We start from the raw sequence: 144,179 nt of genomic DNA on the forward strand, positions 1-144,179 counted from the left end.
ACCGGGGAACCACAGACAAGAGATGGTGCGTGGATCGGAGTAGTCTTGATGGAGCATAAAAGGAAAAGCGGTTTTGGAGATAGATTGGACCTAAAGCGTGGAGCGTGTGGTGAGCTATAACAAGGGATTTAAATTTCACCCGCTCAGCTACAGGCAACCAGTGTAGCGCTCTAAAATGTTGTCTCACACTATTTTTGGCAGGAATCTCAAGAAGGAGCCTGGCAGCCGCATTTTGGACTGCCTGTAACCTGTTCAACAGATAGCCTGGAATGCCAGTATAGAGCGCGTTAGCATAATCTATCCGAGATTGAATAAGGGCCCGGGTGACCGTTTCCCTTGCTGCCCTAGGCAGGAGGGGAAGAAATTTCCTGAGAGTTTTTAAAAGCCCAAAACACGTCCCGGCCAGCTTCTTAATCTGAGTTGAGAACCAAATCCCCACGTTTTTTACAGGATGGCCTGTCGACACTGGGAAGGCTGAGCCTGGCTGCCAGAGTTGGAGTTGGCTCTCTATAGTTGGAGGGAAACTTCCCGAAGAGAATGATTTCGGATTTCTCTTCGTTGTACTTGAGTTGAGCAGAAGATAACCAATGAAAAACTGTAGTCAAGCATTTTTGGGCAACGTCAATAGAATCCTCATTTTTTCTCCAAGTGAACAGAAGCTGCGTGTCATCAGCCTAAGCTATGATTTTTACACCCATGTCCTCTGCCAGTTGAACTAAGGAAGTGACATAAATATTAAAAAAGAGAGGGCTCAGGGAAGATCACTGTGGGACCCCCGTAGCCATTGTCTGGGGTGAGGACGAGGCTGGAGGAAGCCAGATCTGTTGCATGCAGTCCTCCAGAAAAGATTTAAGCCAGCCCCAAGGCGCGCCAGTAATGCCTATCTCAGCCAGTCGGGTCAACAACAGAGAGTGGAGAACCGTGTCGAATGCCGCTGAAAGGTCAAGCAGAAGCAAGTCTGCCCTCCCACCGGCATCCAAGCATTCACGGATAGCCTCCGAGACTTCAACCAAGGCAAGTTCGGAACTATGGTTAGCCCTGAATCCTGATTGGGCCGGATGGAGCAGGCCTGCGCCCTCTATAAACTCAATCTACTTTTTCACACAGCTTGGCCATACTAGGCAAGAGGAAAACAGGACGATAGCTCCGAGGGCACATCGGATCAAGAGAGGGGTTTTTCAAGAGAGGCAGGGTCTTTGCCTGCTTCCAGGTCAGCGGGACACACGCCTCATGAAGGGACATGTTAATAAGCCTGTTGACTTCAAGGTTGACAGTTTCCGCAACGGCGGCCAAAAGTCTAGCAGAACAAGGATCTGATGGTGAGCCTTTAAGAATTCCAAGGGAACTAGGTAGATCAATAGGGACAAAGGCGACTAGGGCTTGAGGGGGAGGAGGAAGAACTCTTTCTGCCAAAGCTGTATCCATACCGCAGGAGGGAAAGAATAATCCCTGGATTGGACATTGCCAACGACATTGGCAACTTATGGTTTTAAATATCTCAGGGTCTATATTACAATTGTTGAACACAGAGCCTGGGACAGCAGCAGATCACAGATTGCCTTGCCATTAAAGTCTTCTCTACATCTTTCTCTAATGGGTAGAGCAGCCATTTTTAAGATAGTATAATTGCAGCAGCTTCCTTATCAACTACAACACTACCTGTTTAAGTTCCCTCAAGTGCATACCATCAATGATCTGAAGTTTTTTATGGGATGGGTTGGGCATCTAGAATTTCCATGAGCAAGCGTTATAATTTACTGTTCGACTATTGACCGAAGAGATTGGGCGTAAACAAATCTCCCTGATTTAACGCACTATACTGAATAACTTGTCTGAGACTTTATACTTATTCAGAATAGCATCGGAAATCTGGGTTCTCTGTTAGACGAGGGGTGGAGGAATGCTATGATGGCTGCCAGGGTAATAGTCATAGAATGCAGCTTCGATTGCGGTTCTAACACATGGTCTACATCACTTGGTTAGCCCCCTCCCCAAAATGTCTTCAATGCATGAGAGGAGAAAGGGATTTCCGGTATACTCTCTTGTACTGTACTGTGTTGCAAAGCTTTGGAGTAAGGTGCTAACAACAATGGGTATGGTGTGGGGTTTGTCACTTAGCCTGGCGTCTGGGCTCATCCTTTTATCATGTTACAGAAAACACTGATTCTAATAGATACAGTTCTTCTTCACTTGGGGCTGCTAGTAGTGAAGAGGGACAATGCCAGCGACTGGGAAAATGTCATGTTCATCCTTGGAGAGGTGAGCTTAGAGACTTAATCACTATATGGCTCTTAAGTTATCAATATACAAGTCCAGAGATGGCCCTAACAAACACACTAAAATCTGCTCGGGGGTGTGGCCAAGATGGCGTCTTGGTAAGACCCAGTTGCTCTGCTCTCCGCTCCCGCTGGGCCTGTTTTCGCATTTCCAGCAGCGGAAAGGGCAGCCCGTCGGGGCTATTGAAAAAGGGCAGCGCAGCATTCCAGTAGACGATGGAGGGCCAGGTCCCGGCAAGAGAGGCAACTTCGGGACCGAGGCGGAGGCTGTGGGAAACAGCAGAAGAAGGCTTGGAGCAGAGGGCGCCTGGGCAGGTTTTATGGCGTTCCCCGTGTCTGGTAAGGGGAACGCCATTGCTATACAACTCGACCAGAGCGGCAGCGTCGGATGCGCACGCAGAGGCCTGCATCGGTGGCTACGGAAATTAGCCTGGGCCGTGTGAACTATGCAAGGCCCCGGCTTTGCAGGCCTTAATCCCAGCAATCTGCTTACTGCCAGAGCTGCTGCCCGCGCTGGCTGTGCAGAGAGCCCATGTGGCCACCTCGTCAGCAAATACCTTCCCCCTCATGGCTACAGGAACACAGGACCCCCCAGGTGGATAACGAGCAGCCTCTTGAGGCCCTGGGGAGGCTTATACATCGCATACGGGCCCCATTGGGGGAGAGGCCTGTGAGGAGGCCCCGGCTTTGCAGGCCTTGGCGGACCTTCATATCAGTAACTCATTGACTGCCAGAGCTGTTGCCGGCACCGGCTGCATGGAGAGCCCACGTGGCCGACCCATCTGCAAGGGCCTCCCCCCCATGGTCACAGGAGAAAAGAAGGACCCCTCAGGTGGACAATCAATAGCCCCTTGAGGCCTTTGGGAGGCACAAACATCGTTCACAGGCCTCGCTGGAGGAGAGACCCGCAAGGAGGCCCCGTCAACCCAGATCACACTGGGGGCTATTGGGGGCAGTAACGCATTGGGTGGCATGGGTGTTCCAGACAGGGGAAGATCGGTGGAGCACTCCTGCCCACCAACATCAAGATCGCCCCCTGCACCAATGCATTGGCCCTGAGGAATCTGCAGCCTGAACACAGGCTCCACTAAGAGGTGAGAGTGGCAGCGAGACAGGGGTAGGATAGCACAGTGACAGAAAGACCCCAGCACTAAGCCCCTGATGAACACTAAACACCCCCATATTGGTGACTAAAGGGAGGAATGAAGGGACAGATCAACGCAACAGAGGCGCATGGTGGGGGGAGTCATCACTGCAATAGCGACATCTCAGCAACACATCACCTCTACAAGCGCCGCACCGTCCCGCCTGCTGGGCCTTTTGCTTCGGGTCTGCACTCGCCCAGGGAGATACTAACGCTACAGCGCTATGGTGGCCTCATAAGGCAAGAAACTCAGATCGGTGAAGGACCTGATTCTTGAGTCGACGGCACAGCAGGTGGAGGGCCAGCCTACAGTGATGTACTTGGATGAGGCTGAGGACGGTGAGGGTCCAGAGGGCCCGGTCAGCTGATCCTTCATGGAGTCATTGTTCCCCTCACTCCCTGAAGATTTGTTCACCATGAAACGCTAGTTATCAGCGGACATGAGGGACATCCACCACGATGTGGATTCTTTGAGGGAACGGGTCAACACCATAGAAGAGCATGAAGCAGGGTGAGACGAAGAGCTTGAGAACTTCAAGAGGAAGTCCTTAAGCGGCAGGAACAGAACCTGGACCTCCAAACCCACACAGAGGACTTGGAGAATAGGTCCCAGTGGAACAATAGCCGCATCTGTGGCATGGCTCAGAGTGAGGGTGACGATGACATTGAGGCACTCGTGGTAGGCCTCTTCCGCTACATCCTGGGCGAGTCTCCCGAGTTCACCATCAAACTGGATCGCACCAATAGAGTGGGCCATAGGAGGGTGGTCCAGCTCCCCCAGTGGACATTTTGACGCGTGTCCACGAATATCAGCAAAAGGAGCGGATTCTTCGCAAGGCTCGGCATTGCACTGACTTTACCTATGAAGGTTCAAAGCCTAAGCTATTCCAAGACCTGGCAGCCTCTACCCTACTCCAGCGCAAAACCTTCCGCCCGATCACTTCTTACCTTCGAGAAGCTGGCATTAGGTGCTCCTGGGGACATCCCTTTAGACTCATTTTCCATTTCAACAGGGAACTGGGACAAATGTGCTCCCTCTCTGTCGCTTACAAACTTGTGGACATTGAGGATCCTGCAGCAGACAAGTTGTACCAGAAAAATCACGCATGCAGACGCCGCAGTGCTCATGGGTGGACCACTATCAAGCCCCCTAGTCCGTCAACGCGCCCTGACCTGGACACTATAGCCAGAGAGCGATAGGCGGTCCTGGCATCTCTCACATGAGGGTCCTGGGAGTGAAAATGGCACTGCCCAGGCAGAGATTCGATTATTGTTGTTAACGTCCATGCCTACCGCTGAAAACACTTCAAGAGACTTGCATGGGCTTTGCCTGGGGGGAGCGGGGAACCGCAGGCTGCAGGCCACAGGCACCCTCCTCTATTCCTCCAGGGAGCAGCATGCTCCAGACATTGACTGTTTGCTCTTCTTCATCATTAATGTTTTCGCTAAGTTGGGGTGTTGGTATTTTATTTAGTGGGTTCTCTCTTCCACTCCCTGTGCTTCTCTTGGTCTCCTTGCATGCTTGCGACCTTTGCCTAGCCAGGCCCCTAGCTCTGCGATCTCATATGGCCCCATACAGGGTGAGTGCGGTATGTCCCCTCGCACCTACATTGCATTCTGCCCCCACCGTCCTCCTAGATGAGTATTAAAATTCTGACCCTCAATGTGAAAGGGCCTAATAATCCTATCAAATGCAGAGTTATCCTGTTCCAAAGCCCATATCTGCTTATTACAAGAGACTCGTCTATTGCGTAACGACACACACAGACTGCGCTCTAAGGCCTTACCACAGCAATACTTCTCCTCACTCCCCACTAAGAGGGCTGGGGTTGCTATTCTTATATACCAAACTTTTCCAGGGGGAACAACCTTTACAACGCAACTTTTACAACGCACTACCTTTACAACGCATTTTTTACAACGCATAATCCATTACAACGCATGACATTACAACGCATGACACTACAACGCATTTTTAAAAACTACCTTTACAACGCATTCCATTACAACGCATACTACCATTACAACGCATACCATTACAACGCATAATATTACACTACACTATCCAACACTTACCCTACTGTTGCACCCCCTGGAGTTAGAATAGTAATTTTTACCCCTATACTATCCAACACTTACCCTACTGTTGCACACCCTGGAGTTAGAATAGTAATTTTTACCCCTATTCTATCCAACACTTACCCTACTGTTGCACCCCCTGGATTTAGAATAGTAATGTTTACCCCTATACTATCCAACACTTACCCTACTGTTGCACCCCCTGGAGTTAGAATAGTAATTTTTACCCCTATACTATCCAACACTTACCCTACTGTTGCACCCCCTGGAGTTAGAATAGTAATTTTTACCCTTATACTATCCAACACTTACCCTACTGTTGCACCCCCTGGAGTTAGAAAAGTAACTTTTACCCCTATACTATCTAATACTTACCTTAAATGCAATTTAATATTATGCGTTGTAATGGTATGCGTTGTAAAGGTATTATGCGTTGTAATGGAAATGCGTTGTAAAGGTAGTTTTTAAAAATGCGTTGTAGTGTCATGCGTTGTAATGTCATGCGTTGTAATGGATTATGCGTTGTAAAAAATGTGTTGTAAGTGCATGCATTGTAAAAGTGTGCGTTGTAACGTCATACATCCTTTTCCAGGGGTGGTGGGGGCAAAGGTACTAGAGATCAGAAGGAGGCTTTTGCTGCTTTCTTTGACCTTAGGGCCACACACGCTTACGTTAGACACTATCTATGTTCCTAACAAGGGCCAGAAGACATTCCTCCATGAAGCAGTGGCAGATCTCACATACTCCTCATACCGGCAAATACTCATGGGGGTGACCTGACCATTGTGTTCGATGGCCAACTGGACCACTTGGCTCAGTGGCAGGGACAGACCGGGGTTCTATCTGACAGCGTTCAACAGTGGTTCCACGACCTGGGGTTAATCGACTTGTGGCGCCATTTCCATCCCCATTTCAAAGACTATACTTTCTACTCCCACTCCGCTGAACTTATGCCCATTTAGATTACTTCATGGGGTCTAAGTCCCTCCTTCCTTCCATACAGGACTTGGTTATTGAGCCACAGGCGTCATCTGACCATGCAGCACTGACCAAAACTCTACTGTTCCCCCCCACTCCTCATCCACCATATTCCTGGAGGCCCAGAGATAAACTCCTTCACCTCCATGAAGTCATTGCATGCCTCACTATGACGTTGGAGGACTACCTAGCTGTGAATGATACCCAAGAAACCTCCATAGTATCCCTTAAACTAGTGGCTAGGGGTCACTTTATAGCTACATCCTCTGCAGACAACAAGATACGTGGGGGGAAAAAGGAGGATCTTTCCAAGCAGGTCTCAGAATTAGAAGGGATTCACAAACTAACAGAAGCTCCCAGGGTTTGGAGGCAGCTAAAGGTAGCACAAGCTCAATTGGCCAGCCTGGACTTGGACAGAGCTCAATACGCGGCCCTTCATCTGAAACATATGTCTTAGACAGGAGGGGACAGATGAGGCCACCTATTAGCGTACAAACTATGCGCAAAACACCAGGCAGCGGCGGGCCCAATGATCTCTGATGCTGGGGGAGGTGAACATTCACGAGAGGTGGATATATCCTGTGCTTTTAGGGATTTTTATGCAGAACGTTACTCTGTGCAGTGTATACCAGAACAAAAGCCTCCGCATTCTTTCAGGACATAACGCATTCCCGTTTAACACTAGATCAGGCCACCTTCTTAGACAGCCCGATTTTGGTCAAAGAGGTTATTTTGGCTATTGCCAGGCTCAAGCTCCTTAAATCCCCTGGCCCAGATGGGTTTACCGCCATCTTTTATAAAACGTTCTGCACGACCTTGGCTCCGATATTTACTCGACTCTTCAATGCAATCGGTGACACCTCAGACATGCCTCCTACGATGCTCATGGCAGTGGTGGCAGTCTTGCCCAGGCCCGGCGAGGATAGTAGGCATTGCACCTCATATAGACCTATTTCCTTGCTGAATATCGATCTTAAGATCTTCACCGGAATACTGGCTGCCAGACTAGACCCGCTAATGCCGAGATTGATAGCCAGACCAGCCCGTATTGCAACGAGACATTGCAACAACTCTAGGAGGCTGCTCCAGCTCCTGGACAAGGCACACCTCCAGCCAGTGGAATGAGTAGTGTTATCTGTCAACACCGGAAAGGTGTTTGACAGAGTACACTGGTCCTCTGGAGTAGTTCGGGGTAAGGTGGGTTGTCAGTGGATATAGCCACCCGTCGGCCACTGTCTGAGTGAGCGGCTGCACGTATGATCCCTTTCCGATCGCCAGTAGGCAAGTGAAAGGGCTGCCCGCTCTCCCTACTCTTGTTTACCCTCTACATGGAGCCACTGGCTCAGAAAGTTCGGGAGGATCAGTGGATAAGAGAGGTTCTTTTGGGGAGAGAGTGGCATACCATCAGCCTGTACGCAGACAATATCATCGCCACGCTTGAGACCCCTGAGACGTCTGTCCCAGCTTTTCTTGCTGAATTGGAGGAGTTCTATGCTGTTTCGGGCTTTCGGGTTAATGTGGCCAAGTCGCAGGCCCTAGGTTTCTCTTTACAGCCACCAACTATCGTCGCCCTTAACCAGGCATGCCCCACCAGCTGGGATCAGAAAACCATTCCCTACCTGGTTAAAACATTATCAGTTTCCACCGCAGAGACAGTTTCCTTAAACTACACTTGCTTACTAGCGCAGACACTGCGGTACCTACGGCAATGGCGGCCGTTTGGCCTTTCGTGGCTGGGCTAAGTGGCAGCCCTTAAAATGAGCATACTCCCTAAACTTTTATATCTCTTTCAGACCTTACCGGTGGAGCCGCCCTCGGGCATGTTGAAGCAGCTCCAGGATGAATTCTCCTCCTTTGATTTGGCAGACAAGAAACCACAGATGAACAGGGACATGGGCTTTAGGCTTCCTGGGGAAGGGGTTTGGGAATACCCAACCTGAACTGCTACTATAAGGCTACACAGAGTCACTGCTTGTTGGAATGGGCTCAACCGAAATCGAGAATCACTAGCTTTTCATGGAGCGAGCATTAGCTGGCCAGCCCCTGTGGAAGATTCCCTTTCTCTGCAGTGCCTCCAGACCTCCTGGACTCTATGGCTCTCCAATAGTGCGAGCCACCCTAAACGCATGGGACTCTACAGCTACACGCAATGGTCTTACCACATTCCCATCGCCTCCTAACCCTATCACTAACAATCCTGACTTCACCCCGGGCCTCGACCAGGCAGCTTTTGGTTATTGGGACAAGGAAGGCCGCAGATCCATAGGGCATTTTTTAAAATGTTAATGGCCCCTTGTCTTTCGAAGATTTTCCATCTGCCAGAAACTGAGCAGTACCACTATCAGCAGATACGGCACTGGGTGATGCAACCCCAGTTTCGCCAGAGAGCTGAGAGACGGCTCACCCGGTATGAGTGGTGGCTGCTCTCCAAGCAGTCCATTAAAAGACTTATCACAGAATTATATCACAAGTGACCAAATCTGCAGGCAATAAAATGGTTGAAGACTGAGCTGGGGTGGACACTAACTCAAAAAGTATGGGGCGACATTCACTACAGGGCTCGACACTTCAGCGCACAATATCTCCAGTGTGGAGGCCGCAACCAAGATAGTGACGTATTGGTACCTCACCCACCTCCCCCCCCCGGCTGTATAGGAGCAACCCCAGCCGTTCTCCGAGCGGCTGGAGGGGATGTGGGACTGTAAGTACACTGCTTCACTTACTATGTGACTGCCCCACTCTTAAGGCTTATTGGTCACAGGTTCTGGATGAGATCGATCAACACTTTGATTCCACTATCCTACGCTTTCCGGAATATGTCATTTTAGACGTCTCGGGCACACTCACATTTCCCCTCAAGTACCGCAAAGGCAGGCAAATGGGTATAGCCTTAGATGCGGCATTACAGAATATACTGTCTCTCTGGGGCCCGGACAGAACTCCTACAATACAGGGGTGGCTACACAGATTATGGTATGTGCTTGGTCTGGAGCGCATCTCTTCCTCTTTCCAGGGAGAAGGGGGCTCTTTCGCAGACTTGTGGCGCCCCTTTATCGCCTTGCTGTACTCTGAATTTCGCATGCCCACCTGCCCTACGTATATGCGGCTGTTGCGCCTCTCTGCGCTATCACAAGATCTCACCCAATCTCAGACCTGCTGATTTGCCACGTTAAGCTTAGTTATCTCCTTGGTGGCAGTTGAGGCGGAGGGGGGAGGGGAGGGATAAGTGAAAGGAGGGGGGCAGAGATGTTTTTCTTGTTTACTTTTGATGCTCTGTGAAGCGTTATGACTTATTATTGCCCATGACCTGGGTGCATCTTGTTTTGTACTTTTTGTATTTCAAACCAATAAAAAGATTTAAACCTAAAATCTGGTCCGACTGGGAGGAATACAGAGGGATTGCTTTGGGAACTGGGGGCGCTAGAGGGAACCGGGGAACATTTATTCTTGCTGGGCGAGATTACTCGTTGCTCTCCGTTTATTTGATTTCTGGCTTTCCCATTACCCTGGATATGTGTATATCTCCTTGAATGTTTTTAGTGTGTGAGGCAATTGTATTATAACATTTAAAATATATAATAAAAGAAACTGCAAGGTGGTGTGGGTTTGAAGAACAACCTTTACTGAGAGATGGATTCTGATTCTGTCTGTCTGATTTATCTACTCACTTCAAGACAGGGTCTAGAAGCCTAATCAGCTCATAGAGGTAAAGTGTGAAAGCCACAAACTCCTGGAGTGGAGATGATCGCAGTGACTACATAAGAATAAAGAGTGGGGTGTTCCCCCTTCTGGCATGCTTCCTGTCAGAAGACAAACAATTGTAATATTCACAGCGTTCAGGCTACTTAACCTCACAAAGATGTCTATTCAGAATCCTCTTGTTCCATCACACAACATTCATCTGAATTTAGACAGTGGTAAAAGTCTAGCAGAGTGTTGTGGTTAAACATAAACACCTGCACACCAAACTAGGTGGCTCTGTGCTACATTAAAAAACACACATATTATAGTAGACTTTCGACATCTCTAGTTTCCTGTTATAATGAAATGATGTAGCTACTCAACAGTAATAAGTTATTGCAGTTGAGGTCTGATGTCACAATGTCTGCTGCCAGAGCCTGCAGCCATGGAGCATAATTACAGCTGCAGATTAAAACAAGAAAAACTGGAACAAACTTTTCATTCTTCTGATATATGTCTCTGATTGAAAAAGTGACAATTTCAAAAGAGATATTTAAGGCAGCATGTTTTTTTCCACACAAGCAATTGCTGGAAAGATAGAATCTCTGTATGTTTCTACACAATCTGATCCACAGTATTTTTAACCTGACCAAACTGCTTTTTGGTATGTTTAATTTCTCAGTACAGATTTTAGTTTTATTTTTCAATTCCTGCCATGAACATGAAACAATAAGACAACAAGGATTGAGGTAATTCCGTTTCCAATCCCGTTCGTATTTAGCCACCATTTTGTGTCTTTCCGCCATTTTGTGTTGCCCTCACTCAGGCGGCACGGTGAACGAAGTGTTGTTTTCCCTCATCCTACTGCAACGTGTCAAATAACCTCCTGCCTCTGTTTATAGCTGGTGTCGGGGTCCGGCCGACTCCACTAATCCTCGTCTGGTCTGACTGATCTCTGTTTCAACTATCTGTTGGTTCGCACCATTCTTTCCTGACTTTATCTTATCCTCTGGCCTTCGCTATTCTTTACTCATATTCTCTCATTTCACAACTGTCCTCCGGGGCATACAAATGTGTCCTGCCACCTGCAAGTCGACTTATAAACACTACCACTGATTAACTTGTGGGGAAGGGTGACAAACACAGTTGGGAGAGAGGCTTATTTGAGTTACTTAATATCTTGTTTTCTCATTCTTCTCATTGGTTAACCCTGTCTGCATTGGGAGTGTTCTTTGTGAATATGTGTGTTATAAAAGACTGTGCACCACGAAGTAAAGTGGCAGTCTCCTAAGAACATACCGAGTGTACTTCTGGGACAACTGTACTTAGCTGCAGCTAATAAACCCTATCTTCTACGCCTAATGGAGTGTCCCGTGTCTCTGTTCGACAAAGCAGGTGAACTCAGGAGATTAAGGCGTAGCCTGCGCCGCCAGGCCCATAAGGTCTTGGTTCTTCAATTGGCGCCCGAACGTGGGCCGGCTTCAGAGGTAGCAGTTCTTGCCCGAGGATCGTGAGGAGCCCCGCAGGAAAATTCTGGAGGAATCGCGAACCACGTCAAGCGACCCCTGTATGTCGAAGTGGTCCGAAGGTCTTTTGCAGCGCGGTTTCTCCTTTCTGACGGCTGCTGATGACTGCTGCCCTGACTGCCGCCCTGCTTTGGTCCCTTTGATGATGTTTGGTATCGCGAGACATTAGACGGGCCTCTGTTGGCGTAAGAAGACACTTAGTTAAGTATTGGTGGGTAGCTCCCACTATTTTGTTTTGATTTGAGTCTTTGATTCGGCTATTGCAAAAGCGGAAGCCGAGGGGTGAGTACGTTTGTGCTATATTATTTGATTTAACCCCTTGATGTTTGTGAACAGTCCAGTGAAATAACGATGCCTGGTCTGAGTAAGTTTAGGAAGTTCTGTTGCCTTGGTTGTAATAGGGATTCCCGGAAGGAGGATACTTGTCTGATTCCTCCGGTTGGAACTCCCACCTATGAGCTTTATTCAAAACATGGTGTCGGCCCCATTGCCTTTAATAAGGCATGGATCCGATACACGAAGAACGATGGCGTTCTACAGTGGCCACTAAATGGTAGTTTTGAGCCTAACATATTAGACAATTTGGAAGCAATATTGTTCAAAAGACAAGCCCGGCCGGCAATGTTTGACTCTTTCCGCCTCTGGCGTAAGGAAGCCAAACAGAAAGAAATTAAGCAGGCAAAACGAAATAAGAAAGCACAAAATATGACGATTATACAGGCTGCCCAACAGTTTAAAGATAATGAGATTGATAATGCAATGGAAATTTCAGAGAGACAGCATCGTATGGCAATAGATAGATGCTATCCGGTGTTGCCTAATTACCCTTCTGATAAAAGTAAGGATCTGGAGGAAGACCCATTGATGTCTCACCTATTGAGATTGCCTCCACCCTATGTACAAGGTGCTAATGCACCCCCGTGGTTACAACCTGTTCAGTTACCTGTTGTCCCCCCACCTGTTCCGGTTCTTCCACATTTGCCTCTTCCGGTATTGCCACTCCCACCTCTCGTGCCACCGATTCCTTTGTCTCCATCTCCTGAACCTCAATCTTCTTTGCCTTCGGCTCCCCTTATAACTGCCAGTTCCTCTCCTGTATCGCCTAATACCTTGTCCCCTGTCCTTATGTCTAATTCTCCTACTGTGCGCAAACGAATATCTGGCTTCTTGTCCCCTTTCTTTGAGACTCTGAACATGTCTCCGGCTTTTTCTTGAGGGTGGTATAGGACTCTCTCGCTCGCAAATGGATCGATAAAGGTCCCCAGTATAGTGTGAAAGATATCATGATCACCTTTCATCAGTGGGAGGCGCCCACGCAGAGATATGTATTTAATGTTATGTGTGACACTCTCGCTAAAGAATGGGAGGATATGGATTTGGGTTTACTTCCCCAGGGTTTGTTGGCTGTTCAGGCTAATTTCGATAAAGGACTCATTGTGGGTTCTAAGGTTGAGGACGCCGTAAGGACACTTGTTACTTTTAGGTCCTTATTTTCTTCACAAACTTTTCTTGATTCTGATCCTGCTGTTCGGCAGACATTGAAACATTACCCAATGAGAGAGGTTCCTCCGATATGGAGGGAAGAGGTTGCGCAAGCAGGTAATAATCCAGCTATTCCCGCTCACTTCCAGCGTATATGGGTACATGTGCCCTGGAAGAGATCTGATGTTTTGGCCCTCAAACAATCTTTACCGGATCCCCGTAAAAACCCTGCTGGTTACTATAAAGAATTGTCTCAGACTGTTGATGCCTGTATTATGAACTTAGCTGATATTGACATGCTGATGGGAAATGTAGTCCCACAAGCGTTATGGTCTCGGATTCGTAGAGAGGATCACGTTCAAGAATTGGGTGGTACATGGGATGCTATAACTGCCTCGGATAGAGCACAAGTGAGTGGTGCTAAGCCTGATGTTTTGATCACAGAACTCCCTGGTAGGATTATTATTTTAATGAAAACAATGATGCCCGCCTTACGAGTTAATTGGGATAAATTAGCCGCGTGTAAACAGAAGAAAGATGAGAGTGTCTCTGATTTCTTCACTCGTTTTGAGGAGACGTTTATTGATCACAGTGGTCAGGATATGACTATGGAGGGTGGACAGCGATTATTTGTAGATAAATTCATATTCAATTTGCTCCCCGAGTTGTCACATAAGTTAAAAGACTCTGAAAGATCATGGGCTGTTTCTTCTTCGGCTCAGATATTGGCTACTGCTCAATATTACGAAAACAGGGACAAAGAGGAAAAAGACAAGCAAGAGAAGAAGACTAAAGAATTAAAAACAAAGGTTCTTCTGCAACAAGCTTATCCTCCTTGCTCTGCTCAGCGCCAGTTTCAACAGCCTCCCCAATTTCAGAGGGTGTTTCAAAAGCCTGAGCCCTATATTCCGCGGCCTTTGTTAGGTCCTAACCAATGCGCCTATTGTAGGGAGGAAGGTCATTTTAAGAATAGCTGAAAGGTTTTATTACAGCTTAATGGAGGACTATCTACTCCACGAGGACGTGGTGGTTCCCAGTTAGCGCCCAGGGGTAGAGGTCGAGGTATGTCGCCCCAGACACAGCGTTCCCTTCCACCTCCACATTCTATGAACTACTTTGATCAGCAAAATACTCAGTCTACACAGTATCACAATGATGATTACTATGTTGAAGGTGAGAATGACGGTCTTCACGCTAACTAGGACAGCCATAGACTAAGTGAGGGAGTTGTATCGATTCCAGTAGATCAGAATGGACCTTATGTTAATGTCACTACAATGGGTGTTTCAGAGCCATTTCTTTTAGATACTGGTGCGATGAGAAGTTCTATTATTCACTCCAAACTCCCTGGGGCACCTTTGTCTGGCTTAACAAACGTATCCGTAGGATTTTCTGGCACCCCAGTTCATAGCCCGGTCTCTTATCCTCTGCCTATTTCAATTGGTTCTTATGATTTGGAAGCTCCGCTTCTTTTAACGACTGGTTGCGGTGAAAATCTGTTGGGTTTGGATTTATTGCAAAGACTGCATGCAACGATATATTGTTCTCCTTCTGGTGTACATCTCGTTTTGGGGCAGAAACTGACTTCTCCAATGTATTTATCTAAAGATCAATCTCCACCTGAATTGCTCTCTCTCCCTGCAACACTTTGGGCTACAGGTCCAAATGATGTTGGTTGTCTTGAGATCCCACCCTATGTTGTTACCCTCAAGCCCAATGCTAAATTGCCACGCATCCCTCAATACAAAATTCCCAATGATGGTGAAAGAGCACTTTTTGCTATTATTTATGATTTGGTTCAGAAGGGTGTGGTCGAGGAGACGAGGGGAAATGTATGCAATAGTCCTGTTCTCCCGGTTCTTAAACGCACCTTCTCAGCCTCCTGTTTATCGCTTTGTTATTGATCGCCGGGAGGTTAATAAAATTGTTGTACCACAGTTTCCTGTTGTTCCAGATATCACTGCCCTGTTAACTATGATACCTGCCTCGGAAGCTTGGTTTTCTGTTATTGATCTGAAAAATGCTTTCTTCAGCATCCCCATTGCTGAAGTGAGTAAGGATATTTTTGGCTTCTCTTTAGGAGGCCGAAGTTTCCGGTTCAAGTGCGCACCCCAAGGCTATTGGGAAAGTCTCTCCATCTATAGCCAAGCTCTGAAATGCCAGCTTGATGCTTTTCCTTTGCCGCCAGGTGCTACCCTTTTTCAGTATGTGGATGATTTATTGATTGCTGCTGATTTAGAGGATATTTGCAAAAACGTGACTATTGCACTATTGCGTCACTTGTCTGACCTTCACCATAAGGTTTCACCTTCTAAATTACAATATGCCCACCAATAGGTTACCTATCTAGGTCATCTCTTGTCGAAGGAGGGAAGGCGACTGACCCCAGAATGTATTCAAGCAATTGCACAAATGTCTGTGCCATCCACACAAAGAGAAGTGCGTGCCTTTCTGGGCATTACCTCTTATTGTAGACAGTGGATTTCACATTTTTCTTTGTTGGCTAAACCTTTGTGGGCACTCACTTTCAAAGACACACCCCAGCCCCTTCCTTGGACTGATGAATGTCAGAAGAGTTTTTCTGATTTACGTGCTGCCCTGTGCTCTGCTCCTGTGTTGGGTACTCCGGATTACAGTAAGCCCTTCACGCTCTATGTCCATGAAAGAGAGGGTTGTGCGTTGTCAGTCTTAACACAACGATTTGGAGACAAGCAGTGGCCATGTGCCTACTTTTCGGCCACATTAGATCCAGTAGCCAAGGCATTGCCTAGTTGTCTTAAAGCTACAGCAGCAGCAGCAATTTCTATTCGTCAATCTGCTGGAGTGGTGCTTGATAATACTCTTATTGTCATGGTACCACATGCAGTGGATACCTTGCTAAATAGGACAAAAACGCAGCATCTTACAAGCGCTCGCTTGTCTGGGTATGAACTGACGCTCTTGGCTAGTCATGTGCACATCAAACGATGTAACACTTTAAATCCAGCCACATTGTTACCTCTTCCAGAAGAGAAAGGTATTCAGGAACAACATGATTGTTTTCTCCGTACTGAGGAGGAGACAAAAGGTAGGATTGATTTGAAGGATACACCACTAATGGACCCGGATGGGATCCTATGGGTGGATGGTTCTTGTTTTAAACTCCCTAATGGTGAAACAACTTCAGCTTACGCTGTTACCACCTTGCATACAATCGTGGAGACAGCACGCATCATACATAATTCAGCTCAGGCGGCTGAACTGATAGCTTTGACCAGAGCATGTGTGTTATCTAAGGGGAAGAGAGTGAATGTATATACCGACAGCCAGTATGCGTTTGATGTGGCACATAGCTTTGGTCGTTTGTGGAAGGAAAGAGGATTCTTTACCTCCCACGGTACTAAAATACAGCATGGTCAGTTGGTAGCTGATCTTCTTGAGTCACTTGCTTTGCCTACCCAGATAGCAATCATAAAGTGTAGTGCACATAAGAGGATTACTGATGATGTTGGTCGCGGGAATGCTTTTGCGGATGAGGTAGCGAAAGAAACAGCCAGAGATGCTATAAGTCGCATGTATGTTGCAGGCCCTGCAAATTGGGTCAAGGAAAAAGGAATGTGTGAGGATACAATAGAAAGTGTGAGATCGATTCACAGAGAGGCTACAGAGAAAGAGTTGAGTAAGTGGAAAGAGAGTACAGGAATGTTAAATGCGATGGGATGTTGGATAGAATTGTCAGAACATCAGCTTTGGCTGTTGCCAGATGCCTATGTACTGCCTGTGGTTGCTATGGCACATGGTCCAGCCCACATCAGTGCGAAAGGAATATGTAAGCTTCTGGCTCCAGTGTGGCTGAACGAAGGGATTCCAAAATGTGCAGATATTTTAGTGAAGCATTGTATCGTTTGCTTGATGCATAATCCAGGAAAGGGAACCCCAACTCCAGCAGGTCATTTTGCTCCCCCAACATATCCTTTTGAGGTGCTGCAAATTGATTATATTCACATGGAACGATGCAACAATCTCAAATATATTTTGGTGGTGGTGTGTGCCTTCTCCAGATGGATAGAGGCCTACCTCCTGAAAGACAACACTGCTTTATCGACTGCCAAAGTTCTTCTGAAAGAGTTCTTCCCTAGGTTTGGTTTGCCACGCATTGTCTGGAGTGACAATGGAAGTGAATTTGTGGGCCAAATTATGAAAAAGGTGTGTGCCGGTTTTGGTATTCCCCAGAAATTCCATGCGGCGAACCATCCCCAATCAGCGGGATTGGTAGAGTGCTATAACGGCACTCTCAAACTTTAGCTTGCAAAGGTACAGGCTAGCACGGGACTTGCCTGGCCCGATGCTTTACCTTTGGCCCTCCTATCCACTAGAACAGCTGTACATTCTCGTTTGGGACTCAGCCCATATGAGGTTGTTTTTGGGCGCCCGGCTAATGTTTGGGGAGTCCCTCGCCCTAAAAAGTATTCTGACATACAGTATCCAATGCTGATTGACTACTTGCATGACCTCACCACTAAATTACGTGTTCTCCACCAACAGGTTCAAAATGCTTTACCAGAGGCCTCCACAGAACCAGGTCATTCTATCCAACCGGGAGACTGGGTCTGTGTGAAAATTTTTCAGAGGACAAGGAATTTGGAACCTCGTTGGAGGGCGCCTGGACAGGTTCTTCTGGTGACACGTACAGCAGTGAAAGTCGAAGGGAAAAAGAACTGGATCCATGGCGTGCACTGCAAAAAGGTGCCCTTGCCCTTGTCTTTTGACTAGTGGGTCCGTAAGGGTGTAGGTGATTTTGAGGGCGAAAGGGTCCCTCGGTTTGTACCTTTCAGTAGTGCACACCTAGATGGAGCTCGGTCTGAAAAAGAAGATGACGACGTTTTACAAGAAGCCGTACCACCACATCTCCGATTGAACACTACAGATCCACAGACACTATTTCAGGACAAAACTGTACTGAACAGAACTCGATATAATTTAAGGCCTAGACTGGTCAAGGACACCTGAGATTTTCATCTCTTTCGTGACATGTATCATCTGTCCAGGTTGCAGGGTCACGGTAGGAGTCTTGGTTCGTGACCTGTATAGTGGCTAGGTCCCCAGGACTTGCAGTGTCATAGGACGGATAATAATCACAGCCAAGACAGTAAGGAAGATTGCCGTGAGCAACAATTTTAGAGGATGGATGTCAAATTGGGAAAGAATAATAAGAAGGAAGAGATGAAAAAGAAATATTGTAAATTAGTGTACAGTCAATGTGGCATAACATTGTGTGTTCTTATGTTTTCTAGTATCTTATTGGCTTGTATAGGTTGGATTGTTCATGTTATGCAGCACAAATCTGTTCCTACTTCTATTTCCTTGCCTTTTCATTCTACTATTTCCCCACATCAATTATATACGCTTCCCCAACATGAACTAATCAGGAGAACAGAATATTTTAACAATTCATTTGTCCAGTTATTGCATCAACACCAATTGGTAGTCAACTCAACCGACTGTTGGGTGTGTGGACTTATGCCTCATACCACAGAAAAAGGGATGCCATATTTAGCCCTTCCATTTTCTTATGAAGGTTCCGCTTGGGCCTATTTTGTGATGTTTTCAAATGCATATCAGAACCGATTTAGACGTCCAGTTGGTTCATATGGTAGTGGACAAGATTTTAGTCATAGTTCTCTGATAAAAGGAATAGTGGCTATGGCTAGAATTGTGGGGAATAGTAAGGTTCCTGTTGATGAGAAACGGGCATATGATGCTTGGAACGTGACTCGTTACGCCACCAGCCTTACAGATAGAATTAAACAGGGAAAATCTCCACCAATTTGGACTGTGCCTCATCGAGGTAACTTTTGTTTACAAATAAATGGCCAGACTACTGACACTGGACAAGGAAAGAGTGTTTGTTCCCATACATACATTCACACATCTCAGAATTCACCACCGTTAGTGCCATCCCAGGGCACATATTTTGTCTGCCACGATAGAGCGTCTACGTGGCTACCGACGGATTTTTCTTCTCCCCCCTACATACACTGCTCCTTCGAGACATCACAGAAACAGATATGGCAGAGGGAATATCGATTCTAAAGACACGGCAGGACAAGAGGGAGGTGATTTCCTTAAAGGATTTCTTCCTTTTTGGGGCCCAATGGCCAACAGTAGAAACATGAGACAATTGGTTCGTGTTGTTGAGACTACCATAGATGTCACTGTGGGAGCCTTGAGCAATCTCACAGCTGAACTTCAGGCGGATCGTCTCATGACATTGCAGAACCGGATTGCTTTGGATGTTATTCTTGCGGATCGTGGTGGAGTTTGTAAATTGATCGGATCTAGCTGTTGCATTTATATACCTGACGACGCCCCTACGGTATACCAAGCCATCTCCAAATTACATGTGATCTCCGAGTCTATTCATCAGGACGAAGGAGATTGGTCTTTAGTGGAATGGTTTTGGGGATTACTGTCCAAATGGGGATGGAAGGTATTAACACTCCTTGGAGTGGTTTTGGCCATCATTTTTTCCTGTTGTCTCTGTATGCAGTGTGGCCCTGCCATCTGTGGTCTTTGTGCCACTATGTGTGTCCCAAGGCCTGTGCCACCGAAGACAGAGAGCATTAAAATGATGTTGCAGCAACAGCTTGATGACCTCATGGCCATTGACGTCGACTCAGATTAAAATGAGCCTGTGTGTCTTGCCTGAGTAATGGCAAAAGGAGGGTCTGAGGTAATTCAGTTTCCAATCCCGTTCGTATTTAGCCACCATTTTGTGTCTTTCCGCCATTTTGTGTTGCCCTCACTCAGGCGGCACGGTGAACAAAGTATTGTTTTCCCTCATCCTACTGCAACGTGTCAAATAACCTCCTGCCTCTGTTTATAGCTGGTGTCAGGGTCCGGCCGACTCCACTAATCCTCGTCTGGTCTGACTGATCCCTATTTCAACTATCTGTTGGTTCACACCATTCTTTCCTGACTTTATCTTATCCTCTGGCCTTCGCTATTCTTTACTCGTATTCTCTCATTTCACAACTGTCCTCCGGGGCATACAAATGTGTCCTGCCACCTGCAAGTCGACTTATAAACACTACCACTGATTAACTTGTGGGGAAGGGTGACAAACACAGTTGGGAGAGAGGCTTATTTGAGTTACTTAATATCTTGTTTTCACATTCTTTTCATTGGTTAACCCTGTATGCATTGGGAGTGTTCTTTGTGAATATGTGTGTTATAAAAGACTGTGCGCCACGAAGTAAAGTGGCAGTCTCCTAAGAACATACCGAGTGTACTTCTGGGACAACTGTACTTAGCTGCAGCTAATAAACCCTATCTTCTACGCCTAACGGAGTGTCCCGTGTCTCTGTTCGACAAAGCAGGTGAACTCAGGAGATTAAGGCGTACCCTGCGCCGCCAGGCCCATAAGGTCTTGGTTCTTCAGGATATATGGGGTTTATGGGGAAGGTGACCATGTATTATTAAGAATAAAATTCACTCGGCCATTCATCAAAAGGATATTAGAACATTTGAATGTTGAGAGCTCCATTGAAGACAAAAGGAGTGCTCTGGGCTTCTAATGGCCAGTAAAAGCCCGGATCTCCAACATTCCGATGTTTGTCGTTTACAGGTGCTGCTGTTTACAAAGAGCTTAGTGAGCCTTAAAGAATTTAATCCCTTCGGGCTCACTGAGGCCTTTATTTGATAGGTTAGAACATTTTGCCCTCTAGTGGCGAAATGTTCTAGTAGCCTTATAGCCTGCCATTCCTGGGCTTCACAGGCCATTAAAGGTTCGCTCCCTTGTTAAAGGGCCTCGTCTTCAGCCTGGGTCTTTAACGCTGGAGCGGGCCTTTGATGGCCGGTATAGCCCGATACGGTGGGCTATAAGGCTATATTGGATTTCCATGATCTTATAAAGGAACTCAGCTTTGGCCTTGTTTCTGTATATGGTCACAGAATTCCTCTGTGACATACAATATCCTCATTTGGGATGGCTCTCATAAAAAATCATTACTGTGCACAACTGGATTTTAAATGCAGTAAATCACTGCAATGAGTGGAAACAGTGGGTAATAGAACTTGTTAACCACTGTAGCTACATCATAAAGGAATTCCAGATTGCTAGAACTGGGCTCTCCAAGAACATGTCAGAGCAGCACTTGAAAGCAGGGAGGAAAGAGAAGCCATAACAGTGGGAGTAGGTGGCAGGAAGCCATGTATTTTTTTTTTTATTTGCGACAGGGACAAGAGTGTCCTACATTATTTTTCTCCCCCTGCGTAGTAGGTGAAGTCAGAGACAGATGACTTTGGGGGCCATACATAGCATAAAATAATAGATGTGTAAAATGTGAATTACAGGGGTGTTTCTCACCTCAGGGCTCCGATTGACATCACTGGCTTTCATTGTCTATTTGATGTCACTCAGAAACCCTCAGTGAGAAAAATACCCATAATTTCCTGCTGCCTATCTATAATTCTATATATAATTATTCAAGTTATTTATAAATATTCAATCATACCTGCTGTGCAATGAAACTGAAAATGAAAAATGTGATTAAAGAGGCTGTGCACTCATATGCTGTTGTATTTTATATTTGAAACTCATTCTTTGTGATAAAATGTGTTTTGGGACATGAGTGCAGTTTTCCATCCAGTTATCTTAGAGATTTGTGTTCATTTTCTGTGTTTATTAGTTTTCCCGAAACCCTCCTAGTTGTGTTAAAGCTAGAGAAAAAAAAGATCTACATACGATCAGGCCTAAAATGCGAAAATAATGTTTAAGTAATTGTTACACATTGTACATTGAACGTATTTTTTACACTTGTTAAAAGGTAGTTAAGCTTATAAAGGATTCATGACAGCATTTTAAATACAAAGGCAAGTAGGCCAAGTTACTTTATTTAAAAAGCATTAGCAAAGCCACTATGCCTGGCTGTGAGGCACTAGTTAAATAGTTACCTTTAATTTTTAATTTTTTTAAAAGTTTTTTTGCAACATGCAACCATATATCACAAAAATAAAAAGAAGAAAAAAAAGAAGCACTACCACCGCCTAAATGTGGCAACCATATGCTTAAAAAAAATAATTTGAAAAGGAATTGCTATTGCACATAACTTTAATAGAGCAAGGCTGATGCTTCCTAGTACATATGTGTACTTAGAACAGGTATAGAAAAATATGATTTATATTGATGTAAATAAAATGTACTATTGACTTTGAATTACTTTGCCCTGAAGCTATAGCTTTAACATATAAGGATCATTACAAATAATAAAGAATAAAGCATGGAAAGGAGAACATACTGTCAAAGTAAGGTTTTGGCCCAATAGCTCTGGCACTGAAGTGTCAATCAAAGTCAATCAAGCTTCTTAATCCAGTAAAATGCCATCAGTCAGAGTAAAAGAGAGCCAATATCTGGACTAAGCAATATACCCTGTATGGGGTGCAGGGCAGAAGCAGAATGTGAATGGCTGCTGAGCAGACCATTGGATCAAGGGGGTTGACCCAAAGGACATTTATCTATAAATGTATGTATTTTATTCATGAATTATGTTGATTACATGATGTTGGTGTGACAATTACAGTTATATTATGTTAAATGCATTTTACATAGCGCAAAATCACCATCAGGTCTTTAAGCGCTTTTAGAGAGGGTGACCAGAATCACTGGCGAAGACTGGAAACACAAGGCAGCAAGCGGAAGTTACACTGTGGTTAGCGTCTCTCTAAATAAGAGTGTTTTGAGTTGTTTCCTAAATGTGAGGAGGACCAGTTCTCTATGAAGGTACTCAGGTAGATTATTCCAGATTTGTGGGAGCAAGACAGAGAACGCTCTGCCCCCATTGGATTTGGTGATATATCGGGGAAGGACTAGGCGGCAGGCCTCAGACGATCGCAGTGTCCAGCCAGGAACATATTTCTCCTGGCGTTCTTTTATATACACTGCTGCTTGGCCATAAATTGCTTTGTGAGCAATACAGAGGCCTTTGAATTGAGCTCTCTGTTTGATGGGGAGCCAGTGCAATTTATGTAGTAAAGGGGTAGTGCGGGTCCTGCTGGGAAGTCTGAAAATGAGCCTGGCCGCATCATTCTGCACTACCTGCAGTCTCTTGATCAATCTCTGGGGGAGGCCGATATAAAGAGCATTTCCATAATCTAGTTTAGAGATAACAGTGGCGGAGTTGCTACCAGAACAAACCTACAAAGGAATACATTAAAAATAAGTTTATTATCTCTGAGTTACAAGTCTTTGGTGCTATTGCTCGGAAAAAAGCGAGAGGTGATTTTCAAATGCATATGCATGCCTTGCAAACCTTAGCGTTGTTTATTATCTCTATAATTACCCAATTCTTTCGGAAAGCAGGACCTTGGTGATACTACATTATGGATGGTGTAAACGTGCACTGAGTTTAAGCCCAGGAATGCTTAGGTTGCCTGTGTCTATGCTTCATTTGCAGATGACAAAATGCACCATAGAAACTTGTGCAATCAGACGACAATTCTCACACCATACATCAAAACTGGAATCATCTTATCCTAGTAAAGCACAATAAGCCCCATTTTCGAATTTTCTAAATATGTGTCAAAGCTACCGGAGAGTAGTGCGCTGATAATTTATGTCAATGTTTGTGCATGTAAATAGGAATTTTTACCTGGTTGACCCTCATAAAACATGACTCCTGATGCCCTGATGAAAAACCTCAATTAGTTGAGGGGTCGAAGGGACCATAGACTTATTAAATCCCTTTGATCCCATTGTTGATCGGGTTTTGGAAACTAGGACATACATGGGCCGATTAAGAGTCCAGTGGATATATGTGAAGAGATGTTGGGTGCCAACACATTTTTGGCTGGTATCTCTACACTTACAAAGATATCTTTTAAGGCATGAGAAAAGTGGGTAATTGCCCAGGGTCCCAGCTTCCAAGTGGACTCCCAGAAAGTGAACTTTCTCTCTAGCTCTCCTCTGTGAATTTTTGTATCTAAATCTGTAAGGTATAATTTAATATTGTTAGGCAACATAGGCAAGTTAGCAAAAAATGGGTAATAAAACTCAAAGCTTTTTCAAACGGGCCCCCAAAATGTTACTTGCCCAGGACCCCAAACCCTTGAGATGACACTGCACTTATATCCACTTATTATGAGTTAAAAACAAAGAAGGAGGAAAAATAATAGGGAAAAGCTGTGTGGCTCAAGTTTTATTGGCCACAGTTCTGTATGGACTTCCCAACACCGTGAGGTTTAAGGCTCAAAATTCCCATTTACTCTGAGCAAGAGGTAAATGAGAGTGGGAAGAGGTGCAGGGTGTAAGGTAGGTAGAGTGGCAGAGGTGAGGGGAGAAATTGAGGTGGGAGGTGGATCATTGCATAGTCTCCATGCTGCAAAAGGGGATCAGCCTGGGTTGGGGTTTGAGGCTTGGCTGCTCACGTAGTCAAAGCTTAAGCAATTATATCTTTTAAGTTTCCAGATAGTCTAGGCGGGCTGAATGTTCATGCACCAGGAGAATCTGAGTGAGTAAATACTATGGGGCAGATTTACAAGCCCCATGCGCCACATTTATGCCGCCGTTGCGTCACTTCTGTGATGCAGCAATGGCGTAAACCATGTGCCACATTGCGCCCTATTTACAACGTGACGCATCTAGGGAGATGCGTCACATTGTAAAGCCCTGCACCACATGAACCCTGCGTCAGGTTTCATGTGGGCATTCCTGCGCGGGGTAGGCGTTCCGTCGCAGGAACACTTCGTAAAAGTGACTCAGGGAAATCTAAAAGATTTCCCGGAGTCACTTTCCCGAGGCCACTGCGACAAATCCTTACGCCTGCTTGAGGCAGGCGTAAGTAGTGGCGCACCACGTTAGGTATGGGCGGCCCCTGTGCATTGCTGGAGCTGCGTCGCGCTTGCGATACGACTCCAGCATTGCGCCACCCTTACGCCACAGGATGCGACACGCATCGCCCTATCCTTGCGCCACGGTGCGCCGCATTGTAAATGCGACACATTCCCGGTGGCGCAAGGAGATAGATGTGTGTCGCATCTTTTCTGGCGCATCCCTGCTGATTTGCAGAGATGCGCCAGAACTTGTAAATCTGCCCCTATGCCGCTTATTATAAAGCAAAGTGGTACCCAACCTCGGGATACCGGTCCACTCATCTTATTACTGGGGCCCCTGTGGCACTTTCTAAAAAGTTGATGCGTTTATACATTTGCTGTTCAAAAGGATTACCATGTTCTTGTGAAAACAGACACAACCTTCGTTGTTGTCCTTCAATTTTTACGTGTCTGGATTTGCTAGCTTTACAATACTTTACCACTGCTAAACATTAGCTACGTGCCTGTGCTGCTCCTTTAAAACATGTGCTGTATATTGAAACTTCCTACTTAACCTACGTAACTTCCCTTCAATTCCTTTGCATATGGTGCTTAAGTGCATCTTTGGCATGGAAAGTTAAATGTCAAATGTGGACCGCAGTATGTATTTACAACACCCGCATGTATGACAACAATATTTTCCGACCCAGAGCACCACTGTGCTGTGGATAGGCTGCAGTTTAATTGCACAGCAGGGCCACATGGCAGGGAAAAATGCCTTTGCCATCTCGGAAAAGCCATTTTTTTTTATTTACAAGTTATCCCTAAGGTATGCCTTCTAGACCCACAAGCACGGTAGTCATATATAAAAATAAAGGGGCACACTATGTATTGAGATTAGGGTGCCTTCACAGTTAAATAAAATCCAAAAGCTATTTCACTATGTAGGTCAGGCTACATGTTTTAGTCTTGGGTGGGATTAAAACCTTTATTTTCCCTCTCTGTGTAGAAAAGGGTTTTACAATTATTTTAAAGTTATTTTCCTTTTAATGTTTGAAATCTTACTTTATGGTGAAGTCAGATTTTTGATAACTTAAGCAGAAAAGTATCTTTGTAAAAATGTACTTTAGGCAGCCCAGGGCAGAACTGCCTTAGAACAGTTTTGCCTCTCATCACACCTCTAGAGCCGGAATAAATATCCTTGCCTAGAAGAGCTGAAAACTCTGACTCTGGGCCTTTCCTGGGCCCAGAAGCAATGTCTTGCCTGTGGGCCAAGGAAAGGCCAATGGATTTTAACTGTTGACAACTTACGACCAATTAGCTATCTGAGAGTGGACAGGAACATTTGGCAGAGCAAATGGCAGTTTTAGCATTACCGCTATTGACCTGAAAGTGCTAGTTAGGGTTTCTCCTCTTCATTCCCAGGATCCTCCTGGACAGGCCATCCCAAGTTACATTGGGGAGTAGTGATGGGAGAGTTCTGCCACCTATCACTCTTTCAGAGATGGAATACACATATTTGGCTAGGAGAAGAGGATAATCTCTTGCCTCTGGGCCCAGGAACGCCAATGGATGTCAACTGCTGAACATTTAGCAGGAATTGTCTATCTGGAACAGGCAGGAAAAGTTGGCAGAACAAAGGGCAGCTTATCACTAGCTCCTTTGACTTGGGGATGCCAAGGAGGGCTTCTTCTATTTATCTCCAGCACCTTCCAAGACAGTTATGATCCTGCAACAGTCAGAGGAAAAAACATTTTTTGGCCTTGTCAGGTGAGTGGCAAAGCACCTAAAGACAGGCCTGCCTGGTGGCAGCTGGTTCCTGCCATCTTAAAACAGGGGCTCCTGGGTAATTTTACTTTAAGGCAAACAGGAAGTGCTGAAGAATTAAGTGATGGGGTAAAATCTTAGGATTGTTCACCAAACTGCCTGCTTTCACTGCCTAGTGCAAATAATAAATCTGGTAACTCCACCACCACCTCCTCATAATGTTCCTAGACGTGAGAAGACTCCATCTGAAGAAGAAGGTCCTACTGGAAGAACACATTTTATTTTTGACTTTTCCAGAATTTGCAGCCGAAATCTGATGGTAAAACATAGCACTCCAAGGCAGCTGTCCTGAAAGTCTGCCTAGGTCTCGGGCCACAGCGGTACAAAAGGGGGTGGTGATGGACGGAGCATCAGAACCAATCAAACACTCACACCCAGTCAACAGATCTGGGTTTGATCCATCACCGTTCTTTAGCCCACTCTGCCACCCCAGTTCAGACATGGCCATATGCAAATCAGTCTGACCCTGTGCCTCATGGGAACAGTCCAGCCCGAACTGCCAAGCCATGCCTTCCCTGGACCCGAAACAAGCTTCCTAGGACCGGTTTCTGGCATTTCAGCCTTCTTCAGCCAGGCTTGCTTGCATCCAGTGGCAAAGTGAGCAAGGGACTCACGTCTGAGCATACCCTGCCAACTTATGGCGAACAAAGCGGTACAAAAGGGGGTGGTGATGGACGGAGCATCAGAACCAATCAAACACTCACACCCAGTCAACAGATCTGGGTTTGATCCATCACCGTTCTTTAGCCCACTCTGCCACCCCAGTTCAGACATGGCCATATTCAAATCAGTCTGACCCTGTGCCTCATGGGAACAGTCCAGCCCGAACTGCCAAGCCATGCCTTCCCTGGGCCACAGCGAACTGTTGTCTTTCCCTATTGCTTGACTTTTTCTATGCGCTTTTTGCCTTAAAAGTTTAAAAAAACATATCTCTGGATACTATTGTGATGATTTTGGTGTATTTTTGCTCTTTACATTTTTCTCTATTTTTCTAAATTGGTTCGGCAATTTTATCATCTAGTGCTCTTATTTTAAGAATTGTTGGTACTGCTTGATCTTAGAACACACTTCTCCAGCATGCTTGCTGCTTGTGTCATAGCTACCAGGTGTTGAGAAGAAATTCTTCTAGAACCGAGTTTTGACCTAACCAAAGTGGGTGAACTACTCAAAACAGAAATTCTCTACCTGTAAGAATCAAAGTGTGATATGCATCACAGATAAATAGACGCTGGCCTACTGACAGAAACATGTACCAAAGTTGAGGTATCAAAACATATCAAAATTTATTAATGATAGATTCACATTATTTGATTATTAATTTAAACATTTAAAAAGACAGTTCATATCCCATCCCACACTCACTCAGCTATTCAAACACCCAAACTCATACACACACATACTCATACGTCCTGGAACTCACAGGTCCAACCATACAAATAGTATCAACAACAGCACAATAACAAGTGGACCAAAAAATTGCTATCTGGCCTTAGTATCAATTTTAATCATTGGAATATATACTAATCATTTAACACAACAGTGGCAAGGTAAGTTGATCACATATAAGGTTGAAAAAACAATACATGCAAAAATACATTAAATTCAGATTGACAAGATTGATCAAGATGAGAAATTATTCATAAGCATTTAATGGTCCACAGGGATATTTCAACGCTGACGCCCGTTTCGGTGTTAGACCCAGTTGGGGGTCTCCCCTTCCTCAGGGCGACTGTATCAGAGGCAGTGAACATGGTATGTGCCTGGACTCAAAACCGGGCGGGCTAGCAACAGCAAACAAATTTCCACAACAAACACCAATAAGGTCCAAGATGGGACCGCAAATAGTAGGCAGCGAATAAAGTTGTTCAAAGTGGGACAGGGATAACGATCCTATGCAGCGAGTTGACACGCTAAGCGCTGCAAACCTAAGATATCAGGGCAAACCCGGTGGGCTGATGGTACAAGCTGGTCAAGCGAATATGAAAAATGCTCGCTTCCGATAGACGGGATACTCCAGCACCCGTCTGGTAGCAGCGCAATATGGTAAAGGGCCGGTCTGCCAACACTAGAGTAGCAACCCAGTCTGCTGCCGGAACCAAAGTGGGTGCCCTACTCCCAAATTGTGTACCCCATTTCTGACAGGTCTCATGTGTCTATAGACACATGTTCGTTAAATTAATATTTGAATTATATTACTGAGTTGCTTAATTTCTAACCCTTGTATAGACTTTGGAAGTTAAAGACTAGAGTGTAATATATGTCTGTGTATTGTAGACATTTAGCCCTACCTCATTCCTGGCCCAAACCTGAATTATCAGAGGTAAAACATCTCTTTGTTTTTAGACAAATCTCTGTCAGGACTCTTATATAAATGTACCTTCCCACCATATCAGCATTGCAGACAGCCAACACTTCCTGCCTTGTATGGCTCTCTACATGTGCGCACCCATGGTTCCGCCTTCAGCTGTACTGCTTACCATGTGTAGCGTGGCAGTGGTGGCTCTAGAAGTGATTTTTAAGGGGTGGGGGCATACAATGGGCTCCAGATAAAAATTGGTTTGGGTCACCTACAGTGGGTTGCCATCAAGCATGTGTGTGTGTGAGCATAGATATATGCATACAAAAAAAGCCATATTTAGACATTTTAGGCAAACTTGTAGGCTTATGAATTGCCTAGGTAATTTCTGATTTGCCGTGAAATGTACTTGAGTATTTCATTGTGCGTTCCAACTTGCGATGTCTGCACTATTTTTCTGGTTTGCTGCCTAGCACATGACATTAAACAGCTTGGGTGGTAGGGTCCAATGGAGGGAAGGACAAATGACCATGAGGCATGGGCCCCAACTGCCCCCCCAACCCAGACCTTCTAGGACATATTTACGAGCTCCTTGGCCGCCGTTGCATCACTTTTTGTGATGCATTGGCGGCACAAACTACCGAATCATATTTATGAGGCCTCTTTATGTGCCTTTAAATGGCCTCATAGATATGAAGTAAGACAAACCAGCGCAAATATTCTGCGCCAGGGAGGTGGTTAATGGGTGTTGCAGTGGGTGTTCCCATGCAACACTAATGGAGTTTGATGCATCTCCAGATTTTCAGGACCATGTAAACCTGGGGATGCTCCAAAACATTAGGCCTCCCCAGTGGAGGCACAACGAGGAGAAATAACTTGATTTCTCCTCGTTGTTTCCTCTTTCTATGTGTGATGCATTGTGCAGCACATATAGAAAGAGGAAAAAGCCTCCCAGGATTCTTTTCGTGCAGGAAGGTGCCCCTTCCTGCACAAAAACAATCCTGCATACAACACAGGCACCCTTGCACTATGGTGCAAGGGTGCCTGCATTGGCGCTAGGCTGCTGAAGCGGCGCCAGCACAGGAGGGAAAGACAGGGATACACCGTATGCATTCGTTACGTCGCATTCCTGCCCTTTCCCTTTGACCCAGGGCAGCGCAGTAAGGGAACGTGCTTCTGCAGCCTTGCGGCAAATCCCCATAAATATGCCCCTGAATTGCCAGTGCAGCATTAACGCAATATTGGCCTATCTCTCGAGAAATGCATGGAATGACCGAGGCTGCAGTGCACACATTTGTACTGAGACACCCCCTAAGTCTGAGCCAATGGATAATAATAAATAGATAGTCCTGCTTTCCTAAAAACAGGAAGGGAAGGTTTTCCCTTAAGTACCGATATATGTATTTTGTTCTCAAGGTAGGTCGCACATGCGTGTACAGACACTCCGTTTGGCTGCATGGCTTGCTAGACTTTGACTGACCCTATTATGCACACTGTGCTTAGAGATGTTTCTACGTTGGACTTTGGCGCACGTAAGGTATGCCCACTTTACATATTTTGTTTTATCAATCGTGCAAGAGGAAACAATCAATGTGTATAATAAGACAGTTTTCTTCACAATAAATAAACAACCAACACCTCCTCTGCAGGGAATGTTGTAATCCTGGGCACCTTAAAGCTAAAGGAAAGAACACACAGACGCAACAGCAACATGAATCAGAGCGCACTAAATTCCTTTTTCATTATTTCAATGATGAAAATGCTATGAGCAGCCCAGGGATAAGCAAACAGACCTAGGAAATACGTGTTAAGATAGGTGTCTGCGTTCACGTCATTTCTGCAGTCTGTGCCAGTCACACCAGCAGATTAAGCCACACATTGTCAACTAGAGTGTGAGATTTCAAGTGGCGAAATGCCACAATTGCAATGGGAACTGAACTACGAATTTTCAAATATATACACTAAATCGTACCAATATATCCAATTGCAGTTGTTTGCACTATATGTTAGTCCTACTCAGGGAAGTTGCAAATCTTCTATAACCATAAATAAAGGCCTGTGGTTGCATCTGATACCTGTTGTAACTCCCACGAAGAGAGTAAAAGAAGCAGTTACACAGAATGCATGAGGCTGTTTGTATTCACTGTCATTTTACATTGCTCCAAAAAGCTGCAGTGATATTTCAGAGTACTGGCTAACTTTATATCTCATTGATCAGCTCAGCCCATATCTTCAACCTCACAGCTTATGCAATCGGTGTAAAGTGAGGAACTCTGTTCCCCTCCTCGCACCTACAAGATTCAGCATATCAACAATAGCCACAGAAAAGTGAAGCAAGTAAATTAAGATGTCCAGGTTCTAGGGTGACCAGATTTTGAGAACCAAAAAATCAGGACAGGCCAGACATAGAAGTAGGACTAATGGACGTTACTTTAACCTTTCCTATGGAACAGCTCACCTAATATAACTAGCTAGGGGTTACTGTCACTAGGCTATATATATATTCACTGAAAAAACCATAGGTTTCACACATGTTATAGTTAGCTGGACATTTTACTGATAAAAAACCAATGAAATTCCCCCGTTATAGTTACTGCAGGCAACTATAACTCACGCGACCGCAATCCTCTGCTGATGCTAATACTGTATTTAGACACTTATTTGCCCATGTCTTCTTCCATTAAATTTTAGCTTTACATATATTACAAATATTTTTTTTTCATAAAGACACATATGTCATCAGCAGAAGATTGCGGTCGCGTGAGTTATAGTTGCCTGCAGTAACTATAACGGGGGAATTTCATTGGTTTTTTATCAGTAAAATGTCCAGCTAACTATAACATGTGTGAAACCTATGGTTTTTTCAGTGAATTTGCAAGGTTTTTTAAATGCTAAGTTACTTTACGCCATTCGTGGCGTGCGCGCCCAGTTAACGCAGTTCGTTCCGTGCGCGCACGGTGCGCTTCGCGCACCGCGCGCCCACTTTACGCAGTTAGTGCCGTGCACGCACAGTGGTCACGCGGTGCGCTGCGCGCACCGCGTGCCCACGTTAAGCGGGATGGGCCATATACGCACGATGCGCTTCGCGCACCGTGCGCACATGGGGGACATATTTTGCGCATCTTTGTGAAATGTATTCTTCGGGCACCATTTGCACACGGGGTGGGGAGAATGTGGATAGTTTTTTTTTTTTATAATTTTTTACCGTGCGCGTACGGTAAGCGTAATCGGCGATTTTCCGAAAAATTTTTTTTTATTTTTTTTGGGCTTGGGGTGGTTTGGGGACCCCTGTATCAATGCTGGGTGGTTAGGATCTCATGAAACTGCCTCTTTACATATATTTGGGGTACGTTTTTGCTGCCCAACTCAGGAAGCGAGAGAGAAAATGGCGGCCGCCGCTTTCTGGTTTCGACCGACTCGAATGTTTACTAAGATCTAAGAGCCAATCAGAATCGCGCTCGCGCACGCCACCGTACGCGTACGGTAAGCTTACGGTAAGCGCACGGTAAGCGCACCGTAAGCTGCCACAGATATATATATTGATTTAAAGGCTATTTTCTCAGAATCTACTGAACAGATTTACACCAAACCTACAAAAGGCACTTCCTTGACCTGGGGACTACCTCTCTGCCAAATTTCATTAAATTCTGTTCAGCCGTTCGGGCTGTAGCCCTGTCTAAAGGTCCTATGGAAAAATGCATGGGAAAAACGCGTTTTGGGACCCCCCTTTTATCTCAGCCCCCGCTTGACGGATCCCCCCGAGACTTTCAGGGTAGGAGCGCAGCGTAGCGCCCCACCTATTTTGAAAAATTCGCGAGGATTCGTCAACCGGCGCCAAAGTTATTCAAAATAGAATGTTGCGGATTTCCTATGGAAACGTGGTCCTAACTATAACTACCTACTGGCGACCGCCAGTAGGTAATATATGTATATATATATATATATAGTAACTACAGAGCAGCAGTCTTTTTCCCACGAACTACGCCTCATGCAGAAGGCAAAAGAACAGTCCAACAGGGGGAGGGCGAGAAGAAAAAAGCAACCAGAAAACGTAGAAAAAACCACAAGCAGAACCTCAGGCGCAGAAAATCCAAGAACAACTGGTATGGGAACAAGAGGCCAGAAAACCAAGAACGCATAATGGAGGACACCACACCGAAGCTCACGGTAATGAATCTTACCAATAAGGTTCTGAGTAATGATGAATTGAGTGTACTCGAATTGGGTTTGTCTTTTTGTCCTGATGTTGGGTTTGATTACACACAGGCGCGTGCTGATTTATATAAATTCGAAATGAAACTGAAATTGTGTAAAATACATGCGGCTAATAAGAAAGCGACAGAGATACTATGTAGACCAGAAAGGGCAGTAGGCACTGGTTTAGTTATTGAAGATATTCCCACTCTGCACACCCTGACAACCCTTGAGGAAGTCACAACCGATTCATTTGACCCCTTCAATCCCTCACACACTGCTGAAATATCAGACCTCCTGGGGATTGATGTAGCTACAACAGCCTCTACTGAATTTAGAGCCAAATCCAAACACGTCCCCATTACAGCCAAAGATAACGTTGACATCTTTAGTGACATAGTAGCTCAGGATTTCCTTAAACTTCTCAAAGAAAGCCCCGGAAGGAGTAACATGAGTAGTGACAAATGGGAGGCAGTCTCCAGACTACAAAAAGATCAGGAGCTGGTTATCAAGCCCTCCGACAAAGGGGGCAATGTGGTGCTTATGACTAGGGCCATGTACACCCAAGAAGCATACCGCCAACTAGGGGATCCCACATGTTACTGTAAGGTCGACAGAAAATACATTACTGACCTCAAAATCCTGTACATAGGCAGATTACAATCATGGCAGGAGAAAGGCTTACTCTCTTGGGAGGAAACACGCTTCTTTAGGAACGACACACCCACCACACCCATGCTGTACCTCCTTCCCAAAGTCCATAAAAACTCAGCAATCCACCTGGCAGACCCAGCATGTCTTCCCAAAATAGTTTACTGGAAAACACGAGTAGGTATGTTGATCACTTTCTTTTTCCCTTTGTAAAAAACCTCTCATCCTATATGAGGGACACTACACACTTTTGCAAAAAATCAGGGATGTCAACATAAGTACTAATCACTGGCTGGTATGCTTAGATGTGGAAGCTTTGTACACAAGCATCAAACATGAGGATGGCATCAAAGCTTGTTAATTCTTTCTCAAGCAACGCAGAGCAGAATACCTTGAACACACTATCATGCTAATGGAGATGATAACTATATGTCTGAAAGAGAACGTGTTTTTGTTTGAGAAGGAACATTTCAAACAACTACAAGGGACTTCAATGGGCACCTGCTTCGCCCCCAGCTACTCCAACCTCATGGTGGGCTGGCGGGAGAAGCAGGTGCTCTGGAACAATCAACCCGAACATTGGATATACAATGTCTCAACATGGCTCAGGTACATAGATGATATTTTCTTAGTGTGGAAGGGGTCTGAAATTGAACTCAACCAGTTTATTGACTGTCTGAATAACAATATTGTGAATCTCCGATTTACCAGGCATTATAGTTAGAAATCCATCGACTTCTTAGACCTCAAACTCAGCATGGAAGAGGGCAAAATCAATACCACATTGTTTAGGAAGGAAACAGTGGGGAATTACATTCTCCACGCTGCCAGCTCCCATCCATCCAGCTTTAGGTGGGGGATCCCTTACAACGAGTTCCTCAGGGCCAAACGGAATTGCAGTTCCACCACCTCCTATGAAACCACGAAACAGGAAATGAAATCTAAATTTAAAGAGAGAGGATATTCCAGGAAAGCCATCTCCCAAGCGGAGAAGCGAGTCGAAAAAAAGTCCAGAGATGAGATACTTAGCAAAACACCAGAGGATAGGTCCCTTCGAACTGAGAACAAAAATCTAGTGAGGTTCATCACAAAATACTACAACCAATCACATCAGATATGCATTATCCTAAGAAACAGGTGAGATATACTCAGGAAGCATCCTATCCTCAGAAATGAAATCAATCTCACCCCTCTGGTCACATATATGAGAAGCCCATCCCTGAAAGACATGCTCACACATAGTCACCTCCAACCCAAGAAAAACAGTTGGCTCAAGCAAGCGAAAGGATGTGGAAAGTGTAAGGCCTGTAAGAATAGCAACAACATATCGGAGGTTAACTTAAACAGAACTAAAACCCTCTGGAAAATTCAAAAATTCATCACGTGTAGTACGGACTTTGTTATTTACGCCATCGTATGCCCCTGTAATCTTTGGTATATAGGGTCTACCACATTTCCCATCAAAAAACGCATTTTAGAACATTGACGTGCCATCACCAATCTAGAACACAGCTACAGCACAGCAAGGCATTTCACCAGGGAGCATAGTTCTGATGGTTTGAATCAAGATGAGGAATTGCATTACCACCCGTAAAACAGTATGACATATGTCACTTTTTCTAGCCTTATCGGAAAGTTCACGCGCCCCACCCTAACCCCTTCCCCTTTTACACTGCTCACCTATTTTGTATTCGTGTACATGTTCACTCTTACCCCGCAATCAGAAGCAATGTTTAATACTGCTAATGTATATACTGTAATTGTCATATCTCTGTTATAGTCTGTTAAATAATTCCCTTTTTTTCCCTTCAAAGTACTGCAATTTGATTGTGTGGACTCACAATATCCTTATCGCTAATTCTCTGTATCTTGTTGACTTTACAGAATATATGGTGAAAACCACCTTGATCTGCACATTGAGAATTATTATTATGAGCACTGGAGCATGACGGACCTTTCATCCAGTCATCACTAGGGGTAGCACCCCCTTTTTTTCATCACATTTGACCAAGGTTGAGTTTTAGCCACGAGAAATTTTTCCTCTAGACAAAAGTTAGATTAGCTTACTTACTTACTTAAATAACTTTATTTCGGTCAAAGACCATAAAAGCACAGAATAAAAATAATACAATATACCGTTTCAGTGCAAACAAGCAAAGATTGCCGCCAGTTACATAAAAAATTGTGCAAATTTTGGTTGACCAGAAACGTAATCATTAATTAATTGTAAAAATTCATTACGAAAGAGTTACACAGATATGAATGCTATCAGAATTTCTTTGTAATATACATAGGTGCTATGACGCCAAGGACCACATAAGTCTAAGGATACTGCAAGATGGACTATGCAGAGAGTCCATCATTTATAGCACATGCCCTTGCTATATCTACAATGTAAAAGGAGCCTCTTTTAGCTAATTCATCTCATGTCAAAAAGACATTATATTCAACGTGTAAATCTTAGGAACAAAAATTTTTTTGAAATTAAAAAATGTCATAAAATAGGATAAAAACATTCAAAGAGTTAAAACCTAAATCAAAATTAGAAATTTACGCAGTATACAGAAAAGAAAATTCACATGTCACTTTATGAGGCCCCTGCGTAGATACCACATCGAATTTAAAAATCGGGAAACAGCAAAAACTATTGGGGTATGGGTATCATATTTTAGTATCCTAAAGGCCTCTAAATGTAGCTTAAACCCAAGATTGCAACCTATTGGTATTATCCAGCGTTTGCGTGGGAGGGTGTATGCCGGGCAAAATAATAATACATGTGTTTCTGACTCTTCCCTATGGGTACATGCAGGACAGGTCCTCTTATTCCCTAGTGCCCATTTGCTAGTAAGGGCATTTAGAGGGAGGTTCCCCACTCTAAATTGCATATAGAGTTTCCTGGCCTGCAAAGGATAAATCAAGTCCAGGAACTCTTCTTTCCTATATTCAACCTTAACTAGCAAAAACTTGTCGGTCATCGAGCCCCCGATGGCACTTCCCTGGATAGCCAGCAAGTTAGCCTGTCTATAGAGGAGCACTAGGTCTTGTCTAGATATTGATCTGCATGATTACTCTGGGGTTAGCCAGAGATCCAGCCTACCTAGCCTGGCCAAGAGATCCCTAATCTACAACAACCACAGGATCTATTTTGATGTTTTAATAGTAATAAGGATCTCCCTCAGCTCGTCTCTGTAGGCGGAAAGGTCTGGGGTCACCCACACCCTGCGCCAAAATGTAATGGGCCTCAGGGCAATTTCTTCATTTATAGGCAGCAAGCCCAGGTCCATACGAAGGGGAACTAAGGGGGTACTGGGTGGGAGACCTACAATCTGTCTCATAAAGTTGTTCTCTATTTTTGCAAAATTGGTAGCAGACATATGTGCCCACATTTCAGCCCCATATAAAGCAGCTCCTCTTGCCTGGGCTTTGTATATTTCTAGTGCAGGTGCCACTGACCTATATGTGGTTGACCTGTGGAATTTCATTATCCCACCTACCGTCTGTGTTAATTTGAGTCTGGCCTTGACCATTTGGGGTTCCCATGTAAAATCTTCTGATAAGGTAATACCCAAGTAGTCAAATGTCCTCACCCTTTCTAGGGGTATACCATCAAGAGAGGGACTTGGTCGATTAATTTTTGGGGAGTTGAAGATCATATATTTTGTCTTGGTTAAATTGATCTCCAAACCCCGCTTAATACAAAACTCGGTGAAACCATCCAAAATACGTTGGCTGCCGGATGAAGTTTTAGACAGCAGCAGGGTGTCATCCGCAAACATCAGCGCGGGAATCTTCCCCAAACCCAATTTCGGGGCGTCATTATCCTTGGTGTTGTTAATTTGGTCGATGAGCCCATTGATATAAAGACAAAATAGGGTTGGGGCAAGAACACATCCCTGACGTACCCCCTTTTTAACAGGGAAGCGCACAGATAATTTCCCATGTTTCCCTGTGTGTAACCTCACCAGGACTTTAAGGAGATAGGGCGTAATCCCAAGGTCGTTTAAAACTTCCCAGAGTTTCCTCCTGGGAACCAAGTCAAAAGCCGACTTGAGGTCGACAAAAATAAGATAGAGGCTGCCACTCTCCATCTTAGCTGTTTTCCAAAACAACAACTGTAGCCTGAATATCTGGTCCACAGTTGAGGTACTTGATCTGAAGCCGGCTTGGTAGGGGCTCAGGATTCCTTCCTCCTCTATCGAGCTTAGGATACGATCGAGAAGGACCCTGCCCATCAGTTTTTGTGAGATATCAATAAGACTGATGGGCCTATAGTTTGACGGTAAGAGTGGGCAGCCTTTTTTGTGAATGGGAACAATCTCGGCCCCACACCAGGAATCTGGTGGGGCCATACCCCTCATGATGGCATTAAATAAAGCACATAAATAGGGAGTCCAAATTTTTGGTTCCATATGAAAAAGCTCCCCTGGAAGTTTATCTAAGCCGGGGGCTTTATTAAGGGGTAATCTGCTAATAGCATTCCAAACTTCAGTCAGAGTAATATCGCACAAATATTAGCAAATTGGGCACTAGTCCCGTGATTTTCTTTAATTCAAACCGACCTGAATACCAGGCATGTATTACCTTCTTACTTAAGAGTAATCCCTGGAGTAGACAATTTTTCTTTCCACACAGTTAATGTTAATGTTATTTTACTGTCATTATTACTACAAAGTGGTGGATGAATTTGCACATTTTGTTTCTGTTTTGTATCAAAACAGCTGCGTCTGTTTTCTTAAACTTTTTGATCACTTTATTGAGTGTTGTCACGAGTATTTTGTTTATGTCTATGTACACATAGCTTTTAACCCCTTCTCTGCCAGGCCTTTTCCCCCTCCTGTGCCATGCCTTTTTTGGCTATTTGGGGTAGTGCGTGCTTAGGCCTCTATAACTTTTTGACCACATAAGGTATCCATGCCAAATTTGCGTCCTTTTCTTCCAACATCATGGGGATTCTAAAGGTACTCGGGGTTTGTGGATTCTCCTAGAGGAGTCACAGAAATGAGCCAAAATACAGCAAAATTTTGTTTTTTGGGGGAAAAATTGGAAAAATGGGCTGCAAATGAAAGCATCTGGGATTTTCCCTGTAAATGTTATCAAAAAAGGGTTTGTGGGGTTGAAATCATCATTTTCCCAGCTTTTCGGGGATACCAGACTTTTGTCAGAAACTCAACATTTTTTACACAGTTTTGGCATTTTTTGGGGACATAGCCGATTTTTGCTATTTTTTGTGCTTTTGACCTCTTTCCAGTTAATGGCAGAAATGGGGACAAAAGCAATAATGGATCCTGGAAAACTATACATTTTCGAGAAGAAGACAAAATTCTGAATTCAGCAAGGGGTCATTTGTGTAGATCCATCAAGGTTTTTTTATAGAAACAAACAGTTAAATATAGGATAAATTGAAAATTAGTTGAAAAAAACAGCCTTTTGTGTTAACGTTTTCACCTGTAACTTCTTCTAATTATGACAGCTTTTGAAAGCAATATACCGTTGCATCCGCTGGACCTTACTGGTTGTGGGGATATATAGGACTTGTAGGTTCACCAAGAACCCGACGAACCCAGAGCCAAAAACTGAGTAGCAACTTGCAATGGTTTTTTATTTTGTACCGGGTATATAGTAATAATTCTGTAAAAAAGTGTACATGGAAAAATTGGTATGAAAGACACCTATGTATTTCTGAAATGGGAACAAAATATAGAGTTTAGAAACAGTAGATATTTGCACATTTCTGAAATTGGGAATACTCATACTAGCATGAGAATTATCAGTCATTTTTTAGAATGACTTATTTTTTACACAATATCTTTCATTTGGAAGGCAGAAATGCATCGAAAGTCAATAGATAATAACAGTTCCTTTACAAAACTGAATTACCCTAAGTCTCCCGATAAAAATGGTACCTCACTTGTGTGGGTAGGCATAGTGCCCACGACAGGAAACGGCGCAAAACGCAAGGTGCTCACAACTCAATATCGCAGTGAAAATTTACCCTTTTTTTGCAAAGTGCCTAGCTCTAGTTTTTGAACCCTAGCTCTGCAGGCGCCTTGGGAAACCTAGCAAACCTATACATTTTTGAAAACTAGACAACCAGGGGAATCCAGGATGGGGTGACTTGACTGCCTCCTACCAGGGTCTGTTACCCAGAATTCCTTGCAAACCTAAAAAGTTGTCAAAAAAACACATTTTCCCCATATTTCTGTCGTGGAAAGATCCCGAATCTGAGTGGATCCACAAATTTCCACCCACCCCGCGTTCCCCAAAGGCTTACAAGAAAAACGGTACCTCACTTGTGTGGGTCGGCCTAGTGCCCGCGACAGGAAACGGCGCAAAAGGCAACGTGGTCACACCTCAATTTCGCAGTGAAAAATTACCCTTTTTTGGCAAAACGACTAGCAGTAGTTTTTGAACCCTAGCTCTGCGGGCACCTTGGGAAACCTAGCAAACCTATACATTTTTGAAAACTAGACACCCAGGGGAATCCAGGATGGGGTGACTTGACTGCCTCCCACCAGGGTCTGTTACCCAGAATCCCTTGCAAACCTAAAAAATTGACAAAAAAACACATTTTCCCCACATTTCTGTCGTGGAAAGTTCCCGAATCTGTGTGGATCCACAAATTTCTACCCATCCAGCATTCCCCAAAGTCTTACGAGAAAAACGGTACCTCACTTGTGTGGGTCGGCCTAGTGCCCGCGACAGGAAACGGCGCAAAACGCAACGTGGTCACACCTCAATTTTGCAGTGAAAAATGACCCTTTTTTGGCAAAACGACAAGCTGTAGTTTTTGAACCCTAGCTCTGCGGGCACCTTGGTAAACCTAGCAAACCTATACATTTTTGAAAACTAGACACCCAGGGGAATCCAGGAAGGGGTGACTTGACTGCCACCCACCAGGGTCTGTTACCCAGAATCCCTTGCAAACCTAAAAAATTGTCAAAAAAAACACATTTTCCCCCACATTTCTGTCGTGGAAAGTTCCCGAATCTGCGTGGATCCACAAATTTCCACCCACCCAGCGTTCCCCAAAGTCTTACGAGAAAAACGGTACCGCACTTGTGTGGGTCGGCCTAGTGCCCGCGACAGGAAACGGCGCAAAACGCAACGGGGTCACACCTCAATTTCGCAGTGAAAAATGACCCTTTTTTGGCAAAATGACTGGCTGTAGTTTTTGAACCCTAGCTCTGCGGGCACCTTGGGAAACCGAGCAAACCTATACATTTTTGAAAACTAGACACCTAGGGGAATCCAGGATGGGGTGACTTAACTGCCTCCCACCAGGGTCTGGTACCCAGAATCCCTTGCACACCTAAAAAATTGTCAAAAAAAACACATTTTCCCCACATTTCTGTCGTGGAAAGTTCCGGAATCTGGGTGGATCCACAAATTTCCACCCCCCCGCGTTCCCCAAAGTGTTACAAGAAAAACGGTACCTCACTTGTGTGGGTCGGCCTAGTGCCCGCGACAGGAAACGGCGCAAAACGCAACGTGGTCACACCTCAATTTCGCAGTGAAAAATGACCCTTTTTTGGGCAAAATGACTAGCTGTAGTTTTTGAACCCTAGCTCTGCGGGCACCTTGGGAAACCTAGCAAACCTATACATTTTTGAAAACTAGACACCCAGGGGAATCCAGGATGGGGTGAATTGACTGCCTCCCACCAGGGTCTGTTACCCAGAATCCCTTGCAAACTTAAAAAATTGTCAAAAAACCCACATTTTCCCCACATTTCTGTCGTGGAAAGTTCCGGAATCTGCGTGGATCTACAAATTTCCACCCACCCCGCGTTCCCCAAAGTCTTACGAGAAAAACGGTACCTCACTTGTGTGGGTCGGCCAAGTGCCCGCGACAGGAAACGGCGCAAAAGGCCACGTGGTCACACCTCAATTTCGCAGTGAAAAATGACCCTTATTTGGCAAAATGACTAGCTGTAGTTTTTGAACCCTAGCTCTGCGGGCACCTTGGGAAACCTAGCAAACCTATACATTTTTGAAAACTAGACACCCAGGGGAATCCAGGATGGGGTGACTTGACTGCCTGCCACCAGGGTCTGTTACCCAGAATCCCTTGCAAACCTAAAAAATTGTCAACAAAACCACATTTTCCCCACATTTCTGTCGTGGAAAGTTCCGGAATCTGTGTGGCTCCACAAATTTCCACCCACCCCGCGTTCCCCAAAGTCTTACGAGAAAAACAGTACCTCACTTGTGTGGGTCGGCCTAGTGCCCGCGACAGGAAACGGCGCAAAAGGCCACGTGGTAACACCTCAATTTCGCAGTGAAAAATGACCCTTATTTGGCAAAATGACTAGCTGTAGTTTTTGAACCCTAGCTCTGCGGGCACCTTGGGAAACCTAGCAAACCTATACATTTTTGAAAACTAGACAGCCCAGGGGAATCCAGGATGGGGTGACTTGACTGCCTCCCACCAGCGTCTGTTATCCAGAATCCCTTGCACACCTAAAAAATTGTCAAAAAAAACACATTTTCCCCACATTTCTGTCGTGGAAAGTTCCGGAATCTGCGTGGATCCACAAATTCCCACTCACCCCGCGTTCCCCAAAGTGTTACGAGAAAAACGGTACCTCACTTGTGTGGGTCGGCCTAGTGCCCGCGACAGGAAACGGCGCAAAACGCAACGTGGTCACACCTCAATTTCGCAGTGAAAAATGACCCTTTTTTGGCAAAATGACTAGCTGTAGTTTTTGAACCCTAGCTCTGCGGGCACCTTGGGAAACCTAGCAAACCTATAAATTTTTGAAAACTAGACACCCAGGGGAAGCCAGGATGGGGTGACTTGACTGCCTCCCACCAGGGTCTGTTACCCAGAATCCCTTGCAAACCTAAAAAATTGTCCAAAAAAACACATTTTCCCCACATTTCTGTCGTGGAAAGTTCCGGAACCTGTGTGGATCCACAAATTTCCACCCACCCCGCGTTCCCCAAAGTCTTACGAGAAAAACGGTACCTCACTTGTGTGGGTCGGCCTAGTGCCCGCGACAGGAAACGGCGCAAAACGCAATGTGGTCACACCTCAATTTCGCAGTGAAAAATGACCCTTTTTTGGCAAAATGACTAGCTTTAGCTTTTGAACCCTAGCTCTGCGGGCACCTTAGGAAACTTAGCAAACCTATACATTTTTGAAAACTAGACACCCAGGAGAATCCAGGATGGGGTGACTTGACTGCCTCCCACCAGGGCCTGTTACCCAGAATCCCTTGCAAACCTAAAAAATTGTAAAAAAAACCACATTTTCCCCACATTTCTGTCGTGGAAAGTTCCAGAAACTGCGTGGATCCACAAATTTCCACCCACTCCGCGTTCCCCAAAGTCTTACAAGAAAAACGGTACCTCACTTGTGTGGGTCGGCCTAGTGCCCGTGACAGGAAACGGCGCAAAACGCCACGTGGTCACACCTCAATTTCGCAGTGAAAAAAGACCCTTTTTTGGCAAAATGACTAGCTGTAGTTTTTGAACCCTAGCTCTGCGGGCACCTTGGGAAACCTAGCAAACCTATACATTTTTTAAAACTAGACACCCAGGGGAATCCAGGATGGGGTGATTAGACTGCCTCCCACCGGGGTCTGTTACCCAGAATCCCTTGCAAACCTAAAAAATTGTCAAAAAAACCACATTTTCCCCAAGTTTCTGTCGTGGAAAGTTCCGGAATCTGTGTGGATCCACAAATTTCCACCCACCCCGCGTTCCCCAAAGTCTTACAAGAAAAACGGTACCTCACTTGTGTGGGTCAGCCTAGTACCCGCGACAGGAAACGGCGCAAAACGCAACGTGGTCACACCTCAATTTCGCAGTGAAAAATGACCCTTTTTTGGCAAAATGACTAGCTGTAGTTTTTGAACCCTAGCTCTGCGGGCACCTTGGGAAACCTAGCAAACCTATACATTTTTGACAACTAGACACCCAGGGGAATCCAGGATGGGCTGACTTGACTGCCTCCCACCAGGGTCTGTTACCCAGAATCCCTTGCAAACCTAAAAAATTGTAAAAAAAACCCACATTTTACCCACATTTCTGTCGTGGAAAGTTCCGGAATCTGCGTGGATCCACAAATTTCCACCCACCCCGCGTTCCCCAAAGTCTTTAGAGAAAAATGGTACCTCACCTGTGTGTGTTGGCCTAGTGCCCGCGAGAGGAAACGGCGCAAAACGTAGTGAGGTAACATCAAAATTGCCTATCTCAAAACCACCTGGTTTTGCAAGGGGGGTCACTTGGGTTTTTGGCCAGGTGCACGGCGGCCATCTAGGGAAACCTACCAAACCCATACATTTCTGAAAACTAGACACCCGGTGGCTTCCAGGGAGGTATGGCTTGCGTCGATCCCCCAACGTTTCCTTACCCAGAATGCCCTGCAAACCTCAATTTTAGCTGAAAAAATCACTTTTTTTCACACATTTTTGTGTGGGAAAGTTGTGGCATCACCGGGCTCACTCAAATATCCCACCTCCCAGCGTTCCCCTGGCTCTCCCGGTAAATATGGTGCCTCACTTTTGTGGGAGGCCCAAGTACCCGCGACAGGCAAGGGCCCAAAACGTAGTGTGGTGACATCAACATTGCCTATCTCAAAACCACCTGGTTTTGCAAGGGGGTCACCTGGGTTTTTTGCCCGGTGCTCGGCGGCCATCTAGTGAAACCTACCAAACCCATACATTTCTGAAAACTAGACACCCGGGGGCTTCCAGCGAGGTATGGCTTGCGTGTATCCCCCAACGTTTCCTTACCCAGACTCCCCTGCAAACCTCAATTTTAGCTGAAAAAATCACTTTTTTCACACATTTTGGGGTGGGAAAGTTGTGGCATCACCGGGCTTACTCAAATTTCCCACCTCCCAGCGTTCCCCTGGGTCTCCCGGTAAAAATGGTGCCTCACTTGTGTGGGAGGCCCAAGTACCCACGACAGGCAAGGGCCCAAAACGTAGTGTGGTGACATCAACATTGCCTATCTCAAAACCACCTGGCTTTGCAAGGGGGGTCACCTGGGTTTTTGGCCCGGTGCTCGGCGGCCATCTAGGGAAACCTACCAAACCCATACATTTCTGAAAACTAGACACCTGGGGGCTTCCAGGGAGGTATGGCTTGCATGGATCCCCCAACGTTTCCATACCCAGAATCCCCTGCAAACTTCAATTTTAGCTGAAAAAATCACTTTTTTCACACATTTTGGGGTGGGAAAGTTGTGGCATCACCGGGCTCACTCAAATTTCCCACCTCCCAGCGTTCCCCTGGGTCTCCCGGTAAAAATGGTGCCTCACTTGTGTGGGAGGCCCAAGTACCCGCGACAGGCAAGGGCCCAAAACGTAGTGTGGTGACATCAACATTGCCTATCTCAAAACCACCTGGTTTTGCAAGGGGGGCACCTGGGTTTTTGGCCCGGTGCTCGGCGGCCATCTAGGGAAACCTACCAAACCCAGACATTTCTGAAAACTAGACACCTGGGGGCTTCCAGGGAGGTATGGCTTGCGTGGATCCCCCAACGTTTCCTTACCCAGAATCCCCTGCACACCTCACTTTTAGCTTAAAAAATCACTTTTTTCACACTTTTTTGTGTGGCAAAGTTGTGGCATCACTGGGCTCACTCAAATTTCCCACCTCCCAGCGTTCCCCTGGGTCTCCCGGTAAAAATGGGGCCTCACTTGTGTGGGAGGCCCAAGTATCCGCGACAGGCAAGGGCCCAAAACGTAGTGTGGTGACATCAACATTGCCTATTCCAAATGTCGCATCACTATGTTTTGGGCCCTTGCCTGTCGCGGGTACTTGGGCCTCCCACACAAGTGAGGCACCATTTTTACCGGGAGACCCAGGGGAACGCTGGGAGGTGGGAAATTTGAGTGAGCCCGGTGATGCCACAACTTTCCCACCCCAAAATGTGTGAAAAAAGTGATTATTTCAGCAAAAATTGAGGTTTGCAGGGGATTCTGGGTAAGGCAACGTTGGGGAATCCACGCAAGCCATACCTCCCTGGAAGCTCCCGGGTGTCTAGTTTTCAGAAATGTATGGGTTTGGTAGGTTTCCCTAGATGGCCGCCGAGCACCGGTCCAAAAACCCAGGTGACCCCCCTTGCAAAACCAGGTGGTTTTGAGATAGGCAATGTTGATGTCACCACACTACGTTTTGGGCCCTTGCCTGTCGCGGGTACTTGGGCCTCCCACACAAGTGAGGCACCATTTTTACCGGGAGACCCAGGGGAACGCTAGGAGGTGGGAAATTTGAGTGAGCCCGGTGATGCCACAACTTTCCCACCCCAAAATGTGTGAAAAAAGTGATTTTTCAGCTAAAATTGAGGTTTGCAGGGGATTCTGGGTAAGGAAACGTTGGGGGATTCACGCAAGCCATACCTCCCTGGAAGCCCCCGGGTGTCTAGTTTTCAGAAATGTATGGGTTTGGGAGGTTTCCCTAGATGGCGGCCGAGCACCGGGCCAAAAACCCAGGTGACCCCCCTTGCAAAACCAGGTGGTTTTGAGATAGGCAATGTTGATGTCACCACACTACGTTTTGGGCCCTTGCCTGTCGCGGGTACTTGGGCCTCTGTAGGAGAGTAGGGTCTGCTTTCTATGTTCACCCCCACTTTTTGCTTTTGCTTTACTGGTTTTCGACTTAGATGTGGCTGTGGGCCTGCTAATCAGACCCACAGCCCTGCTGTTCTCTCTCTAAATTAATACTATGTACTTTAGGTGCATAACCCATTTGGATAGGATCACCTTATTGGCCCCTGTACAGTGTACCCTAGGTACCCAGGGCATAGGTGTACCCTAGGCCTACCAGGGGCTGCAGCATGTATTATGCCACCCCTGGCCTGGCCTTCCATTTTGACACAACTGGCTGATCACTCAGCTGGGGCAAGGTCGTGTAATCACCCCTTGCTTAGGTGTAGTATTCCTATACCTAACTTACATATAGACACATGTGTACCTATCAGTCACTCCTATGGCAGGCCTTAACAATCCTGGAGGCAGAGTGCTTGGTAACATGTGAGATGGTGCTCTAGCATGAGCTGAGCCTGTCTGCAGCTTTCGGAACCATGTCCTTATAGCTGTTCTATGATATAGCCTACCATATACTCTTAAAGTGCCTTATAATCTTAGACGGTTATGGTAACTATGGTTTGGCTTTATCAAAACATGTCGTGTAAGGTGTCTGACACTGTGGAATAATACCCCCATGCCATTTCTGGACATGAGAATATTATTCCCCCCTTCTAGAGGGAAAGACATGTTAAAATCATACTTCAACTGTTAGCCTCTGACCAAAGCCTCAGCATCACAAAATGGATGCTGCTGCCACGACACAAGTCTGACCTCCTGCAGCTGGGAGTGATCCCAGCCAGGGAGGCCTGGACAATAGGTTTCCTGCTTGGGGAGGTGCTAGCACCTCCCCAGACAGCCTTTAGTGTATTGGGGCAGGGTGGGCTGAAAGGAATGAGACATGCCTGGGGCACACAAGGTGTTCCTTGCATAGTCCAGTTCAAACCGGTGCTGGGGCACTCCAGCCCCAGCTCTGGCGCGAAACTGGACAAAGGGAAGTGGGTGTAACCACCCCCTCCCAGGTCCCACCCATAAGGCGTGACCTAGCAGGTATCCCAGCCCCCCAGATTAGTATAAGAGTGGGAGTTGGGCCTCAAGACCTTAGATTATCCTGAACCTGCAAAACTGAACAGAAACTCTGGACCTTTGACATTCGACGAAAGAAGAAGACTGAAGAATCTCCCTTGTAGCCAAGGAGTGGCTACCCTGTGCAAACAGGCACCATCAAGAGACTACCCTTTGCTTTGCGACCGTTCTACGAGGAACCGACTGCAGAGCCCGACCAGAGCCTTGACTTCCAGACTTCTCCGACCCTCATCCACATCTGCAGCAGAGCTGAGATCCGTGGAGGCGACGAGCAACGTGGGACCGGCTACCTGGAAAAAGTGGCTAGTAACTTACAGCGCAGCTTCTGAGGTACCCTCGAAGTTGTGCACCGGGGATTGAGAAGCCCCAACCCCAAGCACCATCTGCACCGAAGATCAGCCCCCCACACTCCACGAGTCCTGCGTGGGGCCCTTCAGCATTTTCCTGCTTGCCGCGTCTGTCCGGTTGCTTGCCCGCTGGCTAGTGGCCTCTGTGACGACGCACCCTGAAATCTTCTGCGCTGGTTTGGCTCCTCCAGACTGGCTCCCGCTTCTCTGCAAAGAAGGAGCACCCCAGACCTTCCTGGTCTGCACCAGAAGCAAGTCCTTCGTTCTTCGTGGGTTCCGCTTGCCAAGGCTTGGTGAGTCCTAGTCCAACTTCGACGCCGCCGACAGCAAGAGCCTTCGTGGGACAGCTTGCCTCCTGGTCCTGGTTGTCCTCGACGCTTCCTGGTCCTCCTGGCTGCAGCGACAAGCTTCACCTTCACCTGCAATCTTCACGACATCGCCTGGTTCCTTCCTGGTTCCACGTGGTCACTGGCTAGTGACCTTTACTCTGTCCCTTCTGCTTGCAGGTTTCTTCTCTTCTTGATCCCAGCCTTGGGATCCACCGGACACTCTTCACTGACTGCCTGTCAGCCTCTTTCTTCAGGCATCCATAGGAGTCGACGACGAAAACGACGCATCTTCACCCCTATGCACCCGCAGCCTGTGGGCTAGGTAACTTGGGTACTCCGGTGCTCATCAGGATAGTGACTATCCTAGTGTCTAGTTTTCAAGTCTCAACTTCCTAGCTACTCCGGAAGTGTCCTAAATCTACAGTTTTCTAAACTGTACTATTGCTATTGACTTTTACGCATTACGCGTGAGTGTTTCCACTCTGCACACGAATCCCGTGGGCCTCCCACTTCCTAACTAACGCTAGTGTAGTGTAGCCCCAGCGATTCCCTAGGCCTAGGCCTATTCTATTTCCGTGACAGTGGTTCTTATACCACTTACTTAGTATATGGTTTGCGTGGCCCCTAGGGCCTAACTGTATTACTTACCTGTGTGACTTAATGTATGCATAAATAAGACTGTGTTGTACTTACCTCTAATCTCATAAAGAGTGCTGAGGGTTTGCTTAGAATAAATACACTTTATTTTATATATATATATCTGTTGTGGTGTCCTTTCATTTGGTATTCAAGGGATTATATATGGTATCACAGCTGGCTTCACATGCCATTCAGAGTTTAGCCTAAGACTGCTCTTGTCCATGCTACCACTAGGATAGCTGGTCTATAAGGTTGACTTTACAACCAATCACCATAAGGGTATTTGGACTGATATAAGGTGTACACTATAACTAGTGACATCATACATCAGGCCAACTTCTCACATTGGTGAGCAGCGGTTGGGATCTGAGCTTGCTGTTGTAATACCATTGTAATCTTGAGATACTGAATTGAAAGATCACACAGATATTGTCTAGGTACATATAACATAGATTATTATACTTAAGTCCTACTAGACTTTGTAGTTGTAGGTTGAAGGGAGTAACACACCCTGACTACAACTACTAGAGAGGTTTAGTAGATACAACTAGTGTAGGTAGGTGCACACACCACACCCTCACTAGATCATGTCTCTGAGAGGAGATCAAGTAGATGCTCTCTCAGGAGGATCAGGTCTGCAAAAGATCCCCTCTAGATATGATACCTTAACATTCCAGGAGATGAGACACTTGTGTACCTCCAGAGGAATAAAACAGGGTGCAAACCCTACCCTCCTTCAGTTAAGACAACTCCTAGAGGAGTATGATGCTCTTAGGGCATCTCAGGCAGGTGCCCTAGGCACAGAGGAGGGTCTACCCACCACAGAGGAGTCAGATGGGGCTTCAGATGGAGAGGTAGACAGCCAGGGCCAAGTAGGAAGACTTAGCCAGGCTAACCTAAGTTTACATGGGAGTTTGCATGGGGTCCCGCCATACAGACCCACAAGTAGGCTTACACAGAGAAGCAGGAGGGACAGATCCCCTTCAAGGGAATCCATCCACTCCCATGTCTCTAGCATCTCTAATGCTTCCTCTCACAGGGGAATGACTTCACCTGAGAGAAAGGAGCATGCAGCCAGAATGAGGGAGGCTAATCTGAGGATTCAGAGGGAAGAACTTGCCCTTGCCAAAGAGAAGCTTGCTCTGGCTAGAGAACAAAAGTTAAGTGGGTTAGAACCCACTGGTGGCAGCAACATTCCTAGAGATAGAGACAGGCACTATGATAATAGAAACCTGAGCAAGATTGTCCCTCCCTACAAGTGTGGGGATGACATCCACAAATGGATAACTGCTTTGGAGAGAGCTTGCAAAGTACAGCAGGTACCCCAAAGTCAGTGGGCAGCTATCTTGTGGCTCTCCTTCTCTGAGAAAGGAAGAGACAAGCTCCTCACAGTTAGTGATGAGGATGCAGATAATTACACTGTCCTGAAGAGTGCTCTGATTGATGGGTTTGGCCTAACCACTGAACAATACAGGTTGTTGTTCAGGGATACCCAGAAGACACAGACTCAGGACTGGACTGACTTTGTAGATTGTGCCACTAAGGCTCTGGAAGGCTGGCTAATGGGAAGTAAGGTTAAGGACTATACAGGATTGTATAATTTGATCATGAGAGAGCAAATCCTTAACAACTGTCAAAACCAGCTATTGCATCAACACCTGATTGATTCTGATCTGACTTCTCCCCAAGAATTAGGAAAGAAGGCAGATAGATGGGTCAGGACTAGAGTTAAGCAGAAAAACCAGAACCAGGTCGGTGATCAGAAAAAGGCAGACCAGAAGGGTAATGAGCAGAAACAAAAAGACCAGAAGTCTTCACCAGGCCCCCAAAAGACTCAGGGGGAGGGTGGTTCCAAAAAGGATAAACAGAAAGATGGCCAAAAGAAACCATGGTGCAACTATTGTAAGTCCAACTCACATTGGTTTAGTGAGTGCACCAAAAAGGATAAGCCCCCAGCCACCATTGCCCCTAAGGCAACTGTACCCCCTAGTTCAGCTGTAAGTGGTGGTTCCCAGCAAAAGGGTGTAGTAGGGTTAACCCTGGGAACTGAGGAGGATTCTGGCCTAGTCAGAGTACCTACTCAGGCTGTTCTGATCTGTGATGGGGACTTAGCTTTGTCCTCTACTGTAGGCCCCAGTAACCTGGGCAAGTACAGACAGACACCTTTTATCAACCAAAGAATGGCTCAGGCCTACAGGGACACTGGAGCTAGTGTCACAATGGTGACACCTGCTTTTGTGGACCCTGGACAGATCATACTAGGTGAGAATTACCTAGTGACCAACGCTAGCAATGCCACTACCTCCCATAGTGTGGCTATTGTTAACTTCTCCTGGGGAGGGGTAACTGGCCTCAAGAAAGTTGTTGTTAGTTCAGACCTTCCTGTAGAGTGTTTACTGGGCAATGATCTTGAAACTTCAGTTTGGTCTGAAGTGGAGTATAGGACCCATGCAGAAATGCTGGGGATAGATGCACATGTCCTTGCTGTGACCAGGTCACAGGCCAAAAAGTGCACCACTGAACAAGTGCTGGATCCTGAAACTATGGACCAGTCACAACCCAAGAGAAAGAGCAGTAGGGTTAAGGCTGTGCCTTCCCCCCTGCCTCAGGTGGTGGATCAGCCCTCCCAGGAGGATGATTCTGAGAGCCCTGAAGGAACTGTCCTAGAAGAACTTGAACCTGATCAGGTTGAGTTTCTTGGGACAGGGGGACCTTCAAGGGCAGATCTGAGGCAGGCTCAATTAGACTGCCCCTCTCTTGAACCCCTCAGACAGCTGGCTGCTGCTGAGGCTGCAGGGAATGCTCAAGGTACCCATAGAGTGTATTGGGATGAAGGGCTACTGTATTCAGAGGCTAGAGACCCCAAGCCTGGTGCATCCAGGAGGTTGGTCATACCACTGAAGTTCAGAGGCTTCCTTCTAACCTTGGCCCATGATATTCCCCTTGCAGGACATTTAGGCCCGAACAAGACTTGGGACAGGCTTGTCCCTCACTTTCACTGGCCCCATATGTCAGAAGATACTAAGGAGTTTTGTCGCTCCTGTGTCACCTGCCAAGCCAGTGGCAAATCAGGTGGCACCACAAAGGCCCCCCTCATACCACTACCTGTGGTGGGGGTCCCCTTTGAAAGAGTGGGCATAGATATTGTAGGACCAATGGACCCACAAACAGCATCTGGGCACAGATTCATACTGGTGATAGTGGACCATGCCACCAGGTACCCAGAAGCAATTCCCCTGAGGACCACAACAGCTCCTGTTGTGGCAAGGGCCCTGCTTGGAGTATTCTCCAGAGTGGGCTTTCCAAAGGAGGTCATTTCTGACAGAGGTACCAACTTTATGTCAGGATACTTGACTGCAAAGTGGAAGGAGTGTGGGGTTAACTATAAGTTCACCACACCCTATCACCCACAGTGCAATGGGCTTGTTGAGAGATTCAACAAGACCCTAAAGGGAATGATAAAAGGATTACCAGACAAGCTTAGGCGAAGATGGGACATCCTTTTACCCTGCCTTCTGTTTGCTTACAGAGAGGTCCCACAAAAGGGGGTTGGCTACAGCCCTTTTGAGCTTTTGTTTGGGCATCCTGTAAGAGGACCCCTGTGTTTGGTGAAGGAAGGATGGGAGAGACCTCTCAGACAACCCAAACTAGACATAGTGGATTATGTACTTGGTCTCCGCTCCAGGATGGCAGAGTATATGAAGAAGGCTTCTAAAAACCTTGAGGCAAGCCAAGAACTCCAAAAAGCTTGGCATGACCAAAAGGCTGTACTGACTGTTTACCAGCCAGGACAGAAAGTGTGGGTGTTGGAGCCAGTGGCCCCAGCAGCACTCCAAGACAAATGGTCTGGACCCCACACTATTGTTGAGAAAAAGGGAGAAGTCACCTACTTGGTGGACCTTGGGACTCCCAGAAGCCCCCACAGGGTGCTTCATGTCAACAGATTGAAGGCATATGTTGACAGGGCAGACATGGGGCTACTCATGGCTACAGATGAGGGGCAGGAGGAAGAGAGTGACCCTCTCCCAGACCTGTTGACTCAGAACCCTGATGATGGCTCAGTTGATGGTGTGGTCTTTTCTGACAGCCTCACTGTCCATCAGCAACAGGACTGCAGACAGGTTCTGCAATCCTACAGACATATGTTCTCTCTGACCCCAAGTCAGACAAACTGGTGCACCCATGAGGTGGACACTGGTGACAGTCTGCCTGTGAAGAGTAAAATCTACAGGCAACCTGACCATGTCAGGGACTGCATAAAAGTTGAGGTACAAAAGATGTTGGAGCTGGGAGTCATTGAACCTTCAGAGAGCCCTTGGGCTAGTCCTGTAGTCCTTGTGCCAAAACCTCACACCCAAGATGGTAAGAGAGAGATGAGGTTTTGCGTGGATTACAGAGGTCTCAATGCTGTCACTAGGACAGATGCCCACCCAATACCTAGGGCAGATGAGCTCATTGACAGACTGGCAGCTGCTAAGTTTTTGAGCACATTTGACCTAACAGCAGGCTACTGGCAAATCAGACTAGCTGAGAGTGCAAAGGCCAAAACTGCTTTCTCGACCCCAGGAGGACATTATCAATTTGTGGTAATGCCCTTTGGTTTGAAGAATGCACCTGCCACTTTCCAAAGGTTGGTGAATCAAGTCCTTACTGGGTTGGATGATTATTGTGCAGCTTATCTTGATGATATTGCTGTCTTTAGCTCCACCTGGGAGGATCACCTGGTCCACCTGAGGAATGTTTTAGAGGCCCTGCAAAAGGCAGGCCTCACTATCAAGGCCACTAAGTGCCAGATAGGGCAGAGCAAGGTTGTATACCTGGGCCACCTAATTGGTGGGGGTCAGGTTCAACCACTGGAGAGCAAGATCCAGACCATAAAGGACTGGGCTCCTCCAACTACCCAGACTCAGGTCAGAGCTTTCTTGGGCCTGACTGGGTACTACAGAAAGTTTGTTAAGAACTATGGGTCCATAGTGACACCACTTAATGACTTGACCTCCAAGAAGATGCCAAAGAAAGTTCAGTGGACAGTAAGCTGTCAAAAAGCATTTGATGACCTGAAGCAGGCCATGTGCAGTGCACCTATTCTGAAAAGTCCAGACTACTCCAAAGAGTTCATTGTCCAGACAGATGCTTCTGAGTTAGGTGTGGGAGCTGTTCTTTCACAACTGAATGTAGATGGTCAAGACCAGCCCATTGCTTTTATAAGTAGAAGGCTGACCCCTAGAGAGAAACGTTGGTCAGCTATTGAGAGGGAGGCCTTTGCTGTGGTTTGGGCCCTGAAGAAGCTGAGGCCATACTTGTTTGGCACTCACTTCAAGATTCAGACAGACCATAAGCCCCTCTTGTGGCTAAATCAGATGAAGGGTGAAAATCCCAAACTTCTTAGGTGGTCCATTTCCCTACAGGGGATGGACTTCACAGTGGAACATAGACCTGGGACTGACCATGCCAATGCAGATGGACTCTCCAGATATTTCCACTTAGAACATGAAGACTCAACTGGTCAAGGTTAGTTTAATGTCCCTAAGTTTGGGGGGGGTTGTGTAGGAGAGTAGGGTCTGCTTTCTATGTTCACCCCCACTTTTTGCTTTTGCTTTACTGGTTTTCGACTTAGATGTGGCTGTGGGCCTGCTAATCAGACCCACAGCCCTGCTGTTCTCTCTCTAAATTAATACTATGTACTTTAGGTGCATAACCCATTTGGATAGGATCACCTTATTGGCCCCTGTACAGTGTACCCTAGGTACCCAGGGCATAGGTGTACCCTAGGCCTACCAGGGGCTGCAGCATGTATTATGCCACCCCTGGCCTGGCCTTCCATTTTGACACAACTGGCTGATCACTCAGCTGGGGCAAGGTCGTGTAATCACCCCTTGCTTAGGTGTAGTATTCCTATACCTAACTTACATATAGACACATGTGTACCTATCAGTCACTCCTATGGCAGGCCTTAACAATCCTGGAGGCAGAGTGCTTGGTAACATGTGAGATGGTGCTCTAGCATGAGCTGAGCCTGTCTGCAGCTTTCGGAACCATGTCCTTATAGCTGTTCTATGATATAGCCTACCATATACTCTTAAAGTGCCTTATAATCTTAGACGGTTATGGTAACTATGGTTTGGCTTTATCAAAACATGTCGTGTAAGGTGTCTGACACTGTGGAATAATACCCCCATGCCATTTCTGGACATGAGAATATTATTCCCCCCTTCTAGAGGGAAAGACATGTTAAAATCATACTTCAACTGTTAGCCTCTGACCAAAGCCTCAGCATCACAAAATGGATGCTGCTGCCACGACACAAGTCTGACCTCCTGCAGCTGGGAGTGATCCCAGCCAGGGAGGCCTGGACAATAGGTTTCCTGCTTGGGGAGGTGCTAGCACCTCCCCAGACAGCCTTTAGTGTATTGGGGCAGGGTGGGCTGAAAGGAATGAGACATGCCTGGGGCACACAAGGTGTTCCTTGCATAGTCCAGTTCAAACCGGCGCTGGGGCACTCCAGCCCCAGCTCTGGCGCGAAACTGGACAAAGGGAAGTGGGTGTAACCACCCCCTCCCAGGTCCCACCCATAAGGCGTGACCTAGCAGGTATCCCAGCCCCCCAGATTAGTATAAGAGTGGGAGTTGGGCCTCAAGACCTTAGATTATCCTGAACCTGCAAAACTGAACAGAAACTCTGGACCTTCGACATTCGACGAAAGAAGAAGACTGAAGAATCTCCCTTGTAGCCAAGGAGTGGCTACCCTGTGCAAACAGGCACCATCAAGAGACTACCCTTTGCTTTGCGACCGTTCTACGAGGAACCGACTGCAGAGCCCGACCAGAGCCTTGATTTCCAGACTTCTCCGACCCTCATCCACATCTGCAGCAGAGCTGAGATCCGTGGAGGCGACGAGCGACGTGGGACCGGCTACCTGGAAAAAGTGGCTAGTAACTTACAGCGCAGCTTCTGAGGTACCCTCGAAGTTGTGCACCGGGGATTGAGAAGCCCCAACCCCAAGCACCATCTGCACCAAAGATCAGCCCCCCACACTCCACGAGTCCTGCGTGGGGCCCTTCAGCATTTTCCTGCTTGCCGCGTCTGTCCGGTTGCTTGCCCGCTGGCTAGTGGCCTCTGTGACGACGCACCCTGAAATCTTCTGCGCTGGTTTGGCTCCTCCAGACTGGCTTCCGCTTCTCTGCAAAGAAGAAGCACCCCAGACCTTCCTGGTCTGCACCAGAAGCAAGTCCTTCGTTCTTCGTGGGTTCCGCTTGCCAAGGCTTGGTGAGTCCTAGTCCAACTTCGACGCCGCCGACAGCAAGAGCCTTCGTGGGACAGCTCGCCTCCTGGTCCTGGTCGTCCTTGACACTTCCTGGTCCTCCTGGCTGCAGCGACAAGCTTCACCTTCACCTGCAATCTTCACGACATCGCCTGGTTCCTTCCTGGTTCCACGTGGTCACTGGCTAGTGACCTTGACTCTGTCCCTTGTGCTTGCAGGTTTCTTCTCTTCTTGATCCCAGCCTTGGGATCCACCGGACACTCTTCACTGACTGCCTGTCAGCCTCTTTCTTCAGGCATCCATAGGAGTCGACGACGAAAACGACGCATCTTCACCCCTATGCACCCGCAGCCTGTGGGCTAGGTAACTTGGGTACTCCGGTGCTCATCAGGATAGTGACTATCCTAGTGTCTAGTTTTCAAGTCTCAACTTCCTAGCTACTCCGGAAGTGTCCTAAATCTACCGTTTTCTAAACTGTACTATTGCTATTGACTTTTACGCATTACGCGTGAGTGTTTCCACTCTGCACACGAATCCCGTGGGCCTCCCACTTCCTAACTAACGCTAGTGTAGTGTAGCCCCAGCGATTCCCTAGGCCTAGGCCTATTCTATTTCCGTGACAGTGGTTCTTATACCACTTACTTAGTATATGGTTTGCGTGGCCCCTAGGGCCTAACTGTATTACTTACCTGTGTGACTTAATGTATGCATAAATAAGACTGTGTTGTACTTACCTCTAATCTCATAAAGAGTGCTGAGGGTTTGCTTAGAATAAATACACTTTATTTTATATATATATATCTGTTGTGGTGTCCTTTCATTTGGTATTCAAGGGATTATATATGGTATCACAGCTGGCTTCACATGCCATTCAGAGTTTAGCCTAAGACTGCTCTTGTCCATGCTACCACTAGGATAGCTGGTCTATAAGGTTGACTTTACAACCAATCACCATAAGGGTATTTGGACTGATATAAGGTGTACACTATAACTAGTGACATCATACATCAGGCCAACTTCTCACAGCCTCCCACACGAGTGAGGCACTATTTTTACCGGGAGACCCAGGGGAACGCTGGAGGTGGGAAATTTGAGTGAGCCCGGTGATGCCACAACTTTCCCACACAAAAATGTGTGAAAAAAGTGATTTATTCAGCTAAAATTGAGGTTTGCAGGGGATTCTGGGTAAGGAAACGTTGGGGGATCCACGCAAGCCGTACCTCCCTGGAAGCCCCCAGGTGTCTAGTTTTCAGAAATGTATGGGTTTGGTAGGTTTCCCTAGATGGCCACCGAGCACCGGGCCAAAAACCCAGGTGACCCCCTTGCAAAACCAGGTGGTTTTGAGATAGGCAATTTTGATGTCACCACACTACGTTTTGGGCCCTTGCCTGTCGTGGGTACTTGGGCCTCCCACACAAGTGAGGCACCATTTTTACCGGGAGACCCAGGGGAATGCTGGGAGGTGGGAAATTTGAGTGAGCCCGGTGATGCCACAACTTTCCCACACAAAAATGTGTGAAAAAAGTGATTTATTCAGCTAAAATTGAGGTTTGCAGGGGATTCTGGGTAAGGAAACGTTGGGGGATCCACGCAAGCCGTACCTCCCTGGAAGCCCCCAGGTGTCTAGTTTTCAGAAATGTATGGGTTTGGTAGGTTTCCCTAGATGGCCACCGAGCACCGGGCCAAAAACCCAGGTGACCCCCTTGCAAAACCAGGTGGTTTTGAGATAGGCAATTTTGATGTCACCACACTACGTTTTGGGCCCTTGCCTGTCGTGGGTACTTGGGCCTCCCACACAAGTGAGGCACCATTTTTACCAGGAGACCCAGGGGAACGCTGGAAGGAGGGAAATTTGAGTGAGCTCGGTGATGCCACAACTTTCCCACACAAAAATGTGTGAAAAAAGTGATTTTTTCAGCTAAAATTGAGGTTTGCAGGGAATTCTGGGTAAGGAAACGTTGGGGGATCCACGCAAACCATACCTCCCTGGAAGCCCCCGGGTGTCTAGTTTTCAGAAATGTATGGGTTTGGTAGGTTTCCCTAGATGGCCGCCGAGCACCGGGCCAAAAACCCAGGTGACCCCTTGCAAAACCAGATTGTTTTGACATTGTTTGTTTCTATAGCGTGAGAATTTCGTAACAATATTGCATGGAAAATGTGACAGACATTTTGAGGTTTGCAGGACATTGTGGATAAAATAACTTTTTTGGAATTCACAAGAGAGACATCACCATGAACTCCTGTGGGTTTACAACAATAGCTACAGTTGGTGGGTTATTCTAACATGGAACATACACCTTGGCAGAGAAACTAAAAAGACAAAGATTCCTGCACAGCCATCTATTCCTCAAACGCACACACATACTGGTTGGATTTGGCACGAGGGCGAGTGATGGTTCAGTATATTAAATTTTATTAACAAGAGATTTCACAAAAATGAAATGCACTGTCAATAATTAAATGGAGAAAAAACTGAACCAATGACTCGCAGCTCGTGAGCTGTAAAGCCACGGCAAGGCACCGACCGCTTTACAGGCCATTCACACACCTTTCATACGTGATACACACAAGACCATTCACACCACTAGGCACAAAAACAACACATTACAAAATTCACAAAAGGGACAAGGTACACCCTGCTTCAGAAAGGCAAATATTACTGCACAGCCATCTAAACCTCAAGCACACACACATACTGGTTGGATTTGGCACGAGGGTGAGTGATGGTTCAGTATATACAATTGTATTAGCAAGTGATTTCACAAAAATGAAATGCACTGATAATAATTGAAAGGGCGAGAAACTGAACCATTGACTCACAGCTCGTGAGCTGTAAAGCCACGACAAGGCACCAACCTCTGTACAGGCCATTCATACACCTTTCATACATGTGAGACATACAAAACCATTCACACCGCCAGCCGCGGGCCCATCACATAACAAAACTCACACCAGCACACAGCGCCATTCAAGGGCCCATCACTTTCACACGCCCACATTCCTGACACAGCAACTACACAAGCTGATGGATTGCGTGGAGTGGCACTCAGCTAGCAGTGTGTGTAGTGACCAGCAGCAAGTCACTACTCACACACAGCCAGCCAAGCGCCAGTCCACGCACACCGCTAGCCTAGCGCCAGTCCACTCACACCGCTAGCTAAACACCAGTCCACGCACACAACTAGCCAAGCCCCTGTCCAGGCACACCGCCAGCCAAGTACCAGTCCACGCACACCGCCAACCAAGTGCCAGTCCACACACACCGCCAACACATTTAGGATTTTTTTTAGACAAAAATAAAAACACAAACAAATTGCAAATAGATACAAATCTACAAACACAAAATCAGAAACTAAACACATTGCACTAACGCCAAGCTTGAAACAGAATCAAATTTTTTAAAGAATACAGACCAGCCAGTTCACTTTACCACTCATGAATGCTCCCAAAAATTATTTTGCGTGTGGTACACTCTAAAACAAGCAGGGACACACAGCCCAGGTTTAGATGGACAGTCAGGGCAGTACATACGAATCTCCTTCCGCGTACCTCTTCGCCAACAGACTCTGCATCTCCTAGTGGGAAAATCTTTTGCCGGTGTGGGAGGGATGACATCAGGAAAGTGGCGATCTTTCAAACGAACCACATCCTCCACCACTCCAAATCTAGGAACACTTTCCTGTTCCACAACAACAAGGCTAGCTATCACAGAGTGCTGAAACTGAAGAAATGTCAACTTTGACGCAAGAGAACACTCTTTGAACACAATAAAAGCATTGAACATTGCTAATTTGAAGAAATGGATGGCCAACTTCTTATACCAAACATAAGCCTTCTGAATAGCAGAGTAAGGTTCCAACCTCTGATCTACTCTGTCAACACCACCCATGTGCTTATTGTAGTCTAGAATGCACACAGGTTTGCGCACTTCAGCAACCTGACCCCAAACAGCCACAGGTGAAGTACTCTCATCATGGATGGTAGTCAGCATGTACACATCCCTCCTGTCCACAAATTTTACAGCTAGTAGTTCATCACTACGCAAGGAACTGCACTGCCCCCTCTGAAGTTTTTTGCAAACAAGCTCTTTCGGATAACCTTTACGGTTAGAGCGGATTGTGCCGCATGTAAAAGTGTCCACTTTATGCAATTCCTTAAACAATTGCACAGCAGTATAGAAGTTATCAAGGTACAAATGGTGGCCTCTGTTAAACAGTCTTCTAGCAAGATCCCACACAATTTTCTCTGAAACTCCAAAAGTGGACGGACAACCTGGGGGGTCAATAGTAGAATCTCTACCAGTGTACACACGAAAATTAAAAACATATCCTGTCCTACTCTCAGACAACATATACAGCTTAATTCCATAGCGTGCCCTCTTGCTAGGGATGTACTGCCTAAAAACCAAACAGCCCTTGAACAAGACCAAAGACTCATCAATAGATATTTCTTTCCCTGGAGTATAGATCTCAGAAAATCGATCTACAAAGTGATCAAGAACGGGCCAAATCTTAAAAAGACGGTCACAGTCGGGGTGATCTCGTGGAAACACCGTAGAATTATCAACAAAATGCAGCATACGTAGCAAAAGTAAATAACGATTACGAGTCATAACTGCAGGAAATATGGCAGTTGCCAACAAGGGGCTAGTAGACCAATATGAAGCCAAGGTTGGCTTCCTTACCACACCCATCAATAAAGTCTAACCCAAAAACTTCTTAATCTCTTCCAGATATGTGGGAGTCCACCGGGTAGCTCTAGACTGGGGCCTAAGTTTGTCGCTGTTGTCCCTCAAAAACTGTTCAGCATACAAATTTGTCTGCTCAACAATTTCACCCAAAAATACATCATCCATAAACAACTGAAAAAACTGTATAGGCAAAAAGTTTTCACAAAGCAATGTACACCCTGCATCACCGCTAAAGGCAGGCAACACCGGCTGCACCATGTTTGGATCAACCCAAAGTCCAGCACTTCCAGTAGGAAGCCTAGCAGCCTCAGACTGCAATCCAGATGCCTCTTGCACCATCGGCACAGCAGCTTCCTCCTCTAAGACAGGCACTTCACCCGCACTCAGAGTTGCTTCATCCACACCAAGAGTACCTTCATCTGCACTGAGAGTACCTTCATCATCCGATGATTCCATGTTGAGTGAAAACTCACTGCCAGAATCTTCCTCTCCCTCCTCTCCCTCAGACGCACTGTCAGTCTCATAATCATGCTCAGAGGAAGATTCAAGAAGCATACCGACCACCTGTTGAGCAGTCATTCTACGGCTAGCCATATTGCTTACTAATAAAGGAAACTTGTCAAACAAGTCAACAACAGCAAACACTTTATAAAATAAGTAATAAACAAACAGCACCTTTATCAAAAACTCATATATACTCCAAAACAATACCACTCACTTGCCAGAGGCAGCTAAACTACTCACCACCACCTACTCTGTACAGACACAGTATGGATCAACAATATCCCACTAAAAAAGAAAGAGAAAAGCAATTAGACATAAGACTATGCAAAACACATCTCAAAGAATTTCATGCTCAAGCCACTAACTAAATATGCCGCCATTATGACATCACTTACAAAAAAAATCATTCAGACATTATAATATTACTCATTTGGAGTAAATACAACAAAAAAAAAAACTTACCAAAACAATGCAACTACACAGAACTGCAGAACAACCACTGTCGAAAAGCTGTAGACTAGAATAAAAAGGAGAAAAAAACTTTATTGTCACATATGCATATAATGCTCTAGACCATCACGTACTGCGCAAAATGTATTACTATAACCTCCCACTTTCAAGAAGGAAAGATCGATGGCCCAATCCTTTACAAGCAACGCGGCGAGAATCTGGAACTGAGCCTCTGCTCCGGACCACCCCCTCCCTCTTCCCAGTCCTTCAAAACTGACCTCAAAGTTCTCCTCCTGCAAAGACACTTCCAAACTTAATTCACACCCTCTCTATTGTCTGAAGGAAGACTTTACATTATAGGAAATTCTGTTCTCCATGCCCGTAAAAGTGCCTTCCCAGTGTGTTCCTGTGGTTTGCGTGTCTGCCATTTATTGCACTTTTATACCTCTACTTGTACTTTGTACTCTTTTGTAAGTTGCACACATGTCACTTTTCCTCTTGTAACGTATTGTTTGCTACCTCTTGTATTTTGTTTGCTTTTGATACATGCACAATTACCACCATTGCCTCATGTAACATAACGTTTGCTCTTGTTTTCAGAGTGTCTGCCATTTATTGCAGTATTTTACCTCATGTGACATCCATCAGGGAGCTGCGTAAATAATTACCTGGTAATCCCCTCAGCACAATGCAAACACCCACCCGAAATAGGTACCCAGTGAGGTCACACCGTTCGCATCGCCCTAACCTGCTCAAGGTTCATGTGACCTCAGTGACAGTCACAGCGACTGGATCATTGTTGCTCTAGGGTGTGCTGCTTCGTAGGCCTGTCAGAAACACTGGAGATGAACTTCAGTATGGATTGTGGTGGACAGGCCTTCAAGGATAACCCACAATTGACACCACTACAGTACACCTGCTTGTGCTAAGACATCAAGCCTTCTAAGGTCTAGTGGGGCCTTCTACGGTCTAGCATGGGAATGTGCTCCCTCAGTACAGTGGTGTGGTGGACTGGTCATGAATGCTGAACCCGGTTCCCCAGTTCCAAATTCGACAGCTCTGGCCATAGTGCCACATCCCCACTGAACGCCATACTTGCCCACTGAGAGAAACTCGCACTGCCTTCAGCTATAACCTAATTGTGCCCGCTATAAACACTTCGATGTGGCTCAATTCAAATTATGCACTTGATAAGAGTAATAGGCTGCCTAAAAAAAAAAAAAAAAAAGCAACCACTCATAGGGAATGCACAGCATGTGAAATGTAAGCAGAAACAACATGGTTACCTAAACGATCTCTCACTAGTTATTCAGAAATCAGCGAGTGGTTTCACCTGAAAAGTTATGGACATGAGGGAACCGTTTCACTGCCCATTGCTTACATCCTTACAAAACATAAGCAGTATGGTAGACCACATCTATAAACACAGAGCCATGGTGCACATTGTGTTTTCCAATTCACCCATCAACCAGGTATTGCAGTACCTCCAGGAATGGTACACTCTCCCACCCTGGAAACAACAATCTGGCCACTTTGCAACCCCTCTGTCTTACTTTATTTCGCCCCCCCTGGGAACAACAATGCTGTTCAAAGAAAGAAGAGAAAACGAAAGTAGCGCTTCACTGGCAAACTCTGTGATGCTGGTGTATTTGGATGTAAATAAAATCAATCTGGTCACTTTGCAACCCCTCTGTCTTACTTTATTTCGCCCCCCATGGGAACAACAATGCTGTTCAAAGGAAGACGAGAAAACGAAAGTAGCACTTCACTGGCAAACTCTGTGATGCTGGTGTATTTGGATGAAAAAAAAACCAATCTGGCCACTTTGCAACCCCTCTGTCTTACTTTATTTCAACCCCCCTGGGAACAACAATGCTGTTCAAAGAAAGAAGAGAAAACGAAAGTAGCGCTTCACTGGCAAACTCTGTGATGCTGGTGTATTTGGATGAAAATGAAATCAATCTGGCCACTTTGCAACCCCTCTGTCTAACTTCATTTTGCCCCCCGGGAACAACAATGCTGCTCAAAGGAAGACGAGAAAACGAAAGTAGCACTTCACTGGCAAACTCTGTGATGCTGGTGTATTTGGATGAAAAAAAAACAATCTGGCCACTTTGCAACCCCTCTGTCTTACTTTATTTCAACCCCCCTGGGAACAACAATGCTGTTCAAAGAAAGAAGAGAAAACGAAAGTAGCGCTTCACTGGCAAACTCTGTGATGCTGGTGTATTTGGATGAAAATGAAATCAATCTGGCCACTTTGCAACCCCTCTGTCTAACTTCATTTTGCCCCCCGGGAACAACAATGCTGCTCAAAGGAAGACGAGAAAACGAAAGTAGCACTTCACTGGCAAACTCTGTGATGCTGGTGTATTTGGATGAAAAAAAACAATCTGGCCACTTTGCAACCCCTCTGTCTTACTTTATTTCAACCCCCCTGGGAACAACAATGCTGTTCAAAGAAAGAAGAGAAAACAAAAGTAGCGCTTCACTGGCAAACTCTGTGATGCTGGTGGATTTGGATGAAAATGAAATCAATCTGGCCACTTTGCAACCCCTCTGTCTAACTTCATTTTGCCCCCCGGGAACAACAATGCTGCTCAAAGGAAGACGAGAAAACGAAAGTAGCACTGCACTGGCAAACTCTGTGATGCTGGTGTATTTGGATGAAAAAAAAAACAATTTGGCCACTTTGCAACCCCTCTGTCTAACTTCATTTTGCCCCCGGGAACAACAATGCTGTTCAAAGGAAGACGAGAAAACAAAAGTAGCACTTCACTGGCAAACTATGTGATGCTGGTGTATTTGGATGCAAATAAAATCAATCTGGCCACTTTGCAACCCCTCTGTCTAACTTCATTTTGCCCCCGGGAACAACAATGCTGTTCAAAGGAAGACGAGAAAATGAAAGTAGCACTTCACTGGCAAACTATGTGATGCTGGTGTATTTGGATGCAAATAAAATCAATCTGGCCACTTTGCAACCCCTCTGTCTAACTTTATTTTGCCCCCGGGAACAACAATGCTGTTCAAAGGAAGACGAGAAAACGAAAGTAGCACTTCACTGGCAAACTATGTGATGCTGGTGTATTTGGATGCAAATAAAATCAATCTGGCCACTTTGCAACCCCTATGGCTTACTTTATTTCGCCCCCCACGCTCCATCCCATGCTAGAAGCACCCCTCACAGACAAAACGAGAGGAAAAGGGCATCTCTCGAGAGCGTGCGTTTATTTTTTGGATCCATTTCACCTTCAAAGTTACTGCAATTGAAGGATCCATGTGCACTAACAAAGCGGAGCTCAAAATAAAACATTTCTACCCCCCAACATTGTGCCCCCACCCTACCTAACCCACCAATCGCAATAATCCCCCCTCCCCAGCCCCAAAACTCACCTTTACTCTCCGACGCGCAGGAAGCAAATGGCTTCCTGCGCCTCGGAGAGCAAAGGGGAAACCTCTGCCAGAGGGGAAGACCTTCCCCTGCCTCCCCCCCGCCGGGGGGCGGGGGGAGGCAGGGGAAGGTCTTCCCCTGCCATCCCAGTAAAAAAAAAAAAAGATCGACCAATCACGGGGGGAGCGCCAGCGCTTCCCCCATGGGTGGGTGCCATGATGAGCTGGACTTGTCATGGGCACAGCGCGACTGTGCTCCATGACGAGTCCAGCTCGTCATGGGCACAGGACGGGTTAAAACATTCACTAGGCGGTAGTCATGTGAGCAAGATCACGGACGTGGTCGAAACGCGTCGTCCTTACCTGCTGTACCGTGAATAAAGTGCTACAGCTGACCGAGTGGGTTTGTGTGATTTTTTGCAGAAAATCGCTTTCCTTTGGACTATATATATATATATGTATATATATATATATGTATATATATGTATATACATATCCAAAACACAGTATTTCACCTGGGATCAGCCGAACCCAAGGTGGGTGCAACTGGGAAGTGGTGGTGGAAACCGATTATGAAACAGCAAAAACAAGAAGTTTGTGATACTCCCAAGGTCTGGTGCACTCACGGGGTATGTGTCGGCTATAAAACATCCACAGACGCGTTTCTGGCTCTCGCCGTCATCAGTGTGGAAAAGCCGTCAGTAAAACGACACAGTCATTTAAACAGTTCTGCCATATGGTTGGTGGATCCTTGGGCAATGAAGGGCTGGCAATGGGGCATCACCGTTTTCATTATATATATGTATATCCAACATCCAAGAGTTGCCTCTAAATGAAGACGCCACACAGGGTAAGTTTAAATCCTTATATTTGAGTGCTGCAGGGAATCCGCTTTCCTGCTACTAATGAAATCAATCAGCCAAACGCGTTTCGGGCATCACAATGCCCTTGTTCACTGGCAATGCAACCAGGAAAAAACAGCAGCAATATCGTGGAGATATGCGTGATCTTATTTAAATTGTCCCGCCTCAATGGGCTTGTCATTCTTCTTCGCGTGTGCTTATATACCATCACCAACGTTTCAGCCAAAAAATGGCCTTGATCACAAGATTATATATATATAAATATAAATATATATATTCACTGAAATAACCATAATTTTTAGGGACGTTATAGTTAGAAATTAGCATTTAAAATACCTTTGAAACTCACAGAAAAGACCACAAGTTTCAGGGATGTTATAGTTCGAAATTAGCATTTTTAAAAAACCTTTGAAATTCACTGAAAAAAAGATAGGTTTCAGGGCCGTTATAGTTAGTTGAGCTAACTATAACTCGCGCCCCCGCAATGCACTGCTGATGACGTCACATATTACATCATTCATGACATGGTCAGTGGCATCACTGATGACATCACTGATGACATCTCAAATGACATTACTGATGACATTACTGATGACATCATCCAGTGACTGTGTGCTTCTGTGAAGTTTAAATATGTTTGATATAGATATATATATATATATATATATATATATATATGCCAAGTTGTATTGAAGAATGAGTGGGTGTATAAGTGTCTCAGTGGATGATTTAGTAGGTGCGTGACTGACTGTATAAGTGAGTGATTAATCGTGTCTTACTGAATGCATGGGTTAGTGACTAAACTGTGTGAATGTCTGTATTAGTCTGTCAGTTGGTGTGTAAGCGGCTGCATGGTTTGGTGAGTAGCTACATGAGTGTCTATATGGGTTATTGATTGGTTGTCTGAGTATCTGTATGGGTGCCTGAGTATCTCTGTCGGTTGGTGGGGGGTGTGTGACTCTGTGCATAGATGAGTGAGTAGGTGATTCACTGGGTGTATGGGTTCAAGAGTGCATCTGTGAAGGGCTGTATGGGTGGGTGAGTGTGTGTATGGGTGCGTTGGTGAATGGATGTCTCAGTGGTATATGTGTGAGTAACTGCATATGTGAAAGACAGTATATGTGAGTGCTGGAGTACATAAATGACTATATGTGAGAGTGAGTATGGATGAGTGTGTGCTTGTTCAATTGGGGTAAAATGACAAGCTCACCACAAGATATATCTTACAATTTCCATGAAAAAGTATCAGGCCTGGATCTGTGTGAAAACAGTCCACATTAAATAATCATATATATGAAACTTCAAACACTTGTTTGATGCAAAATTATATTTCTTTATTATGATAAATCAATTTTTCCGGTTCATAATTTCTTTATATTTTCATCATATGTATCAAATATATATTTCTTTTTACATTTTTTTGATAAATATTTTTGTACATAAATAGTAAAATGACCATAGATTGTTTTTCACAAACACAACATAACAATATTATACATTTCCATTAAAACCCTAGAGAAGGAGTTATTGAACATTTCAAAGGCTGGCGGTCGATGAAATGAAAACACGATGCACATTTCGGCATTTAAGCCTTCGTCAGGTGAAACCGTCTCAACTTTCTCTATAAAAGTGCAAAATAAACACAATAAGATACTAAAAAACTAAAAAACATATAAGGCCTGATCATATGGTGCTGATATACATTTGAGCATTTGAAGCTTTAGTTACTTTAATATCTAAGGGGCAAATGTATCAACAGCACCATTTGCGATTCTCAAATAGCGATTTTTAAAGAATCGCTATTTGAGAATTGCAAAACGGGATGTATTTAAAAAATTGCAAACTTTTTGCGATTTCTTAAAAGTCCTTAATTGCGATTAGCAAATTGCGAAATCGCAATTAAGGAATACCTGCCCATTCATTTCTATGGGCCAGGAGACCCATAGGAATGAATGGGAAGTAATTCTCAAATAGCGAATCGCAATTTGCTAATCGCAATTTGAGAATAATTTCAAAGGTGCAAGGGTGTCATGATGACACCCTGATGCACCCCTGAAATGAGCGTGTGTGTGCATATGGCGCACATACATGCCCTAAGGGCATGTATGAGCGCCACGTGGCACTTTGTAAAATTCAAAAAAGTGCATTTTTAAAGGAAATCGCAAATTACCACCAACTGGTAGTTGGTGGTAATTTGCGATTTCTTAAGGATAATTCGCACAACTTGGGTGCTTTTTACATATCATTTAAGAAATCGCAATTTGCGATTTCTGAAATGCTTACGCAAAATTAAGAAATCGCTAAATTAGCAATTCCTTAATTTTGCGATGGGATTTGGCTCATACATCCCGATTACCGATTTTTTAATTGCAAACGCTGTTATTTTGCGAATCGCAGCATTTGCGATTAAAAAATCGTTTGATACATATGCCCCTAAGTCCATAAAAAAACTATAAATATGACTACCTTAATGTTCAGAACCCAAAGATGGCTTGTCTGTACGGTACCCCCAAAATACACAAAAATGAAAAGGATCCACCCTACAGACCTATCGTTTCGACAATAGGTTCTGTCACAGAACCTTTACCCATATATTTGGACGCCATCATGAGACCCCATGTTAATGAGACACCGGCATTTGCCCAAGATACACGACATATAATAAACCTTATAGAAGATGTCCCTTTTGATTCACAGCAACAATGGCTATTAACACTAGATATAGAAAGCCTCTACAGTAATATACCGATTCAAGGGGCGATATCAGCAGTGGAATGGTTCATAGAGATCATGAACATTGATTTCAATAAACATTTTATTGTTAAATGTCTCAAGATAGTTTTTGAAGACAATATCTTTGAATTTAATGGCCAGCTATTCCAACAATCAAAGGGAGTAAGCATGGGCGCATCCTGTGCACCAACAGTGGCAAACATTTATATGGCCAAATTTGAACATATACATATCTACAATGAAGTTGCACCATTTTTCGAATCAATTTGGAAATGGTCGCACTTCATTGATGATATTTTCTTTATGTGGTCAGACAATGAGGACTATTTATATGAGTTCCTCACATGGTTAAATCTATGTGATCAAAATCCACGGTTCACATCTGCAATCAGTAGTGATCAAATTGAATTTCTGGACATTACTATCAAACATGTTTATGGGAAACTATCAGTAGACCTATTTACTAAAGCGACGGCGCGTAATACGCTCTTACATTATAATAATTTCCACCCGAAGTCACAGATAAACAGCATTCCTTTTGGACAGTTTCTTCGTTTACGCAGAAACTGTACCACCATTGCAGACTTTGACTTGAGAGCAACAGAGATTGATTGATTGATGTACTTATAGAGCGCAATTATTTTTTTAGCAAGAGGCTATCCGAGTAAACTGGTTAGAGACTCTTATAAAAGAGCAAGGTTTTATGATAGACAACATCTTTTAACGGGTAACAACAAACAGAAAACCTCTACACTAGTATTTGTCACAAGACATTCTATGATGAATACAAAGATAAGGCAGATTATCTCCTCTAGTTGGTCCATCTTAAATGCTGACAAAGAATCTGGAGAGAAAATCCCTAAGCCTTTATTTGCTTACCGTAAGAATAAGAATCTGAAAGATCTAATTGTTAGATCACAGATGCCCCCTGTTAAACAACCAATACAGAGAACTATTGTGGGGGACACACCGGTAATAGGAATGTTCAGATGTGGAACTAGTAAGATTTGCCCCTTGGCAATAGAAAATGACAATATACAACTCAATGGACATACTGTTAAAGTAGAACACATGACTAACTGTAAAACCAAAAATGTTATATACCTTTTGCTCTGCCCATGTGGACTAGGGTATATTGGTGAAACATCTCGTAGTTTCAACACACGACTCACAGAGCATCGCTCTGCGATTCGAACTAAAAAGATGTCAGCACCTATGGTAGAACATTTTGTCACACTGAACCATACCGAAGATGACATTAATTGGTTTATCCTGGAACCTATTTTACCCAAGAACAATCAAAGTAGTGAACCAATCCATAAAAAACGTGAAGTATACTGCATATTTACCTTGGGCACTTTAAAAAAAGGTCTGAACCAGGAGATACCTTGGGCCCAGGTCCATGACAGTAATTCATAATAGGATAAGGGCCTTAGTATCATAGTGACAACCTCGAATCTAGACTTGCACATAGATAATAATAGGATCGTACCGTAAACATCGCTGTAATGAGGTCCCATTTTGAGCTTGCACCCTTAATAGTAATTCGCTATAAAATAAAGGCCATAGAATGATACTAGTAGCTGTATATTTAGATCTGTACATGCCGAATTACAACTATGCTCCAAATAAAAATCATTTAGATAATTTGAGTACTCAATTGTCGTTGTGAATTATCTATTATGTATACAGCCTTGTACCAAAATGTAGTCTATTTGCTTTGCATAAAACAGCATCCATCGCACTAGTAGGTACTTGTATCCATAAATAGCAAGCACGTCATACATGTTATTATGAGACTTTACGTGCGACTATAAGAATTACTTTTTATACATATAATAATAATGAAGGGTGTAGCTCTTTTGGGTTGAGATTCACCTACAACCAGCAATATACAAACGAATAACAGTTATAAGAGTAAGCCTAGATATTCAATTGGTAATGGATGCCGCTTTTTGGACAAGCTGAAAGTCCTATCTTTAGATCTATGCGCGCCGAGTCCGACCGGCGCAGCGTGAATGACGTCAGACGCCATTCACACATGGAAATCACTCGACTACTTAAAGATTTTAGAAGGGAAACGTTATTCTATTCTCAGCGGGACAGAGAGGGCATGTGACTTCCCCATAGCCTTTGCATCATAACGGTAAGCTTATGAAGGGATAACCCATGTGAAATCTATGGTGGGCAATATCTCTCATCTCCCTCGGGGTATATGTAATACCGGCTTAGAGACTCTTTAATGGGGGGTTAATTGAACCTGCAACTGATATGACCTCGTGCATGAACACAATCAGAGTGAGGAGTAACTAAAACACATATATATATGTATTATATTCCTGGATACATTTTGAAGAATATACGAAATCAGCAGAAATCTTGAACTTTCGTTGACCTTTCCTCGTTAATACATATAATTAAAAGCGCACGTTTCATCAAGTAAGTAACAATGACCTAGCTGTGGCTATTTGAAAATAATAGAGAACATGTATATGTCTTTATATGTAGGGGCATATATATATAAACATTATGGCCTAAACAATATCACTGTTTTCTTTAGAGTTCTATCTTTCTGCCACCGTTTTGCATGGGAAGAAATCCAATGGAACATACTTTATACCAAATGATCCTTATGGAAGTTAACCAAACGGACTGACCATTTATTTGTAGATATTTTGAAAGTACCTTTACTTAGTGAGCCGATGCAGGGGCATGTCAATAAGAACCATGTTGGTTTATACCAATACGATATAGTGAAAGGAGCCACTAATGTATGTCTCATCATTATCTCTAAAGACCACGTAGCTTTTGGGAAATATTAACCTAACCCATATCATCTATATGCCGCTACAAGATCTACTTTAACCAGTTATATAGCGGCCCACTATTTTCACTTTAAAGTTATTGATGCCCTGCAATTTAAATAGGGAATAGCTGTATTCATTACCCCCTCTCTCTCTTTTATCTTTATGTTAAATGCCTTTGCAGATACCATAGCATTGGTGGTGTGCCTTTGGCCGTGGAGAAATTCTAATCAACTCTGGTCTCAATTATTAATCTTGAGCTCATGGACAGATAATAGGTATATGATACGGATTTATTATGCTCCAGTTCTTCACAGAAGGTATACTTAAGGCTGATTGGAACTGCCATTGATCCACCTTGAAAAAGATCTGTTTTTTTATTGATCCTCTCTTAATAGAGAACATTTGGGAGTAAAACCTCACATCTTTGTATTCCTTTCTGTTATTCACGGGTGATCAATTCTGTGCTCTGAATTTTTTCTCTTTAAAGGAGCTATAAAGGTATATTTACTTTAATGCTTCTTATATATCTTCATATACTTATGCTCTTTTTTTCTTTTAGAAGTAAATATAGGGTGTCAGTTTCAATATAATAAATAATGTATGTGCAGTATGCAAATGTAATATGAACCAAGTGAAATATATGTACATTTTTTTTGGCTAAATGGACTTAGAAATTAAAGTGACAGAAGCTTCAAATGCTTAAATGTATATCAGCATCATTCGATCAGGCCTTAAATGTTTTTTAGTTTTTTAGTATCTTATTGTGTTTATTTTACACTTTGATAGAGAAAGTTGAGACGGTTCCACCTGACGAAGGTTTAAATGCCGAAACGCACGTCGTGTTTTCATTTCATCGACCGCCAGCCTTTGAATTGTTCAATAACTCCTTCTCTAGGGTTTTAATGGAAAAATTTGTTTTCTATGTATAATATTGTTATTAGGCCTGGGCGGTAAATTCCGTTCCACACGTGGAATTTGCGTAATTTGTGTAATTTCATGTTCCGTGGAGAACGCAGAATTCCCATAAATTCCACCGTCCGCGGTTTAGCGGAATTTTTTGCTTGTTCGTGCTTTCAAACTCTGAGTGCTCACGGAGATTTTTTACCGTTTCGCTGAGTTTTGCGTAGCGCGACTATGCAAATTCCGCCCACCCCTAATTGTTATGTTGTGTTTGTGAAAAACAATCTGTGTCACTTTACTATTTATGTACAAAAAAATTTATCAAAAAAATACAAAAAAAAGTATATATTTGATACATATGATGAAAATATAAAGAAATTATGAACTGAAAACATTGATTTATCATAATAAAGAAATATAATTTCGTATCAAACAACAAGTGTTTGAAATTTCATATATATGCTTATTTAATGTGTACTGTTTTCACACAGATCTAGGCCTGATACTTTTTCATTCAAATTGTAATATATATCTTGTGGTTAGCTTGTCATTTTACCCCAATTGATATTGCTCCCAACAGCTAGCAAGATCTATTGTTTTTTAGTAGGGATCCCCCTTTTTTCAAAATTGAGTGTGTGCTTGTGTCAGTGATTGTAGAAGAGAGTAAGTATGTGTTCGTATCTGTGTGAATAAGGGAAGTGGTGTGTGTATAACTGTATAGGTGGGTAAATGGGAGTGTGGTTGATTCTGTGCATGACTGACTAGGTGTGTGAGTAACTCTATGGGTGAGTGGTGGTGTGCGAGTGTCTGTATAGGTGTATGAGTGCATATAATAGCGCTGTATTGATGAGTGACTGCACTATGAGTAACTGAATGGTTGAATGAGTGGACGTGTGTGTAGACCTAGGAATCAGTGAGTGGGCATGTAGTAACTGGTATTGGGATGTCTATGGTTTCGAAAATGGTAGCCTACATTTTAGAGTGGGTGTATCAAAGTTTATATTAGGGTGTGAGGCAGTGCACCAGATTATCACATTGGATGATGTCATCAGTGATGTCATTTGAGATGTTATCAGTGATGTCACTGACCATGTCATGAATGATGTAATATGCAACGTCATCAGCAGTGCATTGCGGGGGCGCGAGTTATAGTTATCTCAACTAACTACAATGACCGAATTTCTCTGGTTTTGTACGAGTGAAATGTCCAACTATCTATAACGTCCCTGAAATCTATGTTTTTTTTCAGTGAATTTCAAAGGTTTTTAAAATGCTAATTTCTAACTATAACGTCCTGAAACCTGTGTTTTTTTTCAGTGAATTTCAAAGGTTTTTTAAATGCTAATTTCTACCTATGCCTACAGACGTAGGACATGTGCAGAAAGAGGAAGAAAGGCGCAGAAAGAAGCAAGAGAAATGAAGAAAGAGGTAACAGAAGTCCAGAAACACGAAGAAAGGTACAGAAAGAAGAAAGAGATATGCAGAAAGAACCAACAGAGGTGCAGAAAGAGGCCTTGTTGCAAAGTCATCCTGTGCCCCCAACTTTTTGCTGACTGGTACTGGTGATAACTGACTCTGACTAACCAGGCCCGGAGCCAGTGCTATGCTGAAAGACACTTAGAATGCAGTGAAAACACATACATACACTAGGGTACACTATGGGTTGGGGTATCCCTGTGGTTGGCATGACCTCCACTGTAAGGCCCTAGTTCATAATAGGGCAGGGGGGTTAAAACTACCTCTAACTCAGAAGTGCAGAAAGAGGCAAGAGTGGTACACAAAGAGGGGTGCATAAAGAGGAAGGAGGGGCACATAAAGAATTAACAGAGGTGCTGAAAGCGGCAATAGATGTGCTGAAAGAAGCAAGTGAAGTGCAGAACGAGGCAACAGAGATGCAGAAAGACACAAGAGAGGTGCAGAAACAAGCAAGAGAAGTGCAGAAAGAGCTAAGAGAATTGCTGAAAGAAGCAACAGAGGTTTAGAAAGAAGTAAATGAAGTGCAGAAAGAGGCAAGTGAGGTACAGAAAGAAGCAAGAGCAGTGAAGAAAGAACCAGCAGAGGTGCAAAAAGAGGCATGTGGAGTACAGAAAGAGGTAGGAGAGGTGCACAATGAGTCAAGAGAGGTGCAGAGCGAGGCTGAGGGGTCCAGAAAGAAGGAAGAGAAGTGTAGAAAGAGGCAAGAGAATTGCTGAAAGAAGCAACAGAGGTGTAGAAAGAAGCAAGAGCATTGCAGAAAGAACCAACTGAGGTGGTGAAAGAGGCACAAAGGGTGCAGAAAGAGCAAGAGAAGTGCAGAAAGAGGTAACAGAAATACAGAAAGAGGCAAAGATGTGCAGAAATAGGCAGAAAACGTGTAGAAACAAAGAACAGTGGTGCAGAAAGAGGCAAGAGAGGTGCAGAAAGAGAAAAGAGGGGTGCAGAAAGGGGCAAGAGATCTGCAGAAGAAAAGCAACAGAGGTGCAGAAAGATGCAAGTGAGGTGCAGAAAGAAGCAAGAGAGGGGCAGAAAGAGGCAATAGAAGTGCAGAAAGAAGCAACAGAGGTGCAGAAGGAGGCAAGAGGGGTGCAGAAAGAGGAGAGAGAAGTGCAGAAAGAAGCAAAGTAGGTGCTCAAAGAGGCAATAGGGATGCAGAAAGAGGCAAGAGCAGCGCAGAAAGAAACAAGAGAAGTGCATCAAGTGAATCTGAAGCAACAGAGGTATAGAAAGAGGCAAGAGTGGTGCAGAAAGAGGGAAGCGAGGTGTAGAAAGAGGCAAGAGAGTTTCACAAATGTGGAAGAGGGGTCAGAAAGAGGCAGGAGGGGTGCAGAAAGAAGAAACAGAGGTTCCAAAAAAGGCAAGAGAGGTGCAGAAAGAAGCAAGTGAAGTACAGTAAGAGGCAACAGAGGTGCAGAAATACACAAGAGAGGTGCAGAGACAACTAAGAGAAGTGCAGAAAGAGGCAAGGGAGGTGCAGAAAGTAGCAAGAGCAGTGCAGAAAGAACCAACAGGTGTGCAAAAAGAGGCAAGAGGGGTACAGAAAGAGGTAGGAGAGGTGAAGAAAGAAGTAAGAAAAGTGCAGAAAGAGGCAAGTGAATTGCTGAAAGAAGCAACATAGGTGTAGAAAGAAGCAAGAGAAGTGCAGAAAGAGGCAAGTGAGGTGCTGAAAGAAGCAAGAGCAGTGCAGAAAGAACCAACAGAGGTGCTGAAAGAGGCAAGTGAGGTGCAGAAAGAGGCAAGAGATCTGCAGAAAAAAGCAACAGAGGTACTGAAAGAGGCAAGTGAGGTGCAGAAAGAAGCAAGAGAGGTCCAGAAAGAAGGAAGAGAAGTGCAGAAAGAAGTAACAGAGTTGCAGAAAAAGGCAAAAAGGGTACGGAAAGAAGTAAGAGGGATACAGAAAAAGGCAAGAGAGGTACAGAAAGAGGGAAGAAGGGTGCAGAAAGAGGCAACAGGGGTACAGAAAGAAGCAAATGAGGATCAGAAAGAGGCTACAGATGTGCAGAAAGAAGTAACAGAGTTGCAGAAAAAGGCAAAAAGGGTACAGAAAGAAGTAAGAGGGATACAGAAAAAGGCAAGAGAGGTACAGAAAGAGGGAAGAAGGGTGCAGAAAGAGGCAACAGGGGTACAGAAAGAAGCAAATGAGGATCATAAAGAGGCTACAGATGTGCAGAAAGAAGGAAGAGAGGTGAAGAAAGTAGAAGAGAGTTGCAGAAAGGCAAGAGAAGTGCAGAAAAAGAAAGAAATGTGCAGAAAGAAGCAACAGAAATGCAGAAAGAGGCAAGAGTGGCGCAGAAGGAAGCAAAAGTGGCTTGCACACCACACAAAGGGACGCTTTTCTAAACCTACCTGACTGGGTCCATTGCTGCACAGCCTCCGCTACCGCCGTGAGGGGAACAGCTTGACTTCTTTTTTCCCGGCCATGAGAGGACCGGCCCAACGAGACCACATCTTCCAGAGGCCCTTGCACTCCTGCAATTACTCTTGGCCATCGTTTCTCGAGCTGTGGACCAACCTGCTTGCTGGTACCCGGATAGCCAGCCACCAAGATCTTGCACCTGTGGAATGAGGTAGGCTTGCACCTACACCTATCATAGAGACACTGTACGGACACATAATACAAGCATTGGTATTTGAAGCCCTTGATAGAGAGGAAGCTTCTCTGGACTAGTACTGGACATACACCATGGGCAAGAGGTACCCCCTTGTTCCTACTGTACTTGTATATACACTGTTTAAATCTATTTTATTTATTTTATTCATTTTTATTTTTGTATGTATCGGTACCACTAAAGCCATTTAAAGCTATGGGGAGACGAAAGGCTCAGACGGGGTCTGTTGGAGCTAAATCAGTGGTTAGTTCCTCTTCCACTGTTATCACAATGGACTCCTTTCTGCAGAGAGCTGCTGCCGTCATCAACAAAGAGATAGAATTAGTGAACAGGCGTCTTTACAGATCACTCTCTAACTGTTTGCACCCACCTTTACTTAAATCTAGTGTGCCTCTGGTTGAATCTTCACCTGCCTGCTCCGACAGCTGCAAGGTGCCGCCTGTAGTTTCCTCTATTACTGAAGGGTTACCACTTGTATATGAAGCTCCCTCTTCGGCCCCTTCCCCGATCCTGCATAGATCCCTCTCCCCAGTTATAATAATTGAAAGAAGAGAAAGTATCACTCCCTTACAAGGGAAGGATAGTATTACCACACAGAATCTTATGACCACCCATTCGCTCTTCCAGACTAGTCAACCCACCGCCCAGGGGGGGTCCAACATCGGGGGAGTACACAAAGGAAACTCCAAACCACAGGGGGTAAAGCAAAAAGACCAAAACTTACACCAGCCACTAAGACTTCCACCAAGTCTTCAGCGCCTAAGACGGAAATCACAAACCTAGACATGATGGTTACCAAGGCCTTTAAAGATATGATGACTACTCTGTTGGATACCAAACTGAGTCCTATTTTGGAGAGGTTGACAGCAATCAAGAAAAATCTTGCAGAGGGGGCCCAAACCGATGCCTTCGTAAACTGCGGGGGTACAAGTGAGAATCCAGAATCAGAATCAGTCGCCAAATCTGACCCGGGCTTACCTAAAAACTCTACCAACTCTCATGGAGACCAGCAGCCTGAACAGCGTCATGCGGAGCATTTAGCTCAAGGGGAGGTAGACGGTTTAAGGGGTGGTCAGACTCTTAGCAGGCCACTGGCAGTTTCCCTGGACAGGCAGGACCTCCAATCATCTGCAGGTCAGTTGGATGTCCCCGCGGCGCTGCCAGGGGAGGTTTGCCAGCGCCCTCCTATTAGTCATCTTCCCCTAGAATCCACACCTTATGTAGTGGTCTTGGGGAACGTCCCGCCTCTTCCCCCAGGCACAAATGAGGATTATAACAAGTTAAAGAATAAGGTACTCCACTGGTTATCAACCAAGACCCCTGTGGATCCTGGTGTGGAACGTAGCATTATTATGGTACGCCGAGTGGATTGGATAGGCAGTTCTAGAAAGCCGGGAGGGGGTGACTGTGTTATTGTAAACTTCAACAGGGCCTTTATAGCCGAAAGAATCCTGTCAGGGGAGATTCATGTCGGTCCATCACATTATGGGTCCATAATACAAGCACTTTCACTGGGTTTCTTTAATAGAGCTGATTCTCAAGGGCATATAACAGAGAATAATGATAGGGATTTTTCTCGAGCCAGATGGTCCTATAAAAACTCTGAAGGCAGGAACCCAGGGTTTCAACAACCATCTCATAGTATAAGTCACTCATGGGGGCCTCATTTTGCTCCTGTCGTGCCTTCTAGCCTAGCATTAGCTAATAGATTCTCTATGCTATCGGGGATGGAGGAATGTGATTGACTGGATATCCCTACCGAGATTGTAGCAGAGCCAACGCAGCAACAGAGGGTTCACTCAATCCCGGCAACTGAGATAGAGACATTGCAGATGGTTCACCTTCCATCAACACAAAGAGAGGTGACACCCCATGTGTCGGATAGTAATGTTCTATCATGGAACATAGCAGGCCTGGTAGACAAGTTCAAAGATCCTATATGGCAACAGTTTGCTAGGCAATTCTTAGTAATCTGCCTCCAAGAAACCTGGTTGGTGGACTGCAATCTGTTTCTGGAGGGTTTTAAAGCTTATTTTGTTCCTGCCTCCCCATTAACTTTTGGTAGAGCCAAAGGAGGTTTGGTTATTTATATCTCCCTGACAGTGGACTGTCAGGTACGAACCCATCCTTTTTTTAGTCAGGGCCTTCAGGCCATCACACTTAAGAAGGGGAACAATACAATGAGCCTGATCCATTTCTATAATTCACCGAATAGCAAAAAGGGGGAAGGTAACATCATCCAGCTGAGTCACTATTTAAGGAAGTTCAGTGATCTTAGCTCAAACCCCTTGTTGGTGCTGGGAGATTTTAATACCCACCCTTGTGGCGATCCAAAGATCACGAAGATGTCCGATTTGGGATGTCACAGAATGAGGGGGTTTCATTTTGAGCATATAACACAGGGTGATTAACTAAATAATCTAGTCAATGAATTTGATCTACTGACACTAATGTCCCTCTTTGCCCCTAACTGTAAAGCCCCGATTCCCACCTTTAAAAGGAGAGGTACTGGGTCTTTTATAGACCATATTCTAATTTCTTCTTCCTCTCAGTCCCTTTTTCAAAGGTTTACCATCAAGGACAGCGCTTATAGCGATCACAATCCCCTCTGTGTATACTTTTGTGGTGTATTTCTATCCAGCAAACCTAGGGGAAGGGCACCGGGAACATCAAGACCTATAGATGGTGGGCGCTGCCTTAAATGGTCCCAGATTGACCCAGATGCTTTCCGCAGGGAGGTGAGAGACTCATGCACAGTTGAACTTGATTTTTGTGTCCAACCGGAGAGTCTACCGAGGGATGCCCTTAGTGCTTTTAGCGTAATTTCCCGCAAAGCAGGGGAACGTTTGAGGGCTCCAGCTCGTAAGGTATCACACTCAAGGCCAAGATGGTTTGATTCATCGTGCTCCCAGGCAGCATGTAAGCTAAAGGAATCCTTGAAAGTTGTTCAGAGAAACCCCCTCGCACAAAATAGAAACAGGCCCTAGCTACCCGTAAGGGAGCTCTCATGGAGGAGGCATGGAGGGAGCTGCCAGAGTCTAGTACTCTAAGGAATGGCATACGGTTTTGGGGCATTGTCAACAGACCATTGTTCGCAGAAGATACAGGCAATGATCTAGGCTCCCACATCACGGAAGACGAATGGGTGGCCCATTTTCAATCCATGTTTAAGGGCTTTATGGGTCATTACGACCAGTTACCCCGGGCAACAAACACTGACTGTCTGGTTTTTGAGCTAATAGAGGTAGAGGCGGGAATTGCTGGCCTAACTTGCAGCAAGGCTCCTGGACCGGACGGAATTCCGCCGGACCTCTATAAATCGGATCCATCCTTTTGGGCCCCGATCCTGGCAGCGGTACTGAATGCAGCAGCCAGGGACGGTAGCCCCGAACCCTGGGCCATTTCTACTATCTTGCCAGTGTTTAAAAAGGGGGATCAAAACAGTACGCACTGCTACCGACCTATTTCTCTCATCGACTCAGTAGTAAAGGTGGTGGGTTACAAAGACTATCTTCATGGGCAGGGGAGCATAATATCATTGCTGACACCCAATATGGGTTTCGTGCAGGGAGGTCGACGGTGGCCCAATGTCTAAACCTCTACCTGATTCTTGGCAAGTTTACGATGGCCCGCCCAGGTACGATCTACATGGCCTTCATGGACCTTTATTCCGCATTTGAGTGTGTCAACTGGGTCAAACTGTGGCAGTCCATGAGGGCAATTGGGGTGGAGTCCTCCATCGTGGACTTTCTAATGGATCTGCATAGGGATACTAAGGCGAACATCAGATATGCACAGGATCTTCGGGTTTCCAGGGAATTCAATATTGAAAGAGGGGTAAGGCAGGGCTGTATTTTGGTCCCCTTCCTGTTTAACCTTTATATCAATGATCTTGAAGGAGCTCTGGTAGCTACGGGGGCCGACTTTCCGCATTTGGGGCGCCGAGGTCTCCCCGTTCTCCTATATGCGGATGACGCCGTCCTCATAGCGAGAACCTCTAGGGGACTCCAATCCTTATTAGACGCATTCCTGAATTTTATGGGGTCCCGTGACTTAGCCATCAATAATGCAAAATCCTACGTCTTGCAGGTAGGGGCTCGTCCTACGAAAAAGTATCCTTTTTCTGTAGGTTCTGTGAAGGTCCCCACAACGTCAGTATTTTCATACCTGGGGGTCCTGCTGGATGATCGCCTGAAGTGGGGGCCCCTTATCCAGAAGAAAAAGGGGGAGCTCATCCGAATAACTGCCGCTATTTTCAATTTTGCTGCTAAGATGGGCAAGCGCCCAATTGTAGCCATGTTGAAAATGTATCAGGCCAAAGGTGTATCAACTGCATGTTACAGTAGTGAAGTTTGGGGGTATACCACAGCAGACGCATTGCAGGTGGCAGAGAATAACTTTTTAAAGGACCTGCTGGGAATGCCAACCGGTTTATCGAACCTGTTAGCTCATGAAGAATTGGGTGCCCCATTTATATGCGATACTCTTGCTCTGCGCCCTCTAGTGTTTTGGCTTAAGTGCTGGCCAAACAAGGAGCTAGAGCTTACCCAGCAGATCATACGGGACTGTATGAACCTCGAACATATGTCTAGAATACCATGGTTGAAGAATGTTAGAGGTCGCTTTACAGAGTTGAGTCGTCTGGAACTCTTTTTAAAACCCTCTATTATAACAAAAAAGGATGTGGGATTGGTTAAGAAAGCTTTTATTTGTACCAGGAAGCTAGAAAGAGACAAACAGGAATTATTCAAACCGAGTGTCCGCAAATTTCTGACCCTAAAAACTCATCCATTGACTGAGCCATACCTTCTGGGAACATTGACCACCCATGAGCGGTTCTTACTGTCGAGGTTTCGCCTTGATTTTTTCCATTTGTTAATTGCCATTCCGAAAGGGTGCAGCAGAGGACAGGTGTTAGTACCCTGTGGCTGCGACAATGTGTCTCCACAGGATCTGCTACACTTCATGTTCCTCTGCAAATTCTATGAAGTACCACGGAGACATTTTTTATTCCCCTTTTAAAGAGGCTTAACTTTAACCAGGTTCGCCCAGCACTTTTGTATCTGCAGCTGTTGAAACCAGACTGTATATTTTTTATTGAAGGCTATTTAAAATCTCTGGTGAGAACCAGGGCTTGCCTGGAATATTAGCTATTTTAGGGGGAGGAGGTACTCACAGTTTTAAGGTATGAGTCATGCGTGTTCTCCTTAGTACAGATATATATATGTTATCTATTTATTGTACTTGTTATTATTACCCGTAACCTTTGGTGGGAACATGGGCTCGTTTTGAACCTCCGCTATCTCAGTGGGAGATGTTACTTCTTCTTTTGCTACAAACTCACGGCCCATGTGTCTCTGCCCCTTGTAAATTATACATATTTCCTGTTTTTATGGTATGAATTGTAAAGTTTTAATGTACTTCTCTTATGAGATGTGTATATATTGTAACTTTCATAGTTTTTACATTGCAAAACCGAATAAAGTTTATGAATGAATGAATGAATGAACACACATTTAGCAATAAGTAACTAGGTTTGCAAAGGGCCTTTCACCACGCTGTAACAATTTTGTTGCATTTTTGGTAACGTTTGAGCTAGAGACAAGGCTTTTTTTGTTCAAATCTGTAGATTAGGGAGCAGATGAAGAATTATGTGGCTAATGCAGAAAATGTATAATTGTGCGAAAGTCGGTGCAGCCAAACTGTCACATAATTCCAGTGGCCCTGCTCATACCTCTGACTAGGTCCACAAGTGCTCCTCAGTGATTCCTTCTTTTTTTGTCTCACTGAGTTCATAGTTTTATAGAAATTAATATGGGGAAAACGCATTTTAGGACCTCCTTTTTTCTCGGACCCCAAACTTTTTCAGACAGGAGCTGACCTGAGTGAACCATTAGTTTTGAAAATTTCACGAAGATTGGTCGAACGGCGCCAAAGATATTGGCAAAAAAAACATTTTTGAATAGAAACAAGGTCCTAACTATAACTACCTACTGGCGACCGTCAGTAGTGGGGAGTACTAAACGCCAAGTATTCAATAGGATTTCACAACACCTGAGAGCAGTGGTGAACTCCAATCCTAATTACCTAGTGGCTCGTCACTTCAAACTAGTGCATCTCAATAACATCAGGAAACTTAAATACTTTATTATAGGGGCAGTTCCCATATCCAGACGAGGGAGCAATAAAGAGAAACTATTGTGACAATTAGAATCGCAGTTCATTATGGAACGGGATACTAAGATGCCGAATGGTTTAAATACCAGTGAGGAAGTGCATGACTTCCTTTAACTATTCATCATCGATCCAGAGCTGTATGGTAATGACAATTAGTTATATGCTCAATCTGATGACTATTCCCAGGATTGACATAGGTGTATCTTCTCCATTTTTAATATAGAGGTATACGAATGGATGTGTTAAAATATTCAACACATATGAATTGTACTGTAAATATTTTTGAAAGTTACTGAGATTGGACAATAGAACACCAGACATCGCCATAGCCATCCCGGACAGCTACAAGATCACCCGCAGGGACCGCACCAATGGAATCGGAGGAGGAATAGCCATTGTCTACAAGTCCACCCTCAAGGTCACCACCCACGCAGACGACACCCTCAACAACGCCAACCAACTGCACTTCCGGATCCACACCAACCCCAACACCACCCTCAGAGGAACACTCATCTACAGACCCCCCGGACCCCGGGCTCAGTTCAGCGACTCCATCTCCGACCTTGCCAGCACCCACGCACTCGCCTCCACGGACTACATCCTCCTCGAAGACCTGAATTTCCACCTCGAGAACAACAACGATGCCAACTCTGCCACTCTGAACGAAAACCTCGTCAATCTCGGCCTCAGACAACTCGTCACCGCACCCACCCACGCCGCAGGCCACACGCTGGATGCCGTCTTCTCCACAAGCACTCACATCGCCTTCGACCACCCCTCCGAACCCCACTGGACCGACCACCGCTGCATCCACTTCACCTTCAAAAAACCAACCACACACCACCGCACCCAACAGCTGCCGCGCCGCTGCTGGAACAAAGTCACCGAAGACCAGCTGACCACCACCCTCACCCAGAACCCACCTATCAACCCCACCTGCCCTGACGCCGCAGCCCGCAACCTCAGGCAGTGGATCGACGACTGCACCAAAACCCTTGCCCCACTCAAGAGACCATCCAACAGCCACGCCAGCAGGAGAGCCACCTGGTTCACCGACGAGCTCCTGACCTCCAAACGCGCCTGCCGTAAGCTGGAGAAGAAATGGCTCCACAAACGAACGCCAGAAAACCATGCAGCTCACAAGGACGCCACCCGCAGACATCACCACCTCATCAGACTTGCCAAGAGATCCTCCTTCAAAGACCGCCTGGATAACAACGCACACGACAGCAAAGAGCTCTTCCGCATCATGAAAGAACTCTCCAATCCCGACGCCAGCGCCATCGACATCCCGCCCTCACAAGAACTGTGCGACTCACTGGCCATCTTGTTCCACCGCAAGATTGCTGACATCCACAACAGCTTCAACTCCATGACCGCACCAACGACGCACGACTTCACCCGCCCCGCGATCACCAACAGCGCCAACCGCCTGACCTCCTGGGCCAACACCAACGACGACGAGACACGCAAGATCATGAACTCCATCCACTTAGGATCTCCGTCAGACCCATGCCCACACCACGTATTCAACAAAGCAGACGCAGCCATCGCACCCCAGCTACGGAAGGTCATCAACGTCTCCTTCGAAAAAGCGACATTTCGGGAAAGCTGGAAGCACGCCGAAATCAACGCCCTTCTCAAAAAGCCCAAGGCGGACCCCAAGGACCTCAAGAACTTCCGACCCATCTCCCTGCTCCCGTTCCCAGCAAAGGTCATCGAGAAAATCGTCAACATTCAACTGACCCGCCACCTTGAAGACAACGACATCCTGGACCCGTCCCAATCTGGATTCAGACGTAACCACAGCACAGAGACAGCCCTCATCGCCGCCACAGACGACATCAGATGCCAACTGGACAACAGCGAAACAGCAGCCCTCATCCTCCTGGACCTGTCAGCCGCATTCGACACGGTCTGCCAACGCACCCTAAAGACACGCCTCCAAGAAGCCGGAATCCAAGAGAAGGCCCTTGACTGGACCTCGTCCTTCCTCTCCGGCTGAACCCAGAGCGTCCGCCTCCCACCTTTCCGGTCCGAAGCCACCGACATCATCTGCGGCGTCCCCCAGGGCTCATCCCTCAGCCCGACGCTGTTCAACATCTACATGGCCCCCCTCGCACAAGTGGCCCGCCACCACAACCTCAACATCATCTCCTACGCCGATGACACCCAGCTCATCCTCTCCCTCACCAAGGACCCTCACACCGCCAAAACCAACATTCACGAGGGCATGAAGGCCATCGCCGACTGAATGAGGAGCAACCATCTGAAACGGAACTCGGACAAGACGGAGGTCCTCCTCTTCGGACCCACCCCCTCAGCCTGGGACGACTCCTGTTGGCCAACCGCTCTGGGGACAGCACTGACACCAACCGACCACGCACGCAACCTAGGATCCATCCTCGACTCCTCCCTCTCCATGTCCAAGCAAGTCAACGCCGTCTCCTCCTCCTGCTACAACACCGTACGCATGCTCCGCCGGATCTACAAATGGATCCCGACCGAAACAAGAAGAACAGTGACACAGGCCCTCGTCAGCAGCAGACTGGACTACGGCAACGCACTCTAGGCAGGAATCCCAGCCAAACACCAACAGCGACTACAACGCATCTAAAACGCCTCCGCCCAACTGATCGTCAACGCCCCCCGCTGCAGACACATCACCCCTGTCCTGAGAGACCTGCACTGGCTCCCCATCGACAAGAGGATCACCTTCAAGCTCCTCACCCACGCACACAAAGCACTCCACAACGCCGGACCAGCCTACCTGAACAGCAGACTCAGCTTCTACACCCCCACCCGCCAGCTCCACACCACCAACCTCGCCCTCGCAGATGTCTCCCGCATCCAACGTATGACCGCCGGCGGCAGATCCTTCTCTTACCTCGCTGCCAAAACCTGGAACACCCTCCCAACCCACCTACGACAGACCCAAGACCTACTCGCCTTCAGAAGACTCCTCAAGACCTGGCTCTTCGAGCAGTAGCGGCACCCCCCCCCCCACCCCTCAGCACCTTGAGACCCTCAAGGGTAAGTAGCGCACTTTACAAGTACCCTGATTGATTGATTGATTGATGTAGGTTTTATGCTTGATATTTGTTTGTTAATGTGCACTGTCACTTTATTGTCATACATGACTTCATGGCGATTGTCGGTTGTTCTTATGGACAAAAATCTTTTTTGCACAAGCACTCTAGTGCAATATAGCACTTTTTTTCAAGCACTTTGCTCTTTATGGCATATTGCATTACTGTAAGCACAAGCACTTTTCAAACAACATATAGGGTTTAAAGATCAATTCATCAGACTAACTTTTGACCAAAAATATGCTATTATGACAAACATATAAAAGCAAATTGTTTTTATATATTGGTTGTGATATCTGAACATTAAAGTTTTTATTGTTTGAATAAACATGGAGAATTGCAGTGTCACAACAATGTGGCGGGAATGATGTCCAATGCGCATCATCTTGTTAGAGAGATCTCTAGGATGAGATATGATCTTAATCACACTATGTGTCACTACGATTTTGGATGCAGTTCAAACATGGATGCAATGAGAGATATGTTCAACTAATAGTATTGTTCAAATGTAATTATAATGGATAATGGTATAGCAAATTATGAATTGGTAGATTCTAAAGTAATTTATAGTCTGTTGTTTGGTGCATGGGTCTTTGTATTGCCCAATCATGCACAGTGTGATTTGCATACACTCTAAAACTGAGAATGAGTGAGGCAGCGGTCATGTGATCATGACCACGCTGTAGCGGTCGAAACGCGTCATGCAAGGCACTGGCCTGGAGTAGAAAATGTTTGAATAACATTTGTTCCTGTAATAAAGCACTGTCAACAAGAAACAACAACACCTTGTGGTCCGTACCTGTGTGGCCTCAGCAAAGGTGTGTGGGGAGCCAGGATCATGTTCGCCTATATATATATATATATATATATATATATATATATATATATATACACACACACACATATGTACACACACACATATATACATAACATCCCTGTAACCTTTGTATTTTTCAGTAACTTTGTATATATTCACTGAAGAAACCGTAGGTTTCAGGGGCGTTATAGTTAGCTGGACTTTTCACTCGTGCAAAACTATTGAAATTCCCCCGTTATAGTTAGTTATAGATAACTCGCGCGCCCGCAATGCATTGCTGATGACGTCACATATTACATCACTCATGACATGGTCAGTGACATCACTGATGACATCACTGATGACATCTCAAATGACATCACTGATGACTTCATCCAGTGAATGTGTGTTTTTCTGAAAATTACATATGTTTTATATATGTATATCTCAAGGTCGATGGAATAATAAATGGGTATATAAGTGTCTAACTGGATGATTTGTTTTTGAAAAATTGATTGTATAACTGACTGATTAAGTATATCTTAGTGAATACATGGCTTAGTGAGTAATGTTTAAATATGTAAATATCTGTATCAGTCTCTCACTTTGTGTATAAGTGGCTGCATGGGTTGGTGAGTAGCTACATGAGTGTCTATATAGGTTATTAGTTGGTTTTTTGAGTATCAGTATGAGTGTCTGAGTGTCTCTATGGTTCGGTGGGGGATATTACGTAGAGCATAGGTGCATGAATGAGTGACTCACTGTTTGTATGTGTTGAAGACAGCATGTGTGCAGGACTGAATGGGTGGATGAGTGTTTGCATGGGTGTGTTAGTGAGTGAATGACTGTCTCAATAGTGTCTTTATGAGTAACTACATATGCTTTAAACTAGTATATGTGACTATTGGTGTATATAAGTGAGTATATGTGAGAGTGAGAGATTGGAAGAGTTCCTGTATGAATAAGTATGTGTTTTTATATAAGTGATTGTTTAAAAGACTAAGTATGTGTAAGTTTCTGTAGAAGTAAGTGTGGTGGTGTGTGTATAACTGTATATGCAAGTAAATGGATGTTTGATTCTTTATTAGCATGAGTGACTATGTGTGTGAGTAACTCTATGATGAGTGAGTACATGTATGAGTGACTGTATAGGACTGTTGGTGAATGAGTGTATGTGTATGTGGATCTTAGAATTACTGAATAGGTTGTTGTAACTGATATTGGTATGTCCATTGTTTTGAAAATTTTAGTTTCTATTTTTGAATGTGTGTATCAAAGGTCATATTAGGGGGAGAGGAGGTCTGCCACTTTATCACAAAGATGATGTCACCAGTGATGTCATCAGTGATGTCATTTGAGATGTCATCAGTGATGTCATGAGTGATGTCACTGACCATGTCATGAGTGATGTAATATGTGACGTCATCAGCAGTGCATTGCGGGCGCGCGAGTTATAGTTAGCTGAACTAACTATAACGGGGGAATTTCAATGGTTTTGTACGAGTGAAAAGTCCAGCTAACTATAACGCCCCTGAAACCTATGGTTTCTTCAGTGAATTTCTAAGGTTTTTTAAATGCTAATTCCTAACTATAACGTGCCTGAAACCTATGTTTTTTTCAGTGAATTTCAAAGGTTTTTTAAATGCTAATTTCTAACTATGCCTACAGAGATAGGACATGTGAAGAAAGAAGAAAAAACTCACAGAAAGAAAAAAAAGAAATGCAGAAAGAAGCAACAGAAGTCCTCAAAGACGAAGAAAAGTGCAGGAAGAAGGATAACGTGCAGAAAGAACAAACAGAAGAGCAGAAAGAAGCCTTGTTGCAAAATCATCCTGTACCCTCAACTTTTTCAGACAGATACTGGTGGTAACTGAGTCTGACTAACCAGTCCTAGAGCCAGTGCTATGTTAAAAAACACTCAGAATACAATGAAAACACCTACATACACTAGGGAACACTATGCGTTGGGGTCCCCCTGTGATTAGCATGACCTCCTCTGTAAGCCCCTAGTATATAATAGGGCAGGGGATTAAAACTACCTCTTAAAACGCGCCACAGGGCGTGTTTGCACATGTCACCTCAGGCCCCGTCCCCTCCCTTCCCCACTGTGTAAACACGCCCTGTGGCTGTTTTAAGTTGAGAGATTAGGTTCCCTTGAATCCTGAGGGCCTCTAGGGTCCAACTAGACCACTAGGTACCTCCAGTAAGAGTCACAGAGCTGTGTTGCAGAGAGATGTAAAAAGGGGCATGGCTAGACCACCTCTCTGCAACGCAGCGCAGTGGCGCTTACTGGAAGCACCTGGTGGGCTTGTTGGCCCCCAGGGTCCCTCAGGATTGAAGGGGAATTATTTCCCCAACTTAAAACGCGCCACAGGGCTTGTTTGCACACTTTAACTCAGGCCCCGTCCCCTCCCTTCACCACTATGTAAACACGCCCTGTGGCTGTTTTTAGTTGGCAGATTCAGTTCATTTGAATCCTGAGGGTCCCTAGGGTCCAACTAGCCCACTAGGTACCTCCAGTAAGCGCCACAGAGCTGCGTTGCAGAGAGGTGTAAAAAGGGGCATGGCCTGCACCACCTCTCTGCAACGCAGAGCAGTGACGCTTACTGGAAGCAGCTGGTGGGCTAGTTGGCCCCCAGGGTCCCTCAGGATTGAAAGGGAATTATTTCCCCAACTTAAAACGCACCACAGGGCGTGTTTGCACAAGTCACCTCAGGCCCCGTCCCCTCCCTTCACCACTGTGTAAATGCGCCCTGTGGCCGCCCTAAGTTGAGAGATTAAGTCCCCTTAAATCCTAAGGGTCCCTAGCATCAAAATAGCCCACTAAGTACCTCCAGTAAGCGCCATAGAGCTGCGTTGCATAGAGGTGTAAAAAGGGGCGAGGCTTCAGAACACCTGTCTGCAACGCAGCTCCCTGGCGCATACTGGAGATACCTGTTGGGCTAGTTGGCCCTCAGGGACCCTCAGTATTGAAGGGGAATTAATTCCACAACTTACAACTGGTCAGGGGGAGCATTTGCAGAGTGCTGCAAGGAGGGGGCGTGGCCTCCGGCGCGATGCCGGTCTTTTATTTATTTTATTTTTTTAAGAAGGAGGGCTGTGTGGCCCCCCTTCTTTTTCTAATTTATTGGCCCTGGGGACCCCATCCCCCAGGGCCTGCACCCTAATTTGTTTTATTGAAAAAAATTAATTTGGAAGGGGGCCGCGTGGCCCCCCTCCCAAGGCCTTAATCGGCCCCGGGGACCCCAACCCCCGGGTCATGGCCTTTTTTTTTTTGTTATTCTTTAGGAGGGGGGCTGCGTTGCCCCCCTCCTCCAGCCACTTATGGCCCCGGGGACCCCATCCCACGGGGCCGGCCTTTATTTTTTATTATTTTAAAAAATATATATATTTATAGAAACAGCTAGGACATGCTGGACAAACCGTATGTACCTATCACCATGACGATTTGCGTGATATTCATTAAAAGACGACTATGCATACAATGAATCCACGTGAAATGTATTTACACCGCTAGTGAAGCTCTGACGTGTCTAATGCCCTATCGTGCCTAATCCCGGCGCCCCGGCCGGTGGTTACTCTCCAAGTAGACACCCTTGTCGTTTATTTATACAAACATGGATAGCTATTGACGGGCACATTTAATACACACGCACACCAAGCCATTCAAAGGGGATTCGAAAAAAATTCGACCAAACTATGCAAGAAACCCCCCTCACGGTTAATAAAACACACATCCACCGCTGGATGTGTAATACTTTTCATTTTACTCTCTGGAAAGGAAACAAACCTAACTTGAGAGTCACAGCATGCTCCTGGCTGAGCCCAATGCTGTGTTACACCCACCAGTGCCCGCCGAGTGCCACACACCTCTGTGTTGTATTCCACCAGCTAGTGCGTATGCTATGACACTCTCTAGCCAATGTGCCCTGTAAAACCACCCCGTGAATATGTCATGCCACACTTGCCTTTGCACAGGTTATATTGCCCCATCTAACGTGCCTTCCTTGATGCCTGTGTTATAACACACAGCACTATGCCATACCTATTACAATCTGGGATCCATATCTTTGTCACAGTGCATATGCAACGTTACACTCCCCAGCACATATTTTATATTACAACTTTAGAGACTAGTTAGGTTACACAACAATGCCCTGTGCATATTACACTCCAAGGCGCATATTGCATAGCACGCGCTAGTGCCTGTGCTATCTCACGCTCTCCAATGAATCTGTCATTGCACACAATGTATTGCATATTATATTTCACGCCCCGGTTCATCTTATATATCATACTTTTTGGTGCATAGTTTATACCATATACTATATCTAGTTTTCATTTTCAATCGTGCTCTCAGGACTATGTTCTATATAACACTGCGTCCACCTACCCTTTTCACGGGCATTACATTTTGCGATGGGGGGTGGAGGGTCAGGGGGTGTTTCTGCCAAGTGAGCCCAGAGTCACAGTCACAAACGTCCTCTTCTTCCTGAATAAAAGTGAGATTATGCTGCATACTTGTTCATATTTTAAGTAGTTCGCACAGACACACATTTTAAAAACAATAAAGTTCCTAATACCCACCTTCTCTGAACAGGTAGCTTGCTGCCCCATCCACCTCCTCCCTATCCTCTGTTGTCTGAATCCATGGACTAGCCTCCTCCCTCCTGCCATGCATGGTCTGATGTGCTGCCACTGCCCTTCATTTAGCATGATGTACCAGTCCAGTCCTCCTGCCCTCCATTGCCCAATTCTATCGCCAATCATTGACCTCCTGCTTAGCCTCTGTGCTTAGCTTGCTGCCCCTATTCTCCTTCCCCCTGCCCTCCGATGTCTTTGTGCATGCCCCTGCTCCATCATTTTTGCCCACCATGTTCCTATCTACTCTGAGTGTTCTGTTGAGTTGCCACTCCCCTCCCACCTGCCTAGCATTGTCAGATGACGGTAACCTGTCCCTGCCACTTCCACCCTGCCTGTCCACATGCCATGCCCCTAACCCCTTCCTCCTGTCCTCCATGGTCATTTTACTGCCACACCCTTCTGCCCTCCCTGGTCTGTTGTGCTTCAACTGCTCCTCCTGCCTGCCCCGCGCGGTCTGTTGTGAGGCCCCTTACCCTGAACTCTCTTGCCTGTGCCCAGGTCCTGATCCTCCATGGTCCTTTGTGCATTCCCCTGCACCCTCCTTCTTGCCCATCATAGCCATTGTGCTGCCACTAACCATACCGCTTGCAATGCATGGTCTTCTGTGCTGGTGTGGCCCCTCCCACCTTCCCTGTGTGGTCAGCTAGCTGCCCCTGACCCCCTCCCACCTTCCCTCCATAGTCTGTGTGTATGCCGTCATAGTCTCACTGTTGCTCTCCATGGTGTGTCTTGTTTCTAGTGCCCATCCTGCCTGACCTCCATGGTCATCTTGCTGCTCCTGCCCTATCGCCTTGCCCCCAGCCCTCTGTTTCCATGTGCAGACCCCTATTCCCTCCCTCCTGGCTTGTCTGTTCCATTGTAATGCCCCTGAGCCATCCCTCCTGCCATTTATGGTCTGTTATGCTGCAGCTTTCTCTCCTGTCTGTCCATTATGGTCAGCTAGCTACCATTGCCTCTTTCCCCTCTGTTCTCTGTTGTCCATGTGCATGGTCCTGTCCCCTCCCTATTTCTTTCTATGGATTGTTGTGCTGCACTCCCGTCCTGCATGCCCTGTGTGTTGTATTGTGCTGCTGCAAACCCTGATGCCTGCCCTGTAGGGTCAGTTTGGTGCACCTCTCCATGTCCCTCCTGTCCTCTGTTATCCGAGTCCATGTCCCTACCCCAATTCCTCCTGCCTACCATGATCCAATGTACCATACTTGCGAACATTTTGAAATTGGTAAGAGGGAGATTTTGAAAAAAAACTGGGGTATTGATTTTCCCCTTTGAGTTACATTGAAAAAGAGGAGATTGTAGACAGGAGACAGATCAAATAAAGCCCATTTGAGCTTAAAAACATTGGACGTTTCCTGGCTGAAACGGGTCTGTTGGCATGTATGGTTTTACTACCACTGCCTCTTCCTTCTGCCCACAATGGTCTATTATATTGCCACAGCCTCTCTTGCCAGTCCTGTATTGTTGGTTTGTTTCCCCGGCCCCCCCTTTACACTGCCATCCATAGTCTGTTGTGCTGCCACTGCCCTTCCTGCCTGCCCAGTGTGGTCAAATTGTTGCCTCTGCACTCTCCTACCTGCCTTCAATTTTCAGAGTCCATGCCCCTGGCCTCTGCCTCTACACAGTATCCCAATGAACAACTAGATTGCTAACATTCTATATTTATTACAAAAGTGAACGCCTGATATCATCTTGATGTAATCAAAACTGTAATACCTAGAGCACTTCCTTTAGAAATTACATATATGAGAGGGTCTTATTTGCATCAAAATTATGGTTAGTGCTCTAAAAAACTAAAATGAGGACATATTTTCTGGGTTTTCAAATAGCGACAAAGAACTTTTAAATTATTTGTAATCTTTATGTTTTTTTATCCAGTTGACCACTTGATTAAATGTTGCACTTAGGGGAGAGGATGTGGTGTTACTTCCAGAGCTGCAGACTTTGCAACTGGGGAACCAGTTTGGAGTTTCTGCTTCAGCTCAACATTCTGTGATTCTGGTCAAATCACTTAATCTCCCCATGCCTACAACCAAAATGAATTTGATCTTGTGTGATGTAACCAATGCTCATGTAAAGCACTCCAATACCTGACAAGTCTGCACTATATAAAACTGCAAATACACAAAAAATAAGTGTTTTGCACACTTCTGTCATTGGGCTAGATGTGGGCTACATCTGGGTGATATGTGTGCTGCATTTGGGCTCTTTTGTCTCTGGTGGCCATCTTGGGAGATTTATTTGTTATGAAGTTTTCTAATTTCCTCATTTACTGCAGTCTCCTCAGTAGGAAATGCTTTCAGTTTTTTACTTTGATTCCATCAAGAAGGTATTCAGATATGTCACACATTTGCCATAAATTCTGAATGTTAGCACTCTAGTTGGGGGTCCGCACCGTACATACGGGGGTGGGGGTCCACACTGTACATACGGGGGTGGGGTGGGGGTCCGCACCGTACATACAGGGGTGGGGTCCGCACCGTACATATGGGGGGACTGGGGGGACGTCGCGGACATACGGGGGGCTGGGGGGACGTCGCGGACATACGGGGGGGCTGGGGGTACGTCGCAGACATGCCGGGGTGATGGGGGTATGGCGCGGACATGGGGGGGGTGTTCGGGCATATGCGGGCACATGTTTGGACGTCTCCATGGTTGCTGTGGAGGTTCGCTCCGTACGGTGTTTTTTACCATACGGTTGTGGATTCGGACGGACGGGACGGATCGTACTTGTGCGTTCGGACGTCCTTTTACCAAGTCGTACGTAAAAACGTCCGGGGATGTGTCGGACACTTTTACGACCCGAGGACGTGTCAGGGTATATTTTCAATGCGATTCGTATGGTGTTTTTTACATATGAATCGTACTTGCCAGTTTGTACGGGACTTGTACGATTCGTGCGTAAAAAAATCCGGATACGATTCGTACGGGGAATATTTCTCCAGGATCGGAATCGAACCCTTAGTCTCCCAAAATGGCCACCAGAGACAAAAGAGCCCAAATGTAGCCCAAATATCACCCAGATGTAGCCCAAGTATAGCCCAATGACAGAATGTCCCAGAGTGTTCTAACGAACAACTAGAGCGCTAACAGTCTTACTTATGACAAAAGTATGGCACACCTGAAGCCATCATGAATGGAATAAAGTGGTAACACTTAAAACATTTATTTACAAAGGAACACAATGAGGGGATTCATTTTGCCATAGAAATTATGATTAGTGCTGCAGAAAGAAAAATTAGGGCACATTTTGACTTCTCAAATCCTCTTCTATGTCATAAAAAAACTTCTGACATGCAGACTGAAACAGGCACTTTGAATACAAGCAGCAGACTTCCCTGGTGAGCAGTAGCTTTACTACAGTGATCTAATGAGCAACTAGAGTGCTAACATTCAGAATTTATGGCAAATGTGTGACACATCTGAATGCCTTCTTGATGGAACCAAGTAAAAAACTGAAAGTATTTCCTACTGAGGAGACTGCAGTAAATTAGGAAATTAGGAAACTTCATAACAAATAAATCTCCCAAGATGTCCACCAGAGACAAAAGAGCCCAAATGTAGCCCAAATATCACCCAGATGTAGCCCAAGTATAGCCCAATGACAGAATGTCCCAAAGTGTTCTAACGAACAACTAGAGCGCTAACAGTCTTACTTATGACAAAAGTATGGAACACCTGAAGCCATCTTGATTGGAATAAAGTGGTAACACTTAAAACATTTAATTTACAAAGGAACAAAATGAGGGGGTTCATTTTGCCATAGAAATTATGATTAGTTCTGCAGAAAGAAAAATTAGGGCACATTTTAACTTCTCAAATCCTCTTCTATTTCATAAACAAATTCTGACATGCAGACTGAAACATGCACTTTGCATACCAGCAGCAGACTTCCCTGGTGAGCAGTAGTTTTACTACAGTGATCTAATGAGCAACTAGAGTGCTAACATTCAGAATTTATGGCAAATGTGTGACACATCTGAATGCCTTCTTGATGGAACCAAGTAAAAAACTGAAAGTATTTCCTACTGAGGAGACTGCAGTAAATTAGGAAATTAGGAAACTTCATAACAAATAAATCTCCCAAGATGGCCACCAGAGACAAAAGAGCCCAAATGTAGCCCAAATATCACCCAGATGTAGCCCAAGTATAGCCCAATGACAGAATGTCCCAGAGTGTTCTAACAAACAACTAGAGCGCTAACAGTCTTACTTATGACAAAAGTATGGCACACCTGAAGCCATCTTGATTGGAATAAAGTGGTAACACTTAAAACATTTAATTTACAAAGGAACAAAATGAGGGGGTTCATTTTGCCATAGAAATTATGATTAGTTCTGCAGAAAGAAAAATTAGGGCACATTTTGACTTCTCAAATCCTCTTCTATTTCATAAACAAATTCTGACATGCAGACTGAAACATGCACTTTGCATACCAGCAGCAGACTTCCCTGGTGAGCAGTAGTTTTACTACAGTGATCTAATGAGCAACTAGACTGTTAACATTCAGAATTTATGGCAAATGTGTGTCACATCTGAATGCCTTCTTGATGAAACCAAAATAAAAAACTGAAAGTATTCCCACTGAGGAGACTGCAGTAAATGAGGAAATTAGGAAACTTCATAACAAATAAATCTCCCAAGATGGCCACCAGAGACAAAAGAGCCCAAATGTAGCCCAAATATCACCCAGATGTAGCCCAAGTATAGCCTAATGACAGAATGTCCCAGAGTGTTCTTAAGAACAACTAGAGCGCTTACTGTCTTACTTATGACAAAAGTATGGCACACCTGAAGCCATCTTGATTGGAATAAACTGGTAACACTTAAAACATTTAATTTAAAAAGGAACACAATGAGGGGGTTCATTTTGCCATAGAAATGATGATTAGTGCTGAAGAAAGAAAAATTAGGGCACATTTTGAGTGACTTCTCAAATCCTCTTCTATTTCATTAAAAGATTCTGATATGCAGACTGAAACATGCACTTTTAATACCAGCAGCAGACTTCCGTGGTGAGCATTAGCTTTACTACAGTGATCTAATGAGCAACTAGAGTGCTAACATTAAGAATTTATGGCAAATGTGTGACATATCTGAATACCTTCTTGATGGAATCAAAGTAAAAAACTGAAAGCATTTCCCACTGAGGAGACTGCAGTAAATGAGGATATTAGGAAACTTCATAACAAATAAATCTCCCAAGATGGCCACCAGACACAAAAGAGCCTACATGCAGCACAAATATCACCCAGATGTAGCCCACATGTAGCCCAATGACAGAAGTGTGCAAAACACTTATTTTTTGTGTATTTGCAGTTTTATATAGTGCAGACTTGTCAGGTATTGGAATGCTTTACATGAGCATTGGTTACATCACACAAGATCAAATTAATTTTGGTTATAGACATGGGGAGATTAAGTGATTTGACCACAATCACAGAATGTTGAGCTGAAGCAGAAACTCCAACCTGGTTCCCCAGTTGCAAAGTCTGCAGATCTGGAAGTAACACCACATCCTCTCCCCTAGGTGCAACATTTAATCAAGTGGTCAACTGGATAAAAAAACATAAAGATTACAAATAATTTAAAAGTTCTTTGTCGCTATTTGAAAACTCAGAAAATATGTCCTCATTTTAGTTTTTTAGAGCACTAACCATAATTTTGATGCAAATAAGACCCTCTCATATATGTAATTTCTAAAGGAAAGACTCTAGGTATTACAGTTTTGATTACATCAAGATGATGTCAGGCGTTCCACACTTTTGTAATAAATATGGAATGTTAGCAATCTAGTTGTTCATTGGGATACTGTTGAGAGGCAGAGGCCAGGGGCACGGACTCTGAAAATTGAAGGCAGGTAGTGTGGTAAATAATTTTCATTACCTGGACTTAATTTGATACGGAAACATAATAAAACAGCTCAGTAAAATGAGAGGCAGAATCCGTGGTATCAGAGGTTCGGAATGGGCTTTATTCCAATGAACGATTATAATCGGTTGCTCCAAGTTCCATCACCACGGAGGTTCAGGAAGTGAAGTACATACATTATTGACAAGAAATGACTTTTATAGTACATACATTACAATGAAGCGAATGCAGTAGGCGTAACAATTGATAAGGAAAATGACGATTCATATGCGTAACCGAAAATGGGTGTAATAAGGAGTAAAAAGGAACATAATTGGTTATGATGTTATATATAGGTGGATCTATAAGATAATACTTGGCATAGATGCGCGCGCAGCAGCATGACGTGTGATTGACGTGCAACTAGGGGTGAAGGGGACTTGACATTTAGCTCTACATGTGGCGACAGAAGTCTGGAGGGTCAAGTCAACCTAATCCCAAATCATATCTAACATCCTATGTTTAAAGAACTATGTTATCCAAAAGAGAGGTCTCTTCGAGTGGAATCTTATTCTATACTGGCTATACTGACTGTTAGTGCGTGTACAAGCGTCTAAGTGTCTACACTAGATGCGAGGGCGGAATCTTCCATAGTAACAGGGCTATGAATTACTTGTATGAAGACAGAGAAGTCGGGCCTTTGCTTGGTAGCTGGCAGAATGTTTACTTAAGCTACTAGACAGGAATGCGTTGGGCAGGGATGAGGCAGATAACTCGAAGGTGAAATACAGTTCTTGGCAGAGAATAGGCTGATGTCAGGCTTCGTGAGCCGCGCAGAGAATGAGACAAAGTTCATGGTCACAGATGCAGGCTCAGACTGGAGTTTTCAGAGGCAAAAGGCAAGAAGAGTTCGATGACAGAATCAGGGCCTACTTGCCTGGACGGTAAAAATGGCATAAGTGAACCATATAAAGGCGGTGGCCTTTCGTACTTAGGAAGGGAATATCCGGCCTATTCATGGCGGATCTGACAGAGGACATGTTGACGGTGGACGCACATGTGTTTGCGTCTTCATAACTGGAACTGGAGGGAACATACATGTACTTGTAACATGCACATAGAACCGTTGGGGTCCAAGATAGGGGACATAACTGACCAGAAGAATCCATATTTCCACATTCCCTCCTTGTCCCCTACTTGCCCGTCAAGAGATATCGATCTTCATTAATCCATTGATCTGTTCATATAGCATCATTTGTTCTTCTTTCTTCTTCCGGGATCTTGAATGAAAATCTTGATGTGGAATGCACGATGTGGCACACAGACCACAAATCGCTGGTCCACATTGCAGACATAAACAGCAACTGAATAATATGAGAAGGCCAATACCTAGGAAGGATAGGACTCTCCATCCCCAGGCTGATATCATGCTCCAAAACCAACCGGACCAAGTCCAGGTGCCTGGATTCTGGTGTATCTGGCTTACAATCTTATGAAGGCGGGTTATGGCCTTATATACAGATGGCGAATTTTCTGGTATGAATATGCAACAGCTTGATCCGATGACCCTACAAGCTCCGCCCCTATCGGCCAGGATGACGTCAAGGACAAGACGATTTTGAAGCACAACAATCCGCATAGCAGACTGCTCTTCTGTTAAATTGCCTAAGGCGGAAATAGTTTCGTTCACTACTGCTTCAAGGGTTCTAGTTAATCTACGTATCAGCTTACTATTAGTAACAGTACCTATATAGGGAAAGATGCCTTTATTGAAATCTGTGTATTTTTCCCATGCTGTTTCAGTGTAATCGACAATCGGGAGATCTCTCCGCTCTCTGTTGTGTACTAAATGAATATTTCTGTGATAATCAGGAGGAGCTAGAAAAACAGGTGGCAAAAGGAATGCAATGTAGCAGGTACCATCCCAATCTAGAGGTAGACGCATATATGCAGTCTGACCACATATAAAGTAGGAGTGGCGATAAGCTCTAAATGAAGATTTACCTTGATCACTGAATTCTACTGTAGTAGTGCATTTACTATGGCCCATATGTATGGAACCAACTTTTCTTACACATAATTCACCTTTCGCTGGGAATACTGACATGGTTGATAAAACTAGTTCAACTTCGGATTCGACATTTAGGACCATGAGATTAGGAGTAAAGTTACCTAATCCATACACTTCATTTTCTAGATCAGTTCCTGTTCCTTTGGGGCGACCCTCCTTGTCAGGGTAACAGACTTTGAATAAAACTAGGTTCAGATTTCCCCATACCCACTGGTCTTGGTAAACGGCTGTATCTGAGTCTATGGAATTGATTAAACTAAACCATGCTCCACAGGAGCCATTATGTGTAAACGGATGTGGAAAGAAAGGCAGGACTCCTTCATAATTCTGATAGGGAGGGAGCCGGCCACACACCCAACAATTAGTAGCATTACTAGTCTGGTGGGAATGATGTAACATACTAATGAAAGTGTTATTGCGCAGCGCAAGTCTATAAGACAATTCATGCGGGGGTAAGTCACTAAAAGAATGTTCAGCAGTAACATTGTAAACATTCCTGGCAATAGGGTAATATATGTGCAACAATATACTTGCAGTAATTATTAAAAGACTTAAGAAAAACAAGATTAATAATGTCACTATGCAATGGCTACGCAGTGATTTACAATACGCCTGTCGTTTCATCATTTTTCGCGACTGTCCATGATTCAGGTCTAGGCGATACATGTCGGAGACAGATTCAACCGCTTCACCTAGGAGAGGACTTAAACAATCAAATCGTCCGACGGCCTAGGCCTTAATTTTAGATTATAGAGTTCTTTACTGTCGGCCTCAGCCAGAGGTAGTTTTGAGTCAATTGGTGAGGACACACGAGGTGGGCTGTTTACATCTGAAGGAAGTCCATGAAATTTCTTGATATGACTTGAATGCACCCATCCTTTCCTGCCCTCGATCTTCACGGCTGTCCTTGTGGTCAGTAGGACCAATTTGGGTGCCTTCCACCTGGGCTCCAGCTGGGTCTTTCGGTCGAAATTTCTCACAAACACAAGGTCCCCCGGAACTACGTCATGGGGTTTCACCTCAGTGTTGTCGGGAAAGGCTGCAGCTACCTGTGAACGACAAGATTGTAGTGCAGACATCAAGGAAGCCAAGTAATCTGTCAGCATATTACAGTCAATATCAGTTATTTTGCGTGGTATAGGCGTCCCCCACATATTTGGTGGTCTGCCGAAGATCACCTCATACGGGGATAGCCCTGTTCGAGAGTGTGCTACCATTCGTGTGTAAAAGAGTGCAACTGGTAATGCTACTACCCAGTCGACACCTTTCTCTCTGCATATTTTGGATAATCTTATTTTCAGAGTCTGATTATGTCTTTCTACAAGACCTGCTGCTTCGGGGTGTCGGACACAGTGGAATTTCCACTGATAGCCTAACAAAAGTGAAACGTGTTTCATTAATTCGGATGAGAACGGCTGGCCGTTATCTGAGTGAACAACACGTGGTAAACCGTATCGTGGGAAGAATTCTCGAACCAACTGTTTGGCAGTAGTCGGGGCAGTGTAATCTGAAACCGGGTATGCCTCCGTCCAGCGGGACAGAGCGCAGACAACTACGAGAACATATTTGAATCCTCGACATCGTTCCATCTGGATATAATCCATCTGGAGGACTTCAAAAGGGTGCTTAGGAGGATGAAATCCACCCTGTTCTACGGGAACACTTTTTCCTGGGTTGAACTGGCAACAGATCATACAGGTACGGACCTTTTGTTTGGCTGCTGCTCGTAAATGTTTATTGAACCAAATATGTTGAATGCTGTCTAGCATTGCTTTCTCTCCTAGATGTGCTGGACTATGTATAGTGTTAATTATAACTTGGACCATTGAATCAGGAAGCAACCACACGGACTTTTCCTTCATCATCCATCCTTGATCCGTTTGGATCCCTCCTAATTCAGTCCATTTCTTTATTTCTTCTGATGTAGCATGTGTCTGGATGTCAATTACGTCAAAAGTAGGATCTTTAACTGTCATACAATGTGTCGGGACTATTGTCTTTGTCATGTCGGATGTTTGTGTTTGAGCAGTCTGTTTAGCTGTTCTGTCAGCTAAATCATTGCCTTGAGAAATGATATCAGTAACTTTCGTATGTGCTTTGCATTTCATAATCGATATTGCAATCGGTAGATGTATCGCATCTAATAAGGCATGAATGAGGGGTCCGTGCTGAATGTGGGCACCGTGAGAAGTTAAATAACCTCTCTCTCGCCACAGCACGCCGAAGTCATGTACAACTCCGAATGCATAACGTGAATCAGTGTATATGTTGACTTTTTTATTTGTAGCTTGAATACAGGCTTGTGTCAGAGCGACGAGCTCTGCTGCTTGAGCGGACAAAGTATTTATATGATTTGTTTCAATGACTTCAGTGTCTGTTGTGACTGCATACGCAGCCACTAACTCTCCTGTACTTGTTCTCATACATGAACCATCTACATACAACGTCAGGTCTGGATCTGACAATGGAACATCTGTCAAGTCTTGTCTGGGTTTCGTCGTGATAGTGATAACTTCAATACAATCATGGGCTAATGGGTCTGTTCCATTTACAGGTAAAAGTGTGGCAGGATTCAATGTGTTACAACGTCTGATTTCTATATGTGGCTGAAACAATGTAAGTTCGTACCCTGTAAGTCTAGCTATAGTCAAGTGTTGTGTTTGCGTTCGATTCACAAGAACCTCTACGGCGTGTGGTACTTGTACTGTCAATGGATGTCCTAACACTATGGCATCGCTTTGTCTGATTGCTAAAGCTGTCGCTGCCACTGATTTCAGGCACGCAGCCAGAGCCTGAGCTACGGGATCTAATGTACTAGAAAAATAAGCACATGGTTTGTGTGCTCCTGCTTGTTCCTGTGTGAGTACTGACAGGGCAGTACCTTCGCGTTCTGTAACAAAGAGTGTAAAATGTTTTCTGTAACATGGCGTTGCTAAAACAGGTGCTTGACATAAAGCTTTCTTTAGGCTTTCAAAAGCTTGTGTATGTTCCTGGGTCCAAGGGAGAACAGTCGATGTGGCTGCCTCCTGTGTTGTCAACTGAATGAGCGATTTTGCTAGAAATGCATACTGGGGAATCCACTGTCTACAATATGAAGTGAGGCCTATAAAAGCCCGCACCTCCTTTTGTGTCTTGGGTATTGGCATGTTAGCTATTAACTGAATGCGGTCTGGTGTAAGCTGCCTTCCCTCCTTGGACAGCGAGTGTCCAAGATAAATAACTCGCTGGACACAGAATTGCAGCTTAGAAGGGGACACCTTGTGCCCCTTTTCGGCTAGAAATTGTAAAACTGTCAGTGATGCTTTTTCACATTCGGGTTCGCTTCGGGCGGTGATCAGCAGATCATCGACATATTGAAGCAAAGCAGTGTTAACTGGCATGTGGATGCTGTCAAGTTCTCGTTTCAGTGCTTGGCTATAGATGCTGGGGCTTTCTGTAAATCCTTGAGGTGCGCGTGAGAATTTAAAGCTACGTCCATTTAAACTAAATCCGAACAAATATTGACTTTCCGGATCTATTGGGACGCTGAAAAAGGCGTTTTTAAGATCAATTACAGTAAAGAATGTTGCTTCGGAATCAATAGCTGTCAGTAATGATGAGATATCGGGGACCACAGGGAATTGTGGCACAATACATTTGTTTAATTCGCGCAGATCAATAACCAATCGATATACTGGCGGGGCCTTTGGATCTGTTCGTTTAAGAATCGGAATTATCGGTGAATTACATACATTGGAGTCCGTTTCTACAACCACTCCTTGGGCAATGAGCTCGTCAATGATTTGTAGTAAAGCCACTACAGCATCTGGTGGTAACTTGTATTGTCGCATTCGTGGTAGTACCACTCCTGCCTTTAGTGTAACTCGATATGGTGTAATATTCATGCAACCAACATCAGTAGGGCCTTGTGCCCATAGATGTGTAGGTAAAGTCTGCAATCGGGGATCCATGTCTCTAGACACATAATGACCTTTAAAATCACGTAAAAACAATCTTACTCCTTCCGGAGAACAACATATTATAGCTCCTAGAGCCTTCAGTGTCTTTATTCCTAACAGGTTTTCTGGACATGATTTAGTAAGCAATAAATCGGTAGTTCGGGTCAAAGGTCCTATCGTAAGTGGAAGAGGTTGTGACACTTCATTAACAATAGGTTTTCCTGAAAAACCAAGGGAAATATTCTGAGAGCCTGAGAGGGGTGCCCCTGGAACTTCACTACGTTTTATGGTCGTTCGACTTGCCCCTGTATCGAGTAAAAATTTTCTGTCTTGGCCTAACAATTCACTATGTACATAAGGTCCTTCTTGATCTACAGGGATCTCGATAAGGGGTAAGTCAACTTCCCTCTCTAGGCTGGTTCATGCGTATCGTTGGTAATCAGGATAGTCGTACTGTGCGGTCTGGTACAGTTGTCGTGTCGTGGTTTGTGTGGCAGCAACGGGCAGCGCTGGTGCAGCTGGCTCAAACTGTACAGACTGGGGTGGAGCTGGCATGGACTGTGCATGTTGCAAGGCTCCTTGTTCATTCTGATCCTGTCTAGGTGGCCGTGGTCTTTCTTTTGTATTACCTATGGCGATATTATGTTTCAAAACTGGACAATCGTGTACGTAATGACCTGGCTTTTTACAATAATTGCATGTCCCTTTTACAGGTCCTGCTGAATCACCGGAATGTGTCATACCCTTTTTATGTCCCTCAGCTGGAACTGTCTGAGAAACTAGCATTTTCATTTTTGTGTCTTTCATGCGTCTGTGTTCATGTTCTTGTTCCTCTCTAATTCTATTGTGATGGTATTGTAACATTTGTAACATTTGTGATGGAGTGTTACCTTGCCAGGTACTCTCGAATTTTAATACTCTATTCTTTACTTGGGGCAGGGCATTTTCCACTAATTTTGTTACAAACAGATGTGGGTATGATTCGCTACTTGCTTTTATGCCACTATTTATACCAAAACATTTTTCAAATCGGGCATAGTAATCACTAGTGTCTTCATCTTGCTTCTGTTTACAGGCTGAAATTGTACCCCAATCTTCCTTTTTCGTAGTTAATAAACGTGGCAGTACCTGTACTAGTAAACCTGGTAGTGCTTTAGTTTTGTCCCCAAGCCCCGAACCTGGACCTCGGGCCTTTTCTTCTGCTTCTAGTGCTGTCCAATCTATCTTTTGATCTCCTACCTCCCACTCTTTTTCCTTGAGTTTCTCATAAATGCCAGCAGGCATCAATACCTTTAATATTGTCATAATGTCGGGATAGGTATACTCTCCCATGAGTAGCATGTCTTTAATTTCTCGGTGGAAACCCGCTGGATCTTTGTCATGACTGGGTACCACTTTCTTCATTTCTAACAATTCTATTTTTGATATGGGCGTATATACAAATACGCGCTTAAACTCGTTGTCCTCGCCCTTTATTGGGTGCACTTCTCGTAAGGGATTCTGTCTATCCATGTAATACGTGGTTCTTTCCTTGATGGGCAATGAGACATGTTCTGGGCATATAAAAAGAATATACTGCTTTCTTAATTCCAGAATTTCTTTAATTAATTTAGTACCTGAACCTCTCCATCTATTCATGAGTAATTCAGTCAATATATCAGGTAGGGGACCAGGGTCCGAATGCTGACTCTGATATAGTATAATGAGTTGTTGAATCATATAAATCCCAGCTAACCGCTGTTCATCCGGGGTGAGACTCAAAAATGCGCGTGCTATTGTATCATCACTATATTTTCCGGGACTGTCAACCCAATGAACAGCTGACCTGGCTAATTCTTGTTCATCCATAGAATCGAGGAAATGATAACCCCTTCGTTCTCGGAGTAATTTGTCAGCTGTTTGGAACGAATGCTCGTTAGACCTTATATGGACTATGGGTGTTTGAAATTTTCTGTTATTTTCTAGACACATCGGACGTATCGGATCAGTAAGACATCTAGTACTATTACAAGATCTTCTTCTACCTACATAGGCTATAGTTTCTGACTGTCCTGTGGGCAGTCCTGATCCTTCTTCCTCGCTTTGATCGAACTGGTCTACCGCTAATCTTTCTTCGTGTAGGCGTTCTATTTCTTTTCGGATCTTTCGGCACATGGCTATTATACAATTCTGCTTATCATGTCTTCCTTCTGATATATTCTGACTCCATCTGGTAAGAATTTGCATTGCTTCCGGGTCTACCCCCGGTCGGTCTTGATTTCTGATCACACAATTTATGAGGAAACGTAACAGTTCCCCCTGTATTTCCACTTTCTGGTATTTTCCCTAAATACACTGCGGCTCGTCTGATACGTAATGATGCTAGGGTCATTTCGTCCTCTTTGCCGGGCACAGGGTCATATCTACAATCTATAAGGAGTTCCTTAAGCGTACGGGCATTTATGAGTTTGGGGGTACGTGAATGTGCTGACTCTTGAAAAGTAAGTTTATTTATTCTAGGTGGCGTAGAAAAGATATTGGTAGCACCTCCGGTAGCCCCATCTGGGGTATCGGGTGTGAAAGGATTCGTTGAACGTGATACAGCAACTATAGGTGTGGATACAGCTATAGAAGTAGTTGTAGGGACAGATGCAGAAACAGATGTGCTTGCCGGAACTTGTGTCAGAACTTGATGCTGTAAGGGTACAGGTACTGGGTCTTGGCGTTGAACCTCCCTGATAGGCGGTCTATGTGGGGCGGAATTAGCATACTCGGGAGCTGCGTCATCTAAATATGAGGAAAGAAAAACATCTTCTGCGGTTCTAGGATGCCCCTTAGGATGTACCTTTATTGGAAATAATGGGGTTGGCAAGTCTTTTGGTATTTCTGGAGTAGCCTTAGGTAATCCTTCAGCCAGAAGGGGATACATACCATTCATAAGGGCATTTCTTTGTCTGTCTACTTGTTCTGATTTCACTCGTGCACCTTCTTCAATTAATAGATTTTCTCGGACTTCATTTGATTTTTCTTTACTCTTCTCTTCCTGTCTACGTGCTTTTTCTGTTCGTCTATGTGATTCTTTACGCCATAATTCAATGGCGTCTTTCTGTGATTGTCTAGCTTTCTTTTTCCATAATTCTTCCTCTACTTTCACGATGCACTCTGCATCCCAGGTCCCCGCTGCGGGCCACCTCTGACTTTCTGGTAATTCCTTAGTGTAGTCTACCCATAGATCGAGAAATAATATGGCGTCTAGGCCATGTTTATGATACATGAAGTACCCTGGAGTGTCCCTAGGAGGAATGGGAACAGCTTCTTCGAGTACCCCTTTTCTAGTTGTGATCTGTCTTAGTTTCGAAAAGAGCGGCATATTGAAAACTGATCTGATACTTGATCTTGAACAAACTTAATACAATAATCACAATAATGAACAGTCATTCATACCACAATATGCAGAACGTACTTAAAACATTTAACATTTAACATTTACCTGAACAATGAACAATGATGACGATCTAAGGAGAACTTAAATCACTAAACATAATACTCGACATTTACTGAATTATATACTTGATATACTGCTAAACAGTACAGATACACTGCTGAAACAGTGCAGACCGGATTTGTGTACCCAAACCCGTCTTGACCGGCACAAACTATGTGCACGTCAGAAAGCCTCCCCAGTAATGGTACTCACCGGGTAGCTCGGAAACGGAAGGCCTCGGAAACTCGACTGAACTTGAACCGGACTGGACTCGACTCGAACACTTCGGACACTGGACTCGACTTGGGACTTCGGAAACTGGTGGGCCTCTGTATACCTCGGATCTTGCTCTCTCAGCTAGGCTCTGGTCGGGATACTTCGCACTTCTCACCGCCTCGTCTGGGTGTTGATCGCAGCCTCAGTCGCCCCCGCTTGACCGGAGGGAGATACAGGAAATCCTGCTGGTACGCGTTGTTGTCCGTCCAGCTGTGGCAGGAGACCGGGCCTGCAACTCACCGCCGGCGCGTGAGATGAGAAAGTGTCCCTATTCGGGCGCCATTCATGTGGTAAATAATTTTCATTACCTGGACTTAATTTGATACGGAAACATAATAAAACAGCTCAGTAAAATGAGAGGCAGATATGATGTCATATATAGGTGGATCTATAAGATAATACTTGGCATAGATGCGCGCGCAGCAGCATGACGTGTGATTGACGTGCAACTAGGGGTGAAGGGGACTTGACATTTAGCTCTACATGTGGCGACAGAAGTCTGGAGGGTCAAGTCAACCTAATCCCAAATCATATCTAACATCCTATGTTTAAAGAACTATGTTATCCAAAAGAGAGGTCTCTTCGAGTGGAATCTTATTCTATACTGGCTATACTGACTGTTAGTGCGTGTACAAGCGTCTAAGTGTCTACACTAGATGCGAGGGCGGAATCTTCCATAGTAACAGGGCTATGAATTACTTGTATGAAGACAGAGAAGTCGGGCCTTTGCTTGGTAGCTGGCAGAATGTTTACTTAAGCTACTAGACAGGAATGCGTTGGGCAGGGATGAGGCAGATAACTCGAAGGTGAAATACAGTTCTTGGCAGAGAATAGGCTGATGTCAGGCTTCGTGAGCCGCGCAGAGAATGAGACAAAGTTCATGGTCACAGATGCAGGCTCAGACTGGAGTTTTCAGAGGCAAAAGGCAAGAAGAGTTCGATGACAGAATCAGGGCCTACTTGCCTGGACGGTAAAAATGGCATAAGTGAACCATATAAAGGCGGTGGCCTTTCGTACTTAGGAAGGGAATATCCGGCCTATTCATGGCGGATCTGACAGAGGACATGTTGACGGTGGACGCACATGTGTTTGCGTCTTCATAACTGGAACTGGAGGGAACATACATGTACTTGTAACATGCACATAGAACCGTTGGGGTCCAAGATAGGGGACATAACTGACCAGAAGAATCCATATTTCCACAGTAGGAGAGTGCGGGGGCAACAATTTGACCACACTGGGCAGGCAGGAAGGGCAGTGGCCGCACAACAGACTATGGAGGGCAGTGGAAAGGGGGGTAGGGGCAACAAACCAACAATACAGGACTGGCAAGAGAGGCTGTGGCAATATAATAGACCATTGTGGGCAGAAGGAAGAGGCAGTGGTAGTACAACCATACATGCCAACAGACCCGTTTCAGCCAGGAAACGTCCAATGTTTTTAAGCTCAAATGGGCTTTATTTGATCTGTCTCCTGTCTACAATCTCCTCTTTTTCAATGTAACTCAAAGGGGAAAATCAATACCCCATTTTTTTTTCAAAATCTCCCTCTTACCAAGTTCAAAATGTTCGCAAGTATGGTACATTGAATCATGGTAGGCAGGAGGAATTGGGGTAGGGACATGGACTCGGATAACAGAGGACAGGAGGGACATGGAGAGGTGCACCAAACTGACCCTACAGGGCAGGCATCAGGGTTTGCAGCAGCACAATACACCACACAGCGCATGCGGGACGGGAGTGCAGCACAACAATCCATAGAAAGCAATAGGGAGGGGACAGGACCATGCACATGGACAACAGAGAACAGATGGGAAAGAGGCAATGGTAGCTAGATGACCATAATGGACAGACAGGAGAGAAAGCTGCAGCATAACAGACCATAAATGGCAGGAGGGACGGATCAGGAGCATTACAATGGAACAGACAAGCCAGGAGGGAGAGAATAGGGGGTCTGCACATGGAAACAGAGGGTTGGGGGCAAGGTGGCAGGGCAGGAGCAGCAAGATGACCATGGAGGTCAGGCAGGATGGGCACTAGAAACAAGACACACCATGGAGAACAACAATGAGACGATGGTGGCATACACACAGACCATGAGGGAAGGTGGGAGGGGGTCAGGGGCAGCTAGCTGACCACACAGGGAAGGTGGGAGGGGCCATGGCAGCACAAAAGACCATGCATGGCAAGCGGGAGGGTTAGTGGCAGCACAATGGCTATGATGGGCAAGAAGGAGGGTGCAGTGGCATGCAAAAAGGAACATGGAGGATAGAAGGGAGGGTCAGGACCTGGGCACAGACAAGAGAGTTCAGGGGAAGGGTCCTCACAACAGACCGCGCGGGGCAGGCAGGAGGAGCAGTTGCAGCACAACAGATCAGGGAGGGCAGAAGGGTGTGGCAGTAAAATGGACCATGGAGGACAGGAGGAAGGGGATAGGGGCATGGCATGTGGATAGGCAGGGTGGAGGTGGCAGGGACAGGTTACAGTCATCTGACAATGCTAGGCAGGTGGGAGGGGAGTGGAAGCTCAACAGAACACTTTGAGTAGATAGGAGTGGCAGGTCCATGGAACATAGTGGGCAAAAAGGATGGAGCAGGGGCATGCACAAAGACATCGGAGGGCAGGGGGAAGGAGAATAGGGGCAGCAAGCTAAGCACAGAGGCTAAGCAGGAGGTCAATGATGGGCCGTAGAATTGGGCAATGGAGGGCAGGAGGAGTGGACTGGTACATCATGCTAAATGGAGGGCAGTGGCAGCACATCAGACCATGCATGGCAGGAGGGAGGAGGCTAATCCATGGATTCAGACAACAGAGGATAGGGAGGAGGTGGATGGGGCAGCAAGCTAACTGTTCAGAGAAGGTGGGTATTAGGAACTTTATTGTTTTTAAAATGTGTATCTGTGCGAACTACTTAAAATATGAACAAGTATGCAGCATAATCTCACTTTTATTCAGGAAGAAGAGGACGTTTGTGACTGTGACTCCGGGCTCACTTGGCAGAAACACCCCCTGACCCTCCACCCCCATCGCAAAATGTAATGCCCGTGAAAAGGGTAGGTGGACGCAGTGTTATATAGAACATAGTCCTGAGAGCACGATTGAAAATGAAAACTAGATGTGGTATATGGTATAAACTATGCACCAAAAAGTGTGATATAAGATGAACCGGGGCGTGAAATATAATATGCAATACATTGTGCGCAATGACAGATTCATTGGAGAGCGCGAGATAGCACAGGCACCAGCGCGTGCCATGCAATATGCGCCTTGGAGTGTAATATGCATAGGGCAGTGTTGTGTAACATAACTAGTCTCTAAAGTTGTAATATAAAATATGTGCTGGGGAGTGTAACGTTGCATATGCACTGTGACAAAGATATGGATCCCAGATTGTAATATGTATTGCATAGCGCTGTGCGTTATAACATACACATCGAGGAAGGCACGTTAGATGGGGCAATATAACCCGTGCGAAGGCAAGTGTGGCATGACATATTCACGGGGTGGTGTTACAGTGCACATGGGCTAGAGAGTGTCATAGCATACGCACTAGCTGGTGGAATACAACACAGAGGTATGAGGCAATCGGCGGGCACTGGTGGGTGTAACACAGCATTGGGCTCAGCCAGGAGCACGCTGTGACTCTCAAGTGAGGTTCGTCTCCTTTCCAGAGAGTAAAATAAAAAGTATTACACATCTGGCGGTGGATGTGTTTTTTATTAACCGTGAGGGGGGTTTCTTGCATAGTTTGGTCGAATTTTTGTCGAATCCCCTTTGAATGGCTTGGTGTGCGTGTATATTAAAAGTGCCCGTCAATAGCTACCAATGTTTGTATAAATAAACGACAAGGGTGTCTACTTGGAGAGTACCCACCGGCGGGGGCGCCGGGATTAGGCACGGTAGGGCGTCAGACACGTCAGAGCTTCACTAGCGGTGTAAATACATTCCATGTGGATTCATTCTATGCATAGTCGCCTTTTAATTAATATCACGCAAACTGTCATGGTGATAGGTACATACGGTTTGTCCAGCATGTTCTAGGTGTTTCTATAAATATATATATTTTTAAAATAATAAAAAACAAAGGCCGACCCCCAGGGATGGGGTCCCCGGAGCCATAAGTGGCCTGAGGAGGGGGGCAACGCAGCCCCCTCCTAAAGAATTTAAATTAAAAAAGGCCATGACCCGGGGGTTGGGGTCCCCGGGGCCGATTAAGGCCTTGGGAGGGCCAAATTAATTTTTTTCAACAAAAAAAATTAGGGTGCAGGCCCTGGGGGATGGGGTCCCCAGGGCCAGTAAATTAGAAAAAGAAGGGGGGCCACACAGCCCTCCTTCTAAAAAAATAAAATAAATAAAAGACCGGCATCGCGCTGGAGGCCACGTCCCCTCCTTGCAGCACTCTGCAAACGCGCCCCCTGGCCAGTTGTAGGTTGGGGAATTAATTCCCCTTCAATACTGAGGGTCCCTGAGGGCCAACTAGCCCAACAGGTATCTCCAGTGTGCGCCAGGGAGCTGCGTTGCAGACAGGTGTTCTGAGGCCACGCCCCTTTTTACACCTCTATGCAACGCAGCTCTGTGGCGCTTACTGGAGGTACCTAGTGGGCTAGTTTGACCCTAGGGACCCTTAGGATTCAAGGGGACTTAATCTCTCAACTTAGAACGGCCACAGGGCGCGTTTACACAGTGGTGAAGGGAGGGGATGGGGCCTGAGGTGACGTGTGCAAACACGCCCTGTGGCACGTTTTAAGTTGGGGAAATAATTCCCTTTCAATCCTGAGGGACCCTGGGGGCCAACTAGCCCACCAGGTGCTTCCAATAAGTGCCACTGCTCTGGGTTGCAGAGAGGTGGTGCAGGCCGTGCCCCTTTTTACACCTCTCTGCAATGGCGCTTACTGGACATACCTAGTAGGCTATTTTGCCCCTAGGGATCCTCAGGATTCAAGGGGACTTAATCTCCCAACTTAAAAAACGGCCACAGTGCATGTTTACACAGTGGGGAAGGAAGGGGACGGGGCCTGAGGTGACGTGTGCAAACACGCCCTATGGCGCGTTTTAAGTTGGGGAAATAATTCCCCTTCAATCCTGAGGGACCCTGGGGGCTAACTAGCCCACCAGGTGCTTCCAGTAAGCGCCACTGAGCTGCGTTGCAGAGAGGTGGTCCAGGCCGTGCCACTTTTTACACCTCTCTGCAACGCAGATCTGTGGCGCAAACTGGCGGTACCTAGTGGGCTAGTTGGACCCTAGGGACCCTCAGGATTCAAATTAACTTAATCTCCCAACTAAAAACGGCAACAGGGCTTGTGTACACAGTGGTGAAGAGCGGGGACGGGGCCTGAGTTAACGTGTGCAAACAAGCCCTGTGGCGCGTTTTAAGTTGGGGAAATAATTCCCCTTCAATCCTGAGGGCCCCTGGGGGCTAACTAGCCCACCAGGTGCTTCCAGTAAGCGCCACTGAGCTGCATTGCAGAGAGGTGGTCCAGGCCATGCCCCTTTTTACACCTCTCTGCAACGCAGCTCTGTGGCGCATACTGGAGGTACCTAGTGGGCTAGTTGGACCCTAGGGACCCTCAGGATTCAAATGAACTTAATCTCCCAACTAAAAACGGCCAAAGGGCGTGTTTACACAGTGGTGAAAGGAGGGGACGGGGCCTGAGTTAACGTGTGCAAACAAGCCCTGTGGCGCGTTTTAAGTTGGGGAAATAATTCCCCTTCAATCCTGAGGGACCCTGGGGGCCAACTAGCCCACCAGGTGCTTCCAGTAAGCACCACTCCGCTGCATTGCAGAGAGGTGGTCTAGGCCGTGCCCCTTTTTACATCTCTCTGCAACGCAGCTCTGTGGCGCTTACTGGAGGTACCTAGTGGTCTAGTTGCACCCTAGGGACCCTCAGGATTCAAGGGGACTTAATCTCACAACTTAAAACGGCCACAGGGCGTGTTTACACAGTGGGGAAGTGAGGGGACGGGGCCAGAGGTGATGTGTGCAAACACGCCCTGTGGCGCGTTTTAAGAGGTAGTTTTAATCCCCTGCCCTATTATATACTAGGGGCTTACAGAGGAGGTCATGCTGATCACAGGGGGACCCCAACGTATAGTGTTCCCTAGTGTATGTAGGTGTTTTCTGAGTGTCTTTTAACATAGCACTGGCTCTAGGACTGGTTAGTCAGACTCAGTTACCACCAGTATCCGTCTGAAAAAGTTGAGGGTACAGGATGATTTTGCAACAAGGGTTCTTTCTGCTCTTATGTTTGTTCTTTCTGCACGTTATCCTTCTTCCTGCACTTTTCTTCGTCTTTGAAGACTTCTGTTGCTTCTTTCTGCATTTCTTTTGTTTCTTTCTGTGCGTTGTTTCTTCTTTCTTCACATGTCCTATCTCTGTAGGCATAGTTAGAAATTAACATTTAAAAAACCTTTGAAATTCACTGAAAAAACCATAGGTTTCAGGCACGTTATAGTTAGGAATTAGCATTTAAAAAACCTTAGAAATTCACTGAAAAAACCATAGGTTTCAGGGGCGTTATAGTTAGCTGGACTTTTCACTCGTACAAAACCATTGTAATTCTCCCGTTATAGTTAGTTCAGCTAACTATAACTCACGCGCCTGCAATGCACTGCTGATGACGTCATATATTACATCACTCATGACATGGTCAGTGACATCACTCATGACATCACTGATGACATCTCAAATGACTTCACGGGGGGACGCTTTTCTCAGGAGCTGAACATTGCACCAGCCGTGAGGGGAACGGCGCTTTAAGCAGGAACTTTTGCCCGGGTTGCAGCAGTGCCGTGAGGGGAACGGCGGAAAGATCCAACAAACCACAGCCCCCAGCATTCCCTCTCCCGGGTGCCTGCCTTTCACGTCAGCAGGCAGCGCCGGGGAGGGTTAAAGTCGCGGAGGTAGACCCGCAGCGCGGGACGCTTTTCTCAGGAGCTGAACATTGCACCAGCCGTGAGGGGAACGGCGCTTTAAGCAGGAACTTTTGCCCGGGTTGCAGCAGTGCCGTGAGGGGAACGGCGGAAAGATCCAACGAACCACAGCCCCCAGCATTCCCTCTCCCGGGCGCCTGCCTTTCACGTCAGCAGGCAGCGCCGGGGAGGGTTAAAGTCGCGGAGGTAGACCCGCAGCGCGGGACGCGCGCGGGCCGCGCCCGGGTGAAGCCCGGGCCAAGGGCGGGCCCGTCCTTGCCCGTCACTGCCTGAACCTGACTGGACTGGGCCACCCCTCTAATACTTCTACGCGTGCATCATCAGGAAGGTAGATTTGCACATTGTTTTGACTTTGGTGATACGAGTAGAGTGTACTACATATATATTTTTCGAGGCTGCTGATCCTTTTGGTTGGTAATGTGAAAAGCAGCACTGTGACTTAACACTCAGATTACCGTTATTTTATATCGCCAACATTGTCCTGGGACTGCATCTTTTGATAGGGGTGTATACAGTGTATACAGTGCATGATGGCATGCAAGGGGAAGCGTTTGGGAGGAGGTGGGTCTGTGTCTGGCACTATGGATCATTTTATCACGAGAGCTGTTTCGGTTTTAGAACAAGAACTAGCTATTACTGAGCGCCGGTTATCCGCCGAGCTAAGTCAAGCTAGACGCTCGTCATTAGGTATACTTGCCTTAGCAAATTCCCCCAAGAACTCTGTATTGCAGGGCGTGGAAGATGTTGTGCAGCAGCGGGACTTAGTGGATAGCACCATTACATCAGCTGACCGAAATGACACAAATGATGCCCCGAGAGAGGTTCCCCTTGCAGCCACTAGTGCTTCGATTCACTCTCAACCTGTCCCTATTCATCCACAGACAAGAGCCCATAAAAAGGGTGTTAACAGTGCAGCCTTTAAGAGGAAGAGAGATGGGCTGTCTCAGGGCGGGAGACTGGCAAAGCATTCTAACATTACGATTTGCCCACCATCGAAGCCTGGCGTGGGTCAGCTTGCTGATAACACTACTGTGGATGAGACTGCCAATAGGCATCTGGACCAGCCCCAACATAATGATTTGATCCCCCAGATTGAACAAGTAGTCCGCTCCCTATTATTACCACTTCTGGAAAGGGTAAAGGTGGTCTCTGACAAAGTAGATCGACTTGAGCAAACTATTTTAGATAATTTTTGCTCATTAAAAAATGTCATTAAATTAGCCACCAAGGACAGTGTTAATTCTACTAAGGTGAACCCTATCCTTCCTGCTCCGCCACTTTCTCCCCCCATCACTGACATACCCCCTATAGTTGACTCGAGGGTAGTTCCTCCCAGAACTTCGATAGTAGACATCACCAGTACTCAAGCTGGTAGTCATGACAAGGTTGGTTTAAGGGATTTACCTGGAACTAAATCGGCTAGTAGGTCTTCACATAAAGGGTTAAACACAGATCCTGGAGACAGAACAACTAAATCCTCTAATATTTGCATCCACCTACCTCCTGAATCTATCCCTTACGTTGTTGTTTTGTCCGGCGTTCCGGAATTGAAAATTGATACAGAGGAATCTTATCAACAACTTAAAAATAAAGTCATTTTCTGGCTCAATCAAAAGAGACCCATCCCGAACTTCTTGGACGGGAAAATTCTCTTTGCCAGAAGAGTCAGCTGGGTGGGTCCTAGACCAAAAAATGCCCAAGGGGATTGTATCATCATTAACTTTAAGGACAGCCGAGTGGTGCGCTTTATTTGTGACCATCCACTTAGTTGGGATAGGTCAGAAATAAGGGTCCATGATTTAAGGTATTTTTATAATCCTTACCTCAACACCCCTGGAAGCCTTGATCAAACCCAGGAAAGAAGTGGAACCAACCCGAATTTTGTAACATTTCCCACTCAGCGTACTGATAACATATATCACCCGGAAGCCTCAGCCTGACCGGGCTTGGAGGGGCCTTCTTTTAGCACGTTTCCCTCTGTTAACAACTCGCAAATTAGATCCGAGGGAAAGGGTGTAGTTGTTAGTGAGTTGCATGACTTAACCCAAAAAAAAAATACCTTCAAAATTTTAAGCTGGAATGTTGCTGGCATCAGACTCAAAAGCCAGGATGACCTATGGGTTGGTTATGTTCTGTCCCATGATATTATCGCATTGCAGGAAACCTGGGACACAGCAAATAACCTTTTTTTGGACGGCTATGTTCACTTTTATATTCCAGCCACACCCAGCTTGGCGGGGAGGGCTAAGGGGGGCCTTGCTTTGCTCGTTTCCTTGAATCTGAAAGGATCCGCTAAACAGGTTGATTCTGGCTCCCAACACTGCTTAGCTGTAGAACTAGTGGTGGCAAATTCACCCTCTCTGCTTTTGATTAACTTTTATAACTCTAAACATAGTGTCAGTCTAAATTTCCATCTAGAATCTCTGGGGGAGGTTCTGGATAAATACAGGGCGTCACATAACAGTTTTGAGGTCATTTTAATGGGCGATTTCAATGTCCATCCTTGCAGCCTAGGTTGTATCTTGGATGACGAGGAGGGTTCTCCCTACGCATCATCCACACATTTTGAACATACCAAATCAGGCGAGGCCTTGGAGAGCCTATTGGCTTCCTTAGACCTCTCTGAACCTGGTCGCTGCACGGAAGGGCAGAGACCGTGTACCTTTAAAGGCCCTGATTCAGGGTCAGTCATCGATTACATTTTTGTTTCTTCTTTGATTTTCCCTTTGATTTTAAATTACAGGGTGGAGGACTCCGCATTCAGTGACCACAACCCGGTGATAGTCGAGGTTGCCACGGATGGGTTCTTGGTTTTTAAAGATTCTAGTACTCTGGGAACTAGAGCCCTGGTAGTAAAAGACCAGGGCAGGAGGTTAAAATGGGCTCAGGTGTCCCCGATTTCTTTCCTTCAAGAAGTCCTGTCTAAGGTTGAACCAGAGATGGGTATATGCCTAGATCACGCTAACACCAACTCTAGTATAGTTGAGGCTTTTGCTATTATTTGCCTACATATAAATGCGGCCCTCCTGGCTAAATCCAAGTCAGGCTGTGTTACAGGTAAAAAATGGTTTAATACCAACTGTACCAAGGCTCATTCTGCTCTTTTGAAGGCAATAAAGGGTAAACCGAGAAACAGACCTCTAATCATTTCTTTGAGGAAACAGTATAAATTGGCTATTAAAGCTCGTAAAAACGAGATCCAGGAAGAAGCCTGGAATAACTTACTGTTACCGGATACCCTGCGGGATAGCTCCAAATTTTGGGGATTGATAAATCACCCCTTTTTTTCCGGTAGCGAGAATCAGGCCATGGAATGTAGTATTCCTGACGAACAGTGGTTAGCCCACTTCGAAAAAATTTATAGTTCTGTTTCGCCTGGGAATTCAGAGGGGCTCTCACCTTTAAACCAGGTTGGTCCAGTTTCGGCCTTCAAGGAGGAGGATGTAGAAAAAGCCATCCTAGAGACATCTAAGAGTAAGGCACCAGGCCCTGATGGTGTTCCTGCCGACCTTTATAGGTCTGCTCCTAAACTATGGGCCAAAATACTAACTAATGTTTTCAATGCCGCGAGACATAAGAATATCCCCGAGTCCTGGGCGTTATCTACAATTATTCCAATTTTTAAAAAAGGCCAGAGGGATGACCCGGCCTGTTACAGGCCTATCTCCCTAATTGACTCTGCCGTTAAAATCTTAGGCAGAGTCATTCTGGGTAGATTGAACACTTGGCTGGCGGGTAGCAGTATATTATCTGACGCCCAATATGGTTTTAGGGCTAACAGGAGCACGCAGGATCAATGTTTAAATCTCCACTTACTTATTTGCAAATACACTATTGCAAAGGAGGGGTCCCTGTACATGGCCTTCATGGACCTCTCCTCAGCCTTTGACCTGGTTAACAGGTCTAAATTGTGGAGTATTCTTTTGGATATTGGGGTTGATCCCCCTCTGGTTGGATTCTTGGCGGATCTCCATCGTGGCTTATCAGCCTCGGTGAGAGTTACCCAGGGGGGAAGGTGCACCAGTTGCTTCAAGTCAGAGAGGGGTGTAAGGCAAGGGTGCATATTGGCACCTCTCCTTTTCACACTTTACATTAATGCCCTGGACCCAGCCCTGGCCAACGCAGCGGTGGATGTACCTCATGTAGGAGACACCAAGATCCCAGTTCTCCTATACGCGGATGACGCCGTGCTTTTGGCGCGTTCAGGGGTGGCTCTTGACAGACTTTTGGCCTCTTTCGGTGACTTTATGACATCATTAGACCTGAAAATGAATACCCAAAAATCACAGGTCATGATCACTGGCCAGGCCAGTAGGAAAAAGAAATCTAAATCCTTTTTTTGTTTAGGCCACAAGGTCAAAAGGGTCCCAATTTTTACCTATTTAGGGGTCATTTTCGACGAGAAAGGCACGTGGGGCCCTCAACATAAACTAAAAGGCAATTCAATGGCAAGATCTGCCGCAGCTATACTTGGCTTTGCCAAACGGCTGGGTACTCGCCCCCTGGAGGCCATTTTGAAAGTTTATAAAGCTAAATCTTTGGCAATAGCCACCTATGGCTCTGCCATATGGGGCTATTCTAATAATGACACCATTCAGAGGGTGGAAAACAAGTTTTTAAGATCCTTGCTGTCTGTTCCCCAGTCCACACCCACTTTTACAACACATTCAGAATTGGGTTTGGGGTTTGTTGTTGACTTAATCAAAATGGCACCTGTTATATGTTGGTTAAAAACCTGGCTTAACCAAGACATTCTTTTAACCCATTTAATACTTAAGGACTGCCTCGCCCTGGATAGAGCCCACACAATTCCATGGCTAGTATATGTTAAAAAGATGTTGAGCATAGTGGGTCGACCAGAGCTATTTGATTCCCCTGACCGTATCAATAAGAAGGACATCATGGGGATTAAGACCGCACTATTGACAAGATTAATGGCCGAGAGGGAGGACATTGAATTAAACAAGCCGGTAGTGAGAAGGAACTATGGGTTAATCACCGTTCCTGGCCTTGAACCCTACCTGGCATTTGTAACCAGCCCACTTCACAGGTCTCTCCTGATTAAATTCCGCTTAAATTTGATACATTATGTGCTAGGTTTTTATCCCACATGGGCTACCCCTGATAATGCTACCCCATGTGACTGTGATAATTTTTCTTGTCAAGACACACTACATTTTACTATGTTTTGTGAGCATTTTGCACAGATTAGGACAAAATACCTGTTACCTCTACTTAAAGGGGCTGGCTATGTTCAGGTTCGGCCAGCGCTTCTGTTCTTGCAACTCCTGCCTAACATTACTATTGCTTTTCATGTAGCAAACTTTTTAGTTGCAGCTGTTTGCATCAGTAAGAAGCGTGCTAGAGAGCGGCCTACTTTTAACATAATTGATGCGGTTGTGACGGACGGTGGCCCGTAGTTATGGAGTATTCCATCCCTGTTAGTCTTTTAGATGGAAATTTTATCTTTACACCTTATTTATTCTTTTTAACTCAGAATAGAACCTATGAAATATGTTCTCTTCACATTTTTAAAATTTTGATTATGTTTTCCATTACCAGATTTGTAATTGATGTATCTTTGCCCTGTATTTTATGTATTGTGATTTCATGTCTGTTTTGTCTCTTTTTATGATCTTTTATTGATCGAATAAAAGTAATTGACTGACTGACTTCACTAATGACATCACTGATGACATCATCCTTGTGATAGAGTGGCAAACCTCCTCTTTCCCTAATATAACCTTTGATACACACATTCAAAAATAGAAACTACAATGTTCAAAACAATGGACATACCAATACCAGTTACAACAACCTATTCAGTAATTCTAGGATCCACATACACATCCACTCATTCACCAACAGTCCTATTCAGTCACTCATACATGTACTCACTCATCATATGTACTCACACACCTATACATCCTGTTACACAACGCCACTCATCCATAGAGTTACTCACACACATAGTCACTCATGCTAATAAAGAATCAAACATCCATTTACTTGCATATACAGTTATACACACACCACCACACTTACTTCTACAGAAATTAACACATACTTAGTCTTTTAAACAATCACTTATAGAAACACATACTTATTCATACAGGAACTCTTTCAATCTCTCACTCTCACATATACTCACTTATATACACCAATAGTCACATATACTAGTTTAAAACATATGTAGTTACTCATAAAGACACTATTGAGACAGTCTATCACTCACTAACACACCCATGCACACACTCATCCACCCATACACTTCACTGTTCTTCACAAACAACCTGCTCCGCTGTAACTCAGGCGTTGAAGCACAGCTGGATTGCATTAGGTGATCCAGCTGGACCCCGATGATGAAGCATGCCATCTACCAGGTAGGTGGGTGAGGGGTTGCCTAAAAACTACCTACAGTTGTTTGCACTCCTTTCTATTGAAGGTAGTTGCAAGGATCTTTTGACCACAGTTACCTCATAAAAGGACTTGTCCATCTTGTTTATACATATGCTACTCAGGGAAAAGGGCAAGTTAACTTTTTCCTTACTCTCTCTTTGTTTACATACATCTGTGAGTAACTACATATGTGAAAGGCAGTATATTTGAGTGTTGGAGTATATAAATGATTATATGTGAGAGTAAGTGAATGTGAAAGTATCTGTATGGATGAATGTGCTTGTGTCAGTGATTGTAGAAGACAGTAAGTATGTGTTAGTATCTCTATGAATAACTGTAGTGGTGTGTGTATAACTGTGTAGGTGAGTAAATGGCAGTGTGATTGATTATTTGCATGAGTGGCTAGGTGTGTGAGTAACTCTGTGGGTGAGTGGTGGTGTGTGAGTGTCTGTATAGCTGTATGAGTGCATATGATAGAGCTCTATTGATGAGTGACTGCATGTATGAGTAACTGTATGGGTGAATGAGTGGACCTGTGTATAGCCATAGGAATCAGTAAGTGGGAATATAGTAACTGGTACTGATGTGTCTATGGTTTCGAAGATGGTAGTCTGCATTTTTAAGTGAGTGTATCAAAGGTTATATTAGGGTGTGAGGAGGTGCATCAGATTTTCACGTGAATGATATCATCATTGATGTCATCAGTGATGTCATTTGAGATGTCATCAGTTATGTCATCAGTAATGTCACCCACCATGTCATGAATGATGTAATATGTGACATCACCAGCAGTGCATTGCGGGGGCGCGAGTTATAGTTAGCTCAACTGACTATAATGGCGGAATTTCTATGGTTTTGTATGAGAGAAATGTCCAACTAACTATAATGTCCCTGAAACCTATGGCTTTTTCAGTAAATTTTAAAAGGTTTTAAATGCTAATTTGTAACTATGATGTCCCTGAAACCTATGGTTTTTTCAGTGCATTTCAAAGGTTTTTTAAATGCTAATTTGTAAAGATAACGTCCCTGAAACCTATGTTTTTTTCAGTGAATTTCAAAGGTTTTTTAAATGCTAATTTCTAACTATATCCTAACTGAAAGCTCAATTCCATCAGTACATGACTAGTAACTGCAATAATTACAGTGCTGCAAACAGAGTGCATGGTGAATTTATAAGTGCTTACGTATTGCCAGTATGGGTGATTGGAGAAGTGCATCGGACTCACAGGAAGATTCCTATACTGCATGGGTAATAACTTTGTATTTAGAGGAGTTTATTAAATGTATATAGGTGGCTAGAGATCTGCATGGATAGTGTACAGAATATTGTAGCTGTACTTGTATTATTAATTAGGCCATTCCATAAGTACGTAACTAGTAACTAGATGATTATAGTGCTGTAAAGAGAGTGCATAGTGTATTTACAAGTGCTTGGATATTAGTGGACAGATTGCATTAGTATATAGTACTGGCTGGGTGACTGCAGATGGGCATGGGGAATGACAGTGTCTTTGATAGACTGCAAAGGTAGTACCCGGGTGAATTAATGTTACCTGTTTTCAAGTAGATATCAAATTAATAGTAAATTATATTCACTTCTTTTTTTAATGCAAATTTAAAATATTTTAAACTTTAGTAATAAGGTCTGTAAAAGAGAAGAAAAAAATCCTGTTTTACATATAATTTTATAGTTTTTGCAACACAACATAAGCATACAATTACATCACATATTCAATTTGCCTTTTTTTGCTGTCTTCAGATTGTATTGAATTTCACCTTAAACAGTGATTTCAATGTTAATCATCAGATGACAGAGGGCAAAAAAACTACAATCAATAAGATTGTTAAAAAAAAACATGTTTCTCCTCAAAATATCTACAACAAACGCAGCTTGGTATTTACATTTTCACAAATTAACTTCCTTAATAACATAGTATATAATACAAAGATCAAATATTTGACCACCTTCTTTCGAACACCATTTTCCAAATGCAATATAAAAGAACAGAATCAATAATTGAATCTGTAATTACCAACATCTTCCCAACTGGCAGAATGATGTTTCAGAAAATATTTCCATTAAGTATATCGAAAATACATTTTTGAATTCATATACACACCTTCCCAATAGGCCGAATGATGTTTCTGAAAACATTTGCAATGAGGATATCCAAGATAGACTTCTAAAATCATATTTACATGCTTCCAATAGGGTGAATGATGTATCTAAAATCATTTGTAGTGGAAATATCCAAAATATAGTCTGTAATTCATGTTGATATCTTCTCAGAATTTTGGCATAAAAAATATTAAATATGAATTCGGTAATTCATTAGGCAACCGAAATGTATACTCTAAATGTGCATCATTACATAGTGTCCATCCTTTATTGCATTTTAAATATACAGTATAGTGTCCGGATGTTGAAGTACTTCCATCGTGGAAAACAATAGCCACTGTTTTAAAAGTTCTTCCTGAAATTGAAACCTGACCTGCCACAACATTTTTAATTTTGGTGTCTAATTTTGCTCCCTCTGCTCTACAACGTTGCAGCATTAAAGTAATATATTGTCCACATCTTTGATAAATAATGTTGACAACATTCCATATGTTGATTAGCTGATTTTACTAAATCATTTTCAAATCTGGCATTGTCAAATATATGAATTGTTCAGTGTCTATTTTAGTTGTAGATGAAAATGAACAGCTGTCACATGTATGAACCCATCTGTAACGTAGTCTAAACAGATTTTCAGTTTGTATACCTTCATCTTCCAATACTGCAAGCATAAACATAAGAAATTCCTGAGCATCTTGCTGTACATTACGTGTAAATTGTGAAGATCCAGAACATATATACAGAAGATTCCACACATCAGAAACAGTATGGATTTTCGTTTTATCAGTTTTCAACTTCTCAAAAATATAATGTAACAAAGAACAAAATCTTTTTTCTCGATTTTCCATAATTGCATGCTGTAGATTTTCTAAAAAAAACACAACGTTGAAGATTACATTAGCATAGCAGTTGAAACCTGAACTATTTTCAAACTGATATCCTATAATATTAGCAACCGTGTTCCCTTCTATTTTCTTTCCAGACTCATCATTCTTTTCAATTCTTTTTTTCTTTACAACCTCAGTAAAATCTTTATCATATTTTCGTTTTGGACGTATTAAACGTTTTTCATAAATAGGATATTCACCTAAGCTAGGAGCATAGAGTCTTCTTAACCTATTTTACTCTTTTACACAATTTACATCTGCACTAATCTTTTCTTCATTAAAATCAATGAAATACAATCCGGATAACGTTCTTACTTGAGATAATGCAACATATGCCATACCCTCCTTAAACACAGAGGGGCAGATTTATATCAGACTGGCAGCACTTTTACGCCGCCGTTGCATCACTTTTGTGACACAGCGGCGGCGTAAACCCTGCGCCATGTTACGCCCCATTTACATCGTGACGCATCTATGGAGATGCGTCACGGAGTAAAGCCCTGCGCCACATGAAACCTGCGTCAGGTTTCATGTGGGCGTTTCAACTCAGGGGGGGCGTTCCGTCGCAGGAACGCCCCTGAAAAGTGACTCAGTGAAATCTATAAGATTTCACTGAGTCACTTTCCCAACGCTGATGCATCAAAACCCTGCGCCTGCTTGAAGCAGGCGTAAGGATTGACACACCATGTTAGGGATAGGAAAGGTTGGAACAGTGCTGGAGTTGCGTCGCGCTTGCGACGCAACTTCAGCACTGCGCCAACCCCACGCCGGCAGATGCGTCACGTATCTGCTTGTCCTTGCGCCAGGTGGCGCAAGGGCAAACTTGCGTGATGCATCTTCCCTGGCGCATCCATGCTGATTTGCAGAGATGCGCCAGGGAACATAAATCTGCCCCAGAACTTCCAATATTTACCAAAGCAGTCTACACTTAAACCTTGAGATTTATGAATAGTCACTGCATATGCTAAACAAACAGGAAACTGTTTTCTACAAACATACAAATCTTTTACAAGCAAGAAACAAACAGAACAGTGTGCAATCTGTTTCAACTTTTCAATCTGATCAAATGTAATCTTCAAAAATTCAATTCCATCTCTATTTGCATAACTAACAAAGTCAACAACTTTCCCCATTGCTCCATTTACTAATCCTTTCCCAACATCTAAATTACGCCGTAATATTACCTGACAGTTTAGGCATACATATAAGGTCTTTTCCAAACCAGCAGTCTTGGATATAGATTTTTCCAAAGAGTCTAATTTTACCTGCAATTGCTCTGACAAAAGAATAGTTACTCCTTCATGTTCTATTTTATCAATAGCTACCATTTTCATTATCGGTTCATTCTCCAGTTTCAATAGTTCTTCATTGAAAGTAGAGCATTCTTTCAGTGTTGGCATAAGGCAAATTATAGATTTCTTTTCTGCAATTCTTCGGTAGATTGTTTCAGCTGCAATATTTTCTTTTGGAAACAAGTTTCTTAGTAGCCGACTTTCTAAAGCATTTTTTCCATCTTTTGTTAAGACACCAATTCTAATATTTTGAAGATTATTTCCATAATCTTCATCATTTGCTTGTCGTATGTTCTTGATAAGGTCCTTATATTCAAAATAACTCCAAATGTTCACATTTCCAATACTTCCCAAAGATTTTAAGGGTCTTCATGAAGAAGGGTTTTAAAAACTGGTTGGCCTTTCACAGGTGTGAGTTGTAGTAGATCACCAAATAACATTACATGTTTTCCTCCAAATAAAACATCGTAATTAGTTTTAAAAATCTGCTGCATCCTCAAATGTACAAACGCAAGCATTACGTTTGAGACCATGCTTACTTCATCAATTACCAGAAGTTTCATTTTCTTCTGTACTCTTGAAACTTGTAAACAAGCTTCTCCAGATAGCTTGTGGTATTCCAACTTATTTTCATGTTCTACTGGTAACACAAGTAGACGATGTAATGTAATCTCTTCAATGTTGTGTGCTGCTAACCCAGTTGAAGCAGTTACAACACAAGATAAATGTGAATCCATTGTTTTCTGTAGATACCTTGACAAACATTTAATCAAGAATCTTTTCCCCATTCCAGCTTGTCCACTGATGTACATGAGAATAGGTCTAAATTATGTACATTGGCAATCATTCTTTTCATGCAGTAATCCATGTTGTATCTGTTGTGTAACTTGGTGATATATTTCCTTCTGTTCAGTATTCAAACGTTCCTCCAAATTTTCAAAATAAATATTCTCCTGTGGTGCTTGCTGCATAACCGTTTCCACTTCACTCATTGCTATTGTCGCTTCATTTTCAAGTATGGCTTCTCCTAGTGGATCTTGACTTTGTGGAGCAGAACTCTGACTATCTTGAGAACTATACCTATCAATTTCAGCTGCAATAGTTCTTTCTTGATTAATCTCTTCATTCAACATTTGTAGATCATTTGGAAAAATTGTACATTCGATGCTATCTTTACATGCATTGAAAGAATCTTCATAGCAGTCAAAATCTCCAAGTAATTCCATTTCAGTCTGCCAAGGTTTGAAGAGTTGCAGAAGAGCTAAATAGAAAAACTCTCTTTTATCTGGAGTATCACAACTTAATTTCCTGTGATTAATCAAATTTCCTTTGTCATGCTTTACCAAACATCCTTCAGATCCAATTACAGCATATGTTCCTTCATTTATTTTTTCTGTAACATTTTTCTAAAAAACTATAATGTTGTAGTATTTCATATAGACATATGTTTTCCAGGTATGGACTTGTATTTGGATAGTATGTATCCAACATATTTGATTTCAGAATATCTGTACTTTCTGGTTTATTCAGAGCCAAGTAAACAATTTCTTGTATAGATTTCAAAACTCGATTTCGTGCTGCAGCAAGGCCTAGACTTATTCAGATGATTCCTCTTGACTTTAAATATAAACTTACAGATGTCAATCGATTCGAGCATTCGTAGGATTCAATTTCTCGATGTGAAAGCATTTTCAAGCTGAAGCTGTACAATTTTTTGCTAAGTGTCTTCTCCTGCTAAATTCCTCCCACATTTCTTTCAATTCTGTGTTCTCAGATTTCGTAATATATGATGTGACATAGCAAGCAACAGCAATTGAGTTATCTGCAACATATTGTATGTCCATATTTGCATTCCACATCTTTAAAATCACTGGATTGTAATCATTGATGTATTTCGATTCTTCTGTTTACAAATACATTGTACAGTACCTAACTCAAAACGACCTTCCACAAACAGATAAGCAGCAAATTCTTTCAATTTTTCATTGTTTTCGTTTTCACTTTTTAAAAACACATGTACATTCCTAGTTTGAATTTTGTAATGACTACGTCGACAACAAATACAAACATAGTTGGGATTTTCACCAGAGACTACTTTAAACTTTGTTATTTCTTTTTCAAACTTCACATCACTATTATTTTCCTTCTCTTCTTCAACACCTACACCAAACTCTCACTTTCTCTACACTCCTCTTGACCAGCAAAGAAATGTAACTCTATATCACCAACTTTTTTTACACCCAACACTGAACCATGCAAAAGAGCTGTATTAATTTCATTTAAAAATAATGCAGGACTTTTCACGTAGTATAATCTTCTAACTAACTTCCGCATTTCGGAATGATGTACTGCTAAAATTCTTAAATGATGAAAACGACTTTGACACACTTTCCTAGAAAGACAAGCCAGAGAATGACCTTGCAACCTTGTATATTTTCTCACTTTGTAATGATCCAGTCCTTGTAATATCTTAATCTCCTGTTTTACAGTTTTTCTTCCATATTCTTAAGAAATCAAGTAAAATATCAATAGATTGTTGACGTATACTACAAATACAAATACTACTACAATCCCATGTAAACACTGGAGCCTGGGTACGTCTCCCTTGAACTTCCTCAGCTATTACTTGTTCAACATTTCTAGGAACTATCTTTTTTTTTTCAATTGGAAAGCCATTTTTCACTTCATAAGAACGACCACAGGTATCAACTGCATGCAGTAATCTATTTTCTTGAAAATAACTTTCTTCATTAAAAAAAGGTTCCGTACTAGAAGTATGCTTCCAGTCCCCGGAAAATATTTTACAAAAATTAGTTCTATTTACAATTCTTTTCCTTTTACATTTGTCCTTCATACGCTGTATTATTGTATTTAAAGTCTTCAATCTTTTTATAATTAAGATAAATAATTTTCTTTTCAATTCAAAGGCTTTTTCAATTTCACTTAGAATCTCCTTTTTTGTCTGTAAAATGCTGATCTCCTTTCATATATTTAAAAAAATGTAGTAAATTTTGGAGTACTCTACTTTTATAGATTCTTTTTCAAATTTCTGAAAATTGTTTTTTCCTGCTTCCAACATAATTCTTTTCCCGATAATCCAATTTTCCATTTTTTTGTAAATTTTTCTTTTCCCTTTGTTTCACTATCCTTGTTGTATCTCACTGTTTTTTTATTTTTAGAATTAGAAACTGTTTTTACAAGTTTTAAAAAAAATCTTTACTTCTCTTACCAGAACACTTTTTCTTTAAAGATCCATGTTGTAGTTGATCTAATTCCTCTTTTCCTTTTTGTTTTAAATAAACCTCTTTTCTGTGTTCTCTTTTTCTTTGCTCTTTTCTTGTCATTTTTACTCTTTCTTCAAAATGATGAAAAATATCTGTAAAATAAGAAAAGTTTTGAAAACAATTTAATATAATTAAAATAATTATATATGAATTTTCACATATATAACTATAAAAATACATAGAAAGAAACTAGATCAATGATTTCAGCAATGGAACAGTGCTACCTGCATAATTGTAGTAGTGTATGAGTAGTGTGAAAGATACTAGAGCACAGCATTAATAATACACATCTAATTATTAATCTGCTTTGTAACAACCTCTATCATTCCATGAATGCATGGCTAGTGACTAAAAGATTACAATACTACAAGGAGAGTGCCTGAGTGCATTTATAAGTGCTTAGATATTGGCGGAGTGATGGGATAAGTAGATAGTGCTGCATGGCTGACTGGAGAAGTGTCTAAGAATGACAGGAGGATTCCTACACTACATAGGTACTAACTGGATATTTACAGAACTGTTCCAATAGTATGTAGCTGGTTAAATCTCTGCATAGATAGTGCACAGAATATTATAGTTCTACTTGTATTAGTGGCTAGGCCATTCCATAAGTACATGACTAGTAACTGGAATGATTACAGTGCTGCAAAAAGAGTGCATAGTGAATTTATAAGTGCTTAGGTATTCGCAAAGTGATAGGATAAATAGATTGTGCTGGATGGTTGATTGGAGAAGTGCATGGGACTGACAAGAGGATTCCTAGACTGCATAGATACTAACTGGGTATATCAATAGTATGTACCTGGTTAGACATCTGCATGCATAGTGCACATAAAATTGTATCTATAGTAGTGTTAATTGGCTAGGCCATTCAATAAGTATATGACCACTAACTGGAATGATTACAGTGCTGTAAACAGACTGCATGTTGACATTATAAGTACTTAGGTTTTGGTGCATTGATAGGATAACTAGATAATGCTGGATGGGTGACTAGAAAAGTGCATGGCACTGACAGCACGATTCCTACCCTGCACAGGTATTAACTGTGTATTTATAGCAGTGTACCAATAGTATGCAGCTAGTTAAAGGTGTGCATAGATAGTGCACAGAATATTGTAGCTGTAGTTGTCTAACTCGCTACCCAATTCCATAAGTACATAGCTTCTAACTACAATGATTACACTGCTGCAAACAGAATGGATGGTGAATTTATAAGTGCTTAGATATTACCGGAGTAATAAGATAAGTATATAGTGCTGGAAGGGTGATTAGAAAAGTGCATGGGACTGACAGCATGACTCCTAGACTGCATGGGTACTAACTGGTTATTTATAGGAGGGTACCAATAGTATGTAGCTGGTTAGCGGTGTGGATAGATACTGCACAGAATATTATAGCTATACTTGTCTTAGTGGCGAGGCCATTACGTATTGGCAGAGTGATTGGGTAAGTAGATAGTGCTGGATGGACGATTGAAGAACTGCACGACACTGACAGCTAAACTAAATGGCACGCAGAGGGAGAGCTGCGTGCCGGCTAACAGAGGAACTGCTGCGAGCCAAATACTATAGTGAAAAGTACGGGCCGTCGCCTTGCAAAGAGATAGCTACGACCGCTAATGTTGGAAGAGAGAGCATGAAGGAGATATCGCGCAGACAGAACTACGGTATATTTCCAGTGTTGGCTTGCAGAGGTACAACTGCGGGCCCGACAATGGTTTGCAGATCAGCTGCGAACTGGCTCGTAGAGGGACAGCTGCAGCACGCAAGCTCGCAGAAAGAGAGATGCGGACCGACTGCTGTAAGAAAAGGTGCATGCAGGCTGTCGGCTTTCAAATCATGCAGGTGGGAAGGTGGGTAGAGGAAGCGTGAAGCTGGTATCTCATCGACACACACCTGCGGTATATTTCCAGTCTTGGTTTGTAGAGCTACAACTGTGGGCCCGACGGCTCACAGACAAAGAGCTGCCAGCCGACTAGTGGTTCACAGACGGAGAGATGCGAGCCGGCGGGCTAGCTTGTAGAAGAAGAGGTGTGAGCCTACCAATAGTTGGCAGAGAGAGAGCTGCGGGCCGGTGGACTGGTTCGTAGATAAAGAGCTCCAAGCACACTGACTGACTCGTACAGGGAGAGCTGCGGCCCGTCGGGTCACAAAGTGTGAGCTGCGGACCGGCTCGGAGAGGAACAACTGTGGGAGAACAGGTATAGGGAGAGGTGTGGGCCCTCGGCTTCCAAACGGATAGCTGCGGGATGGTGATGTGGAGAAAGGTATTGTGAACGGAGTATCTCGCCAACAGACAGAGCTGTGCTATATTTCCAGTGTTCGCTTGCAGACATACAACTGCAGGTTGGCTCGCAGAGAAAGAGCTGCGAGCCAAACAATGGTTTTCAGAGGGGGAGCTGTGGGCCGGCAGGCTGGCTCGTAGAGGAAGAGCTCTGAGTCGACTAGCTGGCTCATACACGAACAGCTGTGGCCCGTCGGCTTGAAAACAAAGAGCTCCGGGCCGGCTCGCACAGGAACAGCTGCGGCCCTACTACTATAGGGAAAGATGCGGGTCGTCGGCTTGCGAATGCATACATGTGGGACAGTAATGTGGAGAGAGGGAACGTGAAGGGGATATCTCATAGAGAGACAGCTGCGGTATATTTGCAGTGATGGCTTGCAAAGGTACAACTGCGGGCCCCACGGCTCACAGACAAAGAGCAGGGAGCCGACCGGCGATTCGCAGAGGGAGACTTGCGAGCCGGTGGACTAGGTCGTAGAAGAAGAGCTACAAGTCAACTGGCTGGCTTGTAGAGGGAGAGCTGCGGCCCGTTGGCTCTAAGAGGGAGAGCTGCGGGCCGGCTCACAGACTAACAGCTGCGCGCCTACTACATACGGGGAGTGGTGCGGACCATCCAGTTGTAAAGAGATAGGTGTGGTACAGTGATATGCGGAGAGGGAGCATGGAGGGGGTATCTCATAGAGAGAGAGCTGCGGTATATTTCCAGTGTTGGCTTCAAGAGGTACAACTGCGGGCCCGAGGACTCGCAAAGTGAGAGCTTATTCTTAAAACCATGTAATCTTTCAAACACATGTCACGTCACTTTTGTACCATTGAAACTGATAACGACCTTCTCTTTACACTACACATCCCACGAACCTGCCAATAAAAATATAACTACTATTTTCATGCTAGATACAGCTCTATCACTTAATTTTTACAAACAATACTGTTGGGTGCACAAAATAGGCGTGGAAGATAAGGAAAGTAAACAGAAGTGTAATTCCTAAACTTTTATTGTACCATTCCTTTAATATACATATATTCATGGCTTGAAGTGGGATGAAAAAAATGGCAGGTGTCTGAAACGGGTAGCAGTGTTCAGCACCGGTAAGACCCGGTCCACTTAAAGGCCTGCATATATTCACCATAGAGACACAACATAACAATTTTCATCACTTATAATCACAGTAAGTTTACTAATGTGAAAAAATCGTACAGAAAATTTACTAAGAACATTTTTTTTTCTTTTTTATCTCTCACACATCTATAAAATATCTCTTGAAAGAAACGCCCCTCTCCACCTTTATTTCGTAAGAACGAGCAATAATTAATCCCTTTAGCAGCATCTAGTCACTAACACCCAACTATAATCCACAAACACTGTTTAGATTATATCTCAAAATATCATCAAATCATTCTAACCATGCATACATACAGAAAACAACGTGCGCGTTTACTTTGTCTATGTACTCTCCATGTAATCTGTGCACATTCTGAACGGGTTCACAGTACAACACTTGTCTTCACTTATATTCAAATGTATCTCACAGTATAAATAAAATATAACATCACAACCTATACATATGTAATGTTTCCAACATAACACAGTGCAGTTTTATTATACCATTAAAACTGATTACAACATTCTCTATATAGTACAAACCCTACCAATATGGCAATAAACTTAGAACTGCTATTTTTATAATATGAAGAACTGTATTAGATTATTTTTATAAACAGTACCGCTGGGGGCACAAAATGGTGGTGGGAGCTGGACAGAATAAATAAAGGTGTAATTCGCAAACTTTTTATGTATCGTCCCTTTACTATACATATATTAACAGCTTTAAGTGGAAAAAAAAATTTGGCAACTGTCTTAAATGGGTGGCGGAGAGCAGTAGCGACAAGACTCAGACCACTTAAAGGCCTGTTTATATTCAGCATACAAACACACTCTGACAATTACCTTCACTGATAATTACATTTACTTTAGCACTGTGAACAAAATCGGACTGAAAATATACACAGAACATTTTCATTTATTTTTTATCTCTCACATATTTACAAAAAATGTCTTCTGAAGAAACGCTCCCCAACAAATTCCATTTGATAACAACACCAAAATCCAAAGCCTCCCAGTAACACACCAGCCTTCACTGATATTGAAATCTACCTCCCAGTATAAAAAATGAGACCACAAATTGTCCACATAACATTTCTGGTTTTTGTTCCATCTCTGTTAAGTTAATAACACATGAATTTTCTACTCTTACCCCTTCCTCATTATTTCCACACTAAGCATAATTTAACTTACGTTCGTAGTTGGTATGCAGATTCAAAATGTCACAAATTCATGTAATTCTTTCTTTGTCAAATAGTACATGTAATGCACCGTTCTCATCAAGAATGGAACCAGTATTGGCACAATTTCCCTGTTGCTCCACACATAAATAAATGTAAAGAACAAATCAGAATAGTTCCTTGATTTTTTTCAAATTGCAAAACTTCTCTCTATTGGTTAGTTTTTTAACTTTCCATATAAACAGTTTCTTAAAAAATTTAAGAACACATACAGATGAGACGTTGAATGTATTCTATCAACACACTTTCTAGAACATTCTACGACACCTGCAGGTTAAAAGTTCATAATTTTTTCAAACCTACCGATATTTTTTTATAACATTTTCTCGAACATTTAAAGCACCTGCAGGTTAAAAGTTCACCATTGTTTTAAGGTCGAACAGGGCCTTCCAAATGCAAGTAGCAGGTGTGGTTGAACTGAGCAAATTTTATCCTATCATATGTACTCCACGTTGGAACTGCTTTTTATTAACCAATGACAAAGATGCTTTTCAACAAACTAATATGCACCCTACTTTTTAGTAAACAATGCTTTTCATCACCCAATCAGTTATCCTTTTGTATGAGACTAAAAACTAGTTCTGCATCTTTAAACATATCTCTTATTCTACGAACGGACTGCATGAGCTACAGACATCTATCCATATCTTCCAGCTATACCGTCAAAATGCTAGTGTGGATCTATGTTTTCTCGTGCAAGAGGTATGCAGAACAGAGATGTATTAACTTAGACCTAGGTTTACAAAATGTGGACATTAAATGGTTTGGACAAAGAGGATTCAAGTGGCACCAATTGCTCCCTTTGGTTAAAGCTTCTTTGCATCTCCAACACCCTGACCTCATGATTGTGCACTGTGGTTGTAACGACCTAGGCACGTTGACTGGGGTAGGTTTGGAAATGCTACTGAAGGACACCTTTAGACAATTGATGTTGATTTGCCTCAAACTGTCTTTGTATATTCCAATATATGCCAAAGACAGAAGTGGAATTGGTCAAATCAATTTTGTCCTCAGATTGAAAAATCTAGGAAGAATGTCAACAAAGCTGTCTCTGCATACCTCAGAGACCATAGAATGGGATCGATCTACAACAACAACATACGTTTTCATATGACTGATATCTACAGAAGTGATGGAGTACACTTCACATATCAGGGAAATCGAGTTTTTCTGAGTAACCTGAAGCTGCGTATCCGCACTTATATGTAGCTCTAACTAATAAACACAAAGGCTCTTTTTAGAGCCTCCTTATATTCCCAATATCGGTTTGCAGAGTGACAGCTGCATCTGGCTACCACAGGGAGTCCTGCGGGCCGTTGAGCAGACTCGCAGAAGGACACCTGTGGCCCGTGGGCTCGGCTCGCACACAGAGAGCTACGGGCCGTCGGCTCCCAAACGCAAAGGTGTGAGCCGACGGACTGCTAGTGTTTTATGGTTTAGGGTAGTGCAGTGCTCTTCGGGTAGTGTAGGGGGTCGAGTTGGGGGAAGATTTAGGGTTTACAGCAGTGCAGTGGTGTTTCTGTAGTGTAGGGGATCATCCTGTGGTTACTGTTTTAGGGTTTAGGATGGTGCAGTGGTGTTTGGGTAGTGTACAGGGTTGTGCTTGGGATAGCGTTTTATGGTTTAGGGTAGTGCAGTGGTGTTTGTATAGTGTAGGAGATCGTGCTGGGGTAGTGTTTTAGAGTTTACGGCAGTGCAGAGGTGTTTAGGTAGTGTAGGAGGTCGTGCTGGAAGTAGTGTTTTAGGATAGTGCTGTGGTATAGGAGGTCGTGCTGGGAGTAGTATTAGTGTTTAGGGTAGTGCAGTGGTGTTTCTGTAGTGTAGGGGATCGTCCTGTGGTTACTGTTTTAGGGTTTAAGATGGTGCAGTGGTGTTTGGGTAGTGTACGGGGTCGTGCTGGGGATAGTGTTTTATGGTTTAGGGTAGTGCAGTGGTGTTTGTGTAGTGTAGGTGATCGTGCTGTGGGTATTGTTTTAGAGTTTACGGCAGTGCAGAGGTGTTTGGATAGTGTAGGAGGTTTGCTGGAAGTAGTGTTTTAGGATAGTGCAGTGGTATAGGAGGTCGTGCTGGGAGTAGCTTTAGTGTTTAGGGTAGTGCAGTGGTGTTTGGGTAGTGTAGGGGGTCATGCCAACGGACTGACTCACAGAACTCTGAGCCGACGGACTGGCTTCAAAAGGCATAGCCGCGACCTGGTGATGTCGGTAGAGGCAGCGTGAAAGGGGTATCTCACACAGACACAGATGCCAGTGTTGCCTCGCAGAGGGAAAACTACAGACCCAATGGTTTCTACATGGAGAGATCCGAGCTGATGGACTAAGTCACAAAATGCCTGCCAACACTTCCTAGTTTCAACCATTCACAGCCAATGAGCAGCAAGCTCGTGCTCGTAACCCCTCAGCCAATCATATGTCAGAATTCTTAAATATCGATATCTGTAAAATGTGTTATTTCTCAAAAACTATTGAACGGATTTACAGAATTTCAACAAAAGCGCGCTTTCTGGACCACGACCTTTCTCCCTGCCAAATTTGGGGTAATTCCGCTCAGCAGTTTGACCTGTAGCCTTGTCTAAAGTTTCCTATGGAAAATGCATAATGAAAACACGTTTTGACACCACCCTTTTTTCACAGCCTTGACCAATCACCCCTAAACTTTCAAGATAGGAACTGATTGAAAAAGAGAAACTTTTTGGAAACTTTCGTAAAGATTCGTCAAACGATGCCAAATAAATAAGTAAATGGAGGGCTCCAGGAGAGGGGCCGCGCAACCCCCCTCCAAACATGAGTGAAGCCCCGAGACTGCGGGGACCCCAGCGTGCCCCCGCAGCACCGGCAAGCCTCCGCTATTAATTTTTTAAGAAATGCCCCGGAACCTAGCCCACCCCATGGTCTAATTAAAATAAAACACGGGAAAACGCGACCCCAGCGCGAATTGCGCCGTTTATTTTATTTTTTTAATGTTTTCTTTGGCCTTGGGGGTCCTTCTGGGACCCCCAGAGCATGCCTAGGGGATCAGGGTGTTTCTACCCTGCCCCCTCCTCTTCTTTTTAACCTTTGTTTCTCTGTTTTCTAGCGACTCGCTTCTACCGAGTGACAAGATGGCTGCCAACACTTCCTGGTTTGGAGTGTTGACAGCCAGTCACAGTGAAGCTCGTGCACGGGACTTAGGCTTCGCCCAGATATCAAAACTTTTATTTTTCTAATTTTTCAGCAACTACTGAAAGGATTTACACCATTTAATAAAAAGGTCACTTTCTGACCCACGCACTATCTTTGTGCCAAATTTGGGGTAATTCCGTTCAGTAGTTTCAGCTGTAGCCTTGCACAAGGTTTCCTATGGCAAATGGATTTTTTGACTCTTATTTTTTGAATTTCTCAAAAACTACTGAATGGATTTACACCATTTAAAAAAAAGGTCGCTTTCTGAGCCAAGCTCTAACTTTCTGCCAAATTTGGGGTAATTCCGTTCAGCAGTTTGGGCTGTAGCTCATCGCAAAATTTCCTAGGGAAATTAACAAGGGGAAAACGCGTTTTGGGACCCCCCTTTTTTCTCAGCCCCCGCTTTACAAATCACCCCCAAACTTTCGAGATAGGAGTTAACTTAAAAAGTGCAACTTTTTGGAAACTTTCATAAAGATTCGTCAAACGACGCCAAAGTTATTAGCAAATCATAAAATGCTTTTCCTATGGAAACTAGGTTGTAACTATAACTACCTACTGGCGACCGCCAGTAGGTAATATATGTATATATATATATATATCCCACTCCTGCTTTCCTGAGTACTAAACAGATACTGACACTGCTGCTTTCCTGAGTACAAAACAGGTTCTGGCACTGCTGATATCTTCACAAAGTATATTTATTGCTAAAGGCTTTGATGCGTTTTGGCAGATCCAACAGCCTTGCTCACAATACGTAGATGCTATTTTGGTATGTATTTACATACAGCCTCATGTTACATGCACAGCGGCATGGGAATAAAGGACATACTTTTCCATCTACTCAATTTCACTGGTGTTTTTTCCCTGAAGTGATCTCCTTGCTCATATTTATATAATCTATAACAATTAAAAATAAACAATAAACCATCACTTTTAGAAATGGTGGTCCCTAGTTGGCAGAGGTACGCACCTTGTCCAAGTAGGGACCCTTGCTTCTAGACAGGATAAGGGAGTTACACTCTTTAGATAACCCCTGCTCACCCCTTTGGTAGCTTAGCAAGAGCAGACAGGCTTATCCCAAAGGCAAGGTGTAAAGTATTTGCACCCAGACACACAGTAACACAGTGAAAACACTACAAATGGACACCACACTAGTTTAGAAAAAATATAAAGTATCTTTTTTTAAACCAAACAAAACCAAAAGGACAAAGTACCAACATATCCAATTCAAAATATGACTTTTAAAAGGTTTCAAGCAATTCTATCGATAGAAATCTATAGATGCGTGATTTTACACAATGTACCTTTAGATGCGTCAACATTTTTAAGGCAAAACAGCCGCAGAGAAGAGAAGCATCGAAAAACACAGCAATGCTTCTGTTCCAGAGTCCTTGGAAAGGCGATGCAACAGTTCTGTTGCATGCAGAAGTGATGCGTAGAATCCGGACTGTAGGGGGAAGTGATGCATCAATTCTAAGACGGTTCTGATCTGCGAGTGATGAGTTAGAAAACTTGCAGCACAGATGCGATGCTTGGAAATCCAGGATGCACTGGAGGTCGATGTGGTGGTGGCAAACATGTGCTGCAGCGATTTCTTCAGCCATGGTCCCACGATGCGTTGATTCTTTCAGCCACATAGCAGGGCCTGCATCGGAACAAGTGCGGTGTTCTCGGACTTCGGAGGTCGATGCACTTGTCTTGGGGTACAGTGGATTTTTCAGCAGGCAGGCACTGCATTGATTCTTTGGCCGCATGGCAGTGGTGCATGGAAATTCTTCTTGCATGGCAGCGGTGCGCCAGAAAAACAGGCACTGGTAGGGCGATGCATTGATTTTCTTGGTTTCTTCAAGCTTTTTTAGCTCCTAGCAACAAGAAGAACCTCCTGAGGCCCGGAACTGGTACAGGCACCTCCTGGCAGGCCAGATCTCCCAGCAGCGGGGTTCAAGGAAGCTGGTGGTAAAGTCTTTCTGTCCCTGAGACTTCAGAAGAGGAGGCAAGCACACAAAAGCCCTGGTAGATTCTTCGCAAGCAGGTTGACAGCAAAGTTCCAGTCTTTGTCCTTTGCATGGCAGAAGCAGCAACTGCAGACCAACCCAGCAAAGCAACACACAACAAAGGGGGCAGTCACCTCCTCACAACTCTTCTTCCTTGTCAGAGGTTCCTCTTGATTCCAGAAGTAATTTGAAGTTCTGGAGTTTCAGGTCTAATATTTATACCCCGTTTTCTCTTTGTAAACTTTGTTGCAAGAGTCTCTAAGCACAGTAAAAAACAGTTTTGTCCTCCCTGGTCCAGCTTTACTACAGAAGGCGGAGACAGCATTGTGCTGAGCAGACACACCCTATTCAGGTGCCCGTGAAAACTTCTCCCACCACTCTAAATGCAAAAAGGTCTATTCAGCCTGGCTATGAGTCACCCAGGAGGAGCAGGACAGACCCTAACTCTCCCCTGTTACTGTTTAGAGTGAATGCACATACTCAGCTCCTGTCACTCCAAAACCAGACAATGAATACATAACCAGGCAGAGGCCACAGGATGGTTAAACAAGAAAATGCCCACTTTCTAAAAGTGGCATTTTCAAACACATCATTTAAAAACCACCTTTCTTAAAGGCGTATTATTAAATCCTGAGTTGAGAGAGCCTAAACTCCAGATCTCTTGCTGTTCCCAATTGAGTTAAACATGTAAAATGTTATAGTGCAGCTCCGATGATAGCCTATGGGAGAGCTAGTCCTTGCAAGAGTGAAAAATGAAATACACAGCATTTCACTATCAGAACATCTAAAACACACCAGTACATGTCCTACCTATAACATACACTGCCCTTGGGGGTACCTTGGGTCTACCTTAGGGGTGACTTGCATGTAAGAAAAGAGAAGGTTAGGGCCTGGCAAGTGGGTGCACTTGCCAGATCAACATGGCAGTTAAAATCTTTGTGCACAGACACTGCAGTGGCAGGTATGAGACACATTTGAAAAGCTGCTTCTGTGAGTGCAACAACAAGTGCTGCAGGTCCGCTAGTAGCATTTGATATAGAGGCTCTGGGCACAGACAGTGCACTTCACTAGTGACTTACCAGTAAATACAATATGCCTATCATGGATAACCAATCATAATCACAATTTACACAGGGAGCATATGCCTTTTAGCCCTGAACAGTAGTGGTAAATATAAGAGTCTTAAAGCCAATGAAAAATGGGTCAAAAACAGAAGGTCAAAAAGCAAAAGGTCTGGTGATAAACCCAATGAAAATACCAGGTGTAACAATCACTTCGCCTTCACACATAAGAAATTGGGAATTTGTGCTTACGTGTGGAAACTTTGCCATGTGCCTTGCACTTCACTGCTCCAGTGTTCTTTGTGGGCAGGGCTGCTTGTTCTCTGGCTGCTCTCCTCACGCTATTTAGATGGGCCTGCTATGAACGCACAGGAGATGCATGCAGCGGGTGCGCCACTGGCGCACAGAAGGTGTGCCTAAAGCAAGCCCGTGTGCACATGTCCGCGTCCCGGTAGACGTCAGCATCTGCCACTATGCCCCTTTTTTACCATGCCTTCTCGCAGCCCTCTCCTTGCCAAAACATACCCGTACCTCTAGAGGCTAATACTTCCCTTGTTTGTACCTCATGTCTCTAGAAGTCTAATGTATTCCTCTTTAGGCCCACTTGTGTCAATTCATGTGGCAGTACTCCCTCTAAACCCTCTTTCAAAGCCCTGCTGGTAAATCTGCGGTCTCTGCCTGAGCATGCTGTCTGTATTCAGGATCTCCTTTGCGATGAGAGACTAGATGTCCTTTTTATAACAGAATCTTGGTTGGCAGCGTGCACATTCCATGATGTCAAACCCAGCTCTAATCTAATTGCCTGGATCATGGATGAGCCCTGTAATTACATTAGATATTTTATGCATTTCCCTTTGTCTCTGTCCCATCTGCTTTTGCAACTTAGGCAGAAACCACTGCTCCATATTGTAGTTAGGGGGCAATCGTAGCGCTGTAGGACTTTTTCAGTGGTCTATGGGACATTTCCCCATAGATTTGATTTAATTTTTTAAGTCCACACACTGATATGTGGGCTTTAGCTTTCTGGGCCTCCAGATGCGTGTTCCACGTTAGGAACTTATCTGAAAAAATGCCAAGATATTTATATTCGTTCACTATTTCTAGTTTGGTTGGGCCCAAATACCAATTAAACCACTGGTCTCTTTTCCCATGTTTACAGTAAAATGCTGTGCCGCACAAGATTCGCTGAATGCATTTAACTTCCTTTATAGGTCCACTTCTGTCTGGTCAAGGATTACTAAATCATCAGCATAGTGTAAACAGGATCATTGTTTCCCGTTCATTTTTGGACTTGCACTTCTATCTACCTCCAGGATAGTTGGCAGATCTGCTAGAAATATGGCAAAGAGTAGGGGGGTAAGTAAGCAGACCTGTCTGTCTTAGGCCATTATTAATCACTATCTTCGGTGTCAAAGACCCCACCATATCCTTAAGGATTTGGGCCCAATTCTGTCTGTGTAACTCCTGAATTACAACCAGCAGTCCTTCTGGAAAATCATATTTTTTCAGGGTCTCCCAAGGACATTTCCGATCAACCAAGTCGAATGCCGCACGGAAGTCTACAAAGCAACAATACAACTTCCCTCTTAGCACCATAGACTTCCGTGCAACCACCCATAGGGCGAAAAAGTGGCCAATTGTAGAGTGTCCTTCCTTAAAGCCACTGCTCCACCCAATCCTTCAATCTACCCAGGATTATTTTGGCAATGACTATCTCACCAACATCCCGCAAGTTAATCAATCTATAATTCTTCGGGGCTTTCATATCTCCCTTCTTGGGCATTGGTCTAATTATTGCCCCCCTTCAATTTTTGGGGATATGACCCGAATCTAATAGGGCTAAGTACATATGGGATAAGAATTCAGCCCATCAGTTTAACTGAGTCGTTATTATGATAGCGGGAAGGTTATCGGGTCCTGCTGCACAGGTTAACGTTAGCTTTCTTATAGTATCCTTTACATTTTCTACTGTGAAGAGTGTTTTTATATCTTCGACAACACCTCTCCAATATATTTTATCGCTTACTTCGGACGCTTCACTTGTCCCATACAGTTCACCTAGGTACTTTTCCCATGCTGCCTCTTCCACTACACAGCTCATAGCCCCAGGGTATATTTCCTTTATCAGCTTCCAAAACGTTTGTACGTTTTTTGCTTCAATTGTTTCCAACAGGTTTTCTCTGCATTTCTCTTTGAAAATCCTCTTCTGGTTCCTAACTAACATTTTGTATTCCTTTCTCAGCTTATTCAGATTTAGCAGTCTACCCTGGTCATATCTTGTTCTTAGGCTTCTCTCTTCTCTCCTTATTAACCTGTTCTTATTCATACATTCCGAATTGAACCACCTTGATCGTCTTCCTTGCATTAATTGCTTGTCAATAAGGCATTCTTTCTTATTTTTTAGTTCTACTCTGAGGCATTGTACAGCATGTGCAATTGTTTCTTCAAACAATTCCACTTTCTGACCCAAAGCAATTTCCATGTTTAATTTCTGTTGAAAGTTGACGAGTTTTCCTACATATTCATCTGTTAGTCTCGTTGTCAAGCGTTTAGGGTACTCTAATTGTTGGGGAAGTACTGTTTCACGATGGCTCATAGACCCCCTAAATATTTCAAGATTCAGGGTATTATGGTTACTACCTTCTCTTTGAATTACCCCAAACCCTTTTACTGTTTCAAAATTCCATGCGTGAATGAAAACATAATCAATGGGGCAATGCTGTGTGCCTATCCTACAGGTGTCAGGTCCCCACAATTCTTACCTCCGGCTTGTGGAGAAATCCCACGGGGATGACGTGGACAACCCCCTCCTATCCCCTTTTTCTCCTGGAAGGACCAAACACCCCAAGCAGGTCAAAGAGGGAACCGGGGGAGGCTGCCTGGAGCAGGTGAGGGCAGAGTGGTGAATGTCGTGATGGGACACCTCCCGTGGTTCTTGGGGTCCTGTGATAAAACCACCTAGTAGTGAGAGAGAGGAGACAGGGGTAACAACTGCGCCAAGCACAGGGGGGCAGACATATGTACCAATACAGTGGGCAGACACGGGTAACACTGGCTATGCACCCCTTAATTGGTTACCTGAAAATAAAGCGCTCCTGCGCTGGGGTGATGGCCCAAGGCAAGTGGGACTTCGTGCAGGTTGCACGAGCTGCCAGGAAAGGATCAAGCGCTCCTGCGCTGGGGTGTCTGGGACAAGAGTGAACACGACTTCGTGCCTCTGCACGAGTCGCAAACAAAGGTTTAAGCGCTCCTGCGCTATAGTAGCGGGCAAAAGTAAGCGCGACTTCGTGCCTCTGCACGAGTCGCGAACAAAAGTTTAAGCGCTCCTGCGCTAAGGTAGCTGGCAAAAGTAAGCGCGACTTCGTGTCTCTGCACGAGTCGCGAACAAAGGTTTAAGCGCTCCTGCGCTGAAAGGATACAAGGTATGCGTGACCCCGTACCTCCGCACGGGTCACGAAGGAGAATCTTTGGGCGCCCTTGCGCGGTCCAGACGGAGCGTCTGGTTGCAGATAGAGCCTTCGCAGCGCTCCTGCGTTCCAACGAAGCTCCGTAGCAGTATCCGAACGTTGATGTTGGCGTTCTTTGATCTTGATAGGCATAATCAACCGGAAGTGCCGGTTGGCTGTTGGTGTCAGCTGCGTCTCCTTTCAACAACTAGACTGCCATCCCGTGAGGCGGTGTCAGGGGGAGGAGTCTCGTTACGGTGTGGAAATGCCTCGCTTCCGTTCCTCAGGAAGCTAGGAGGCGAGCAGGAACATGACAGTACCCACCCCTAAAAGTGTTCAACCGGCGGGTCAAATAGGGGTAACAGGACGGGGCTTCTGGGGTTGCCGGGCGTGAAAGGCACGAACTAAGGCAGGTGCATTACGGACATGGGAAAGGGGCTCCCAGGAGCGTTCTTCTGGGCCGTACCCCTTCCAATCCACCAGGTAAAAGAGTTTCCCCCTTGTTCTACGGGAATCAAGGATGGCCCGAACCTCGTACTCCACGTGGCCCTCTACAGGAACAGGAGGAGGGGGCTCCGCTATCAAGCAGTCGGGATGGGCAGGACGTAAGAGAGCGACGTGAAAGACAGGATGGACTTTCATGTGGGGAGGCAGTGATAGCCTCATGGACACTGTATTGATCACCCGAGTTATGGGATAGGGACCTATGTACCGGGGCAACAGTTTCTTGGGTCCCTGTGTGTTGAGGTTCTTGATGGACACCCATACCCTATCCCCGCTACGTAGGTGGGTTCGGTTTTCCTGTGTCTATCTGCGTTTTGTTTGTAGTATTCTTTGGCTTTGGCTAGTTCGAAACGGGCTTGCTGCCATATGGTACGGAGGAAGGCATGATGGTCCTGAATGGTGGGTATTCCACAAGTCCGGGCCTCTTCCCAGGGGGTCGCTCTGGGATGGTGACCTTAGAGACAATAGAATGGTGCAACCCCCGTGGCAGCATGTTTATTGTTGTTGTAGGCGTACTCCACCATCCATAACACATCAGACCATTCTGTTTCAAGGGAAAGCAACAAGCAGCGGAGGTATTGTTCCATGGTACGGTTCGTACGTTCTGCCTGTCCATCTGTTTGGGGATGGTAGGAGGATGACAAACGTGCTTCCATGTGCAAAAGAGAGCAGACTTCCGACCGGGACCTGGATACGAATTGAGTTCCTCTGTCTGTTATCAGCACTGAGGGGATTCCATGTAGTCGTACCACATTCTTCATGAAGACGGTTGCCAATTCCGCGGCTGAGGGTAGTCGTTTCAGTGGTACGAAATGCGCCATTTTTGTTAGGTGGTCCACGATCGTAAGGATGGTAGTGTAGCCCGTGGTGGTTTTAGGGAGTTCCACTACGAAGTCCATTGAGATAGTATGCCAGGGACAGGGGGGAACAGGAATGGGATGCAACAGCCCTACTACGGGTGGTGAGGTTGTCTTGCCTTGAGTGCAGACGGTGCAGCGAGCTATGTAGGCCTGTGTGTCAAGGTTCAGGGTAGGCCACCAGAATTGTCGTTGCAGAAGGTCCTTGGTCTTCCTGTACCCCGGGTGACCGGATAGGGGGTGGTCGTGGCACATGACCAGTGCTTGTTGCTGGTGGGTAGGTAGCAGTAAGTAGTACCGCCCTTCCTTGAACAGGAATCCATCTTTTTCTGTGAGTCCTTGGAAATCTCCTGCCCAGTCATCTGGATTCTTTTGTTGTAAGTCGTGGTGTAGGTGAGTTAAGAAGGAGGAGGAGGTCACTGTTCCCTGGAAGCATCGGGTGGGAATAACGGGTACTGGTTCCGTAGTGGGTGTCTGGTCTTCATTTTCCTCTAGCCTGGACAAGGCATCGGCCTTGGCGTTCTCCTTTCCGGGTCAGTAGGTGATCTGGAAATCTTATTCATTGAAGAAGAGCGTCCAGCGTAGTTGCCTTGCTGTCAATGCTCTGGCTGACCGGAGAAACCGCAGATTTCTATGGTCGGTAAAGATTGTCACCGTGTGTTTTGCGTCTTTAAGGTAGTGTCGCCATTCCTCAAACGCCGCTTTGATGGCTAGGAGCTCCCTATCTCCAATGGAGTAATTACATTCCGCTGGTTGTAGCTTCCTGGAGTAGT

Source organism: Triturus cristatus, chromosome 4_1 (assembly GCF_964204655.1).
Source record: "Triturus cristatus chromosome 4_1, aTriCri1.1, whole genome shotgun sequence".
NCBI lineage: Eukaryota > Metazoa > Chordata > Amphibia > Caudata > Salamandridae > Triturus > Triturus cristatus.